The following is a 144,179-nucleotide window of genomic DNA, read 5'->3' on the forward strand; positions in this document are numbered from 1 at the left end:
TCGAAACACGGTTTCTAGCGTTCTAAGTCCACATTTCGTTTCTTCTTACTTTGTCGACTTTATTTATGCGCGAATTTAAAATACAAACTCGATCCACTGTCTAGAAAAGTAAATAGATAAGTACATCTGTTTGTGATTCGGTAAAATGTTCTGGTACGTTAAGTAACCTAAACTAAATATTCTGTTTTAAAATTAATAACCTTGTCGTTGAAACCCTAGCTGCAAAGAGTGATATCTGTTTCTACATGTAGTAGATGTCAGCTGGTGTCTAGTTTATATCTGTCTCTACATGTAGTGATGTTCAAGTAACATCTAGTTGATATATATCTATAGCTATACGCGTAGCGGTTACCAGCTAACGTCTAGCTGATATATATCTATAACTATATATGTAGTATTTGTCAGGTAACGTTTAGTTTATATACGTCCATAGCTATATGTGTAGTGGTTGTCAGCTGATGTGTGTTCCTAATTTTGAACTGATAAAAGAAGAGAAAAAAGACAGCTAGTTATCGATTACTCTTGAACTGAAGACAGCCAGTCAACAGCCTTACCAATTACTCTTGAGCTAAAGACTGCCAGTCAACAGCCTTACTGACTACTTTTGAACTAAAGACTGCCAGTCAACAGCCTTACTGACTACTTTTGAACTAAAAACAGCCAGTCAACTTCTTGTTTTTATAGTCAATGGTTTTATTTGTTTAGTATAACCAGTGTTTGTTTTATTTGCTGTTGTTTTTATAATCTGCGTCTTAATTTTTTTCAGATGTTCTTATAGTCAGTGTCTTTCATTTGTTGGTTATTTTTATAATGATACTTTATCTAGTTTTATAACGTTTTTATAATCAGTGCATTTGTTGTTGTTCGTATATTAGTTGCATTTAATATATATTTAATAAAGCTGTGGTAAAAAGACATGGTTTCCTTCTCTTTTGTGAAGGTAGATAAAATGTGAAGAGTTACGGCTGGGTGTTTTTCTGGTCGCTGTCAATTAGGGAGTGCCCCGAGAGAATGAGGGGTGATACTTCCTTGTTATAGAGATGTTTTTTTTTAAACCAACAAAAGCCAAATCGGTCTCCAAGCTCTGCCATAAATAGAACCGGCAGAGCTAACCTGGAAACGGCGCTTATCAGTCAGCTGTTTCTATTGCAATATAGCGGTTACTTTGATGAGTTAATTTAACAAAACGTGACAGATCATCAGGAGTCTAGATAACCAGTGAGAGAACATTAATTTATGCCTAATTCCACAACTATATCTGTAAGTCTACGTCTACTGACTTGCCAACAGATACAACAGCACGCCAAGTCGTTTTCTACCCGATAAATTATCGGTGACGAAGTTTTCTCTCTAGTCTCTCTCGTTTTTATCGGGATCCACGTAATAACACGCCTCAAGCATGCATGTTTAAACTGTGCACGTGTACAATATGCATGTGCGTTTGTGTGAAAGTGAGTGCGCCTGTATAAACATGAATGTTTTTAAAATTTTGTTAAATGTATTTCTTTTGTATGTTGTCATTTGGTGAAAAGTAGCCGCGTCGGCAGCGAATGTCGCTAACTGGATGCCTTACGTTGATCCACAGATCTAAATCACAGATGGTTATACCTGATTCTAAGGAATCTCGGACTTGACTGCCTAACTCGTGTCACGTAAAGGTCATTCAAATACAAATGTGTGACGTGTGATTAATGTATGTGTGTTTTCTTATAGCAAAGCCACATTGGGCTATCTGCTGAGCCCACCGAGGGGAATCGAACCCCTAATTTTAGCGTTGTAAATATGTAGACTTACCGCTGTACTAGCGGGGGGACGTGTGATTAATACGGCTACGTACGAAATTGTTTACACGGAACATTTATTTTCAGTATCCATAATGTAGCACTTCCGTTTGCTTTCCTTTCATTTATTCTTCCATTTGAGTTATCTTTGGAAGTGCCTTCACAGACTGACAATTGTTTTTTATCGTTGACAATTTATTTTTATTTTTCTGGGTTCTTAGGCCTTGCATGCCCTGGAGGTTAGGGCACTCGACATACAATCTGGGTCGAAGTTTCTCTTTTGACCTGATTTATTGTGACTGGTAAGATAGATAAAGTTTTAGTGTTTATGATACTTACACTTGTGTTCTCCCCTCCGCAAGTGGCTCAGCAGTAAGTCTGAAGGTTTATAATACTAAAAATGTGATTCCGATACTCGTGCTAGGCACAGCACAGATAGCCCATTGTGCAGCTTCGCGTTTAGCAACAAAGGAGCAGATACTCGTTGTTACACAATTATAATTTATTCTAACGTCAACTGACGATATTGTGAAATAATATATGAATGTGTATTAGGTTTAAAAGTTAGTTGTATCTTCTGAATACATAATACGTATAGTGCAAATATAAACGTTTTCTAAGTTATTAAGAAACCGGGTGTACCCCAGTGGTTAACATGCTCGGACAGTAAATCTGAACTCCCACGTCTCGTGGCCTGTTGCCACAAAAAAGAAAACGCACTCCTCTAGGGCAGTGAGTCGAATTTCTTTATTGAGTAGGGCGAGGGTAACTTAACAGTTGGCGGTGAGTATTTTGATTGGCTACACCTTCGATAGTCTATCAGGACAAAAGTGGAGACACACCGGATGTTTAGCTGTACTAGAAAAATTCTGAATATCAAGATGAAAGAGAAATCCCGACCCAAATGATGTAGTTCATAGTTTAGTTCGAGTAAGTAGTTTTACATATATAAATATACGTCGAAAATTGTATTTTCAAAATAATATTTCATTATATGGGTCTCTGTAGAAATTTGTGAGGGAAGGAGGAAGTGAAAGGATAAGTAGTACAAAGAGTTTAGGGGCATGTTTGATAGATATATGGGCTAATTGTACGGGATGCGAAAGCATCAGCCGCAACTCCCCACCCTCTTTTTATCTACCTGCTCATGCGCGTGCATAAAGAGAACGTGACTTCGCAAGTTGTAATTACGTAACAACTTGCACCAAAAGAGCTTTTAAAAATCTTCAGTAGAAATTCAGTTAACATCTATTAATCTTAATCACGGGTGACAGGCAAACCGCAAAAATCGTCTTTAAGCAATTCATTTTAGAGGTATTTTTGGCCTTTTTATACCAATATCACTGGCAATGTTAAGCCTACTTAGCGAATTACTCAGCACCTACAAAGAATTCTCAAACGTAAATCTATTATATTTCACCAATTTTTTTGCTTTTTAAATAATATGAAAGTTTATAACAAATCTGTTTGATACTATAGATCACTAAAATATATATTTAAATAATTAACTTTAATACTGTAAGTTTTATAAATACCTACTATATAAATGTAAGTGCTATTTAATATGTAGCAAGTTGTATCTGGATGTGTATAAAGCAACAGCATAGACTGTGTATATAAACACTGCTGGCCAAAATCTTAAGGCCAATGAACATAAAGAAAAAATATGCATTTTACGTTGTTAGACTCAACCATTTATTTGAGTAGAGCTTCAAAAGATGAAAATAAGAAAAGGGAAAATAAAAATAAAAAACGTTTTTAGCATTTAATAGGGAAAATGTGAACACTATGAAATTAGCCTAAATACTACCTGATAAAAAGTTTAAGACCATACCAAAAAGAAGTCCTAAACAGGTAAGAAAATGCCCAACAAGAGGTCTCAGTAGTGAGTTGCACGGCCGTCATTGCGAATAACTTCAAACATTCGCTTTGGCATGGTCGATATAACGTTTGAAGAAAGCTGCCTGGAATGTTATTCCAAGTGGTGAAGATGGCTTTATGAAGATCATGCACTGTTTGGAATTGACGTCCATTTTTATAGACTTCCCTTGCCATCCACCCCCAAACATTTTCAATGTGGTTAAGTCCGGGCGAACACGCTGGATGGTCCAAAATAATCACGTTATTCGCCATGAAAAAGGCCTTTGTCCTGTGAGCATTGTGGATTGCGGCGTTGTCCTGCAGAAAGATCCAGTCATTTCCATACAAGCGAGGGCCTTCAGTCAATAAGGATGCTCTCTCCAACATGCCAATGTAGTCAGCTGCTGTTTGACGCCCCTGTATAACCTGAAGCTCCATTGTTTCATGGAAGGTGAAAGCACCCCAGATCATGATGGAACCTCCTCCATTGTGCCGTGTAGAAAATGTCTCCGGTGGGATAACCTTATCGTACAAGTAATGTTGGAAGCTATCTGGACCATCCAGGTTAAATGTTTTCTCATCAGAGAACAAAACCTTCGTCCACTTTTCTACGTCCCATGTTTGGTGCTTCTCAGCAAAATTTAACTGAGCTATTTTATGGTGTGGAAGGAGGCGTGGCCTTTGAAGACGTTTACGGTTTTCAAAGCCTTTCTCTCGTAGATGCTGTCTTATTGTTCTTGAGCTGCATTTTATGTCCGTAAGGGCCATAATCTGGTTCGACGATCAGCTGGTATCTTGCCTGACAAACCATCGAATCCTCCTGCTCAACGCTGGTCCCTGTTAAATGCTACAAAATTTTTTTTTATTTTCTATTTTCTTATTGTCATCTTTCGAAGCTCTACTCAAAGAAGTGGTTGAGTCTAACAACACAAAATGCATATTTTTTCTTTATGTTCATTGGCCTTAAGAATTTGGCCAGCAGTGTATTACCTCACCGCAACTGTACTAGCTTTACATGCTTTTAAATTTATTTCAGAGCAAAGTAACATACGGTTGTCTGCTGTGTCCACCACGGGAAATTGAACCTCGGATTTTAGCGTTGTAAATCTATAAACTTCCCGCTATCCCGCCGGCGGACACGTTTTTATTAAAAACAAGGTTTAGTTAGATTATTTCTAATATTAAATCCTAGATGGCAGTAGAATCGAAAACGCTGCACATGCCATAAAACCCTTAACACTAAAAATTGTATCTTACGCGTTTAAGATATTTAGTCATTTAATATAGATACATTAAACACCTTAAAAAAATAATTTTATCTTAGAAAGGTGAAAAGATTTATCTGAACTAAATAAACTAGTGCTGTTAGTATTGTCATTGGAGAACACAACTGTATTAAAACATAAATAGTTTTTAATCATGTGTACACGTATCAGTTAAACAGAAGGCCAAATCGACGTATAAATAACTTATGTCCTATTCTGTGCCATATGTAATACAATAATAATAAATAGTACTGCTATTAATAGTGTTTTTATTGTACTTCTTAATTTAAACATTTCAAATTTCTTTTTAAGCGTTCCTAGAAGTTGTTTGTTTGTTGTTAAGTCCTAAGCTACACTATAAGTTATCCGTGCTGTGTCTACAAGGGGTATCAAAACCAAATTTGTAATGTTATGAGTCTTCACACTTTGTACTGAGTCACTAGGGAGTTTATTCAAATGGACAAATCCAATTAAAAATTAATAATAACATTATACTGTTTTGGTGATATCTACTGCTGAATATAAGATAGTAATGGCGAAACGTTGTAGTTTTAATTATAGGTTCTGGTCCTGGTCAAACATCTTTTTTTTTTCTTTCTCTTCTAAAGGGCCGACATGACCAGGTGGTTAAGGCGCTCGACCCATAATCTGAGGGTTGCGGGTTCGAATTCCTGTCTCACCAAATATGCTCGCCCTTTCAGTTGTGGGCGTTATAATGTAACGACTAATTCCACTATTCGTTGGTAAAAGAGTATCTCAAGAGTTGGCGGTGGCTGGTGATGACTAGCTGACTTCCCTCTAATCTTACACTGCTAAATTAGGGAGGGCTAGAGCATATAGCCCCCCCTGTAGCTTCGCGCGAAATTCTGAAAGAAACAAACAAACTTCTCAATCAACGTATTTATAAATTTATCAAACATTGTTAGAAACATTGTCGCCCTTTCAGTTGTGGGCGTTATAATGTAACGACTAATTCCACTATTCGTTGGTAAAAGAGTATCTCAAGAGTTGGGGGTGGCTGGTGATGACTAGCTGACTTCCCTCTAATCTTACACTGCTAAATTAGGGAGGGCTAGAGCATATAGCCCCCCCTGTAGCTTCGCGCGAAATTCTGAAAGAAACAAACAAACTTCTCAATCAACGTATTTATAAATTTATCAAACATTGTTAGAAATTAACCTCCGTGGCTTGTTTTCTCATCACCAAATGACACATATCGTATGATTTTACACTTCTGCTGTAATTTTTCGTATTGGTGGAAATAACTCGTCTTATATACAGTTATAATATTTTAACAAAGTTTCATCCTAATAAATTAATTTCTTTAAACGTTTATTTTGAGAAAAGCCACACAGTAGATTATCTATGTTCTGTCCGCCATGGGTAATTGAATTCTAGGATTTTAGTATCAAAAGACCGCAAACTTGCCACTGATTTTACACACTGGGCGCAATAATCCGAGCCCATATACAAAGTTAGGCCATTAACCTGAATGAAACTACAAAATACCACGAACCTGCATGAGTGAAATTTAACATTAAGATATTTAGTCGCTGAAAATTGGTGTGTGTGTGTGTGTTCTCTTATAGCAAAGACACATCGGGCTATCTGCGGAATCCACCGAGCGGAATCGAACTCCTAAGTTTATCGTTGTAGGTCCGTAGACTTACTGTTGAAATTTGGGTATATTAATTTGAAAAGTGTCTTTATTCGATAGTAATAGTTTTTAGCGTATCCACTAGATGACACTACCATCAACAGTTTCTCAAGCGAACTGCCAGAACGTGGAAAGTTTATATTTCTGTGGCGTGTGTGTATTTCCTGTATTAGAAAATTAAAATAAAGAAAGACGGTTCTGTTTATTTTGCATTTACTGTTTATAACAGTAAATCATTAACAACAAAGCACCTAAGTTAAAGAATGAAACAAACAGTTCATTCTGTAGTGGTATGTTATAGCATTCTTAAACCGAGTTAATTATACCGTAATATTACTGTGAAACACGATAGAAGTTCGTCTGGACTATTGGTTATACGCGGTGGAGTTATATAATAACAAACGTTATGTGGAAATCAATATAATAATGAGCATCAGTCATACACTTGGTAGAACATACTAAATCTTGCAATCGATCTGCAAAATATGTTAAAAATCACCTTTTCGAAATAGCTGACACTATTACTGCCAAATGGCGATGACCTGCAGATAAATAAGTGATGTAAAACTGAGTCGCAGGTTTATTAGACACTCTTTACTGAATAAACAACAACATGTAATTGTTACCGTACAGTTTCGTCTAATTTCTAATTTTGCTGGACACTCCTTAACTGTAAATATTTATTTTTGTTACACACAAAGCCACATAACGGACCATCTGTGTTCTGTCCACTGCAGGTATCGGGCTTGATTTATTGCATTATAAGCTATTAGACCGGTGATCCACCAGAGGACCACTGTTGTGTTATTCCATTAAAGGACCTCTTGTTATTACTAATAAACGGTTTCTTGTTCAGGCTTGATACTGGTGTTCCGTTTTCTCGTGATATTGGCGAAGTATCGTGAACGAAAGGTCATATCAGACACTGTTGTGTTACAGAAATAAAGGACTAGACCATTGTACACAGGATAACAATTATAAAGTTTGTGATTTGTAAATAGTTCATGACATCATATTGAAAGTTATAAATTAATACACACTCCTTGTTAAAAGTTATGAAATATTACACAGTCTACGTTAAAAGTTATGAAATATTACACAGTCTGTGTTAGAAGCTATGAAATATTACACAGTCTGTGTTAGAAGTTATAAAATATTACACAGTCTGTGTTAGAAGTTATAAAATATTACATAGTTTGTGTTAGAAGTTATGAAATGTTAAACAGTCTGTGTTAGAAGTTATGAAATATTACATAGTCTGTGTTAGAAGTTATGAAATATTACACAGTCTGTGTTACAAGTTATGAATTATTACACAGTCTGTGCTAGAAGGTATGAAATATTACACAGTATGTGTTAGAAGTTATGAAATATTACACAGTCTGTGTTACAAGTTATGAATTATTACACAGTCTGTGCTAGAAGGTATGAAATATTACACAGTATGTGTTAGAAGTTATGAAATATTACACAGTCTGTGTTAAAAGTTGTGAATTATTACACAGTCTATGTTAAAAGTTATGAAATATTAGACACTATGTTAAAAGTTATGAAATACTAGACACTGTTAAAAGTTATGAAATACTAGACACTGTGTTAAAAGTTATGAAATACTAAATATTCTGTGTTAAAAGTTATGAAATACCAGACTGTGTTAAAAGTTATGAAATATTACACAGTCTGTGTTAGAAGTTATGAAATATTACACAGTCTGTGTTAGAAGTTATGAAATATTACACAGTCTGTGTTAGAAGTTATAAAATATTACACAGTCTGTGTTAGAAGTTATAAAATATTACATAGTTTGTGTTAGAAGTTATGAAATGTTAAACAGTTTGTGTTAGAAGTTATGAAATATTACATAGTCTGTGTTAGAAGTTATGAAATATTACACAGTCTGTGTTACAAGTTATGAATTATTACACAGTCTGTGCTAGAAGGTATGAAATATTACACAGTATGTGTTAGAAGTTATGAAATATTACACAGTCTGTGTTACAAGTTAGTCTGTGCTAGAAGGTATGAAATATTACACAGTCTGTGTTAAAAGTTGTGAATTATTACACAGTCTATGTTAAAAGTTATGAAATATTAGACACTATGTTAAAAGTTATGAAATACTAGACTGTTAAAAGTTATGAAATACTAGACACTGTGTTAAAAGTTATGAAATACCAGACTGTGTTAAAAGTTATGAAATACTAGATCCTGTGTTAAAAGTTATGAAATACTAAACACTGTGTTAAAAGTTATGAAATACTAAATACTCTGTGTTAAAAGTTATGAAATACCAGACTGTGTTAAAAGTTATGAAATATTAGACACTATGTTAAAAGTTATCTGTAAGGTAAAATTGGTTGCAGTTGAAAAAGTGAAAAAGCTGTCGGCCTTTGGTCAGTCTACAATAAATTAGTAGATTATACTACTCCAACTCATAAGAAAATGATTGAAGTGAGCGACCGCCTTTCTAAGTTCAACCAGTATCGAGACTACAGCACCCCTTATGGTTATGAAACGCTACACTCCGATATAGGGAAAACAAATGCAAGGGCAGGAAGTGTTTTTATTAGTGGTAACCGTTAATATATAAATAAGCTTGTATTTCTTATTATTACGTTTTCTTTTGCTTCTGTCGGTTTATTAGTTACTTCTTACATCTCCTGATCTTTTGTTGTTGTAAAACTCCTGGCTTTTATATTTTTTTCTCAAAGCGACGTTGAATTAGTTTCTTTCTTTGTTGTGTTTGCATTTGTATGAGTCAATATAAATACAGTTAGTGGACTTATGAAGGGAAAGCGAGGTGCGAGTTGACACGGCCGTAGCAAATACAAACATGAAGGTGAAACTGAAATATAGTTTTTTCGAGTCATTAGCAGTGTTGACACTTATAATAATGACACTACAGGATACAATCTTAAAATAGCGTTACAGTTTTACAGGTACTAGTTTAAGGTAATAACAGTAATGTTAAAAGTTATTATGATTACATATAATAAACATTACATAAATAGAAAGTAATGAATTAATATATTAACTGAAATTTATTATCAGTTGTAAAGTTCAAATCATGAGTACTAGTCAGTTATATTTGTCACGAGACAATAGTGTATATGTTCATACCATAAGAATCGATGTTTTAACAAATGGCTCAGTTAAGTAACTTTCCGTCCATTGCGATCCATCCAAGTCAGAATGATGAGCTCTGGTATTGAAGAAAACGCGTCGTCGGCAGTGAATATAGCAGACACCTTTCTTCTCATAAAAATGTTAAAAGACCGAACAAAGCATGCATTGTTAAAATAAAGTACAGTTAGTCCAATGCTATTGTTTTACAAGAAATATGGTAGACTATAATCACGTGTGTTAACAGGACCAACTGTCGCCCTTGTTTACTCTGGTCCGATCGAGTAGTCATTTTTGTAGTCCAACTATATGACCCCACTGTGCAGTGTTTTTTTTTTTCGGTAATGGGTCAAACCATGAACCTTTGAACTTACAGTCGAGACATGCCAACAAGTGGTTCACGCCAGGCTCATGGATGAAAGAAAATTGGGGGAGGATGGTTTTGCTTAGGGAATATTTCTTCCAGTTTTACTTCTTTATCTTCCGCTTCCGGCAAAGTCCAAACGGTATGTACTTTGGTTAAATCTGTCGTGTATGATTGAAATCATGGTTGTTTTCTTTTAAATGGTCATCACTCAGTATCTGGTTTAGTTTTAGAAAGTCATTGTTTTATGATTTGTTAGTTAGTGGTTCTTGATTTTTGTTTTAGAGCAAAGCCACATTGGGCTATTTGCTGTGTCCATTGCGTGGAATCGAACCCGTATTTAGCGTAGTAAATTCATAAACTTACCGCTGTACCATCGGGGACGTGGTCACTGATAACTGACCAACAAACCAGAGCTCCGAACGTGGATACCTAAGGAGCTGCATATCACTTCATATTGTTTCGTTTACTTAGAGATATCTGTTTTAAACTGCTTTTATTGTATCGTAAAAACAGCTGTCAAATCAAGTTGGAAATTATTATATAACTAGAGCTTATTATGCATCATTCAGTCAGCTCTGACATACTCGCGAACGGCGAACGCTCGTGCCACGAAATCAAATGCCTCCCACAATGCGTTGCGCAAACAATGGAACATGATTCGAAGTGGTCTTCAGAGCGGCACAAGCGCGGGTACTGGCACCGATAGAAGGCGTTAAATTGATCTGTTTGGCTGTTTCTGGTGGGTGAGTACTTTTGTTAATTACTGTAGTCTATATATGTATATCTTTATCCACGATACGATCTTTGTCTTTCATATCTTAAGCTACGTTACACAATTATTATTTTTTTATCACAGCAGGTGAATAATCCGTGTTATAAGCTGTCGAGAGTAGCTGAAGTTAGTGAAAATAGGAAAATAATATAAATGTATCCATTAAAACATATACGTTTTAGTAAAACGGTTCATTAGAGTATATTTTCTAATTATGAAAATAACACTAATAAAATATTTTCATTGTTATGAGCAAGCTCAAACAGGATGAGCTTATAAGAAGCTAACATAAAACTAAATCCGCTCTGAGCACGCGTTTTTCAAGCTACCATCAGACACTTTACTTAGAAGTTGCCGCGTTCTGTGTGCACTGGGACGTTGTAGAATTCAAGCCCGCGAGCCAGCTAGTCTCCTGATAGGCTTGTTCACGCGTGAACGCAAGAGCACCTAACCTCGTACTCGTGTGATAAAAATGGCTGGCCGGATTACGACGTTAAAAACAACAACGGATAAAAACTATGAATTCCAAGTTTCCTTCTGACCACATCAGTAGATGGCAGTTGTTTCTTTGCGTAAGAGTTGTGGTAAATAAATTGAGTAGAGTTGTTGATTATTCACCAGTTTTATGCCAAAATAGATAAATATCGATTTTTTTTTAACACACATCTCATCAAGTTCTTTAGCTGGGTTGCGATGGAAACTTATAATTCGGTTAAATAGAATATTGTATTACTGAACAGGATTCTGATGTCCAAATTTCTCATCTTTAGAAATGTTTGTTGCTTTAGGAATATAGATATTTCTCAAAAATAAAACAGAAAAAAAAAGATAAAACGTTAAAATACATTAGCTGGAACTCTGTTTAAAACGATGAAATACACTAGCTGGAACACTGTTTAAAACGATAAAAGACACTGGCTGGAACACTGTTTAAAACGATAAAAGACACTAGCTGGAATATTGTTTAAAACGATGAAAGACACTAGCTGGAACATTGTTTAAAACGATGAAATACACTAGCTGGAACATTGTTTCAAACGATGAAAGACACTAGCTGGAACATTGTTTGAAACGAAAAAAGACACCAGCTGTAACATTGTTTAAAACGATGAAATACACTAGCTGGAATATTGTTTAAAACGATGAAAGACACTAGCTGTAATATTGTTTAAAACGATGAAATACACTAGCTGGAACATTGTTTGAAACGATGAAATACACTAGCTGGAACATTGTTTAAAACGATGAAATACACTAGCTGGAACATTGTTTAAAACGATAAAAGAAACAAGCTGGAACATTGTTTAAAATGATGAAAGACACTAGCTGGAACATTGTTTAAAACGATAAAAGACACTAGATCGAACATTGTTTAAAACGATGAAAGACACTAGCTGGAACATTGTTTGAAACGATGAAAGACACTAGCTGGAACATTGTTTAAAACGATGAAATACACTAGCTGGAACATTGTTTGAAACGATGAAATACACTAGCTGGAACATTGTTTAAAACGATGAAACACACTAGCTGGAACATTGTTTAAAACGATAAAAGTCACTAGCTGGAATATTGTTTAAAACGATGAAAGACACTAGCTCGAACATTGTTTAAAACGATGAAAGACACTAGCTGGAACATTGTTTGAAACGATGAAAGACACTAGCTAGAACATTGTTTGAAACGATGAAAGACACTAGCTGGAACATTGTTTAAAACGATGAAAGACACTAGCTGGAACATTGTTTGAAACGATGAAATACACTAGCTGGAACATTGTTTAAAACCATGAAAGACACTAGCTGGAATATTGTTTAAAACGATGCAAGACACTAGCTGGAACATTGTTTAAAACGATGAAATACACTAGCTGGAACATTGTTTGAAACGATGAAATACACTAGCTGGAACATTGTTTAAAACGATGAAACACACTAGCTGGAACATTGTTTAAAACGATAAAAGTCACCAGCTGCAACATTGTTTAAAACCATGAAAGACACTAGCTGGAATATTGTTTAAAACGATGCAAGACACTAGCTGGAACATTGTTTAAAACGATGAAATACACTAGCTGGAACATTGTTTAAAACGATAAAAGACACAAGCTGGAACATTGTTTAAAACGGTGAAAGACACTAGCTGGAACATTGTTTAAAACGATAAAAGACACAAGCTGGAACATTGTTTAAAACGGTGAAAGACACTAGCTGGAATATTGTTTAAAACGGTGAAAGACACTAGCTGGAACATTGTTTAAAACGATAAAAGACACTAGCTGGAACATTGTTTAAAACGATAAAAGACACAAGCTGGAACATTGTTTAAAACGGTGAAAGACACTAGCTGGAACATTGTTTAAAACGATAAAAGACACAAGCTGGAACATTGTTTAAAACGGTGAAAGACACTAGCTGGAACATTGTTTAAAACGATAAACGACACAAGCTGGAACATTGTTTAAAACGGTGAAAGACACTAGCTGGAATATTGTTTAAAACGATGCAAGACACTAGCTGGAACATTGTTTAAAACGATGAAATACACTAGCTGGAACATTGTTTAAAACGATAAAAGAAACAAGCTGGAACATTGTTTAAAACGATAAAAGACACTAGCTGGAACATTGTTTAAAACGATAAAAGACACAAGCTGGAACATTGTTTAAAACGGTGAAAGACACTAGCTGGAACATTGTTTAAAACGATGAAATACACTAGCTCGAACATTGTTTAAAACGATAAAAGACACTAGCTGGAATATTGTTTAAAACGATGAAAGACACTAGCTCGAACATTGTTTAAAACGATGAAAGACACTAGCTGGAACATTGTTTGAAACGATGAAAGACACTAGCTAGAACATTGTTTAACCCGAACAAGAAATTGCTTGCGTGACTAATAGTGAAATCAATATATTTTAAAATATAAAACCATATAAATTCGAATATTTGTAAAAAACACAGTAAAAACGTATTTGGAGTTGTCTACTGTTAAGCGCAAAACTAGCCGTGCGGTGTGCTCTCTGTGCTTTATCAAACGCAAAATTTTTAGCGTCGTAAGCTCTTAGTATTACCGTCGAACCATTAAAGGACTATTATTTGCTTGTCTACTTTTAGTTAAACACAAAGCTACATAATGGCCATCTGCGCTTTGCCTATCACTGGTATTGAAAACTGGATTTTAGCGTTATTAACCTTCTGATTTAGCGCTGAGCTACCAAAGAGCTATTTCTAGACTAAAGAAATGAACCACGAAATTTAACTACAGGGCCACTGAACTAATGTGTATAATATTTGTATATATGTCTTAGATCTATTTTAGGTTACTGTGTACTCAAAACTCGATAAGTTTCATAGTCTTTATAAAGTCGATAATGTCATAAGGACGTAACGAAATCTACTGACGAAGATAAAGAGGATTAAGAGGAAGAAAAAATGTTATGCATGCTAATTATCAGACGTTTCGGAATATATATTTCGTCATCAGAGTTTTTCAATTACGGTAGATGTATTCCTAAACGTTCTATTGGCATGGTGCTTCAGATGTTTTTTATTTTCTCAACCGTGTGTGACTTCATTAGTATTTAACTTTCATACACGAATTCTTTTTATGGCATCAAAATCACGTGACCAATTTTGAATTTATAATTATAACGATAGTTACATGTGATGTTGACCTGGAGACGATTAGTTCTGTTTGACGTCACATTTTGAGAATAGGTCATATTTCAAAACGGTTGAATGAGCATTGTTCTAAAAAGATGTATCATCTTAATACTTGTTTGTTCGTTTTTGAATTTCGCACAAAGCTACTTGAGGGCTATCTGTGCTAGCCGTCCCTAATTTAGTAGTGTAAGACTAGAGGGAAGGCAGCTAGTCATCACCACCCACCGCCAACTCTTGGGCTACTCTTTTACCAACGAATAATGGGATTGACTGTAATATTATAACGTACTCACGGCTGAAAGGGCGAGCATGTTTGGTGCGACGGTGATTCGAACCTGCGACTCTCAGATTACGAGTCGAACGCCTTAACCCACCTGGCCATGCCGACCCCTATTTTACAACATAATAACGTTTCACAATTGCAAATTGTAGGTCTATTTGTTTTGCCAATAAGGAATCCGACAACGTAGGAATTTCATTCTCCATGTAAAGTCGAGACAGTTTGTTCTGCTATGTGATCATTAGCAATCAAGTGATATGTCTACTTCCATCTATATTTTGTTTATTTCATTTTCTTTTAGTCTTCTAGTGGCACAGCGGGCTTATATCGCAAGAAATCAGGTTTCAATACTTGTATAGTTTTGTGCTTAACTTTAAAGAAACAATTCAACTGATTAACTGTAAATCTTAAAAACGTGACGGTCTTAAGAAAGTGCACTTCATTCTTTCTGTTACACAGTTGTTGGTATGATGTTTTAACAACTAAACTGCACCAGCAACCATAAGGAGCAGTTTCTCAACTATAACTGTTTTAAGTGAAAACTGTCTGTTTTATGTGAACAGGTCTGTATTGCACGACTGTTATTTATACATTGTTGTTGTCTTACTCAGTTGTTTAAGCTAATCATATATCAACATATTTATAACGCTAAAAACTGGGTTTCAATACCCTTGGTGGGCACACCTCAGAAAACCCATTGTGAAACATTGCGCTTGAGTAAAAAACAACAACACACAAACAGTTTATGACTGTGTGCCTTGACGAACAGGAATAGTAAAGTTCGAAGTTCGAAATGACATTTTGTTACCAGAACTTAAAATTTAATTCGATGGCAAGCATATATGTATATACAACGTTACTAATCCATGCTTTCTTAATAGTGAAGAAATATATTGTCTGGATTTTCATTTGTAGGTGGGTCCAGCTTGTCTTACAAATCTTCTATCACAAAATAAAGTGTTCTCTGTTGTTTTTGATTTGGATAAATTCTTACAACCACCAGGATTGGTGCATCACTTTTTGGGGCTTTGGAAACGGTGTGAAAAACACATATTTCACAGTTTTGCTCAACAAACCTACCTTCACATGCGCCATTCCTATCATGTCTGACACGCAGTGCATCATGGGAGAAGTTGTAGCAGAAATCAATGCCTTTGGGAAGTCGAAACGTGATGTTTTTAACGAAGTCTCTAGGCCTTACGTAAAGCGGTTATTGTGATTTTAGAAATCATTGATTTTATTTGGTTTTAAATTACAGAGAAACTGAAAGACAACAGAACTATTTAACTTCGCGTACGTCCTTATTTAAGAGAGAAAGCGAAGGATAAACAGAATTCGGTTAACTGAAACATTTTCTCTAATAATTATATTTTAAAGATGAAGGTTACAGGGCAAAATGATTTATATTTTTATAATTACTTTTTGTTAGTATGTTTCTAACATGTTTGAAGGAATAGTTTACAGGTGGTTGTATACTTGTGCCGGATTCTATGTTTTACAGAAAAAACCTTTGAGGATTTGTAAATGCTATTGTTTTCAAACAATTTACAATTCATTTCCTTTTCTTTCCGTTTGATGCATATGTTTAGACATGTCTAGTGGTTAATGTAATGAATTGAGGAGACCAAGGGTCTCTGATCCGCAGTACAAAAGAAGATCGTACTCAGCACTTCCAGGCCGTGGGTGCGTTATAAGAGTGACAGTCAAATTCCCGCATTCAAATAGTATTATCCAAGAACTGGCAGTTGGATCTGTTCCAGCGTAGATACCTTTATGTATCTTTTTGCGTACTTCCGGTACTGATAAACCTTTTTATACAGTAAAGAGTCTGCACAATGTAAGATTGGGTGTACTAATGATAGTTTGTATCTAAACAAGGACTTAGCTTTTCCCTTAAAAAAAATAGGATGTTTAGAAATCGTGGGATGAGGGAAGTGGGTGTATTAATTATTTTCTTTCTTTGCTAACTGCAGACAATCCCTACTCTTGAATATTTTGATAATTTGCAAACGTCTGTTGACATATTTCAGTATTCATACAAATTCCCAATATAAATCTATAATAATTCAACCTATTTTAACTGTCCTGTTGTCAACTGTGTTTTTTTTTTAATTTGTGACAAGAAAACTAAAAACTGTTTCATTTCTTTTGTTTTATTATTATTTAAGGCAGGTTCGAATCGGACGAACTTGTGAGTATACAACATGACGTGAAATAAAGATCGCGGGATTCGAACCTGTCTATCCACAGACAGTTGTTTTTTCCGCGTATATAGGGGTAGAGATGATGTGTCGCTTCGTATTACATAAGGTTCTGTTCTATTGTTTCACTTACTATTAATGTATTGTTTCATGTTTTTTGTTAAGAAGGTTCTTTTGTATTGTGTCATTTCCCATTGATGTGTTGGTTAATGTTATATATTAAGAAGGTTCTGTTGTATTGTTTCATTCCCCATTGATGTGTAGTTTCATGTTATATATTAAGAAGGTTCTGTTGTATTGTTTCACTTCCTACTAATGCGTCGTTTCATGTTATATATTAAGAAAGTTCCGTTGTATTGTTTCACTCACTGTTCGTGTGTAATTTCATGTTATATATTAAGAAGGTTCTGTTGTATTGTTTCACTTCCTACTAATGCGTCGTTTCATGTTGTATATTAAGAAAGTTCTGTTGTATTGTTTCACTCACTGTTCGTGTGTAATTTCATGTTATATATTAAGAAGGTTCTGTTGTATTGTTTCACTTGCTATTAAGAAGGTTCTGTTGTATTGTTTTACTTCCTACTGATGTGTTGTTTCATGTTATATATTAAGAAAGTTTTGTTGTATTATTTCACTTGTGCAAATTAATTGAAACAAGACGGAAAATTACTCATTTTTGGATCGCGGTACCACACCTCAATTATGGCCTCAATTATCTTATCTTTCGTAGTACAGTCTTTTCCCCGAAGTCTTTCTTTACAAATCGCCCAAAGATTTTCAATAGGATTTAAGTCCGGAGAGTTTCCAGACCAGTCCAGCACCTTTATTCGCGTTGTAGTCATAAAATTCTTCACAAGTTTCGATGTGTGGCACGGAGCCAGATCTTGCAGAAAAATGCCAGATCCACCTGGAAATCTATTTTTCAATTCTGGAACGACTCTTCTCTGCAAAACTTCGATGTGCTGTGGTCCTCGCATCATACCTTCTACGATATGTAAGCCTCGACGCCATAGTAGCTGAAAAAGCCCCAAAACATCTTCTTCAAGGGATGTTTTATGAACTGATTGATGTGATATTCTCGAAGTTTCTCACCTGGAGATCTGCGAACATGCAGACTTCTTTGACCCTGTACGAAGAAATGAGTCTCGTCACTGAATAACACCTTCCTCCATTGTTCTTGCATCCAGTTCTTGTATTTCAGACCCCATTGATACCGTTTTTTCTTCAGTGTGTTGGTAAGAAGTTTTTTTGACTTCTCTCCTTGCTCTTCTAACATAATTTTGAATGATGTCATATTCCTCAAACTTTCGCCATATATCCCAAAAATAGATCGACCGTACTGCAAAACACAGCTAATGATGCTGCCTGTGTGAAAAATGACTATTAAAGAAAATCAGCGGGTCCAGCCAGTCTACACCGGCCGCCATGCTGAAAATATTGTAATATGACCATTTGTTTCAATTAATTTGCACAAGGGTGTACATTAAGAAGGTTCTGTTGTATTGTTTCATTCGCTATTGATATGTTGTTTCAGGTTATACATCAAGAATGTTCTGTTGTATTGCTTCACTCGCTATTGATATGTCGTTTCATGTTATACATCAAGAATGTTCTGTTGTATTGTTTCACTCGCTATTGATGTGTTGTGTTACGTTTTGTTGTATTGTTTCACTCGCTATTGATGTATTGTGTTATGTTTTGTTGTATTGTTTCACTCTATACAAACAGTAATGGTATACAATTTCAGTTGTTTTTTGTGTTATAATTGTGGTAAATTAAACCTCTTACTTATGTATACATTCTGTTTTCTCAACCCACAAGAACTTGAAGCATTTCAAAATGTATTCATATAGCGATCCAAACTTGTATTAATACCAGCTTAATCTATCTAGTTCGTATCATAAGTGTTGATGTTGGTAAAATTAGGAAGTATTAGTACTCTATCGTTGTCGACACTGGATGTACCAGGTACAGTGTGGTTGACATATGTTATTTAGCTGCACCAGTAATTACTCAGAACTGACATACGTTGTTTAGCTGCACCAGTAAGTAAGTACTCAGAACTACTAATATAGTTTGTTTGTTTTTTCCAATGAAGCTGTAGTTGCTTGACCCGTTTCAGAAACAGTCAGTTTAGTTTGCTGGTTCTTCAGTTTTTCTGAACAGATTATTACAGTTACTTAAAGTAGAAATAAATAATAAATAGTTTCTATTAAAATTAATAAATAATATTATTTTCCTAATCCGTACCCTAATTTTGATTTGCAAATTGTTCATATAAAGTTGATCAAAATTACGCTTCACCGAATTAATCTAGTTCACACCATAGCAAGAGTTGTTCATACAGTTTGATAAACTGCTTGTTGCCCATTGAGCTCTGGCAACGGGTGAAGACCTTGTCGCTACTGGTTATGACAGGTATAGTATTCGACATATAATTACATATATTATTATGTAATTACACTCTTATTAAATATTTGTAAATGGATGGTTTGTTAATATTTATAATTTACTGCTTTATTTTACTGAAACCTAAAATATTTGGTCACTCTTTCTAGGGCCCTAGCACAGTTTGGTGACTAGCGCGCTTGATTCGCAAACTGCGGGTCGCGGTCTTGAATATTTTCACTGAACACGCTCGCCCTTTCAGCTCTAAGAGCGTAATAACGTTATGGTCAATTCCACTATTCGCCGCTCCTCGTTAGTACAGCGGTACGTCTATGGATTTACAACGCTAAAATAAGGGGTTCGATTCCCCTCGGAGGGCTCAGCAGAGAGCCCGATGTGGTTTTGCTAAAACACACGCACACCCACTATTCGTTGGTAAAAAATAGCCGAATACTTGGCGGTCAGTAGTGTTGACTGTCAACCTTCCTGCTAGGCTATCACTTTAAAATCGCCTGGCGCAGATAGCTCTCGAGTAGCATTACACGACATTCAACAAACAAACATTCATCCTAAAGCTTTGAAACCATTTCGTACTTTGACCATTTATCGAGATGTCGAAACACGCTGATCTTATAGATTTCAGTTTTCACAAAACCGAAACTATTAAGTTAATCTAGAGAACTTTAAGGATTGTACATATGTGTTAAGATTTTTTTCCTTCACAAGTGAAACTGATAGATAGCGATAATTTAGTCTTTTCTTTGTTTAACTAATTTCTTCATTCAAAGGTTTGTTGCATAAAAACCGTTTTATCTTGTATCATCCTATTTAATGATATTGTTTCAATCCAGTCTGTTTTACTTGTTCTGTACGATCTTTGAAAGATGAATCTTATCAGATTTAGAAAATTTAAAAAATTCATCTCTTACGTTTCTGTATCGTTTCCTGTGTTATTGACTTGTTTTCACTCAGCACACGTGGGTTGCTCTCACTAGTAGCGTGATGGAGAACTTGGATATTTGCCTCAGACTGGTTTGGCGGCTTCAGACAATGATAGTAATGCGTTAGAACCTTAAACAGCAGGTTTTACCAAGGTTACTGCAGTCGTGACCTGGAGACCTTCAAAGTAATGCTTCTGTATTCCGCTGCTACTTTATGGTAGATCGAGGCGGGACTGGATTGTTAATGGGTCTCGCGACGAGTTTTCTTGTTTAGTTCACGGTAAAATTGTTCATGGGATGTTCGAAGGTTCGTGCTGCGACTTTAAGCTGTTGAAAAGCGAGCTAGTCACAAGTCCCAATAATCAACAGTTTTTTCATTCCTACATATTACTGAAGTATTATTGTTGTACTCTTTTATATGATATCTTAAGAAGATACTTGTCCGTTATTTCATTTTACTTTTGAGGTATTGATGTATTGCTTGACTTCTGTTAAAGTTACTGTTCCATTGTTTCATTTTAATTCTGAGGTATTGATGTATTGCTTGACTTCTGTTATATATTACTATTCCATTGTTTCACCTTACTTACCGAGGTATTGATGTATAGCTTGACTTCTGTTTAAAACTTACTATTCCATTGTTTCATTTTATTTCTGAGGTATTGATGTATTGCTTGACTTCTGTTAAAGTTACTTTTCCAATTTTTCTCCTTACTTACCGAAGTATTGATGTATTGCTTGACTTCTGTTAAAAGTTACTATTACATTGTTTCACCTTACTTCTGAGTTATTGATGTATTGCATAACTTCTGTTTAAAAGTGTCTGTTCCATTGTTTCACCTTACTTACCGAGGTATTGATGTATAGCGTGACTTCGGTTACAAGTTACTGTTCCCTTGTTTCACCTTTTCTTCTGAGGTATTGATGTATAGCTTGACTTCTGTTTAAAAGTTACTATTCCATTCTTTTACCTTACTTCTGTGGTATTGATGTATTGCTTGACATCTGTTTTAAAGTTAGTGTTCCTTTGTTTCATCTTACTTCTCAGGTATTGATGTATTACTTGACTTCTGTTTAAAAGTTACTGTTCCGTTGTTTCATTTTAATTCTGAGGTATTGATGTATTGCTTGACTTCTGTTAAAAGTTACTGTTCCATTGTTTCACCTTACTTTTCAGGTACTGATGTATAGCTTAACTTCTGTTTAAAGTTACTATTCCTTTTTCACTTTACTTCTGAGGTACCGATGTTTTACTTGACTTTTGTTTAAACGTTACTGTTCTTTTGTTTCACCTTACATCTGAGGTATTGATGTATTGTTTGACTTCTGTTTAAAATTTACTATTCCATTGTTTCACCTTACTTTTGAGGTATTAATGTATAGCTTGATTTCTGTTGAAAGTTACAAAACCATTGTTTTACCTTACTTCTGAGGTATTGATGAATTGTTTGACTTCTGTTTAAAATTTACTATTCCATTGTTTCACCTTACTTTTGAGGTATTGATGTATAGCTTGACTTCTGTTAAAGTTACTGATCCATTGTTTTACCTTAGTTCTGAGGTATTCATGCATAACTTGACTTTTGTTTTAAAGTTACTATTCCATTGTTTCACTTTACGTATGAGGTACTGATGTATAGCTTGACTTCTGTTAAAAGTTACTGATCCATTGTTTTACCTTACTTCTGAGGTATTGATGAATTGTTTGACTTCTGTTTAAAATTTACTATTCCATTGTTTCACCTTACTTTTGAGGTATTGATGTATAGCTTGACTTCTGTTAAAAGTTACTGTTCCATTGTTTCAACAAACTTCCAAGGTATTGATGTGTTGCTTGATTTCTGTTTAAAGTTACTTTTCCATTGTTTCACCTTACTTCTGAGGTATTGATGTACTGCTTGACTTGTGTTATATGTTACTATTCCTTTGTTTCACCTTACTTATCGAGGTATTGATGTATAGCTTGACTTCTGTTAAAAGTTACTGTTCCATTGTTTCACCTTACTTTTGAGGAACTGATGTATAGCTTAACTTCTGTTTAATATTTACTATTCCATTGTTTCAACTTACTTCTGTGGTATTGATGTATTTCATGACTTCTAATAAAGTTAGTGTTCCATTGTTTCAACTTACTTCTGAGGTATTGATGTATTGCTTCACTTCTCTCAAAAGTTACTATTTTGTTGTTTCACCTTACCTTTGAGGTATTGATGTATTGCTTGACTTCTGTTAAAGTTACTGTTCCATTGTTTCAACAAACTTCCAAGGTATTGATGTGTTGCTTGATTTCTGTTTAAAAGTTACTTTTCCATTGTTTCACCTTACTTCTGAGGTATTGATGTACTGCTTGACTTGTGTTATATGTTACTATTCCTTTGTTTCACCTTACTTATCGAGGTATTGATGTATAGCTTGACTTCTGTTAAAAGTTACTGTTCCATTGTTTCACCTTACTTCTGAGGTATTGATGTACTGCTTGACTTCTGTTAAAAGATACTGTTCTATTGTTTCACTTTTTTTCTGAAATATTGATGTGTAGCTTGACTTCTGTTTAAAAGAAACTATTCCATTGTTTCACCTTACTTCTGAGGTATTCATGTATCGCTTTACTTTTGTTACATGTTACTGATCCATTGTTTCACCTTACTTTTGAGTTATTGATGTATTGCATAACTTCTGTTTAAAAGTTTCTGTTCCATTGTTTCACCTTACCTACCGAGGTATTGATGTATTGCTTGACATCTGTTATATGTTACTATTCCATTGTTTCACCTTACTTTTCAGGTATTGATGTATAGCTTGACTTCTGTTTAAAAGTTACTATTCCATTGTTTCATCTTACTTCTGAGGTATGGATGTATAGCTTGACTTCTGTTAAAAGTTACTGTTCCATTGTTTCACCTTACTTCTAATGTATTGTACTTCTTGACTTCTGTTATATGTTACTCTTCTATTGATTCACCTCACTTACCGAGGTATTGATGTATAGCTTGACTTCTGTTAAAAGTTACTGTTTCACTGTTCATTGTTTCTCCTTACTTCTGAGGTATTGATGTACTGCTTGAATTCTGTTATATGTTACTATTCCATTGTTTCACCTTACTTACCGAGGTATTGATGTATAGCTTGACTTCTGTTAAAAGATACTGTTCCAATGTTTCACTTTTCTTTTGAAATATTGATGTATAGCTTGACTTCTGTTTAAAAGTTACTAAGTTTGTTTCACCTTTTTTCTGAGGTATTGATGTATAGCTTGACTTTTGTTAAAAGTTACTTTTCCAATTTTCACCTCACTTACCGAGGTATTGATGTATTGCTTGACTTTTGTTTTTACGTTACTGTTCTTTTGTTTTACCTTACTTCTGAGATATTCATGTATCCTTTACTTCTGTTTAAAAGTTACTATTACCTTGTTCCACCTTACATCTGAGGTATTGATGTATTGCTTGACTTTTGTTAAAGTTACTTTTCTAATTTTCACCTCACTTACCGAGGTATTGATGTACAGCTTGACTTCTGTTAAAAATTACTGTTCCATTGTTTCACTTTCCTTCTCAATTATTGATGTATTGCTTGACTTCTGTTAAAAGTTACTGTTCCATTGTTTCACCTTAGTTTTGAGGTACTGATGTATAGCTTGACTTCTGTTTAAAAGATACTATTCCATTGTTTCACCTTATTTCTGAATTATTGATGTATCTTGACTTCTGTTTAAAATTTACTATTCCATTGTTTCAACTTACTTCTGTGGTATTGATGTATTTCTTGACTTCTAATAAAAGTTACTGTTCCATTGTTTCAACTTACTTCTCAGGTATTGATGTATTGCTTGATTTCTCTCACAAGTTACTATTTCGTTGTTTCACCTTACTTTTGAGGTATTGATGTATAGCTTGACTTCTGTTTAAAAGATACTATTCCATTGTTTCACCTTATTTCTGAATTATTGATGTATAGCTTGACTTCTGTCAAAAGTTTCTTTTCGAATATTTCACTTTACTTACCGAGGTATTGATGTATAGCTTGATTTCTGTTGAAAGTTACAGAACCATTGTTTTACCTTACTTCTGAGGTATTGATGCATTGCTTGACTTCTGTTTAAAATTTACTATTCCATTGTTTCACCTTACTTTTGAGGTATCGATGTTTTGTTTGACTTTTGTTAAAAGTTACTGATCCCTTGTTTTACCTTACTTCTGAGGTATTGATGTATAGCTTGACTTCTGTTTGAAATTTAGTGTTTCTTTGTTTCACCTTACTTCTGAGGTGTTGATGTGTTGCTTGGCTTTTGTTTAAAAGTTACTGTTCCATTGTTTCACCTTACTTCTAATGTATTGTACTTCTTGACTTCTGTTATATGTTACTATTCCATTGATTCACATCACTTACCGTGGTATTGATGTATAGCTTGACTTCTGTTAAAAATTAATGTTCCATTGTTTCACCTTCCTTCTCAATTATTGATGTATTGCTTGAGTTCTGTTAAAAGTTACTGTTCCATTGTTTCACCTTACTTTTGAGGTACTGATGTATAGCTTAACTTCTGTTTAAAATTTATTATTCCATTGTTTCAACTTACTTCTGTGGTATTGATGTATTTCTTGACTTCTAATAAAGTTACTGTTCCGTTGTTTCACCTTACTTTCGAGGTATTGATGTATTGCTTGAGTTCTGTTAAAAGTTACTGTTCCATTGTTTCACCTTACTTTTGAGGTACTGATGTATAGCTTGACTTCTGTTTAAAAGATACTATTCCATTGTTTCACCTTATTTTTGAATTATTGACGTATCTTGTCTTCTGTGTAAAAGTTACTATTCCTTTTTTCACTTTACTTCTGAGGTACTGATGTATTGCTTGACTTTTGTTTAAACGTTACTGTTCTTCTGTTTCACCTTACTTCTGAGGTATTCATGTATCGCTTTACTTCTGTTTAAAAGTTTCTGTTACATTGTTCCACCTTTCATCTGAGATATTGATGTATAGCTTGACTTCTGTCAAAAGTTTCTTTTCGAATATTTCACTTTTCTTACCGAGGTATTGATGTATAGCTTGATTTCTGTTGAAAGTTACAGAACCATTGTTTTACCTTACTTCTGAGGTATTGATGCATTGCTTGACTTCTGTTTAAAAGATACTATTCCATTGTTTCACCTTATTTCTGAATTATTGACGTATCTTGTCTTCTGTGTAAAAGTTACTATTCCTTTTTTCACTTTACTTCTGAGGTATTGATGTATTGCTTGACTTCTGTTATATATTACTATTCCATTGTTTCACCTTACTTACCGAGGTATTGATGTATAGCTTGACTTCTGTTTAAAACTTACTATTCCATTGTTTCATTTTATTTCTGAGGTATTGATGTATTGCTTGACTTCTGTTAAAAGTTACTTTTTCAATTTTTCTCCTTACTTACCGAAGTATTGATGTATTGCATAACTTCTGTTTAAAAGTGTCTGTTCCATTGTTTCACCTTACTTACCGAGGTATTGATGTATAGCGTGACTTCGGTTACAAGTTACTGTTCCCTTGTTTCACCTTTTCTTCTGAGGTATTGATGTATAGCTTGACTTCTGTTTAAAAGTTACTATTCCATTCTTTTACCTTACTTCTGTGGTATTGATGTATTGCTTGACATCTGTTTTAAAGTTAGTGTTCCTTTGTTTCATCTTACTTCTCAGGTATTGATGTATTACTTGACTTCTGTTTAAAAGTTACTGTTCCGTTGTTTCATTTTAATTCTGAGGTATTGATGTATTGCTTGACTTCTGTTAAAAGTTACTGTTCCATTGTTTCACCTTACTTTTCAGGTACTGATGTATAGCTTAACTTCTGTTTAAAAGTTACTATTCCTTTTTTCACTTTACTTCTGAGGTACCGATGTTTTACTTGACTTTTGTTTAAACGTTACTGTTCTTTTGTTTCACCTTACATCTGAGGTATTGATGTATTGCTTGACTTCTGTTTAAAATTTACTATTCCATTGTTTCACCTTACTTTTGAGGTATTAATGTATAGCTTGATTTCTGTTGAAAGTTACAAAACCATTGTTTTACCTTACTTCTGAGGTATTGATGAATTGTTTGACTTCTGTTTAAAATTTACTATTCCATTGTTTCACCTTACTTTTGAGGTATTGATGTATAGCTTGACTTCTGTTAAAAGTTACTGATCCATTGTTTTACCTTAGTTCTGAGGTATTCATGCATAACTTGACTTTTGTTTTAAAGTTACTATTCCATTGTTTCACTTTACGTATGAGGTACTGATGTATAGCTTGACTTCTGTTAAAAGTTACTGATCCATTGTTTTACCTTACTTCTGAGGTATTCATGCATAGCTTGACTTCTGTTAAAAGGTACTGTTCCATTGTTTCACCTTACTTTTGAGGAACTGATGTATAGCTTAACTTCTGTTTAATATTTACTATTCCATTGTTTCAACTTACTTCTGTGGTATTGATGTATTTCATGACTTCTAATAAAAGTTAGTGTTCCATTGTTTCAACTTACTTCTGAGGTATTGATGTATTGCTTCACTTCTCTCAAAAGTTACTATTTTGTTGTTTCACCTTACCTTTGAGGTATTGATGTATTGCTTGACTTCTGTTAAAAGTTACTGTTCCATTGTTTCAACAAACTTCCAAGGTATTGATGTGTTGCTTGATTTCTGTTTAAAAGTTACTTTTCCATTGTTTCACCTTACTTCTGAGGTATTGATGTACTGCTTGACTTGTGTTATATGTTACTATTCCTTTGTTTCACCTTACTTATCGAGGTATTGATGTATAGCTTGACTTCTGTTAAAAGTTACTGTTCCATTGTTTCACCTTACTTTTGAGGAACTGATGTATAGCTTAACTTCTGTTTAATATTTACTATTCCATTGTTTCAACTTACTTCTGTGGTATTGATGTATTTCATGACTTCTAATAAAAGTTAGTGTTCCATTGTTTCAACTTACTTCTGAGGTATTGATGTATTGCTTCACTTCTCTCAAAAGTTACTATTTTGTTGTTTCACCTTACCTTTGAGGTATTGATGTATTGCTTGACTTCTGTTAAAAGTTACTGTTCCATTGTTTCAACAAACTTCCAAGGTATTGATGTGTTGCTTGATTTCTGTTTAAAAGTTACTTTTCCATTGTTTCACCTTACTTCTGAGGTATTGATGTACTGCTTGACTTGTGTTATATGTTACTATTCCTTTGTTTCACCTTACTTATCGAGGTATTGATGTATAGCTTGACTTCTGTTAAAGTTACTGTTCCATTGTTTCACCTTACTTCTGAGGTATTGATGTACTGCTTGACTTCTGTTAAAAGATACTGTTCTATTGTTTCACTTTTTTCTGAAATATTGATGTGTAGCTTGACTTCTGTTTAAAGAAACTATTCCATTGTTTCACCTTACTTCTGAGGTATTCATGTATCGCTTTACTTTTGTTACATGTTACTGATCCATTGTTTCACCTTACTTTTGAGTTATTGATGTATTGCATAACTTCTGTTTAAAAGTTTCTGTTCCATTGTTTCACCTTACCTACCGAGGTATTGATGTATTGCTTGACATCTGTTATATGTTACTATTCCATTGTTTCACCTTACTTTTCAGGTATTGATGTATAGCTTGACTTCTGTTTAAAAGTTACTATTCCATTGTTTCATCTTACTTCTGAGGTATGGATGTATAGCTTGACTTCTGTTAAAGTTACTGTTCCATTGTTTCACCTTACTTCTAATGTATTGTACTTCTTGACTTCTGTTATATGTTACTCTTCTATTGATTCACCTCACTTACCGAGGTATTGATGTATAGCTTGACTTCTGTTAAAAGTTACTGTTTCACTGTTCATTGTTTCTCCTTACTTCTGAGGTATTGATGTACTGCTTGAATTCTGTTATATGTTACTATTCCATTGTTTCACCTTACTTACCGAGGTATTGATGTATAGCTTGACTTCTGTTAAAAGATACTGTTCCAATGTTTCACTTTTCTTTTGAAATATTGATGTATAGCTTGACTTCTGTTTAAAAGTTACTAAGTTTGTTTCACCTTTTTTCTGAGGTATTGATGTATAGCTTGACTTTTGTTAAAAGTTACTTTTCCAATTTTCACCTCACTTACCGAGGTATTGATGTATTGCTTGACTTTTGTTTACACGTTACTGTTCTTTTGTTTTACCTTACTTCTGAGATATTCATGTATCGCTTTACTTCTGTTTAAAAGTTACTGTTACCTTGTTCCACCTTACATCTGAGGTATTGATGTATTGCTTGACTTTTGTTAAAAGTTACTTTTCTAATTTTCACCTCACTTACCGAGGTATTGATGTACAGCTTGACTTCTGTTAAAAATTACTGTTCCATTGTTTCACTTTCCTTCTCAATTATTGATGTATTGCTTGACTTCTGTTAAAAGTTACTGTTCCATTGTTTCACCTTAGTTTTGAGGTACTGATGTATAGCTTGACTTCTGTTTAAAAGATACTATTCCATTGTTTCACCTTATTTCTGAATTATTGATGTATCTTGACTTCTGTTTAAAATTTACTATTCCATTGTTTCAACTTACTTCTGTGGTATTGATGTATTTCTTGACTTCTAATAAAAGTTACTGTTCCATTGTTTCAACTTACTTCTCAGGTATTGATGTATTGCTTGATTTCTCTCACAAGTTACTATTTCGTTGTTTCACCTTACTTTTGAGGTATTGATGTATAGCTTGACTTCTGTTTAAAAGATACTATTCCATTGTTTCACCTTATTTCTGAATTATTGATGTATAGCTTGACTTCTGTCAAAAGTTTCTTTTCGAATATTTCACTTTACTTACCGAGGTATTGATGTATAGCTTGATTTCTGTTGAAAGTTACAGAACCATTGTTTTACCTTACTTCTGAGGTATTGATGCATTGCTTGACTTCTGTTTAAAATTTACTATTCCATTGTTTCACCTTACTTTTGAGGTATCGATGTTTTGTTTGACTTTTGTTAAAAGTTACTGATCCCTTGTTTTACCTTACTTCTGAGGTATTGATGTATAGCTTGACTTCTGTTTGAAATTTAGTGTTTCTTTGTTTCACCTTACTTCTGAGGTGTTGATGTGTTGCTTGGCTTTTGTTTAAAAGTTACTGTTCCATTGTTTCACCTTACTTCTAATGTATTGTACTTCTTGACTTCTGTTATATGTTACTATTCCATTGATTCACATCACTTACCGTGGTATTGATGTATAGCTTGACTTCTGTTAAAAATTAATGTTCCATTGTTTCACCTTCCTTCTCAATTATTGATGTATTGCTTGAGTTCTGTTAAAAGTTACTGTTCCATTGTTTCACCTTACTTTTGAGGTACTGATGTATAGCTTAACTTCTGTTTAAAATTTATTATTCCATTGTTTCAACTTACTTCTGTGGTATTGATGTATTTCTTGACTTCTAATAAAAGTTACTGTTCCGTTGTTTCACCTTACTTTCGAGGTATTGATGTATTGCTTGAGTTCTGTTAAAAGTTACTGTTCCATTGTTTCACCTTACTTTTGAGGTACTGATGTATAGCTTGACTTCTGTTTAAAAGATACTATTCCATTGTTTCACCTTATTTTTGAATTATTGACGTATCTTGTCTTCTGTGTAAAAGTTACTATTCCTTTTTTCACTTTACTTCTGAGGTACTGATGTATTGCTTGACTTTTGTTTAAACGTTACTGTTCTTCTGTTTCACCTTACTTCTGAGGTATTCATGTATCGCTTTACTTCTGTTTAAAAGTTTCTGTTACATTGTTCCACCTTTCATCTGAGATATTGATGTATAGCTTGACTTCTGTCAAAAGTTTCTTTTCGAATATTTCACTTTTCTTACCGAGGTATTGATGTATAGCTTGATTTCTGTTGAAAGTTACAGAACCATTGTTTTACCTTACTTCTGAGGTATTGATGCATTGCTTGACTTCTGTTTAAAAGATACTATTCCATTGTTTCACCTTATTTCTGAATTATTGACGTATCTTGTCTTCTGTGTAAAAGTTACTATTCCTTTTTTCACTTTACTTCTGAGGTACTGATGTATTGCTTGACTTTTGTTTAAACGTTACTGTTCTTTTGTTTCACCTTACTTCTGAGGTATTCATGTATCGCTTTACTTCTGTTTAAAAGTTTCTCTTACATTGTTCCACCTTTCATCTGAGATATTGATGTATAGCTTGACTTCTGTCAAAAGTTTCTTTTCAAATATTTCACTTTTCTTACCGAGGTATTGATGTATAGCTTGATTTCTGTTGAAAGTTACAGAACCATTGTTTTACCTTACTTCTGAGGTATTGATGCATTGCTTGACTTCTGTTTAAAATTTACTATTCCATTGTTTCACCTTACTTTTGAGGTATCGATGTTTTGCTTGACTTCTAGTTAAAAGTTACTGTTCCATTGTTTCATATTATTTATGAGGTATTGATTTATTGCTTGACTTCTGTTAAAAGATGCTGTTTCATTGTCTCACCTTATTTCTGAACAGTTTTATTTTTTCCACTTTATTCAGTTTTTTTTTTTTTGAGTGAACGCTTTTACTCGTTGTCAGATAATTTTTTTTGTTTCTCTTAACGTCTCTGAGCCATCGGATACGGATACGTGTTGTAATGTTGTCATTTAATTATTTCTGCGCTTTTGACTCTGTTAAACATTTCAGTTATAAATTATTATTTATCTTTGTATCTTCGTGAACTTTCGTTGTTTTGCCTCGCGTGATCCATCTTTTCCTCACGATATTTTTGTCAAATCCACTTGTACAGCATCATAGTGATAGCCTGTTTATATAACTACATAGGGAAATGTCCGTTTTATGTAAGACTGTTCTAAAGAACTAGATTGAGAATATTAATTTAATTGCAAGAATATGAACATAAAAATAAAATGTATAAATTTTTATTGCAACGTTACCCTCACGTTTGCTGAGATCCTGAATGCAAAAATTAGGAACTGTATTATAACCGAAACGTTCGTTATGTTATTGTTTTAAAATGATAAAGGCAGAAAGATTGGAGAGATAAGCATTAGGATATCATTGTAAATTATACTATATTTTATTATTTTCTTTGTGTTATAAATCTGAGTGTTCGTTATACACATATATATGTTTATTTTTCTCCTGTTTTTTTTCTTTACATTTGTGTGATTAATTTGCGCTGTTGGTGTAGTATACGGATTTAGGGCTAATGGAGTTTTCTAAGCCTAACCGTGTGATATATTACTGGGATTCTATCGAAAATACCGATAACATCCAGGTATCCAAATGATGAATCAGTGCATTCTAATCGTTATATATATATGTATATATTATTTGATGAACTTCTAATTAGACTAGTGTAAACAATTAACCACATTATTTACCTAATTATGTTTTTGGTTCTTTTCTGTGTAATTAACTTGCTTTGATTACAAATTAATAATAACCCCAGTTTTACTGTTGTTTTAATTATTAAGTGATCCACGTAATTATGAAGAATTTTAATTATATTTACATCACCATGACAAAGGGATATCCGATGAATCATTTCGAAATGCAAGAGTTGGCGGTAAGTGATAATGACTCGCTGCCTTCCTTTTTTTAAATTCGAGATATCTCTCGTGTAGTTTTGTGCGAAATTCAAAACAAACCTTACCGTTTCGTAATGAATGAGCTTGATTACTAGTCAATATTAACTGTCTTGAAATTTATCATAGAAAACGACTTACGTGTGTTTGTTTTTGAATTTCGCGCAAAACTACACGAGAGCTATCTGCGCTAGCCGTCCCTAATGTAGTTGTGTAAGATTAGAGGGGAGGCAGCTAGTCATCACCACCCACCGCCAACTCTTGTGTTACCTTTTTACCAACGAATAGTGGGATTGACCTCATATTATAATGCCCCCGTAACTGAAATGGCAAGCGTGATTGGTGTGATTAGGATTCGAACCCCCGACCCTCAGATTACGAGTCAAGCGCCGTAACCACCTGGCCATTGCTGGGGCCTAACATGAGATTAGTTCGTGTGTCTATGTAGAAGAAGTTTGTGTAGCCCTGACTATTCCAGTTACTGTTGTTTCAGCATTATCTATAGAAAATGGTGTATCAAACTCTCTTAAGTTTTTCTTATCTGGTCGAGGACTTCGGTGCAGAGAAGAGGATCGTTATAAAATAAAGTCTCTATACGTGTCATATGTTATATTTTTCATTTCTTTCGAGTGACAGTGTATGAGTTGCATAATATATATTAGAAGTTATATTGGTTATCAGTTTACTTCAAATGCCAGTGACATATAACTACATTCAGTATTGCAAAATATAGTACCAACTTCCATGGCCATAATCGCCTATTTAAGGATCAAAAATGGCCTGCACGCTAAATTCGCCTAAAGCCCCAAAAACTCTAGATTCGGTCTTGTTGACTAGATAATCGTGGTTAGCTATGTTTAGTACTTTTATTTCTTAAACTGACAAAAGAGGGAGCCAGCAGGAACTTTTCGGAGTATATTAACCGTTCATTTCTTCATTCAGTCTCTCTTAATTTTACAGGATTCTTACTGCAGTCAAACTCCAGTTTGGATTAACGTAACTCCTGTCCAGAAAAAGCCACCACAATGAGATAGTCATCCTCAGATAATTCTGCAACGTCACACTTTTATTACAGGTACATCTAGCGTCGAGTGTAATATTCGAAAGTGCTTTGTATCTTCCAATGATCTCTGGCTCTACGTGGCCTGGCGGTAGGGTGTTTCTTACCCAATCTGTGGGTTACGGGTTCAAACCCTCATTGTCCAATATGCTTGCCCCTTTAGACATGGGGGATGTTATAATGTGATGATCAATCCCACTATTCGTTGGTGAAAGAGTATCTCAAGAGCTGGCAGTAGATGGTGCCTTCCCTCTAATCTGTCATTGCTAAATTGTGGATACCTATCGCATCTCTGAAGTGGCTTTAAACAAACTTCAATTAAAACAAACCAAACCAATTAATTGATTTTTGTATTACTTTGTTCGTTGGACTTCATAATTAAATTTGATTCATTAGGTCCAAGTAATTTTTAATTGAAACACTAATATCCTACATTAGTAGTGAAATGGTATTAAGCAATACTTGTGTATTTTGCATTGCTATTTTAATATTTCTTTTGGGGAACTACATTTATTTTTTATATTTTGAAATTATTGCGTATATAAAAATGAGTAAAATGTAATTGGCTATTACTTGTTTTGTTTTTCTTTCTTTCTTGTTATTACTTATAGCTTATTTGATGTAGATATTATTAAACGTCATGGACTACTATGTTTTGTACTACAATATCAATGAACCTGTTTGGAGGATCTTTATGTTGATTTGTTGTACCTGCCAGTCTGTTTAGATTACTCTAAACGTCATAATTTTCGACTTTCACATTTAATCATTCAACTAAGTTTGATGATCACATGGTTCCATCATCTACTTATCCAACTAAGCCTTAGGACTACCTGATCCCACCATATAGTCATTCAACTACGTCATACAACCAATTAATTCCACAGTCTACACTTTCAAGTTAACATTATTCTATTACCGTTATAACAAGTAACTGTCTACGTACTGTTGTGTCACTAGTGAGTTATCCATGAACACACAGATAACTATTTACCTGGTGTTGTATCATTAGTAAATTATTAATGAATACACATGTAACTAACTATCTACATATTGTTGTATCACTTGTAAGTTATTCATAAACACACAGCTAACTATCTTCGTAGTGTTGTATAACTAAATAGTAATTCAAGAACACACCGGTAACTGTCTACGTACTGCTGTATCACTAATAAGTTGTTCATGAAGACATTGGTAACATTCTACGTACTGTTGTATCACTAGTTAGCTATTCATGAACACACAGGTAACGCAGAGTTGTATCATTAGTAACTTATTCGTGAACACACAGGTAACGTTCCGTTGTATCACAAGTAAGTTATCCATGAACACACGTAGGTAACTATCAATGTAGTATTCTATGACTAGGAAGTTATTCATGAACACAGATAGGTAAGTATCTACGTAGTGTTGTATCACTAGTAAGTTTTTCATGAACACGTAAGAAACTAAGTACTGTTGTTTTCTTAGTAGGTTTTTAGGAATATTTTGCACTTGGTTTTGAACAATTATTTAATGTATTCTAGATTTCAAGTACATCTTTCCAGTCAGTACTGAATCCTTAGTTGTCCCCTATGTCGGGGGCTATGTATGAAAACGTCCAGTGTTTATACATAAGTATTTCAAAAAATCCCTCACACGTCGATATCAACCACTGCTCATCCTAATCTGTATTTTCACACCGGAGGTGTTCAAAATTTCATATTGAAGCTTGTATTAAAATTACTTTAAATCTGAATATAATTTGTCGTTTTGAATGCCTCCTTACATCAAAATTGTTTGAAGAACTTGTAATTCAAATTAACAGAGGGCATGCACACGAATAAGAATTAGTATATAAAGTGTTAACATTATTTATTATTTCTCATCAGGGTTAAATAAAACATACAGTAATATGTATACCACACGATATTTACCACATCCGCTGTCGATGGAATATTTAACACAATACTGTTGTTTTCAAATCGACTAATTTATTACAGGCGCTATACAAGTGGAAACGCTGTGTATATTAACTAATCCTTTGGCAACGGTTGTTACAGTATGATTAGCATTAAATAGGTTTAATTTAACTCTTTCTTCTTATGTCACGTGAAAATTATGGTAAATATTTTTTTCAATAATAGTATTAACACTACAATATTAATTATTACTTTGTTGAGTTAACTTAATTACTATCATGTTTAATGCTATTACAGAACGTGCATGAATGTTTGTTTGTGGTGTTTGAATGGCTCGCGCCAATTTACACAGCTCAGCTGAGAGTCTGTAGTGTTTATTCCAACAGCTCGGTCGAGTACGTCCTATCAGTTAACGGTTGTGCGACCACTTGAGCGCCGTCGAACAGCACGAGTTTAGCAAGCGAAATTTATCACAAACAGCGTTTCTCAACTGGGCGGGTTTATATAATCGAAAATCAATAGTAAACCTACCATAAGCGTATGTTGATGTCAGTGTCGCTCATTAGATTGTCCGGCATTTCCTTAACGAACGTTCGTGTAGATCTGTTAAAACGTATTGGGCTCTGGAAAAGCAGATAAAAGTGTCACCATTTTCTTCTGGCTACTCTGTTGACTAATCACTTAAAGAACCATAGTTTCCTTCATTTGATATCCTTGTGGCTAAGTAAAGGGGCGAAGACCGCCGGAGAACAAGTTTACTCTGTAAGTTACAAACACTGTGAGATTTTTTTAATAGTATGACCAGATTGGCAATGCTGATTAACACTCCGTGTAACAGCGCCTTTCATAAATAAAGAGCGAGTGGAAACTGACAAGACTGTACTCGTTTAGTTGTAAGTAATTAATTGGTACTAGCACTTTCTGGTAAAAACCTAGATCCGAATATCATTCTGGTGTTTGTGTTTTGCCAGAAAAAATGTCTGTCAGAGCTCTAAAAATACGCGCTGTGTGATCGTATACGATATATATTTCTATAGTTCATACGAAATGGTATATTTTTGTTTGAATACAAGTTATTTTAGTGAATATCTCTAAAACCTACTGCTCATTCGTATAGTTTGGAAGTATTACGAGTTTGTTAAATTGAAAAATGCCGTCAAATGAATATATAAATATTTTTATCTGTAAAGATAAGTTCCTATTTATTTTAGCTTTGCGCGAAATTCAAAACAAACCAAACCTAATAAATATCTTCATACATAAATATTTTATATTTAAAAAAACAAACTGTTTCTTTATCGTAAAATCGATTTTATCTGCATAACTGACGTATAACGACTCGTGCTAGTTGTGGGTTGGCTCTGTTGTATCTCGTGCTGACGAGCCGATTTCGTATCCATGCCACATCCCCGCACTTTAAGCTGTGAATGTATTACAAGAGTGACAGTCAGTCAGTTAGCAGAGTCGATGCTGTTGACTGGCTGTCTTTGCTCTAGCATAAGTTCAAAACTGAAGACTGCAGTAGGTGGCATCGGTAACTGTGCCCTAAATACAAAAAATAATTACCAGTCCTGCTTCAGGGGAATAGATATGAAATTATTATTATTGAGTTGTAGAAAGAAGACTGTAAACATTTCTTGGTAGAAACCTTTCACATGTTTCTATCTTATTTCCTAAAGCTCGTCTCCCTGTGATCTAGCAGTAGTGCTAAAATCTGGAGTTACCCCTGGTGGACACAGCGAAGATAGCCCAAGATAGCGAAAATTGTACTAACAAGTAAACAGTAACGCCTGATATAATAAGACTAATAAGAAGAAACACGTGCTTGGTGTCCTAACCTAGTGTTTCAGAGATATTTGTCACTCTGTGTATGTGTTTTTTCTCATAACAAAGCTACATTGGGCTATCTGCTGAGTCCACCGAGAGGAATCGAACCTCTGATTTTAGCGTTGTAAATCCGTAGACTTACTGTTGTACCAGCGGGGGACTATTTGTCAGTAAACCTTAAGAAGTTTCAGTATTAAGGATTAAATTAGTGGCAGTACTTGAAGCCAACAGCTAATGAGCTCCTTTTATAAGGTATGCTCTTACATTATTTTATTATTAATTTTTTTCACTGTATTAGTTAGAATGTTAATAATAGATCTAATTGCATTACTTTTCAATTTTATTTATTATTATTGTGGTTTTATTATAGAGATTGTTTTGCATTGTTAGCTTAATATGTATTGAAGACTAACCTGTATCTCCTAAGCTGGCCGAATGTCTTGGGATATTATTGGGAATGCGGCCGAAAATATTGTTAACAGCGAGGGTAGCCAATTGCATTCTGCTCTTCACAAACAAAAATGTAGGAACAGTATATTTAATTACCTATATTCATTACCTGGTAGATTTTTAGTCTTACTCTAAGTATGTAGCTTTCTTTAGTATTAATTTAGAACCCATGATTAACTCGTTTAAAATCGCTAGTGTGAAATTTCTATTCCGAAGCAATACGTTAATGTAATAAAGGGCAGTATATAAGAGCACTCGACTCTGTATCGTGATAGGTGCTCGATTTGTCACGTTGGGTTTTATTTAAAATCCCTTCAAGATTCGAAAAAAAGTTCGTTATTATTTTCGAATATTAAGACCCTTTGAGGTTTCAATTTTCATCGGAAATTATCAGACAGGTCTACAAGCAAATGGATGTCGAGGTTCATCGGCACTGGTCAAGATACGGTAACGTACAGATTAGTTGATATGGTCACGTGATTTTTTTGAAGTTGGATAGAAAGAGAATAGCGCAGTTAGTTATGACTGACGCAGTTGGACAGTGGCGTGTATAGAAAATATAGCTGGGTTACCAGGAAAACATTAACAAAGAGAATTATAGATGATTTGAAATACTGAAACATCAGCCAGTGAAGTGTGAGGATTCTTTACATTAAATTTTATGATAATATTGCGTCAGTCAGAATCATGTGAACACGTCAACCAACCAGCGCGTTACTTTGCCTTTACAGTTGAATGACGAATAACAAGTAAACGGTCCTCTAGGTTTGTCGCCCTAGGTATCGTTTATTTCTTTGTAGGCAAGAGGTTACTTTGAAGTTTCTTCGGCAAATGATCAAACTGTTTTCATCCATAATTAACTGGGAGTTACTCGTAGTTGTCAAGTTTTCAATGTTCCTGTCACTAAACACGTGTGAACATAGTGTTTCAGAGTTTTATTCAATACATAATTATTTTCGTATTGACATACTTATCGAAACTCCACGACTTTCTATTTAATTGAAAACTCAGAAATGCTTGTTCTGTATCAACTAAGTAATGAACAAAAACTGAATTACTATTAATCGTTTCCTGATTTCAGTAACGTGCCATTTGTTTTTACTTACTACAGTCTTCATTAATTTATTTCAGATGTGTGGCCTAAAGATGAAAATGGCTGTAAATCTAAGAATCTGATTCGCGTCCTCCTTCCACAAGGACATGCTATCAGTTTGGTGTGCAAAAAGGGTGATGGTGAAATACCACTATTCAGTTAGGCAAAAGTTGGCGGTGGGTACTGTTGACTAGCTGTACTCACTCATTTCTATAGACAATCATGCGCGTATGATCCTCGACGGTAGCTTTAAACGAATATCTCAAACAAAATTCAACACATGAGCTCTGACTATCTTATGTTAGCATATTCAACACCGGTTAAAAACCAGTATGACTAATAACTGTACATGTAATTATTTAGAAAGTATATGCTGTACCATATGTAAATAGATATGTCTATGTGTTATTATTGTTATACTAATCATTAATTGTTTATAAAGTTTGTGCTGTACCATATGTAAATAGATATGTCTATGTGTTATTATTGTTATACTAATCATTAATTGTTTATAAAGTTTGTGCTGTACCATATGTAAATAGATATGTTTATGTGTTATTATTGTTATACTAATCATTAATTGTTTATAAAGTTTGTGCTGCATTGCCTGTAAATAAACTTGTCTATGTGTTATTATTTTTATACAAATCTTTGTTTACAAAGATTGTGCCGTTCTGTTTGTATATATCCAGGTCTATGTGTTATATTATTATACTGATCATTGTTTACAATGTTTATGCTGTAATGTCTGTAAATAGCGTTGTCTATGTGTTATTATTGTTATATTAATCATTAATTGTTTAGTATTATTATAATAGTAATTAATTGTTTACAAAGTTTGCGCTGTACCGTCTGTAAATAGTCTTGTTTATGTGTTATTATTATTGTGCTAATCATTAATTCTTTACAAAGTTTGCGCTGTACCGTCTGTAAATAGTCTTGTTTATGTGTTATTATTATTGTGCTAATCATTAATTCTTTACAAAGTTTGTGCTATACCGTCTGTGAATAGCTTTGTCTATGTGTTATTATTGTTATACTAATCATTGTTTACAAAGTTTATGCTGTACCTTCTGTAAATAGCCGTGTCTAAGTGATATTATTTTTATACCAATCATTGTTGACAAAGATTGTGCTGTTCCGTCAGTATATAGCCTTGTCTAGGTGTTATTATTATTATATTCATCATTGTTTACAAAGTTTATGCTGTACCGTCTGTGAATAGCCTTGTTGATGTGTTATTATTGTTATACTGATCATTGTTTACAAAGTTTATGCTGTACCTTCTGTAAATAGCCGTGTCTAAGTGATATTATTTTTATACCAATCATTGTTGACAAAGATTGTGCTGTTCCGTCAGTATATAGCCTTGTCTAGGTGTTATTATTATTATATTCATCATTGTTTACAAAGTTTATGCTGTACCGTCTGTGAATAGCCTTGTTGATGTGTTATTATTGTTATACTGATCATTGTTTACAAAGTTTATGCTGTACCTTCTGTAAATAGCCGTGTCTAAGTGATATTATTTTTATACCAATCATTGTTGACAAAGATTGTGCTGTTCCGTCAGTATATAGCCTTGTCTAGGTGTTATTATTATTATATTCATCATTGTTTACAAAGTTTATGCTGTACCTTCTGTAAATAGCCTTGTTGATGTGTTATTATTGTTATACTGATCATTGTTTACAAAGTTTATGCTGTACCTTCTGTAAATAGCCGTGTCTAAGTGATATTATTTTTATACCAATCATTGTTGACAAAGATTGTGCTGTTCCGTCAGTATATAGCCTTGTCTAGGTGTTATTATTATTATATTCATCATTGTTTACAAAGTTTATGCTGTACCGTCTGTGAATAGCCTTGTTGATGTGTTATTATTGTTATACTGATCATTGTTTACAAAGTTTATGCTGTACCTTCTGTAAATAGCCGTGTCTAAGTGATATTATTTTTATACCAATCATTGTTGACAAAGATTGTGCTGTTCCGTCAGTATATAGCCTTGTCTAGGTGTTATTATTATTATATTCATCATTGTTTACAAAGTTTATGCTGTACCGTCTGTGAATAGCCTTGTTGATGTGTTATTATTGTTATACTGATCATTGTTTACAAAGTTTATGCTGTACCTTCTGTAAATAGCCGTGTCTAAGTGATATTATTTTTATACCAATCATTGTTGACAAAGATTGTGCTGTTCCGTCAGTATATAGCCTTGTCTAGGTGTTATTATTATTATATTCATCATTGTTTACAAAGTTTATGCTGTACCGTCTGTGAATAGCCTTGTTGATGTGTTATTATTGTTATACTGATCATTAATTGTTTACAATGTTTGTGCTGTGTTTTCTGTAATTAACCCTGTCTAAGTAGTATTGTTGTCATACTATAAAACGGTTGTTGTCTGTCTGAGGCGAAACCTTTCCAACTTCCGGCCTCTATTCAACAGGCCATTTTCGGTAAGCCCTAGGGGGATAGAACTGGCTGTCAAACTCGTAAAAAATGGGAAGATAAATAATGTCCATGGACTATGGTAACAGGGGCGTTAGGTCCACCAAAAATATTAAAATAATCTTATAGTACTCTCTTTTTACGTGTTAATTGTGTGTGTGCTGTAAAGCTATGTAATATATACATGGTCAGATCTCATATTACTGCATTTTTGTTTTAAAAAAATCCTAAGTGACGTAAGAAAAGTTTCCAAAACTTAATCTCAGTTAGCTTGTACTCTTGAACTCTGGTCGCCACGACATTTTTAGTTTATCACCCAGGTGGAGCTTAAATATTCCTTGCAGTATACATTAAATAATAAGTTTTCAATCGTTACATTGTTTGAAGAAACGTGTCATTAATGGGCCAGTTTGTGGAATATTTTATTATAGTATTCAGTAGACCTGAGTAATGTATAACGTCTCCCCATACCTGCAACGCCAACGGAAGTAAACATCGTGCGTGGCGCGGGTACCTCTGCTAGTACTGTTATCACTAGTTCAGGTAATATGGCGGAGTTTTAGTTATGTGTGATTTTATTTAGTCAGAACTGAATTGGGAAAAAACAACAACAACGAATAGAAAATTTGTTTGGGAAAAGGAAACGAAGTTTTTTATAATTTGTGGTGGAAAGTTATAGATTAATATAAATTAAATACTACTTAACAAGGACGATGTTTTCTTAAAGAGAAGCTGGGACGTTGCCTAGTGATTGTCGTGCCAAGTTGTTGATTAGAAGATCCATGGTTCGGGCTGACATGTTGCTAAGCGTGCCTCCCAGTTTTAGCTGTAGGCACTTAGCACTATTTGGTTAAGAGAAACCTCGCGGATGGCGTGTACTGCTGGCTGATTTTCTTTCCTCTGAACATCTGAGACAACTGCATGTCTCAAACTCGGATTCTATAGTGTAGATATTCAGGTAGAAATCTAACTTTACAATATGTATAACAACTGTGGATAATAGACGGAACACGGAAGTTCCACATACCAATACAGGAATCGAGTGAACCTACATAATTTTTTGCAAGTTATTATTTATACGAACTGTTCCAAGACGCTCGCTCGTTTGTTGTTCAGCACAAAACTACACAATGTATTATTTGTATTGTGCCCACGACAGGTGTCGAAACCCTGTTTTTAATGTTATATTCCCAAAGATTACCGCTGAACCACTGGGGATGGAGTTCGTTACGTTATCTACAGCATCGTATTAATTCTTCAAAATAACAATAAAGACAGCTTAATTCTGTCTTCCTAGTAGACCAAAAGAAAAGGAAAAGTTAAAGACGGGAAGTGGAAATGTATTCTTATAGCAAAGCCACATGGGGCTGTCTGTTGATTCCACAGAGGGGAATCGAACCCCTGATTTTAGCGTTGTAAATCCGTAGACAGGCAGGAAGTGGAAGACATAATCACCTTATCAGACTTATCAACCAGTTATTCCCAAGGATGGGAGACTAGTTGGAACGTGTCTAGGGGACCGATACTCAATAAACACATGTTCTATCAAAATGTTTATTTATAGTTCTGTAAAGTCATTCCATTTCTTCACAGCTAGGTTAAATAAATGTTTCAATGATTCGTAATATTTATTTCATTGAACTATTTGGTGTTTTTAATAATTCTTCGTTGCTACGTTTTATTTATCTACAGTTTATTTAAATTCATTTTTTTAGAAAACTCTTACAACAGATGTTTTAATTAAAACGTCTTTATTTAAGTTTGTTTGTTTTGAATTTCGCGCAAAGCTACACGGGGGCTATCTGTGCTAACCGTCCCTAATTTAGCGGTGTAAGACTAGAGGGAAGGCAACTAGCCATCGCCACCCACCGCCAACTCTTGGGCTACTGTTTTACCAACGAATAGTGGGATTGACTGTCACATTATAATGCTCCCACGGCTGAAAGGGCGAGCATGTTTGGTGACACGGGGATTCGAACCCGGGACCCTCCGATTACTAGCCGAGTGTCTTAACCACCTGGCCATGCTGGGGCGCTTTTAATTTAAAAATATAAACATTTCTAGCGGATTATAGTAGGCGTTTGTTTCTAGGTGACAGTGGTTCTAGTACCCATATCTGGAAGGTTGAAAGTATTTGTGTATTTGAAATAGACGTTTCTATTTACAAATCTGTTTCACTTTAATAACAGTACAACTGACTTAGCAAAAAGTCTGAGGATTTATAATGCAAAACATCGGGTTTCGATACCCATGGTGTACAGAATACAGGCAGCCCGTTGAAGTTGGAAAGGTTTCGCCTCAGACAGACAACAACCGTTTTATAGTATGACAACAATACTACTTAGACAGGGTTAATTACAGAAGACACAGCACAAATATTGTAAACAATTAATGATCAGTGTAATAATATAACACATAGACCTGGATATATACAAACAGAACGGCACAATCTTTGTAAACAAAGATTTGTATAAAAATAATAACACATAGACAAGTTTATTTACAAGTGTTGTTGATTTAACTTGTGAATTTAAACACACCATGCTCAGTTATTAATTTAAACACACCCTGCTCAGTTATTATTTCAAAGGAAATAAACCATATCAAACGTTAAGCTGTCGCCAATACATGTTTCACAACATACAGTAACTACGTCATTGGTAAAGATGGCGGTGATAAGAGCTCCTGTTGATGAATGTGGGATTAAATGTTTTAGATAATAAAATGCTGATATTTTTCGCTTACCTAAAACTTGTTTGTATGAAATGTTTGTCTGACGAGCTCAGTTGTGGGTAAACGTTCTGTAAACCATTTGAATAACATGTTTTATGTTTTAGCTGTTTAGACCTTTACAAAATACATGTTAGTTACTAATATTATCAAACTCTTTAGGTTACGTTATGTATGTTTGCTATCGCCATGTTCAAACCTATTAAGCTGTGTTTTATACCTTAGTTACCTATATGATAAGATTTTAAGGTATGCTTGACATGTGCTCAAACCTATGCACAATATCTTACACCATAACTACGCCCAAATTTTGTGGATACTGTTTTACACTTCAACTTTCGCTATACGCAAACTATGTGTATAATATAGTTAGCTTATAAATATCACAGTTCCCACACTTTGGGTTTTAGCTACAATGTGATTATGAACAACGATGCGTCAGTGTGAGAAACATTAAGTATTGCATTCACCAAAATAATAATAAAGCAGCATATCGTACCTAGATATTGAAACAAGCATGCAGATTTAATCGATCTAATAATGTTAATTCGTTCTGTTTCTGGTTGCAAAGCTTCTAGTAGAAAAAAGAACGCAAAAACGTATAATTAAACCGAGGGAAACAGGGGGGGGGGGGGGGGAGGTTGGACTGATTTTCTAAAGGTCACAATTGAAAACGTTTTTAGTTGTCTGCAGACGGCGTGCTGTTAAAACTTCACAGCTTGAAACGCTGCATAATTGCTCCCGTAGTCTTGGTTGACGGCCCCAGAATTTTCCATTTTTTTGTAAAGACGGTCGATAAAGCACTTTATTCAACGCTTATTGCTTTTCCCCACTAAAAGAATTCCGTTGGTAGCCGGGATACCTATTGAGCAGAAGAATAATTAGGCCTCGGAACTGTCTAGCAGCGAACAAAGGTTTGCACTCAGTGGTCTGTAACGTCAGCAGGTTTTCCAGCCAAGAACATTAAAGAGTAGCAATAATATGAAGCTATGGAAACATAGGATATGCATACAGACCTTGAATATTGATCTCTCTGTGAAGTAAAACTCCACTGCAGAACAAGAATCAGGTATCGTAAATCGAGCTGGTCAAACTGTGGTGCTTTTAATATAATAATTAAGTTGTAGTGTAGGTGTTATCTCATATTACAGAGTGTAAAGAGAGTAAACAATGTTAATACTTATAAGTGAATCTATGTGGAATCAATACTTGTCTCTTTTCATTTTATATATTTTATCACCTATTGTTTAACGGGTAATCATAAAATGAAATGTGTCTTCTACCTTGAAGGTAATGATTTCTTTTTACTTATCATTATAAGTATGTATGTGGTATCACATTCGTACGATATTATAATATCATTATAAATGCACCCTCTTGAATGGTTATGACATTCAAATCGTTATGTACAGGTTGCGGGATCGAAACCCTACATCGATCAAACTCACTTTTTTTTAGCCGTGGCGGCTTTGTAATGTGACGGTTGATGCCACTATTCATTGTTCATTGGTAAAGAGTAGTCCAAGTGTTGACGGTGAGTGGTATTGACTAGTTACCTTTCCCCGCGGCTTTTTGTGTGGTAATTCGATTTCAGAATAAAACAAAATTATATGTTTATCTTATTTTTTTGCTAAACGTAAACTGTGTAATTAGTTACTGATTTTAAAATATGTTTATATTTGTGAGAAACATTACAATAAAAGCTGTAAATTAGTTTCAATTTTTACCGATCCGAGACCGTAATCCAGGTGGTTAGGGCGCTCGACTCCCTATATGAGGTTCTAATCCTACCAAAGATACTCGCCATTTCAGCCACGAGAGCGCTGTAATGTGACGTTTAATCCCACTATTAGTTGGTAAAAGAGTAGCCCAAAAATTGGTAGTGGGTGGTGACGGCTAGCATAGATAGGCCTGCTGTAGCTCCGCGCGAAATTCAAAACAAACAAGCAAATAAATAAAGAAACCTTAACTCTTTTATCTTATACTATAAATCGTTTTGTGTGAAACATACTGTGAGTTACATGGGTGTTCTACAAGTAGAATTTGTAAATGTCCGTAAAACAAGCAAAAAACAGTAATAAATTGAAAATAACAGAAATATTAATAATATTATTACCAATGAGTGATTCGAATGATGAAAATGTATCAGCAGAGCTTTACAAGAAAAAGTCTAAGATTAAATTAGTACTTTTATTGTAACAATACTTATTTAAATACAGGGTTTATAGAATAATGCAAAAAATTCTAATCGCAAATGCCGAAATCTATAAGTCCATTTGTTTTAAGCCTAACATTAGTAAAGTCTTTCATTAAGTACGGCCTGTATTTTATGAACTCTTGTGTTCGTTTTTTGCTTTAGTGTGTTTAAGGTTAAACCCTATATGTATTTAATGACATCAGTAAATAAATTTATAACGCTATTATCAAAACCTGATTCTTTACGTTATAATTTCTCAGACTTAACACTGAGTTATCTAGAGTCAAGCGTTTTGTGAATATAATTTTCAAACAGTTTCAGAATTTTTCCCTCTGGCTTGTTAATAGTCATGTCGTAAAAGGTTTGATTTAGCTTAAGTTTGATAACAGATAAGTTTGACTTATCTGCGTTGTATTCAACGTGTGCATCTAACCCCAAGTCCCAGCATTATAAAATCTAATTTCCCCGAAAAGGAACCAAATGCCACCTACGTTACTCTTTGACCATTTCAAAGCTATGAGATAAATAATGAGTTTGTCGGTCGTGAGAATGTACGTGTCAAACCCATACGTTTCAAGACGACACACATTACTTACCCCGTATTATAAATACTTCTTGGGTTAGAACTGCAAACACCAAACCTATCAACTTACATTCGGCACAAACTTCATTTATCACTTTCACAAAAAAAGTACACAATTAATAATTTCAATTCGTGGGTCAAAACACAAGATGACGTAACCAACTAGTTTTATCATTGACGACGCACGTGTTATTAACACATTATGATTTCAATCTTTGGTCAGTTTTCCTGCCGAACGAAAAAAAATATATATATATTTCTCGGGTGAACGGAGCTTTCATTGATTTAGACGCGTGTTAAGTTGTATACTTCTTCACACGACTAGAGTTTTGATGATTTTATCTCGTTTTAGGCTAGAAATTACTGCAGACAAGACCAAGTTTCTGGTGATTTGGAAACGTGCTTAACAGTACATACTGAAAGTTGCAAAAATTGGTGCTATATGCTAACTTATTTCGTCGAACTAGCGTAGGTGAGGATATTGTTCCCTTCTGATCATTACGTATCATTCTGTATTTATAGAAAAAGACAACGGAAATCGTAAGCTCTGTTCTTAAGATAAGAAACACTACATGACATTACTTACTTGACGTCTTAATCAAGGGAGCATTGACTCTGTAGTTCCGGAAAGCCAAGAGACCAGAACAGTAGTCAGAATAGGTTTACTTATCAGGCTGTTAGTTTGAAAGCTACACAAAGACTCTCTTGAAAAGCCGTCCATAATTTTGAACTAATATACTAAAACGAGAACAACTGATCAACAGCACCCACCGTCATGCCTTGGGGCACTCTAATTAAATAGTGGGATATGACTATCATTCTTATTTCGCACCCATGGCCTGAAATTGCGGAAAATGATTTTACGCCAATGAGACATTAACCATGGGCCTTAAGATTCATTGCATGGCACTCTATCCCCAGTTATAGCCTATCTCAGGTTGTAACCGAACGAAACAATCCAAAGATCGCACTGGACAAGATTCTTTATTGAAATTTAGTGAAAAGTGGGGTGGGGATAAAAACAAGTGCTACAGGATACTTAAAGAAAGTTTTCTTGGGGTCTTATACAAGGTAAGCAGTAACGGATGACACCCACGATAAGGAAAGTGTTTGGTTTGAATTTCGCGCAAAACTACACGAGGGCTATCTGCGCTCGCCGTCCTTAATTTAGTAGCGTAAGAATAAAGGGAAGGCAACTAGTCATCACCACCCATCCACCGACAACTCTTGGGTTAATTTTTTACCAACAATTAGTTGGAATGACTGTCATATTATAACGCTCCCCGACTGAAATGGTGAATATGAGTAGTGTGATTGGGATTTGAAGGAGGGGCTTCACTTTTACGTCCTCTCAAAAGTGAAACTGAATAGTGTATGTTTTCTGTAAGTTTTCTTTAGGGCTATTTCAGTAATGCTTTATTAACAGAACTACTTGTTGAGATGTCGCACACTTAATCGGTATACTTATAATAAGAAATGCTTACTAGATAATTATAAGAAATTATTTTTCTATCTATCCAGTGCTTACGAGATCACTCGCCTAATACCAAGGTTCATAAGGCCGGGTGGGATACTACCAAACTCCTTGTACAGCTGTTTATTAAGTTAATTAACTTCGAAGTGTCGAAGGGTTGTTGACTTGCATGTTTTTTTATATATATTAATCACCTTGCACGACTCTTCTCTAAAAGTTGTCACCCATTTTATACAAACGTTCAAGTTAAAAACTGAGACGAAGTATTGTATTATAATATCCACTATTTTCTAGGGCCTAATAACATTTGGTAATAACAGGGCAAGGGTCGAAGCCCGTAAGTCTTAACCTTATGAATCGTCCGAAACGCGTACCGTTCATACAGACACGCAAGTGGCACGACTTGTTCATTTCCAGACGTTCTTGTCACTCTAATAAATTAATACGAGATAAATAAAAAACTGAGAATTTGAAAACCTGTAAGTAGGAGTCGTAAAAAATAAGGAAACAAAGCTGGAGACTCTAGAGATAGTAGTTACTCAAACTACAAACCCCTATTTTGGCTACTTGCTTTACCTATAATTTCTTTTGGTGGAATGAAAATAGGAACTTGTAGTTTGAGTAAATAATGCCCACAATATCTCCAACCTATTTTCCTTACTTTTTAACTATACCTGTTTACAGGTTTTTAAATGCTTAGGTTTATTGTTTGCTGGCTTTTTATGCTCAACTATGGGTAAAGAATTACTTGACATAGTAGCTAAATTTTTACTCTGTAATGGTATTAAACATAGGTAGTAATTAGCTGATACTGTCCATGAATGTTTACTGTAGCTAATGACTACTTGATCACATTAGTTCAAGATGTAGAATGTTAAACTGCAACTGGAGACTGTTGTGGGGGTTTGTTTAAGATTATAGTGAAAATCCACATTTTCTATATATAATGTATAGCACAACATGCAACCCGAACTAAGTGCATATAAATTTTTACCAATATAAAAGTAGCCCTTTCAAATAAAACATATAATCTAAAACATCGCTTCAAATAAATCTTCTTGTCTTTTAAAGTAATTTTTCTACGAATGTGTGTAAACAATTTAATTTTATGTGCACTGATTTTTTGTACTGTTTCATAGATAATATAAGGGTTGGCTTCTTAAAGACATTGATTGTGTAGTGTACAAAGCATTGAGTCTATACATGTTACGTTCATCTAACATTAATTTATTATTGGCTGGTAATTCCTGTTGTACTCTGTACTTAAGTTTCTTAAAGGAACACCCAAGTTTGTAAGAAAGCTAACTTTCAGAGACAGTGATAACTTCGTTTATACTATAATTATGAGTTTTAAAAGCTACTTAAACCAAAAAGGAAACAAAACTATTTTTATACCTCTACGACCTTTGCAATACCTTATTTAGTATTTAACAAAACGTTTGGATGAAATGTACCAAGTTGTTTTTGTTGTAGGTTAGTAGAAGAATAATAATAATTATTACAAATAGGCCATTTTGGGCGGATTTTCTTTTCCTTGTAAGTCAAACATGCTTGTTTTTTGTGTGTGTGTGCATTTTTGTATATGTACAGTCTTAGCAGTTAATGGTAAATATTTTAAAATGTTGTTTGAACTGAATCTTTACTGTTAAGTTGTTTCTCGCCCGAAAGTAGAGTTTTGTGGATTTTTTTTCCGATCCTTATTATGAATCACTATCGTGTTTCATGATAAGAAAAGAAAAAAGCAGATAGCCTTAGTGGCTTTGCAATAAATGTAACATACAGAGATACAGTTACTATGTGCGAACCTACACTGTAATTACAATAGATTAAGCACCAGATGTTAAGTACTGTTTTGATCATCTTTTTGTTTGGTTGTTTTTTAACTTCGCGCAAAACTACACGAGGGCTAATACAGCAGTGTAAGACTAGAGGGATGGTAGTTACTCATCACCACCCACCGCCAACTCTTGGGCTACTCTTTATTATCGAATAGTGGGCTTGACCGTCTCTTATAACGTTCCTACAGCTGAAAGGACGAGCGTGTTCGTTGAGACGGGGATTCAAACGCGCGACCATAAGATTACGAGTCGAACGCCTTAACCCACCTGGCCATGCCGGCCCCCTATTTTACAATATAATAACGTTTTACAATTGAAAATTCTAAGCCCATTTGTTTTGCCAGTAAGGAATCCAACAACGTAGGAATTTCATTCTCCATGTAAAGTCGAGACGGTTTGTTCTGTTATGTGATCATTAGCCAATTGAGTGATATGTCTACTTCCATCTATATTTTGTTTATTTCATTTTCTTTTAGTCTTCTAGTGGCACAGCCGTATGTCTGCAGGCTTACACACTAAAAACCAGGTCTCGATACCTGATGGGCAAAGCATAGATGACCCATTGTGTAGCTTTATGTTGAACTTCAAATAATTTTTTTTTCAACTTCAGTAGTCAGCCCTACATAGTTTTTTTTATTATTTAGTGATATTTTATTTGTTTAAATGTCTTTTAAACGACGGCGTACGTAAGTTACTAAGTTGTAGATCGTATTCTAAAGTTTTATAAATTTTACATGGGATAATAATAAAATAGGTAGTCAAGTATCGTGAAGACTGTTTTTTCTATATCCAATGATAAAATTATAGATACTGATAGGACTGAGTAGGCTTAGTAAAGAGAGATGATGATGGAGAAAAATAAGAAATCTTGGTTTTGACTGTTTTCAACTTTTGGACGCTCTGGATGGCTGAAAAGCGGTATACACACCGGAGATTGAATTACTGTGCCAAGTAGCTTTTCTTATCTAGCTTCTGATGACCTGTAGAGAAAAAAAAATTCAAATGTCTTTTTTGTTGCTTTAATACGGACATCCGTGCCATCCCTATAATTTGTAGTATCAGTGTCATTTGTATATAAATACTCTATTCTATTTTCTAAGTAATTTCTAAACTACTGCGTGGAATCGAACCCCGGATTTTAACGTTGTAAGTCATTAAACTTACTGTTGCCCCACCTGCGTGGGGACTATAATGGATGCAAACTGAACATTACGTTTTTCTTTTATGTAATTTCTTGAGTTTTCAGTTTATGTTCCTTTCTCAATTATTTTTTCGGAATAATATTAATTTCAAAGATTACCACTTTTTGAAATCATTTTAAGTAAATGTAACACATTTTATACAGTTAGTTGTTTTTTTATTTAACCACAGGTTTTTCGCCACTTCCTTGGTAGCAGTGTTCATGACTTGGGCGCGGCCTTAGACCTGCCATCAGCGCCACACTGCGGACTGACTAGTAGTGACGGCCACCATAACGCTGGACGAGGGAGGTTGGAAAGGCCCCCCTCACCCCCATCCACATCAACACACGGGATCCGGGGGGCCAGCGGTACCGTCGGGGGTTCCAGGACCCCCACATAGCGTTCCAGCTCATTCTGTACATCCAGGTGGTCCAGTATATGGACACATACCGTATCAAACAACTGTAACTGGACCAAATAATCCAGTTCCACATCCTGGCTCTCTGTGCCCCACGGTATCCATGCCCGGACCAATGCCTCCACATCATCCTGGATCTGGAGTTGTTCCTCACCCCCCTGGCATGCCTACTCACAACATTCCTCATCCTATGCCCGATGGACGACCTATAGATCATGGGTAAGTAAATCATAAATTCTTATTTATCTGTTAACAAATCATAAGTAGGCCTCCGAAACACGTGTATATATATATATACATAAGGCTTAGGAATTAACAATAAATATTACATTAAGTATTTGTTTGTTTTGAATTTTGCGCAAAGCTACACGAGGGCTATCTGCGCTAGCCGACCCTAATTTAGGAAAGACTAGAAGGAAAGCAGCTAGTCATCACCACCCATCGCCAATTCTTGGGCTATTCTTTTACCAACAAATAATGGGATTGACTATTGCATTATAACATCCCCACGGATGAAAGGGCGAGCATGTTTGGTGTGACGGGGATTCGAACCTTCGACCTTCACATTACGAGCCGTGTGCCTTAACTACCTGGCCATGCCGGACCTACATTAAGTAACTATACACTTTACACGGATTATTTATTTATGTTCTGTTTCTTCATTTTACTTTCGTTCATTCAGAACGAAAAACGTAAATTTCTGCAAGACTGTTTTACGTAGACGAGAAGAAAGAAATTATAAATAATTCATGAACAATAACAAGTTATTTTTTTATTTTTCTATTGGCTGCATGCTCGTGCAAGAGTTGGCCGTGGGTGGTTTTAAACTTTAGTTTAATTACGTATTAATTTGTAAGTAATCAAAGATGTTCGATTCAGGAATGGTGCGCGATTTTGACACAACCATCCACACGTGATTTTATAGGAACGTGACATTACGTTTCACACACTGTATTAAATTACTGAGATCTGCTTGATTATTGGAAACCTTATTCGGATGTGTAACTTCTTTAAAACAGAAAATAGAAATATCCATAAATTTCCTATTTATTTGTGCATTTAATATCAGATTCGAAGCTTGCTTTCTTCTAGCACGTGTTAGTGGGCAACAAATATCTTTTGAATTCCATGGGTTAACAACATTGTAAAGTACAGGGCAGGCAGCAGCTTAACTGGCAGCGCCTTCTATTTGCAATGTATCCTCCAAATATTTGGGTCTTAGGCAGCCACCAATGACGCCTATCCTTAACGCTAGGCATAGTAAAAATACTTTTAAATTAACAGGATACATCCCAATGAATAGAGGTAGAAGATCGTCACACACGAGGGATTTTAAACGGACGTGACTCCTAGAAAATTGAAAATGACTGAGAAAACAAATAAAATAAAAAATACAAAGAAACCAAGTTGCGACGTAGTTACATGGTTCAACGAACTCCGGTCCAATTAAATTTCACCTAAAGAGGTAGATGCTAGAAATATCATGCTTTTACTGTTACAATCACACAGACGCTGAATAGTTTGTAACTTAGGAAAGTTTAGTTTCATGGGGGGTTTCCATAGTAACCACACACCACCAGGAGCTAAGAAAAATAATTCACAATTAAAAAACGCTTTAGTGAGGTGCTTCAATGAAAAAAAAGAAAGAAACATAAACGTTAAATTTGAGGAACCACGTCTTAAAAATAGTCTTCCTTTAGGAGGATAGCGGTCAAACAATAAATATATTTTTTCATTGATTCAGTGGAAGAAGCAGTCGATACAGAGTGATCGTTACGAATGCGTTTTCAGGTGCATACACCTCCTGTAGCGTCGTTTTTCTTTCTTTTGTTTTTATTTTTATTTTAGTTTTCTAAGTCATATTCAATAGACAACATTAAAGTTCGTATCAAATAGTGAAGTGTTAAAAATAATTCTTGCGTAGTTTCTATTGTTAGAGCCTTTTTCACTCATTACGAAGGCTTAAATTATTTCGTTATTTTTATCTAATCGCAAACATGCATAATGGGCTAACTTCATTGTGCCCACAGGAGAGATTGAACCCCAGATGTTAGGTATTGTAAGCCCTTAATATTTGCATTGAGTCACCTTGGCGGGGAGGAACCGCAAAAGCTTAACTTTAATACACTACTTTGGTTCATTAAATTTGTCTTAACAACGATGAAAGTTGTTGCATCTTCTGTTATAGGCTCCCCTAGCAAATATATAGTGAAACTATTACAAACTGTAGCTTAGGGACGAGGATAAAACAACAGAAATTTATTGGGCAGGTTAAAGTTTTATAACACCCTAAATTTGATAATATGTAATCTTTATTTTATAGTGACACAAATGTGTGTAACCGATTCATATTGAAATATGAAGTCACTTCGTTCCGTACATCTCAACTTTACAATAAATTTGGTAAAATTAATTATTTTTTTCTGTTTTTTTACGTGTATAAAATAGTAAAATTTGTAAATTTTCCATATGTGTAGCCTTTGGTATCAAAACGATAAAAACATACACCTAAATCTTTCTTTACCTAAATTTGTAAGGCTCAATAGAACGCTGTCACATACGATACCGTTTCTGTCTGATAGCTGCAACGTTTAGTTTAACGCGAAGAATATGTATCAGTATTAGTGTATGCAAATTTTTAAAATTGTACTTGCTCATCCTACCTGTACCAATCGATCGTGTCGTATATATCATACAAGTTTCACTTAAATTGTTGTTAATTAAATAACTTTTAACGATAGAGGAAAGTAGGTCAATCGACCATTCTATGATAAATTTGTGTTATTCTAAGTTAGAACTGTAAATCATTTTACTGAAAATTATGACGATAATTTATTTACTCAAATACACACCATAAAATTTCACTTTTTTATACGAAATGCTAATAGGTAAATGTAAACGTGGCTCCATCTATAACATAGTAGGGAAATTATTCATCATGTATGGCTTTAAAATCGAAAACAGTTTCAAATTCATCCAGCTTCATAATTTGTATGTAAAACGTTTTAAAGGCAAATCAGATACATCCAGCCAATTGACACTGTCGGAGTTCGCATTTCAGTTAAATTATCATTTGCAACAGACAGACTATGTTGCTGATTCTCCACTTCTTGTGCATAAAAATAAATTCAAATAAAATAATGGTAAATAAATAATCGGTGTCATCTGACCTGAAGATATGTGAACACCGTAAATAATTGTTCATGTTCACTTAATACGATTCGAACCATAACAGTAACTGCCTTTTCTATATTTATCGTATCCCAGCCAGCCTGTGAGTCCTAGCATTGACGATACACTTATTCGGCGATGGATGATATTACCTGTGTGTAGCTGATATATTTCAACCTATCATTCTTTACGTTCATTAATAATTACTTATAGCAGCTATTAAAACATATAGTATGAGTAATGTATTTTGCGAAAATAAACAAATCAGTTGGTATCACGTTGTTAAAAAAGGGTAGCCATAATTAAAACATGAAATATAATGTTATAAGGTTTGCTACTTTCAAGTATTGTGTTCAAGCTTCACGGAAAGTACGACATAATATGCTTTAAAAAAACACCAGACAACCTTTTTCTTTTTATTTTTTTGGCGTCCATATTGAGCATTTCTGATTATACGTAGGAAATACTTATGTAAAACAGTGAAACTAGATGGCAGCACAAACAAAATTCTACGTGTATTCCTCACTTCATTTCAAATCACTTATTTCCTTTGATGTATTTATTAAGTATTAAGGACTTTGAGGAGATCCATTCTGGTGGCTTAGCATTATGTCTCGAGACGTATAGCACTAAAAATCTGGTTTCAATACTCATGGTGAGCCCAGTACAAATCGCCGATTGTGTAGATTCGTGCTTAATAACAAACAAATACGATTTCCGATTAACCAGTACACACACAAACATCATATGAAAGGAAGTTATAAACAAATGATTATTCCATTACGTTATTACCAGGAGAGTAAATGTTAATTTGTAACGTAAATATTTATTTATTTAATGTGTGTACAAAGAGATGGATATATATAGTTTTGGAGCAACAACTCTTTAGGCGCGGCAAAGCCAGGTGATGAGAGACGTTACAATGTGATAGTTAATTCCACTATTCCATTTACGGCAGTGTTGATGAATAGTTTTCACTGAAAAATTAGGTACGACTATCTACGGCTCTCATGTAGCTTTGCGCGATATTCAAACCAAAGTTTTAACTCTCGATTTTGAAGGTTATGTGGTAAAGTATAACTTAGTATATAAAGTTTTTAATTCTCGATTTTAAAGGTTATGTGGTAAAGTATTCCTTGGTATATAAAGTTTTTAACTGTCGATTTTAAAGGTTATGTGGTAAAGTATTCCTTGGTATATAAAGTATTTAACTGTCGATTTTAAAGGTTATGTGGAAAAGGATTTCTTGGTATATAAAGTTTTAGCTGTTGATTTTAAAGGTTATGTGGTAAAGTATTCCTTGGTATATAAAGATTTTAGCTATCGCTTTTAAAGGTTATGTGGAAAAGTATTCCTTCGTATATAAAGTGTTTAACTGTCGATTTTAAAAGTTATGTGTCAAAGTATTCCTTGGTATATAAAGCGTTTAACTGTCGATTTTAAAAGTTATGTGGAAAAGTATTCCTTGGTATATAAAGCGTTTAACTGTCGATTTTAAAGGTTATGTGTCAAAGTATTCCTTGGTATACAGAGCTTTTAGCTATCGATTTTAAAGGTTATGTAGTAAAGTATTCCTTGGTATATAAAATTTTTAATTCTCGATTTTAAAGGTTATGTGGATAAGTATTCCTTGGTATATAAAGTTTTTAATTCTCGATTTAAAGGTTATGAGGCAAAGTATTCCTCGGTATATAAAGTGTTTAGCTGTCGATATTACAGTTTATGTAGTAAAGTATTCCTTGGTATATAAAGTGTTCAACTGTCGATTTTAAAGGTTATGTGGTAAAGTATTACTTGGTATAAAGCGTTTAACTGTCGATTTTAAAGATTAAGTGGTGAAGTATTCATTGGTATATAACGTTTTAGCTGTTGATTTTAAAGGTTATGTGGTAATTATTCCTTGATATATAAAGTATTTATTTCTCGATTTTAAAGGTTATGTGGATAAGTATTCCTTGGTATATAAAGTTTTTAATTCTCGATTTAAAGGTTATGAGGCAAAGTATTCCTCGGTATATAAAATTTTTAATTTTCGATTTAAAGGTTATGAGGCAAAGTATTCCTCGGTATATAAAGTGTTTAGCTGTCGATATTACAGTTTATGTAGTAAAGTATTTCTCGGTATAAATCCCGCTGACTAAAATAACACAAGTTGTAGATTTTGGGGGAAGGGGGTAACCTGTCGCTCGATACAATTTGCCCAGCATGGCCAGGTGGTTAGGGCACTCGACTCGTAATTTGAAGGTCGCAGGTTCGAATCCCAATCACACTGCTCATACTCACCTTTTCAGTCCGGGGAGGCGTTATAATAATACAGCCTATCCCACCATTTGTTGGTAAAAAAATAACCCAAGAGTTGGCGGTGGATGGGTGGTGATGACTAGCTGCCTTCCTTCTAGTCTTATACTGCTAAATTAGGGACGGCTAGCACAGATTGCCCTCGAGTAGCTTTGTGCGAAATTCAAAAACAAAAAACAAACAATTAAATACTAAATTATTTTTTTTAAATTTTTATGTTCCCTTTTCTTATTTTCATCTTTCGAAGCCCTACTCAAATAAGAGGTTTGAGTCTAACAACGCAAAATGCATATTTTTCTTTATGTTCATTGGCCTTAAGATTTTGGCCAGCAGTGTATTCACAAGGAAGGAAAAAAATATTCTAGTATACCTTTACAATTTCTCGAATTAAACAATAAGACAATTGTTTTTGTCAGCTACACAATGGTTCATCTTCGCCACAAACCGCGGATCATAGCGTTGTGAACTTACCACCGACCCATAAAGAATACACCAAAACAAAAATATGTACTACACGCTTTTGCTGAACGGTTTAACACAAATATTTGGGAAGGGCGCGTGCGTGAGTTTTGAACCTTTAAAATCGACATTTAAACACTTTATATACAAAGGAATACTTTACCACATCACCTTTAAAATCGATAGTTAAACACTTTATATACCAAGGAATACTTTACCACATAACCTTTGAAATCCACAGTTGAAAACTTTATATACCAAGGAATACTTTACTACCTAACCTTTAAAATCAACAGCTAAAACTTTATATACCAAGGAATACTTTACCACATAACTTTTAAAATCGACAGTTAAAAACTTTGTATACCAAGGAATACTTTGCTACATAACCTTTAAAATCGAGAATTAAAAACTTTGAACCATTGTGTAGCTGATAGAAACAATTGTCTTATTGTTTAATTCGAGAAATTGTAAAGGTATACTAGAATATTTTTTCCTTTCTTGTAAATACACTGCTGGTCAAAATCTTAAGGCCAATGAACACAAAGAAAAATATGCATTTTGAGTTGTTAGACTCTCAGACCCTCAGATGACGAGTCGCACGCCTTAACAGGCTTGGCCATGCTGGACCTTAGCATTTAATAGGAAAATGTGAACACTATGAAATTACCCTAAATACTAGCTGGTCAAAAGTTTAAGACCGTACTGAAACAAAGCATTAATCGGTAAACACGTAACGAAATTTATTCATTTGTGTTCAAGCATCAGCGTTGTCAGTGTCTCCCACTGACATCTCCTGTGTTGCAATGGGTAAATATGCAATGGGCAAAGGCTAAAAAGTTGACAGAGTTTGAACGTGGCAGAATTGTCGAGCTGCAAAAGCAAGGTCTCACTCAATGTGCCATCGCTGATGAGATTGGGCGTAGTAAAATTGCTGTTGCAAATTTCTTAAAACACCGTGAGGGATACGAAATGAGAATTTCAAGTGATCGTTCCAAGAAAATGTCGCCGGCGTTGAGCAGGAGGATTTGACTGGTTGTCCGGCAAGACACCAGCCGATCGTCGAACCAGATTAAGGCCCTTACGGGCACAGAATGGAGCTCAAGAACAATAAGACGACATCTACGAGAGAAAGGCTTTAAAAACCGTAAACGTCTTCAAAGGCCACGCCTCCTTCCACACCACGAAACAGCTCGGTTAAACTTTGCTGAAAAGCACCAAATATGAGACGTAAAAAGAGTGGACGAAGGTTTTACTCTCTGATGATAAAAAAATTAACCTGGATGGTCCAGGTGGCTTCCAACTTTATTGGTACGATAAGGATATCCCATCGGAGACATTTTCTGCACGACACAGTGGAGGTGGTTCCATCGTGATCTGGGTTGCTTTCTCCTTCCATGGAACAATGGAGCTTCAGGTTATACAGGGGCGTCAAACAGCAGCTGGCTACATTGGCATGTTGGAGAGAGCATCCTTATTGACTGAAGGCCCTCGCTTGTGTGGAAATGACTGGATCTTTCAGCAGGACAACGCTGCAATTCACAATGCTCACAGGACAAAGGCCTTTTTCATGGCGAATAACGTGATTATTTTGGACCATCCAGCGTGTTCGCCTGAACTGAACCACATTGAATATGTTTGGGGGTGGATGGCAAGAGAAGTCTATAGAAATGGACGTCAATTCCAAACAGTGCACGATCTTCGTGAAGCCATCTTCACCGCTTGGAATAACATTCCAGCCAGCCTTCTGCAAACGTTTATATGGACCATGCCAAAGCGAATGTTTGAAGTTATTCGCAATGACGGGCCGTGCATCTCAATACTGAAACCTCTTGTTGGACATTTCCTACCCTGTTTAGGACTTTTTTTTTTTTTTGGTATGGTCTTAAACTTTTGGCCATCTAGTATTTAGGCTAATTTTGTAGTGTTCACAATTTCCCTATTAAATGCCAAAAAAAGTTTTTATTTTATTTTCTTATTTTCATCTTTCGAAGCTCTACTCAAATAAGTGGTTGAGTCTAACAACGCAAACTGCATATTTTATTCATTATGTTCATTAGCCTTAAGATTTTGGTCAGCAGTGTATGTCATGGCTAATATGTATACTGTTAATAGCATCTACGTGTTAAATTGTTTGTTTTGGAATTTCGCACAAAGCTACTCGAGAGCTATCTGTGCTAGCCGTCCCTAATTTAGCAGTGTAAGACTAGAGGGAAGGCAGCTAGTCATCACCACCCACCGCCAACTCTTGGGCTACTCTTTTACCAACGAATAGTGGGATTGACCGTCACATTATAACGCCCCCACGGTTGGGATGGCGAGCATGTTTAGCGCGACGCGAGCGCGAACCCGCGACCCTCGGATTACGAGTCGCACGCCTTACGCGCTAGGCCATGCCGGGCCCTACGTGTTAGAGCACTACTTTTTATTATTGGACGATAAAAGATGATCGAATCTCTTAGATAATAACGACCTCTTCTTCTCATTGAAATAGTCACGACTGATACAATAGTTTTTTTTAAAAAAAACTTCGCGGGCCGTTCGCATAACACCTTCCGATTGTGTCACCCTTTTTCCTTGCGTATGAAATACACGTCCTGTGTCTGGCTGGGGTTGTTTAACAACACACTGGCTGAACAAGAGGAAGTAAGCCTTCTGAACCACCTGGTTCTCCATAATAGTTGTAACACTCGTACTTATTTATCGACATTTTAAATTGAAAGCTAGTTTTGAAAGAAGTTTACTACTTGAGTATTGCTGACTGGTTTTAACGTAATATTTGTTTTGTGCGAAGAATAAAACAAGTTAAGAGATTTCATGGCTACAATATGTCATTTCCATATGAAATGAGATGCGTGCTCCCCGCTAGTACAGCGATTAGTTTACGGATTAACAACCCTAAAATCAGGGGTTCGATTCCCCTAAGTGAGCTCAGCAGATAGCCTGATGTGGCTTTACTATAAGGAAAACATATATATGAGAAAAACATACATGCAGCTAAACATTTATCTGACTGAGTGGTATATATGGGCCTATTAAAATCCTGGATAAAGAATATTTTTACAATAATCCGATACTATTAATGTTACATAATGATACATTACTTTCTTCTTACCTCAGTATGCCAGTAGTACATTAACGGACTATTTCCCATCATCCTTTCTCGTAAAATTATTGTGTATGTCTTGGGGGATAAAAAACTTTAGTCCTTGACTCGTGAGAGGGTCTCAAAGACTGCACAGCCGACTTTTTTCACATGTGGATCTTGCAGCTATGTATCAAGTGTTCTCTTGGGTTCCAGAAATGTTAATTTTGTGTATACAGTGAGTTGAGACTGGTTATTTTGTGTATACAGTGAGTTGAGACTGGTTATTTTGTGTATACAGTGAGTTGAGACTGGTTATTTTGTGGACACAGTGAGTTGAGACTGGTTATTTTGAAACAGATCTCTGGGCACGACAAAAAACTGTCATATATTTCATATCTTTTTTTTTTATGTCTTGGATCAGGTGAAAACCTTTGTATGTTCATCATTGATCTGAACTTATGTTTATTTCAAAACAACTCCAAATTTGTCATCAAATTTAACCCATGATGGGTACAGCACAAATAGCCCATTGTGTAGATTCGTGCTTGACAACAAACAAATACAATTTCAGATTAACCAGTACACACACAATCATAGTATGAAAGGAAGTTATAAACAAATGATTATTCACTTATGTTATTACCTCGAGAGTAAATGTTAATTTGTAACGTAAATATTTATTTATTTAATGTGTGTACAGAGAGATGGATATATATAGTTTTGGAGCAACAACTCCTTAGGCCCGGCATGGCCAGGTGATTAGGGCGCTCGACTCATTACGGGTCACGGGTTCAAATCCCTGTTCTATCAAAGATGCTCGCCCTTTCATCCACGAAAGTGCAACTCGTTAGTAAAAGAGTAGTTCAAGAGTTGACGGTGGGTGGTGATGACTAGCTGCCTTCCATTTAGTCTTACACTGCTAAATTAGGGACAGGTAGCTCTCGTGTATCTTTACGAGAAATTCAAACAATATCCTCCGATCTGTGTTCTTATTCCCCGGTGTATCAATGATAAATTTACAGATTTTAAATCCAAGAATCTATTCCTGCAGTGTAACCTTGCGTTAAAAGCCATCAACTACAGTCCATGTGTCTTACATGTACATTAAGGTTGAATTACTAATTGCGTAAATCAAATATCAAAGTTAATAACCATGTGTGTCAAATGTCATTATTAAATAACTAGCTGTACTTATACAACTGACTAAAGATGTAAGATTTCAGTATGGAATAACTGGCTTCCTTTGTCGGATACAGTAAATTACAGCACATACAGACCAGATGTCACGATCAAATTATTGATTGTTGTCCCTTAGTGGCACAACAGTACGTTTGAAGGCTTATAATGCCAAAAACCAGACTATGATAGCCATAGTGGGCACAACACAGATAGCCCATTGTGTAGCTTTACCCTAACTACAAACAAACAAATTAGTGATTCCGTAAGTCATATAATAATACAGGTTTTGTTTCAAGATAAAGTGCAAATTGCTTTAGATGTTAAGATGAAGTCACTCAGTTACAGGACAGCTGCTTAAGTGCTTAATTTTAATAATAAAGGGGAGGTTAGTTTTGTGTAGAAAATACACATCAAATAATCCTACAGTAATCTGTTCTGTACTTAAATTTTGTCATATATTGATTATTGGACCTGGTCTGCAGCTTTCCTAAATGTAAATAATCAATGGAAACTCAACTGAATAAATAGTAATTTACAGAACCTAACTTAAAGGTCAAATTAAAGATTAATATACAAGTGTTTCACTGATTCACTGATTTGTGTCATTTATAAAATCAATGTTTGAGACGGAAATACTATATCGATACGTTTTATCCTATCAGTGTCAGTATTGGCGTGGTATTTTCACTACGTAGATTTTCGTACAAGTATAAAGATGTAATTGTGTCTAGAATTTTTCGGGCAACGTTTATCAGCAAAGAACAACTTGTGTTACTTATACTCCCCCTTCTCACTGACAAAATGGTTCATCCCATCAGCCCATGTATAGTGGTACTGTTACTACGCCAGGTCGAGCGCTGTTGTAGAAACACGCATTACAACTAGAATTCTTCAGGTGTAGCGAGGTTGGAAAGTGTGTTAATAGACTGTCTCGAAATGTGCAGTCTCGACTGAGGCCTATTGTAGAATAAATTTTGTATCAGCAATACGTTTTCCGTCTTCTCTCATGAGATTAATAAAACTATATTTCTGAGCCAATCAGCGAAGACGTGAAAGTGATAAGGTATTTGTGTATCATATTATTATGTTGAAGTATCGGAAATGGTACGAAATTCTAGCTTTCTCTTTTAGAGTTTAAACTGTAACTCATTTCAAGTGCTTATAGTTTTGTTAGGTTTTCAAGAAGCGTATAATCGTGTGGTGCGTACGACAAGCTCATGGTTGTGGCGTAGCAAAGGGCGATGGAATCATGGTTGCTGTGAACGATTCCGCATGTAATGCTGTGGTTTTACCAGTACCACTTGTACCGTGGTACGGTTAAAAAGTATGCTTTAAGTAGATTGTGACAGAAAACTTGCCATTCCTTCTCGTCATAGAACTAGATGAATATAACTGTTAACAAATCTGTGGACAATTTATTCGTTTTCAATATGTGATATTTTATGTTTATACGTATAAAAAATGAAAACTAAAGTTAACAGGAAATCTTAATCATTTGATTTGTGCATCCACACAGATTTTATAAAGTCTGTTGTTTCGAATAATTTTCTTACTGTTGAAACCAAACCTGTGATCCCTGGATAATCAAAAACCAATGAAACCTATGTTCAATCAGCCACTATCGGAGGGTCCACCTGGTGACCCTTTTTATTCTTCACCATTTTCTTCTTATTTCAGAAGACACACTCCATATTTTGGACAGCCAGATTATAGAATATATGAAATGAATAAGAGACTACAGTTACGAACAGAAGTAAGTATTTTTAATTTATTACAGCCTCACAAAATTATTGCTTATTCAGGGTAGTTAATAACTAAAGTACTATTAACTATTTAACTGAGCAACTGCATATGTACTGACAAGTGTTTAAGATGATCCAATAATTCCCTTTATTTTTCACTGTTATGTGTTTGTTTGTTTTAAAAGAGTTCTCAGAGTTCTTGTGTGTAATAAAGATCGAAGTACAAAATGCATTTATAAGCAAACGAGTAACTACTGTTTGAACAAGTTACTTAACCACTATTATTATAAATAAATATATGATGCAGTGGTATCCATTTAATCTAATGACACCAAGACAGTAGGAGATCATTCTGCTAATGTTTATGCTAATTATTCATTTTTAATTCAAGAAACTGATAGAATCCAGTAAACATTACCATTTCAAACAGTTACACTATTAGGTAATACTTGTGTGTTGATTTGTTTTTGGTACTAAGGCGATTTGTTAACTGATTGCTTTTAACAGAACAAATTGTAGACAGTGTTAACAGTTTGTGTATATAATGTACCTGTATTTGTTTTTCTGTTATATTTATTTATAAACTTGCTATCAGAATCACCCAGTATTTATATAAAATGTTTCCTAAACAATTGGTAATCCTGTTTTGTGTACAAAACATGCTATGAAATATAAACGTTGCTTGTTTATAATTTGTTTAAGTTTTAACAGATAAATTGTACTGTTTACATGTATGACTAACAGTGAATCACAATAGGTATTTTAAAACTTGAAATCTGTACAGTAAGATGCACATCAACAAAAAATTGTATTAATGTCAATGGTAGTGAATCATGGCTGAAATTTGGTGCAAGTTTGGGTCATCCACCAGTGTTGATAATTACATAAAATCTGTTCCCTTGTGACTTCTTACAAGTTCAGGTAGATTCTGATCCAATATGACATGCTTCCAGGAATGCAGTTGATCCGATGAGGATTTCTTTTCCACAAGCTTGGTGATCACAAGCATACAATAAATGTGATGAAACAAAATCTTGATGATAAAAAGGCAAATTAAAGACAACTGTGAATAAGGTCCTAACACAGATAGTCTGAGTAGTATGGGTTTATGTAAAAACCAGGAAAGACTGAAAGTGACCAAACATCTCACCTGAATTCTGTAATGTAATCCAGGACATTGGGAGTAATATTCTATGATTGTACACTAAAGGCAACATAAAATTTGCAATGCTCTATGTAAAGCAGAAGGTTTACATACCAAACAGTAGTGGATTGGACAACTTATTGACTTCTGTTTTAGTGGTACAAAACATTACTTAGTTACCATCACTCATCATTTTTTACTTGAATGTGTCCTGTTGTAACATGATTACCAGTTTCTAAAAACCCAGGAAAACTGGAAGTCATTCCAAATAGGGTTATCTCTAACTCTGGTAACCTGTTGCTAAAATCTTGGAGAATTTGGAGGTTGTTGCCAGGTTTAAAAACTGTTGGGAAAGAAACAGTCCAATATTGAAACTATACTTGTATAATCTTGTTTAAGATTACTTAAGAACACTTTCATTGCAACATCGATAGTTCTTTCAAGTGTATCTAGGAAAGAATGGAAGAATTTTTTTGTTGATATTTTTAAGGACTGAAGGTTTGATAGAAGTCAAATAAAAACCCTATAACCTGAGTATTATTGAAAGGTGGACATTTTTTTCTTTAGGGGGAAAATGAAGAAGAAAGGTCCATCTTTTGAAAGCACTTGGGTTATGGCTTTTTTATCAAGATTTATTAGAATATTCAAAACTGGCATTTCTTTGTCTCTGGTATTTATACCTGTATTGAGGATGTTTAGATGGTGCAGAATCACTTCAATAAGGTGGCTATTTTTAAATGGATATCTGACAAATGGTCTTTAGTTATAGTGAGTGCAAAGATAGGTGGAATCTCGCTTAGTAACATATTTGAGGACAAGGACTTTGACGTGGTATGTGAATTGCTCTGGATATTAAGGCATCACTCTGTTTCTAGTAGTAAAATTAATAGAATTTTATGAAGTATTTATAGATGTGATTATAAACCAAAACTGATTATTATTTCCCTTATAAAACTGGTTAGTTTGAACTCCTCATCAAAGAAAGGATGTTGACTTAGTGGAAAGGGTTCAGAGGAAGACTCTTCGGATGATTCCTGGGAGTTGAAAGGGTTCAGAGGAGGGCTATTAGGATGATTCCAGGGATTGAAGGATAACCTTATTTTTTATTTTTTGAAAAGAAGATTTAAGAGGTTAACTAATTATATTTTTCAAAATTAATTGAGGGATCAACCAATAAAAATCCAATGATTCCTTTGTATTTCAGATGCAGTAGGATACAGATGTGCAAGCTTCAGTTGGTACAGTTTTTTGTTGTTTTTTCTAATGGTATGAGTGACTTAATGGAATAAATTGCCATCAGAAGTAGTGGAAGTTAGCACTTGAAACAAGTTTAAGAAGGAAGTATGATTTCCTGAAAAATTAGGGGTGGGTCTAAATTATTCTTAGGGATGGGTAAGCAAGAACAACTTTAAAAAGACCAAATTGTCCCTTGTTTTCTTTATATTGTACTGATTTATTAACTATTGTTTTAGGGAAGTAATTAACATTTTCATATTTACTGTAACTGCCATGTTTATCATTGTTACTTTAAGATTTATTACGGTAATCTTTCTCGCATCTTGCTACTGGTTACAGAACTGGTTGATTAGTGAAATTCACCTATCACATTTTCCTAGCATAACTTGTGTAGTTACAGTAATCAAACAGTTACAGTTGGAAATGTAAAATATGTTTTATAGTCAGTACAAGTTTTTATGACACTACATTTTTCTAGTTAGTATGTTATATATTAATTATATTTACTTGGTGAGTTGTTTTTTTTTTTTTCTGATATGTGTACATTGCTTGCTTTGTTTACAAATTAATGGCACTTAAGAAAAATGGACTACCAACAGTAATTTCACTCCCCCCCCCAAATAGACATTATAGTTTTAATAGTTAATTGATAACTTCTAGGTCAGTAATAATGTTTAAATTAATGCCAGTAAAATGCATATTGTATGCTACTGCATAAAACACATACCAAACAAACATTGGGTAGCTTGGGACAACCCTATAAGAAGAAACATTTAAATGTATGTTAACGTGAGCCTATAAAAGTTTTAATTGTTCCAGTATTTTATTTTGATGTAGTTCAAAGGTGATCAGTCCTTTATTTGTAATTGTTTTATAAATAAGTTGACCTTTGCATCATTTTATTCAAGTTTCAGTGTATTTTAACAGGACAGTGACAATCTGTGGTGGGATACATTTGCTACAGAATTCTTTGAGGATGATGCAACAGTAACACTGACTTTCTGCTTGGAAGATGGACCAAAGAGATATAGTAAGATGAATCTACTTCATGTAATTTGTCATGCTGTGTAAAGTTTCAAAGCTCTTTGAAAAGCAAAACTTTGAATTGTGGTTTCTGTATTAACATGTGAAGTCTTCCTGTGTGTAGATGTTGAATGAAGTATTTACTCTAACTAAGGTTAATTACACAAGTATTCTGTGCGTTGTAGAAGATTGTATAAAGTGATGGTACTCCCAGTATAATCATTTAACACAAAATTATTTAAATAAATTAATATGCTGCTTTTTGTTGTGTTTAGAAAGAGCAAACAAGTGTGAGAAAGTAAAATGAAAGAATAAATAGAATTGTATAAATCTAACACTGTCTTATTAACAAAATCACCATGTTTTATGTGGTATGTGTGAAACTTCTATATGGTGTTATGCAAAATATGTACTCCTCTTCAGCCAGCTGTGGAATGTTCTTTATAAATATTCATTTTGTGAAATAAAATTTTCTCTTTATCCAGCAATAGGCCGTACTCTCATTCCTCGCTACTTTAGGAGTATATTTGAAGGTGGAGTAACAGACTTGTACTTTCAGTTGAAGCACCCCAAGGAATCTTTCCACAACACGACCATCTCTCTGGACTGTGATCAGTGCTTTATGATCACCCATCATGGGAAGCCAGTGTATAATAAAGTAAGTGTTTGGTCAACCATCTCATGAACCTCAAATGTGAAAGGTAAGTGGTGGTGTGCTATCACAGAAAGTTCCTTTACAGTATTGCAAGCTTGGGTGGGCTTTCAAATACTTTCTCTACAACATGGCAGACTCGATAAATTATGAACTGTATGGTTTGATAGTTTTTAACGTTTACAACTGTTTGTGAGCTAGTGGCATTAGTCATACAATCTTAAAGACCATAATGATTTAATTTGGACTAATTTTAATAGTTTTTTTCACCAGGGCAATAATTCTTTTAAAATATTAGACTAAACTGTAATTCTTTGACTTTATATTAGTAGGAAACCCCATCCTCTAGTTTATCAGTTACAATGGTAAAAGTTTTGTCAAAAACATTTTTGCCATGTGTTCTCATTCTATTTTTGTAAACGTGTCACCATTCTTCAATTAAAATATTAATTGTAGGTTTACTCAGTAAAGTGTCTACTTTAATTCATAACTTATAATTCTTGTACATAGTGGCTATGAGTTTTTAATAAGACTTCAGAAGTTACATTTTAAACGTGAGGTCACAGACTTGGTAAATTAAGATATTTTTGTAAAGTGAGTTGCTAAATGTAAATAACAATTATTTACATAACCTACAATCAGTTCCCACACTTGTGTTGCTGGTATGTAATAAAAAATATATATATATAATAAAACCTGTCTCAACCAGAAACTGCATAGGACAAAAACCTGTACAAGCTGGAAATATCAGAATTTTGCAGTATTCTTAAGATTTCTCCTATAAAAGGCCCTCCATATGGCATAACCTGCATAACACAGACAGAAAACTATCACTTATTTTTTTATATCTTTAAAAACAGCTGGAATGGGTAGAGAAGGCATTAATAGAGGAGCGAACAATGTTTCAACTTTCTTCGGTCATTATCAAGTGGGTTTTCTCAGTGTCACTGATTATTATCTTTCACTTACTTCATCTATCAACAAGTTGGATTAGAACCTGAATAAGGTGGAAAAAATGTTATTGATTAAATATTAATTTAAATTAATTTATTTAGTTTCAAAAATTGATGTAATTTATAAATTAGGTACAATAAATAAAACCAAACCAGTTGCTTATCTTTGTTCACATGTGCTTGTGTGACAAAATATTAATATTTATTTGACTTTAAATAATATTCCTTTAAACAAAAATGAATAGTACATCACGTGTGCAAAAATGACAGCAGAAGGTGATTATTTTAAGAAGTGGCTTTATAAATAAAGTTAGAAAAAAGAGAGAAACAACTTGTATGTAAAGCTTTAATGTATATAGTTTGATCTTGGCTAGTTTTATTTAATAAATGTAATTTTTCACTTTAGCTTTAGGTGGGTGAGTTTGGAGTTTTATGGCACAAAAAGCAACCAGGCTGTCTGTTACCTTTAGCTTCAGTTTTTTTTTTATATGTTTGATGTAAAACCTTGAGCTAAAAATTTTCATACTGAATAATTTAAGGTACTCTAGAAATGCATAAAGATTTTAATTATATTTTGCAGGGTCTAGTTAGTGGCCAGTACCCTAATGATCCCATGAAGGAACAATATGCTAAAGATAATGCTATTGTTGTAAGTAGAGTCATTGAATAACTTTCTTTTTATCCATTTACACATAAGAAAATTCCAGAGACTGGTATAAGTAATTTCATTTTGATTGGTACCAAGTGTTTTTTTTATTATGTATTGTTCTATTAATATCAAATTTTAATTGTTTTATTACTCAGAATCCATTAGTTTAATTTTCTTATATTCAGTAAAGAGTATTTAAAGATTTAAATAGATTTGTGATAATTCTAACTTATTTACTTGCTTGTTTTTTAAGTTTCAACCATTATTTGCTAAGCCTAATGACAGTTTCTTGTGTAGAATGATTTCCATTGCAAGAATGTTAGTGCAATGTGATAATATATTTTTTAAAATGTCTAATATTTTTATTGATTCCTTTATTAAGTTTCTCAAGCTTTGATTTTTTGATTTTTTTTCTGCTGCCCACTAATTAGAAATCGTGTTTCCCTGGATAAAACAATTTTTCTTTGTTGCTTATGTAAAATGAGAAATCTAGATGTCATCGTGTAGAATTATTAAAGATGACTTTTGCAAAAAGCACAAATTGGGGTAGCAGAGACAGTTTCAATAGGCTATTATCTATTTGTTTGGTTCTTTTTACTTGTAGGAAAATAAAATTACAAATCTTTTTGGAGATATTACTGGTTGGCAAATACCAGTATCTTAGATTTACTGTTAAACTGAAAATTATACAAGTGTAATTTTATCAATGAACATCAAACAAGCACTTACTGTATTGAATTTCTGCTGAAGTTACATCTCTTGTTTCTCAGTAGAACATTACTGTTAAACTACAAAGAGCAAATACTTAGTAAACACAGTGAAACTGTGTCACAGTATCTGGTGTTGGATGACAAGTCACTAAAACTTAAATATGAAGTTTACAGCATCGATATTTATTTTGAGAAGAAAGATAGTCATTGTGTCAGATGTTTATCTGGAGCACTGTATGTATGTAAATTGCAATTTGGAGCTTTGTGTTACAACACATGTCAATAAAGTCACCAATTTTATAGCCATATGTGCAGTTTCCTGTATAAACTTTGTTCATTGTCCATCATTATATAATTTTACCCTACCATGATAGGTTTGTACAGAAGGAAGATTGATTCTGGAATTTACTTTTGATGACTTGATGAGGATAAAATCGTGGCATTTTGCAACCCGAGCACACAGAGAACTGGTCCCACGCAGCGTTGTTGCCTTGCAGGTAAGAAAAAAATAATTTCTGTGTAGTATTGTTGTTATGCCAGTGAGAAAAACCAGGTCAGTTCAGTATTGTTGCTATGTCAGTGAGAAAATATGAGCTATATTTTCCAGCTTGTTTATATCTAATCAAAAACAATTTAGGTGTGAAAAGAAAGATGTGGCCTAAAAAAGACTTTGCATGCAACTTAAGGAATGAAATCGAAATTTGTAGCCAAACTGGTGGCTACACTTTTAGAATTTATAAGAATTTTACAGAAAATATCCATTCATTTAGTTAGCTAGGCCTTATTTTTAGGGTATGATAGTGGATAACTTCTTATGACTGTGTGAGTGTGCACAGAAACTTTGGTAAAAATTGAGTAGTACATATGGAATAATCTTGCATGCATGACTTGTATTTAGACCAAATTTGAAACCTAATTGTAAGTTGTAAAGATCTACTAGTGTGCTGAATTTGAAAGAAAAGAATCCATAAAAGTTAAGTTTCTGTGCTTTTGTTTTGAAGAGAAGGGGGGGATCAAAGAAACTCAGTGTTTGATGTTTTTCATAATGGATTGCCTTGGAATTTGGTATGTGAAGTAAGGGTTCAGTTGAGCACATCTTCTGAAGACGTGATAGTTCAGATTACCACTATCTCAGCTACAGAAAATGGAAAACCATGAAACTATTGCTTCTATTACCCTGTGTTCTGCAGGTTGCTTAGGCTGCATGGCATGCTACCTGGTTACTTGTTATGCATGCAGTGGCTATATTCTCAGCAGTTTCTCTAAAATCTGCTAATATTAACAGATATTTGGATACTACAGTTAAGTTTTAGAACGTTTATTCACTGTTCTAAAATTACATCTATAAATGTTTGATTTTTTTTTAATTTGTAAAAGATGTTAGGAAAGTTTTATGAACATAAAGAAAATTCTTAAAACTATATACAATGTGAATGGTGACATTTAAATGACTTAAGATATCCAGATATATAGTTACTGAGTACATACATATCCTGAGTAGTATGTATTGTTACTTATTTTGGATGAGTCATCGATTTGTTATATTACGTACTAATATTTCAAATAATTGAAAATCTGGATTTGAATTTAGTAGATAATTAAATTTGTTATTTGCTAACAAGGTTACACATAATTTAGTTTTTTAACACAAATATATTTTAATGTACAAATATAAAAAGAAACCTTTTGTATATAAACCATCATTTTTAATAACTATTAGTAATTGTTATTATAGATGTTATTGTTTTTATGTTTGGACATTAAAATATATTTGTCTTGAAAAAAAAAGAAATTGTGTATATTAATTTTGTTGGCAAATCACATAAATTTGATACATTTTAATTAACTAATAATTTCAAATTTGTGGTTATTTAAGTAGTAATGTGTAATGTACATAACTACTTAATATTAATAGTTGATTTCAATTATATATTTCTCCTCCCCTTGGCTAAAAGTAGAGGGGGTGAATGTTGACTGCCCTATATGGGAATCTTCAATTGCATGCAGATAAAATGTAGGTATGGAGATATTTTTGAATGTGGTATTAATGAATTCATGGAGATGGGAATAAATTAAGACATACTCTCACTAGGAGGAGCCACTTTTTGGATTATGGTTATAAGCCATACCATGCACAATCTACCATAAATTTGAGTTGTTCATTCTTCCCTTTTTTAAAACTTCTGATTTTTGTACCACCCATTCGCCTGAATTCTCTGAATGTATTGAAATGTTGTAGATGTTAATGCTATGTGAAGCATCCATGTTTTATCAACGTCCTGAATCTTTCTCATTGTGACTACTACTTGTGACTTACTTCCTATCACTGTGTTCAAAATATTTTGAAGCTTCACACACTTGTGTTTACTGTAAAATGAATATGGTATGAAGGAAATTATATCATGCTTTTGGATGAATGTATAGTAACTTTAGTTTGCATAATTTGTTACTAAATTCAAGATTGATCATGACAATGTAAGTTTTTTATCTTTTGACACACTTTACATTAGTGTTTAAGTATTCTAAACAAATTACACGATTATTCACATTTTAAAATCTGATGTAACTTGAGGAATAACAATGTAGATTAACATGTTTTTCTTGAGTATCTTAGTGTGTCTGAAATGTTCAACGATTACTTTTCGCAGTGGGAAGTTGAAGTGGCTCAAAGCTTTGGTTCTGAGTAAACCAAGAGTGCAACACAATTAACCTTTTTAAAGTCCGTAAAATAATTTAAATAGATAGATTAACTTTTCTGTCACTGGAGACAGGTAGTTTTTATTTTTATTGATAAAGTGTAAGTAATTGAAGATTTCTGTCACTGAAAACATGAGTTTGGACTCAGTTTTTCAATTCTACTGATCTCGGTGTTCAGTCTAACATTGGTTGTCATCTCTTCTTCATTGTTACATGATATAGTATTTCATTCTCTCCTTTTCAAGTCTTTGTATTGAAATATTGTGTGTTACTGAGTACTTACTAGTGTAATATCTATTATAATCTGGGAATAAACACTCCAGTATCTTTATAGAACAGATGTGGTGTTTTTATTTGTTACCAGATTCTGATCTGATCAGAGTACCTGAACACAAGACTTCATTAAGTTTTTTTTGCTCAGTAATAATAATACATACAGTAATGATTTATGTAAACAGGATATGTTCGTGTTAATATTGGCAACAGTGAAAGAAAGTGTGTTACAGAAATTGTAGGCTGTAATTATATAAACAGCTGTAATAGTAATGATTTATTTCAGTTTAATAAACAATTACAGTTAGATGTTTGTTTTCAGAGTCAGCAACAAGATCCATCTTTAATAGAACAGTTGTCAAAAAACATCACTAGACAAGGGTTAACAAATTCTACCCTAAACTACTTGAGAGTGAGTTGAATATTTTTGTTTATTTCTCTAAAATGCTTCTTTTTTTTCTCCAACTTTAACAGCAAGTGTTGTGTGAATTTCATACAAAATTTCAGTAGGTAGTTATATAAAAGTTACCAAATTTCTCTGTGTAATTGTAAATAAGGAACTTTAATTTCGTGCAGCATGACATATTTTAAATCAGTATAAGAAAATACGTCTAACGTACAGTAAAGTTAACTTGCATTGTCCATTGTGTGTGTTGAAGATTTTTTCATGCTCTAAATATTATACAACACAGAACATACCCTATATGACAAATTAGCAGTTGGTGGGTTAACAATGTCATTTTTGTTATTTCAAAAACCACTTAAAATGATATTTGTTATAGGATTTGCGTCTTTTTGATGCTATGTATGTTTATATCCAAGTCCGACACGTCAATTTACAAGTAGTTAAAAAGAAGCCACGATAACATAACTTGGTCCTTCCAAGTATAGTATCGCATTCCTTGCAGTACCTGTAGGTCGTGTTTGGTTGTAGGAATTGTACACCAAACATCATGAAAAACATTTGTCAGTAAGCATAATTTCAGTCCTCAAGAATGTATCTATACGCTGAATATTAAATATTAGTTTGTTTTAGAAATCATATGATGAACAGAATGAAAATAAAGCGAGTTTCTGTGTCAACCCACCAAAGAAGTGAGAACTGAGATATGCAGAATTTAATGTACAAACTAGTTTCATAACCTGAAACATTAATCCAGTTGGCAAAAATCATTCTTACATTTCATTTAATTTTCACTTCATCAGAAACCCCTAACATTTGAGAATGGTTTATATAAAAGTAAAGAACTCCTGTTGTGTATCTGGCTTACATCTAAAAGAAATATTGAAAATAACATTTGTTTCCTGCAATGTTTTTCTTTTATTCTCAGAATTTAAGCATTTTCATTGTATTGTACAAATATTTGTCCTAATAGACATTTTATCACAATGTGCAAGTAAAGATACATGATGATGTTCAGACTCTCAAGGAGTATACAGACTTAAAAACTGGCATGTATGACAATTTTATAGTATCCCCCCCCCAAAAAAAAAGAAAGAAAAAATTGCCATATTCTCAAGCTAACAAAACATTAACCTCACAATTCTGATTGTGTATGATTGACTTTATTTTTCTTATTTACTAAAGTTTTTGCCATTTCATCCTACAATAAATTTTTTTCTGAAATAAAGAATGTACTGTATTGAGTTTTTTTTTTTTTTTTGTGTTCAGCTGTGCGTTATCCTAGAACCCATGCAAGAGCTCATGTCTCGCCATAGAGCTTTTGGCCTTAGTCCTAGAGATTGTCTAAAAACTACACTGTTCCAGAAATGGCAGAGGATGGTGGCACCTCCTGGTAAGATGATTTGTTCCCCTTTTTTTTTCCTCTGTCTCCAGTTTATTATACAAGTTTGTAAATGTTAATATCTTTCAAAAGTTTTATCTTTGTTCAAACCAGTAATATGTGCTTATTCTTGAAGCAGTATTCATTTATAAGTTACGAATAAGGTTATGATGAAACTATGAACCTTTATTATTGTTGTAAAAAAGAAATTTCTGAGATATTAATGTTCAGATATTTTATGTGTCCAATATCATGGGTATTTAGTGTCCTTATTGTATTAGTTTTTATCCTTTCATTATATGAAGATAATTTTGTTAAGTCTTTTATTAAGTAAATAAACAAATCGCAGCATGTGTAAATTTGTTCAATTTTTACAGAAGTTACACGTGCTTCGTAATTTAACAAAGTCTTAAAATTTAGTTGATTCATTGAATAATAAATTTTAAATATCTTGTTTTATTTTTATGTAATGAAAAACATAAACCCAAAAGAAAATTGAAAAAAATGGGGCAGCTTATTGGTTTTGTTTATTGTAATGAAGAAATTTTCATAGAATTCTGAGTAAGTAATAATTACAGAAAACAGTAAAACATGTCTGCCTGCCCATAGTTTGGTGCTTGGTAATTCTTTCATATTTGCTTTGGGTCAAGCACGCTGGACAGATTGGCTGGGTTTGGTTACATGTGCTTATTTGACTGGTTAATCCCACTAGGTTCCAACTACCGCGGCCATCCAAATGACCTAAAATCACCTCCGGACATAGGTATGTCATCGTAAAAAAAGGTCGCTGCTTTCAGTAAAATTAACAACTGTTGTTTTCTTTCTTCTCAGTATTTTCTATGGTGGTGGTGATAAAATCAAAGTTATAACATTTTTTTTTTTCTTTTGGCAGTGGAAACATTTATAGTTGCATATTCTTTCATAAATATTTACATACAGTGTCTGCATGAAAATTTGTCTGGTGTCTATTTTCTTTGCAACAACTTTTAGTAGAGAGTAGCTTTTAGTCTTGGGGACTAAAACACTAATAAATACTAATACTAACATGTAAAACTTGTTTTTAAATCTTTATCACTTGTAGAAGAATCAGACTGTACGTATCATTGATTGATTAATGTTTCTGTTGCTGTTGTTTAATTTTTATTTTTGTTTATCAGTTTGTCCACATACTGTGTTTTTTGTAAAATAAGATTTTAACTTTATTTGCTTATAAACTAACAGTGGAATGACAAGTAACATATATTGGTGAATACTGATTTTTAGAACTATAAAGTTTGCAATTAGGCTGGGGATAAAACATAATGGTTTTCAGTGTGTAATCTTGATGAGAAGGATGTTAATGTTCGAAAATGATTCCTGTAATAGACCTCCTAGTGAACCTATTAAACTTGTATTTAGAATGTGATTTTTTAATGGAATGGCTTTTATTATTATATAAAGATTTATTTTAAAGCTGTAATAGAGGGTAGAATTTGACGTTTTGGAGATTTATAAAATGAAAAAAGTTAATGTTTGATATTCGTGAATTACTGATAATACATGCCATCATAACTACTGACTTATATTTTATTGGAAACTTATTTTATAGGTATTCTAAATAAATGAAATTAAAACAGTCATTATTTGGTTTACAGATACATTATATAGAACAATAAAAATATTTTTACATATACAATCTAATGCTGCATGTGATGATACTATATAGCTCTATAAAAGTAAGTTAAACTGCAAGAACACCATTCTCTAACTGATTAAACTTACAATAGCTGACATAAGCAGAACAAGTCTTTTGTTTAATAGTCACCATCCTAAGCAGGTTAACAGTCAGCATTTCTTACAGAAAACTACTGATTAATTGAAAATGTCTCTAACATAATAAATCCAATAGTTAAAGTAGCTCGTGTGTTACGTCTTGCATGCTGAGCATCCAGTACATTTTAATGAAGCAATACTGCTGTTAAATGTACTTTTCACTGTGTTACACAGTAATGGTATGATGTGCTCTAATACAAGGATGGAATTGCTAAATAACTTTTTTTTTTTTTTTAAGTAATGGGTATTATACAGATCAAGACTTCCATGCAAGTGATGTAAGGTATAATTATTATTTAGATGTCATCAGTTTCTGTTAGGAATATTTTCAAAATCTGAGTTTGCTTGAATGCTACCTGCTAAGCCTTCAAATATTTAAAGCTGTCTACAAATTCTTGGATAACAAACAAACGTATTGCACAAGTGTACAACTTTATATTTTATATAAAAAAGTGTTGAAAACAGGACTTTTGAGAAAAGAATTAAGTTCTTCACTATAATGGAAAGCAAAACCTATAATATAAACTTGATAATTTTAAAACTATCTCTTGTTATGAGTGGTTTAGATTTGAAAATTATATGTAGGGCATGACCCTATCAAAATCTGTAGTTTCGTGTTATAACCTCTTGAGAACAAAAGGGACTTTTTATATTTTAATTGGATTGAAAAGTAGGTTTTTATTTACAGAGTGTATATAGAACAGTGACAGAGGAAGTGATAGATGTAATGGCTGTTGAACAAACCTGATAAGAAACTTGTTTTCAGATTTTTGTATTGAAAAATTAATTTCTGTATTGGGGCTTCTATTTATAACTTAATATGTATATTTTCTAGACCACATTTCACAGTGTCAATAACTGTTATATTTAACATGCTTTATTGATTTCATGATTGCAATAAACCATTTTCTAAATAAAAAGATGTACATTCAGAATGCACTAATGCTTTATGTAGGAATAACATGAATGCTCGTATTGAAGCAATACAAAACTCATCTGCATTTGTTTCTCTACAGATCATCAGGAGCTATATGTATATATATATATTTTAAAATGTTCACAGTATTTTATTTCATGTTAATGTATTTTGTTTATGGCTTAAATTTATGGTTATAATTAATCAGAGTTTGGGATTTACTGTTTTTAATGCAGTCCTTCCTGATGATTTTGTTTATTCATTTGGATGTAATTATTAATTATTTAATTTCATTATACACATGCACACAGTCTGTATTAGAAGTACAAGTTACTACAAATGTTCCACTTAAACTGTCATTGTTAGCAAAATCTTCAATAGGAGATGTCTGTGCAAACTTGATGTAAATATTATCATTCAAGTTTAATATCTTGTACATTTATGTAACATCACTGCCGACATTGAGATATTTAGTGTTAGGGTGTGGTGTAAGATAAGGAACTGTTTAATACTTCTGGTATGTGTTAATGTAACTTAACACACAGAGTTGAATCACTGGATTACAAATATTTAGTTTACCTAAACTTATTATGCAGTTTTACTGTGAACAGTACTTGTTCAACTGTGTTTATCCAAGACAGTAGATAAGTTGTGTTTTCTGCTTATCATGTCTTTTTGTTGTTCTTTCTTTCTTTTCTCTTTCTCTCTCATATTTGTAAAGAGTGATGATAGAAAATTAGAAGCACGTGATCAGTTTAGATGAGATACATTATTTTACTGTGTTAGTTTTTGAACATTACTGGTAGTATGTTTAAAATGTATTGCCAAATTGATTCAGTTTCTCTTAGCTGACAATACTAAAAAAAATGTAAATAGTCTCGGTTCAGAAAAAATTGCCGGACACTTGTGTTAGAGTAACAGGAAACTCTTGTCATAGAAGCACAGTATTACTAAGTAACCGGACACTTGTGTTAGAGTAACAGGAAACTCTTGTCATAGAAGCACAGTATTACTAAGTAACAACAGTACTGTTCAACCAGAAATCTTTGTTATTTATCAAGGTGCCCTTAATTATCATATTTTAGGAACAGGAACTGCACTTAGTGTCACTGTAAATACAACAGTGTTGTAACCAGTAATGGGAGTTTACTTGTTTGTTACTGTACATCTCTCGGTAATTCTTTCAGCCATGTTTTAGTAATGGGAGGAAGTGTGATGATATTTTGTTCTTAGGTCATCACAAGACACCAAAAGTCCATAACCAGAATCAGAAGTGGTGCTCTGATTTAGCAGAATGAAGGATGTTCAGGCCCTTGTACAGATTGTTTGAGAGATCAAAAGTTAATTCATGTTGTGAGAAGTGCAGTCAGCATGCTAATGATGCCAGGGATCTGGGGCATACAACTGTTTCAAACCAAAAACTGCTAATGTTTCATCAGAAATATGTAGTAAATTTGAAATACCATAAGAAGCTGCACTGTAACTATATAAGCATAAATTTATTTTACATCATAAAAAGAGGTGGCTTGGCCATATCACTTCATACATGTGTGGTGTTAATGTCCCTTTGTAAACTCTTAAAAATAATGATAATAATATTGGATACGTTTTATAACTACTTTCAGGAGTAGTTTGAAACACTGACTATATATTAGTGATAAATGTGAACTACTTTGGAGTTGGTTTGTAAACTGTTTCTTTCTTACAGAATTATAAAGATTTTCTTTTGTCTTTTCAGAAACTCAGCGACCTCCCAGTAAACGACGCAAAAGGAAGTCTTCAATAGCAGGAGGTGGAACCATAAAGAAAAAAAATACAACCTCTCCAGGACCTGCTAATTTTTCTCTTGCTTCTCAGGTCTGTCTTTGTAATTACCAGTTGTTATTTTTATGTAAATAGTTGTTTCTTTCTATAATCTAGTACTTAGTGAGACTATTTTATTTATTCCTATCACATAGTTACACTTTAGATGTGTTTTTCTTTTATCTTTTGTTATTAAAGAAATTTGTGTGCTATGGTACGTAAAGCCCATACAGTGTGTGTGTGTGTGTGATTTGGCTTGTGGCAAATACTTCACAAGGGTCTGTTGTGGCCTGCTGAATTGCAGATTTGAATCCCATTGCTGAATACTTTTATCTGTGGAAGATGTTATAATGGGACAGTTAATCTCATTTCTTTTGTTGGTAAAAGGGTATTCCAAGTGTTTGTAGAGGGTGGTGTTGACTACATGACTTCTCTCTAGTGTATTGCTTCTATGTACAGATAGCCCTTGAGTAACTTTATACAAAATTCCAGAACAAACAAACAGATACCTGACCTTTTGTTATTGTACTCCACTCGCTCGTAGATAACTTATGGCTGGTAGAACATGCTAAAGTTTTTCATGTGAGAGCACAATCAATATAGGACAAAGAGAATTCAGTGTTTAAAAAATAAATACATTAAGTGTTCTATATGAAAGCAAGAAATTTGTACAGTAGAACATTTTATATAATGGACTCAGAAACTACACCCCTGTAATGACTTCATCTTCATTTTAGAACATGCACCTAAATGACTGCACTCTACCATATAACTGGTGCTTTGGTGTGAGATATTGATAATTATGCACTGATTTATTTATCTACTATATGAGAAAGCTGTTTGCTACTTTAGAAACTAGCATAGAGCAAAACAAGATACTGAAACGCATTTGTTGACATGGTTATATGATGGTGGATAGACAGGATCAGCTGTTGCTGTCTTTAAAGAAACTTATCAGGGATTGACCTCTTAAAACACAGATTCTAGTGGACTTACAATGCTAGAATCTAGGTTTTTGACATTTGTGTTGGGAATAGCACAGATAGTCCATTGTGTAGCTTTTGTACTTAACTACAAAACAACAATCTTAAAATGTTGTGTTTTTAATTAGCCATTTACAAGATGTGTATATTCAGCATACCCTTGATTTTTATAAACATTGTAATCCTAGTTGATAATGTAAATAATACATTCAGTTGTAATTTTCTTTACTTACTCAACTTTTATCCTGTCTTTAGTATGTCTAAAGTTTTGTGTATTTAAAGGATGTTATGGTTGTTGGAGAACCATCCCTGATGGGGGGAGAATTTGGAGATGAAGATGAGCGTCTGATTACTCGTCTAGAGAACACACAATACGATGCTTCAACAGCTGCAGCCAATGGGCTAGAGGATGGTGAGGACTACTCCAGTAACCCAATGACTTCTGTTTCAAGCTCAAATACTTCTGCCATGTCTACCTGGTCAGGACCGCACACAGGTGCTGGAGGGCAGGATCGAACTTCCACATCATCAGGTGGTGGAGGGCCAACCACTAATGGACCCCAATCATCTAAACCAAATGACAAGAAGTCATCACCATCCATAAATCATTAACTTCTCCAGAAGTTGTGAGAGCTGGTCAGACATTATCCTGAGGTTATATATATGGAGTTATACGTATAACAGGTTTAGAGGTTTTTTTCTTCCTTGGAATGACTAACCAGCACCATGATACTTGAGATAATCTGTAGACAAAAGCAGTATACAGGAGTTTGTTGCCATTGTTTGGAGAACAAGAGTCAGTGATACAACTAAAGAATTGTAGTTGTTAGTATGTTGCAAAGTTTGTGAGGTGTAAGCCAACAAGATCTAAAAATATCTTTATCCATTTTTGAAAGAAAAGCCTTTAAATTGAAGCCACTTATTTTTATTTTGTAGACACAAATGTTGTTAAAGTACAGGTCTTGAAACTAACTAGTTAATTAGCAAATTACTGGTTAGTGTTAAATTTCTAATAGTAAAACTTGGAAGGAACTTAAAAAATTGCTAATACACATTTCACAGGGAAAATATGTTTAATGCTGCTTTTAGAATAAAAGAACACTGATAGGAGATAATTTCCCACCATTTAAAACTTGTGGTACTATCTTTCCCATTTCTCATTTTTTGTTCTTTGTTATGATAAAGAAATGTATACGTGCAGAGTATGCTAGAAGTTGGCCAAGATAGGAAAAGTAAAATATTAACAACTAATTAAAATAAATAAATACTGAAAATAACCTCTTTTTTTTTTTTTTTTCTCTAAATACAAAACGTCCTGTCCAAAGATGCATCATTATTAGAAAACATATTTGCCTGTTCACAATCTGAACAACAAACTGGAACTGTGGACCCCTGGCCATTATTGTACTTGATGTTTTGAATAATAAACAGAAAGTTGGTCATCTTGACCAGTACTGCCTTTTGAAAGTTATGATAGGATCCAAGTCTACTTGTCATGTAATTCATCTATATCATAAATGCTTAGATTTGTGGAGTTTTGTGTAAGTAAATCTTACCTGAGCCTCTTTGAACAGTGTTAGTTGCATTTGTTTTCTAATAGTTAATTTCCAGAATGTTTGGCTTTTTGTCAAATTTTATAATGTATTTTGTAAAGTCCAGTAGCTTTTAGTATCACACTAAGTGTTAGTGTTCATGTGAAAAACATTAACCCATGGACTGTGGCTGCTCTAAACACACACAGTTTTTGCGAGCCATAAATAAAAGGCACACTCACATTGAACTACATGGTGAATTAGCAGTCAGTGGGTTAAACAGCATTAAATATGTAGCAAAAACTTCCTAATATATACTTCTACTAACGTAAACAATTAAAAGTTGCTCAATCCTCAAATTAAGCCCAATGAGAGAATTATTTCTACATGATTTGGATTCAGGCCGGTGTTTCGATACTAGGCTGTAAGAAATGTGTATATTCCACATAATGTACTTTTAGTGTTTTTCATCATGTTTATTTATTCTCCCAGGATGTTTTGCTTCTCTGTTCCAATCACTAATACATTCTGTAGTGTTATCCTAATAAAAATATTAAATGATAAGAATTTTATTACTTGTGAATTTACATTTTACATTGTGACTCTGCATTTATCTCGGTAAGACGTACTCATTTTGTTTTTTCTATTTCCTTCTGAATAAACATAAATAAACTTAGTCTGTAATTAAAAGTCTTTGAAAAAGAGCATAAATTTATCACATTTTAACATGAGCTCCTTTGAATTGTGACTTACTGTTACTAAAAAACCAAACAAAAAAGTGAGGTTGGACAGCACTTTTCTTTTGGACAGCACAACAAAGTTTTGTTGATTTTAAGATTTTTGATTTCAATAAATATTTTCAAGGATGTTTAAATTTAAAATGATGTATTTTGGAAGGAAAAGTAAAACTGGAAGAATATAATAAGGTTTAACATGCACTTCGTTTGTATTTTAGAGAAAAGTACAGTAGAACCTCTGTTAATGGGTATCTTGTAATGGTTGGCACTGTGCTATTGAGAGCAAAGCTTTTCAGTTTTTCTTCTTTTTTCTACTACTTGTAACCAAGTTGAATCTTCCAGTAATGGGCACTGTGATATTAGATTAAGAGCAGTGTCTGTAGTCTCGTTCCTTGTAGTTATCTTTGTATGCCTGTTCTGTATACTGATAAATTCCAATCAGTGATGTCGAGAAACCCACTTGTTGAGAAATTTATGTGCAAAAACGGCTCATTTGGGTTGAGAAAATATTTTACATAGAAGAGCAAACAACGTTTCGCTATTCTATGTAAAATATTTTCTCAACCCAAACGAGCCGTTTTTGCATGATAAATTCCAAATATTCCAAGAAGGATAACCAATTTTCAGACAAATGCAGTGTTTACTGGATTGACTCCAAATCATGTACTGTAATAAATGTTTTCAAAGATTCAGAGTGCAGCCTTATTACCCTGGAAAATTCTTGTTGTAAACACTGAGGATGATACATAAGCTGATAAACTCCACAATTTGTTATTGAGATAGGAAAAAAGTTGGCTTATTTATGTGTGTGTGTGTGTGTGTGTGTGTGATTTGTTGTTGGTGAGAGTATTATATTATGGTGTCATGTAAACAGTAGTGACACAAGTGATGATTTGTTTAAGTACATTTCTACTTCAGTCATTGACAGTAAAATAAACACTGAAAATGAATGTGAAATGTTTAATGTCCAAACTGAAGAGAGGTACCTTGAAACTTTGACACCAGTAATAAGGGAAAAAAAAAAAAAAAGAGTACAGCTAATCCACCCCTGATGAGATCTTCTGTTGAAAATGCTCTGTTGTGGCAACCTGAAACTTGCAAACCCCAAACAAGACTGGGAGGCTTAAAATTTAGAAATCCAGTATGGTCAATATGGAAAACCAGCTTTGCATGTTTCATATTTAGAGAGAGTTTGGAAAGGTACCTTTTAAGTTGAGGTTCTACTGTAATTTACTTCAGTTTCTAAGATGGCTCTGTATGAAGTACTTAAGTTTTGTTATATTTAGTGGTTGTTAGCTTATTTCACTTTCACAATTGCAGTGAATAATATTCTAATTCAGACATTGGTCATTAGTTTTCAAGTGTTGAAAGGAAATTAATTCAGTCTCTGAAATGTTACCAATTTTTATAGTATCTTATTGATTTGACTTTGGTTAAATGAGAAGGGAGGTTAAACCTAATTTTTTCATGTTTGAATATTTTTTAAATTGTAAAAATGTGCCCATTTCTTAAAGATGTTGGAAATGTGTCTGATAGGAGCACTTCAAGGCATATATTGATTATTAATTGACTTTTCATCATGTTTTCTTCCTTTTGTGTGTAAAACTACCTGTCATACTGTTTTCTTTTCATTGTAGAATTGGTCAAATAAACATAATTGCTAGTTTCCTAAATGTTAGAATTTTTTCCTTTCTTTCTTTGTTTCAGTTACATTTAACTTGTGTTTTTAGAATCTTGTTAATATTCACATTTAAAATTCCATTGGGCATTTCTGAACTTTTTAATTTTTTGGGTCATCCATATATGTTGTCATATATATAAATAATTTGACAGTTAAAAATAACAGCTTATAACTTTCTGTAATTAGCATTACTAGTATATCTTGAATGTTTTGATTGGCTTGGGAATTTAAAAAAACAAAGCTTGTTTTATAAGTTTTGTGAATTTGTTAGTATATTTTCACAGGAAAAGATAAAAACAGTTAAAAACATTTCTGCCTGATAGCTGAAATTCAGAAAAGTTTACTGCATTTCATCATGACACCTTTTTCTGACACTAATTCTTAACATATCCCAGTTTTAAAAGTTGTTTTAGTAAAGCACCAAACAAAGCATGTTTAGATGAATCCTATAAACATGGTCATATTTTTCAGAGTATCAACCATTAGGGTTAAACTTCTGAAATCGGTGTTTGTATAGGTTGAATGTTAATACTGTTTACTTATCAGGAAGAAGACAATTGTTTATAGAAATTATAGTCCAACCATGAAAAATTAAAGATCTTTATAGAGCACACTTGCATGTAATTTAGCTGTATTGTCTAGTGATGCTTGTCAACATGAATAATTCTTGCCTTTCATGAGGACAGCATTGTTTGTCATTCTGATTGCATCATATATTCGTGATCACTAGGGTGATGAAATCTCCTTTTCTTAACTTATATTCTAGAAGAAGAATGATACAGTTAAGTTAAATGCAGGAGGAGGGACAGTTTAGAAAGTATTTTTTAGTGTTAAGTACTAATGTATTTACCAACTCTAATAAATCAGGAAAAAGAACTACAACTCTTGTTATATAAGCCTGTCATGGCCAAGTTGTTAAGGCACAAGATTCGTAATCTGAGGGTCGCATGTTTGAATCCTTGTTGCATCAAACATGCTTGCCCTTTCAGCTGTGAGGGCACTATAATTTTATGGTCAATCCCACTATTTGTTGGTAAAAGAGTAGCTCAAAAATTGGTGGTGAGTAGTGATGACTAGCTGCCTTCTCTCTAGTCTTACATTGCTAAATTAAGTATAGCTACTGCAGATAGCCCTTGTGTAGCTTTGTGTGAAATTCAAAACCATACCAAACCTCTTCTTATACCTTCTAAAGAAAAGGCTAATAACATTTTCAAAGAACACTAAAAATACTGACAAAATTCTCCCTGCAGAAGAATCCGAAGGTTGGTAAGTATCATGTTCAGTGGTTTCACCATTTTACATCATTGTTTATTGTATTTGACATTAATCACACTTTTCTGAAAAGCCTTAAACGTGTTTCTCTTTTGGAAACCAAGTACATCAGACCTTTTGACAACAGTTTCATGTCCCAGGACAGAACAATCAATAGCCCTCTAGAAAAGGACTGTTTTCTGTTTTCACTTACAAATAACTGCAGGGAACAGGAAATTATTTTTTGTTGAAAATTTTGCATTTTTGTTCTGTTTATCTAAAATTGTGTCTCCCAACCATTAAAGCCCCTTTAAATTGCCAGGTCTTTGAGCAGTTTTGCTCCCTCCTCCCTAAAAATAAATAAATACACACACACACACACACACACACACACACACACACACACACACACACACTCACTCACTCACTCACTCACAAAAGAATCAGATCTGTGTTTTTGAAGTCAGTTGGTGAAGAGGATCCAATGTCTCCCTGAATTTCTTGTCCACAGTAACCACAAATATTTTTCAACATTTTAAAATATGCAGTAAGTGAGTAAAGTACTACATCATTATTTCGATCCTGAATAAATTCTGGACCAAGAATCAACACTGTGCCCTGTAGTGGATACTACTGTAAAAGATTTGACAAGTGCTTGCTGGTTGTGCATAATGTCTCTGGAGCCACTTACTTGGCATTTTTTCTATATTTACACTTGTGTCATCAAAAAGCTGGATGGAAATCCAAGATACAAAATCAATTGCCAAAGCAGAACAAGCCAACTTCATTGCTGTCTTCTAAACTCAGAACTGTAGATGTAATTCAATTGGATAAATCACCTCAGAGTTTCCATTAGCTCCTCCCTGACATGTTTTACTTGGAGTGCAATTTAGTAAGTCCATTAAGCTTGTCAGACAAACCAAATTACATTCAGCCTGATATATTTAATGTTGTGTGTTATTTCCAAAAGGACACACCTATATCTGTTGTTATACTTGACATAGGATTTCATCTTTGCATGTATTACAAGTTTCAAGTTGGATGCAAACTAAACTGCTTTTTGTTAAGGTGCCTTTTACAACACTGAGCTCAATTTGGAATGAGAGTGCCATGCATCACATAACTGAATTTGTGCTTCAAGCAGTCAGTTAAGTAGTATTTAGCCACCACATGACACATTTGGTACAGCTATAGCCCATTAAATGATGTATAGTGTAAAGTATTGAGTCTTACACAATCTGGTTTATCCCAAAAGTGCACCATGAATGAATAGTATAGGCCTAATGTACTAACTTGCCTTGGCTTTACTATCTTCACTCCTCGTCTGGATATGACCTCTAATCATTCATCAGTCTCTCACTACTGTTCACATCAATCACAACCTCATAAAATAAACTACCATACTAATGTGTCTAAATCAAATTTCCAGGTGTGAGGCAAAGAAGGATCTAATAGTCTTTGAACACCCTGAATGGCAAATGGTTTGAATCATGTATTTGTGATCTAAACAGTTTTTCATTTCAATATCTACTAGGTTTGGTAGTTAATTTAGTGTAGGAGGAGAATCAATGAGGTCAGTACTGTCAGTAATCAGAAGTGAGATCATTGGCTACACAGTATTTGAAATAATAGTACTCTTGGTGCACTTGGTTTAAATGTTGCCATCTGCATCAGAGGTTTCCTTGAGGTTTAACATGCATGTTTTTGTTACTGTAGCTCCACTCTTCGGTCCCATAAATAGAAAAGTGCCCTGGTCTCTTGATAATGTAACTTTGGACTTTTTAATCATATGATAGGTTATTCTAAAAACGAACAAAGAAAACTGATACCATTGGTTAATATTAGGGTGCAGAATAACATGGATTTATTTAGTTATCTTTCACATATTGTACAGTTGCACCATATTAAAAGGTTTAAACCCATCAAGTTTAACGAAATGTAGATTTTGACACTAGCATGTAAATAAGTTTTTATGACAAAATAAACTATTGTATTTAAACAATATTTTTTAACATTCATCACATGCCATAGTGATACACAACACAAGTGTTTGCAGATGGTGTTTACAGTTGAGCCTACGTGCGAGACCGTACACGTAGAAGTAACGATGTGACGATTTCTGAAACGGCTTGTTGATGTAGTTCTACCCCTGTAATAAATACAATTTGGTCCATGATTTGTGGGTAAATTTATATTGTACGCCGTTAATTTTTTAAGTTTTCGTTGTTGTTGTAGAACACAAACCCAGCTAATAAGTATTTAATGATAAATCCAACTATAATAAAAAATTAAAGAAAAATCTATAATGCCCCTGATATCGGTTTACAGTATGTATTTTATGTGCTGTTGGAAATTGGTAACCATAATATTAAGAAATGAGGTACAGTAAAATTACCTCTATGCCACACACATATTTGAAGAAGATTGTGTTTAAAAAAGAAACCAATTATTTATTGTAATTTGCAACTTAGCACGCTAACCACTAAGCTACGTCCGTCCTTTCTGTTGAGAGAAATGATACAGTATGGTGGGGTTACTTTTCTGTTTGAATATTTACTTTTCACTATTAATTTAAAAGTATATTATACAATAACAAACTTCCTAGTGAAAATCAAAATTTTTATTCCAAATCTTCACAAACCAAAAGAATGGTGCAGAAAAGCAGACAATTTTTGAGAACCCCCACACTTCTCTATAATTATGAGCTCTTCTCTCCCCCAAGCTGGTTATGACAACGGAAAGAGTCTAGTTTTCTTCATATACAACAAATTACAGTTGTATTTACTATAATTCTAAATATTATTACCAGAAACATACAGTCCGAAGTCACTGACCTGATATCTATGTTGGAATTTGGAATTCGCAACTACCTCGTTTTAAGTTTCTTTCTTTTATCTTAATCGTTTGTCTACTGTTTGAAGTCCAGCCTGTGTAATAATGACAAAAACGATTTATTTTTTTAACCACGACCTCTAACATCTTGAATACGTTTCACGTGTTGAAAGATAGTCCTAACTTGATAAACGAGTAACATCTCGATAGAAATTCCATTTGCTAAATTTCTCATGCGTTTCATGTCTCCTGTACACCTTTTAAAACAACAACCAAAATTAACAGTACTGCTCCTTTTAAGTACTATTATTTGTATGTAATATTATATTTTCCCAGTCTCAAACAAGTTTGAACAGCTCCAAAAACGTTATCACACCAAACATGCTCTCCCTTTCATCCGTTTGGGCGTTATAAGTTTCGATCAATCCCACTATTCGTTGGTAAAAGAGTAGCCCAAGAATTGACTGTGGATGGTGATAACTAGCTGCCTTCCCTCTAGTATTACACTACTAAATTAGGGACGGCTAGCGCAGATAGCCCTCATGTAGCTTTGAACGAAACTCAAACCAAACCAATAACGTTAATCAAGTTGTTTAACTCCCAAAAATTAACTATAACTTTAAAAAGCTTTTGTGTAGTTCAAGTTAACATTACATCTCTCTCCAGTGAAGGTGTCGTAGTGGGGTCACTATATACATAGCAGATTCGGGGTTCAGATCCATTTCCAGTGTTTCATTATGACATCGATCATGGCTTTCTATTTTGATTTCTCAAGACACCAACTGGGGATTCAGAGCACTGTCAACTGGAATCGGGCCTCGTGTGCCAGCGCCAAGCGATCCATCTGGGTGTCACACTTAAATCCGTCTCTAACATTAGTTAACGTTTGAGTCAATAAAGATTATAATTCTTACGTCAAAGTCAGAGAATGTCAAATTTTTGCAATACAAATCCTGGTGAGCTTCCAACATTACCTTATGATTCCTTTCCAATTACTCTAAAGGAAATCGATAACATTCTAAATACAACACGTGGGTTCTACTACTGGTTACCTTCCATCGGTGAGGGGTCCGGCATGGTTCGAATCCTGGTCGTACCAAACATGCTTGCCCTCCCAGCCGTGGGGGCGTGATAATGTGACGGTCAATCCCACTATTCGTTGGTAAAAGAGTAGCCCAAGAGTTGGCGGTGAGTGGTGATGACGAGCTGCCTTCCCTCTAGGCTTACACTACTAAATTAGGGACGGCTAGCAGAGATAGCTCTCCAGCAGCTTTGTGCGAAATTCAAAACAAAACAAACAAATCCTCGGTGAGACGGCGGTAAGTTTACAGACTTAAAGTGCAAAAATCTTTAATTATATTCTCACAAATAACGGCATTTCAAAGCTTCCCTTAGATAAGTAATTTAAAATATAAATATGAATATTTTGAAAAAAAAAAAAAAACACGCGCGCACAAAATGAGTTAAATAAACGAGTACTTTCACACATGCTACAAAAATACATATTACGTATGAGTGATACAATACGAATCATTAGACATGTTGAATAAAATTAAACTGTGAACTTTACAAATGGACATTGAATTCAATGATATTTGGAATAGGGCACTTTATATGACATGTGAAGTATACAGCCAGATCAGCGAATTCATGGTTTAGGCATATCTAGCCTACATTTATAATGCCGATTAGCAACCTGTTATTAAAGTGTTCGCTGTCACATGGTTACACTTCATCCAATAGCTAAGGATTAAAAATTATAGTTAAAACTACGAATCGTGTTCAATGATACATCTCCTCGTCACACCAAATATGCTCGCCCCTTTTACCCATGGGGACATTATAACGTTTGGTCAATCGCACTATTCGTTGGTAAAAGAGTTGGCGGTAGGGGGTGATGACTAGTTGCCTTCCCTCTAGTCTCACACTGCTAAATTAGGAACAGCTAGCGCAGACAGTCTTCGTGGAGCTTTGCGCGAAATTCAAGAAACAATCAATGATATATCGTGCCCCAAACCTCTGACAGAAAAACAACAACTTGCCTTTAAATATATATGTTACCGGTATAGTCTATAATCCCTCAATTTATATTCAGGTAAGATGTATTGGCCAAATTAAAAGGTAGCCCTATATCCACAATGTACATAAATTATTATAAGTTTACTGTAACGTGATAATTATTTTAAAGAAGTGTTCTGTGTAGAATAGAAAAGACTAGTCACTCGGGAGGACAGCGGTGTCTTCTGATTTACAACGCTACACTCGAGCGTTCGATTCTCCTCAGTAGACGCAGCAGGGTGGTTTTTATATAAGAAAACACACGCTCAGTGAATAGACTAACAAACATTATACCGAAAATTAGGAGGCATGATTATAATACGATCATTGTGCCAACACTCTTCAGCTAGCGAAATCTAATTCTTGGAAATCCATAACAGAGTAGATCAGCAAAGTAGTGTTAAAAATATAAAAGGCCCAAGGGGAAGTGTTAAAAATATAATAGACTTAACATAATGTCCCATGACAAATATGATTGATTATAATCATATCTACATAAAAGTACGTTGTTGAATTCCATCTACCCACTGTTTTCAGGAAAGCACTGAAAGATATCGAGTAACAAATTAAACACTACCTTCTAATGTGAGATGGCGAGTCAGAAGTTAAACAATACCTTCTCTGTGAGATATCGAGTAACAAGTTAAACACTACATTATCATGTGAAATGGCGAGTAACAAATTAAACACTACCTTCTCATGTGAGATGACGAGTAACAAGTTAAACACTACTTTCTCATGTGAGATGACGAGTAACAAGTTAAACACTACTTTCTCATGTGAGATGGCGAGTAACAAGTTAAACACTACTTTCTCATGTGAGATGGCGAGTAACAAGTTAAACACTACCTTCTCATGTGAGATGACGAAAAACAAGTTAAACACTACTTTCTCATGTGAGATGGCGAGTAACAAGTTAAACACTACTTTCTCATGTGAGATGGCGAGTAACAAGTTAAACACTACTTTCTCATGTGAGATGGCGAGTAACAAGTTAAACACTACTTTCTCATGTGAGATGGCGAGTAACAAGTTAAACACTACTTTCTCATGTGAGATGGCGAGTAACAAGTTAAACACTACCTTCTCATGTGAGATGGCGAAAACAAGTTAAACACTACTTTCTCATGTGAGATGACGAGTAACAAGTTAAACACTACTTTCTCATGTGAGATGGCGAGTAACAAGTTAAACACTATCTTTTCATGTGAGATGGCGAGTAACAAGTTAAACACTACTTTCTCATGTGAGATGGCGAGTAACAAGTTAAACACTACCTTCTCATGTGAGATGGCGAGTAACAAGTTAAACACTACTTTCTCATGTGAGATGGCGAGTAACAAGTTAAACACTACCTTCTCATGTGAGATGACGAGTAACAAGTTAAACACTACCTTCTCATGTGAGATGGCGAGTAACAAGTTAAACACTACCTTCTCATGTGAGATGGCGAGTAACAAGTTAAACACTACCTTCTCATGTGAGACGACGAGAAACAAGTTAAACACTACCTTCTCATTTTAGACGACGTGTTTGAAGTTAAACACTACCTTCTCATGCGAGATGGCGAGTAACAAGTTCAACACTACTCTCTCATGTGAGATGACGCGTAACAAATTAAACACTACCTTTCAATTCAGATGGCAAGTAACAAGTTAAACACTACATACTCAATTGAGATGAGGAGTAACAATTTAAACACTACTATCTCATGTGAGATGGCGAGTAACAAGTTAAACACTACCTTCTCGTGTGAGATGGCGAGTAACAAGTCAAACACTACTGTTTCATGTGAGATTGCGTGTATCAAGTTAAACACTACCTTCTCATGTGAGATGACGAATTAGAAGTTAAACACTACCTTCTCATGTGAGATGGCGAGTAAGAAGTTAAACACTACTTTCTCATGTGAGATGGCGAGTAACAAGTTAAACACTACTTTCTCATGTGAGATGGCGAGTAACAAGTTAAACACTACGTTCTCATGTGAGACGACGAGTAACAAGTTAAACACTACCTTCTCATGTGAGATGGCGAGTAAAAAGTTAAAAACAACCTTGTCATGTGAGATGGCGAGTAACAAGTTAAACACTACCTTCTCATATGAGATGGCGAGTAACAAGTTAAACACAACCTTCTTATGTGAGATGACGAGTAACAAGTTAAACACTACCTTCTTATGTGAGACGACGAATTAGAAGTTAAACACTACCTTCTCATGTGAGATGACGAGTAACAAGTTAAACACCACTTTCTTATGTGAGATGGCGAGTTGGAAGTTAAACACTACCTTCTGAAAACAGAAAGCGAGTAACAAATTAAACATTACCTTCTCATGTGAGATGGCGAGTAAGAAGTTAAACACTACCTTCTCATGTGAGATGGCGAGTAACAAGTTAAACACTCTTTTCTCATGTGAGATCATGAGTTAGAAGTTAAACACTACCTTTACATGTGAGATGGCGAGGAACAAGTTAAACACTTCCTTCTGATGTGAGATGACGAGTAACAAGTTAAACAATACCGTCTTATGTGAGATAACGAGTAACAAGTTAAACACTACCTTTTCATGTGAGATGGCGAGTAACAAGCTAAACATTACCTTCTCTGTGATATGGCGAGGAACAAAATAAACACTACTTTCTCAAGTGAGATGGCGAGTAACAAGTTAAAAATTACTTTCTCATGTAAGATGACAAATAACAAGTTAAACACTACCTTCTCTTGTGAGGTGGCGAGTGACAAGTTAAACACTACCTTCTCATGTGAGATGGCGAGTAACAAGTTAAACACTACCTTCTCATGTGAGATGGCGAGTAACAAGTTAAACACTACCTTCTCATGTGAGATGGCGAGTAACAAGTTAAACACTACTTCTCATGTGAGATCTCATGTAAACAGATCATGTGAGATGGCGAGTAACAAGTTAAACACTACCTTCTCATGTGAGATGACGAGTAACAAGTTAAACACTACCTTCTCATGTGAGATGGCGAGTAACAAGTTAAACACTATGGCGAGTAACTACCTTCTCATGTGAGATGGAGAGTATCAAGTTAAACACTACCTTCTCATGTGAGATGGCGAGTAACAAGTTAAACACTACCTTCTCATGTGAGATGGCGAGTAACAAGTTAAACACTACCTTCTCATGTGAGATGGCGAGTAACAAGTTAAACACTACTTTCTCATGTGAGATGGCGAGTAACAAGTTAAACACTACCTTCTCATGTGAGATGGCGAGTAACAAGTTAAACACTACTTTCTCATGTGAGATGGCGAGTAACAAGTTAAACACTACTTTCTCATGTGAGATGGCGAGTAACAAGTTAAACACTACCTTCTCATGTGAGATGGCGAGTAACAAGTTAAACACTACCTTCTCATGTGAGATGGCGAGTAACAAGTTAAACACTACCTTCTCATGTGAGATGGCGAGTAACAAGTTAAACACTACCTTCTCATGTGAGATGGCGAGTAACAAGTTAAACACTACCTTCTCATGTGAGATGGCGAGTAACAAGTTAAACACTACCTTCTCATGAGATGAGATAACAAGTTAAACACTACCTTCTCATGTGAGGTGGCGAGTAACAAGTTAAACACTACCTTCTCATGTGAGATGGCGAGTAACAAGTTAAACACTACGAGTAACAAGTTAAACACTACCTTCTCATGTGAGATGACGAGTAACAAGTTAAACACTACCTTCTCATGTGAGATGACGAGTAACAAGTTAAACACTACCTTCTCATGTGAGATGACGAGTAACAAGTTAAACACTACCTTCTCATGTGAGATGACGAGTAACAAGTTAAACACTACCTTCTCATGTGAGATGGCGAGTAACAAGTTAAACACTACCTTCTCATGTGAGATGTGAGACTACCTTCTCATGTGAGACGAGTAACAAGTTAAACACTACCTTCTCATGTGAGATGGCGAGTAACAAGTTAAACACTACCTTCTCATGTGAGATGGCGAGTAACAAGTTAAACACTACTTTCTCATGTGAGATGACGAGTAACAAGTTAAACACTACCTTCTCATGTGAGATGGCGAGTAACAAGTTAAACACTACCTTCTCATGTGAGATGACGAGTAACAAGTTAAACACTACCTTCTCATGTGAGATGGCGAGTAACAAGTTAAACACTACCTTCTCATGTGAGATGGCGAGTAACAAGTTAAACACTACCTTCTCATGTGAGATGGCGAGTAACAAGTTAAACACTACCTTCTCATGTGAGATGGCGAGTAACAAGTTAAACACTACCTTCTCATGTGAGATGGCGAGTAACAAGTTAAACACTACCTTCTCATGTGAGATGGCGAGTAACAAGTTAAACACTACCTTCTCATGTGAGATGGCGAGTAACAAGTTAAACACTACCTTCTCATGTGAGATGGCGAGTAACAAGTTAAACACTACCTTCTCATGTGAGATGGCGAGTAACAAGTTAAACACTACCTTCTCATGTGAGATGGCGAGTAACAAGTTAAACACTACCTTCTCATGTGAGATGGCGAGTAACAAGTTAAACACTACCTTCTCATGTGAGATGGCGAGTAACAAGTTAAACACTACCTTCTCATGTGAGATGGCGAGTAACAAGTTAAACACTACTTTCTCATGTGAGATGGCGAGTAACAAGTTAAACACTACCTTCTCATGTGAGATGGCGAGTAACAAGTTAAACACTACCTTCTCATGTGAGATGGCGAGTAACAAGTTAAACACTACCTTCTCATGTGAGATGGCGAGTAACAAGTTAAACACTACCTTCTCATGTGAGATGGCGAGTAACAAGTTAAACACTACCTTCTCATGTGAGATGGCGAGTAACAAGTTAAACACTACTTTCTCATGTGAGATGGCGAGTAACAAGTTAAACACTACCTTCTCATGTGAGATGGCGAGTAACAAGTTAAACACTACCTTCTCATGTGAGATGGCGAGTAACAAGTTAAACACTACCTTCTCATGTGAGATGACGAGTAACAAGTTAAACACTACCTTCTCATGTGAGATGACGAGTAACAAGTTAAACACTACCTTTCATGTGAGATGGCGAGTAACAAGTTAAACACTACTTTCTCATGTGAGATGACGAGTAACAAGTTAAACACTACCTTCTCATGTGAGATGGCGAGTAACAAGTTAAACACTACCTTCTCATGTGAGATGGCGAGTAACAAGTTAAACACTACCTTCTCATGTGAGATGGCGAGTAACAAGTTAAACACTACCTTCTCATGTGAGATGGCGAGTAACAAGTTAAACACTACCTTCTCATGTGAGATGACGAGTAACAAGTTAAACACTACCTTCTCATGTGAGATGGCGAGTAACAAGTTAAACACTACCTTCTCATGTGAGATGACGAGTAACAAGTTAAACACTACCTTCTCATGTGAGATGGCGAGTAACAAGTTAAACACTACCTTCTCATGTGAGATGGCGAGTAACAAGTTAAACACTACCTTCTCATGTGAGATGACGAGTAACAAGTTAAACACTACCTTCTCATGTGAGATGACGAGTAACAAGTTAAACACTACCTTCTCATGTGAGATGGCGAGTAACAAGTTAAACACTACTTTCTCATGTGAGATGGCGAGTAACAAGTTAAACACTACTTTCTCATGTGAGATGGCGAGTAACAAGTTAAACACTACTTTCTCATGTGAGATGACGAGTAACAAGTTAAACACTATTTTCTCATGTGAGATGGCGAGTAACAAGTTATGTGACTACGAGTAACAAGTTTCTCATGTGAGATGGCGAGTAACAAGTTAAACACTACCTTCTCATGTGAGATGGCGAGTAACAAGTTAAACACTACTTTCTCATGTGAGATGGCGAGTAACAAGTTAAACACTACTTTCTCATGTGAGATGGCGAGTAACAAGTTAAACACTACTTTTTCATGTGAGATGGCGAGTAACAAGTTAAACACTACCTTCTCATGTGAGATGGCGAGTAACAAGTTAAACACTACCTTCTCATGTGAGATGACGAGTAACAAGTTAAACACTACCTTCTCATGTGAGATGGCGAGTAACAAGTTAAACACTACCTTCTCATGTGAGATGGCGAGTAACAAGTTAAACACTACCTTCTCATGTGAGATGGCGAGTAACAAGTTAAACACTACCTTCTCATGTGAGATGACGAGTAACAAGTTAAACACTACCTTCTCATGTGAGATGGCGAGTAACAAGTAAAACTAAGTTAAACACTACCTTCTCATGTGAGATGGCGAGTAACAAGTTAAACACTACCTTCTCATGTGAGATGACGAGTAACAAGTTAAACACTACCTTCTCATGTGAGATGGCGAGTCAAGTTAAACACTAGATGGAGAGTAACAAGTTAAACACTACCTTCTCATGTGAGATGGCGAGTAACAAGTTAAACACTACTTCTCATGTGAGATGGCGAGTAACAAGTTAAACACTACCTTCTCATGTGAGATGGCGAGTAACAAGTTAAACACTACCTTCTCATGTGAGATGGCGAGTAACAAGTTAAACACTACATGTGAGACGAGTAACAAGTTAAACACTACCTTCTCATGTGAGATGACGAGTAACAAGTTAAACACTACTTTCTCATGTGAGATGGCGAGTAACAAGTTAAACACTACTTTCTCATGTGAGATGGCGAGTAACAAGTTAAACACTACTTTCTCATGTGAGATGGCGAGTAACAAGTTAAACACTACCTTCTCATGTGAGATGGCGAGTAACAAGTTAAACACTACTTTCTCATGTGAGATGGCGAGTAACAAGTTAAACACTACCTTCTCATGTGAGATGGCGAGTAACAAGTTAAACACTACCTTCTCATGTGAGATGGCGAGTAACAAGTTAAACACTACCTTCTCATGTGAGATGGCGAGTAACAAGTTAAACACTACTTTCTCATGTGAGATGGCGAGTAACAAGTTAAACACTACCTTCTCATGTGAGATGACGAGTAACAAGTTAAACACTACCTTCTCATGTGAGATGGCGAGTAACAAGTTAAACACTACCTTCTCATGTGAGATGGCGAGTAACAAGTTAAACACTACTTTCTCATGTGAGATGGCGAGTAACAAGTTAAACACTACCTTCTCATGTGAGATGGCGAGTAACAAGTTAAACACTACCTTCTCATGTGAGATGGCGAGTTAAAACAAGTTAAACACTACCTTCTCATGTGAGATGGCGAGTAACAAGTTAAACACTACCTTCTCATGTGAGATGACGAGTAACAAGTTAAACACTACCTTCTCATGTGAGATGACGAGTAACAAGTTAAACACTACCTTCTCATGTGAGATGGCGAGTAACAAGTTAAACACTACTTTCTCATGTGAGATGGCGAGTAACAAGTTAAACACTACTTTCTCATGTGAGATGGCGAGTAACAAGTTAAACACTACCTTCTCATGTGAGATGACGAGTAACAAGTTAAACACTATTTTCTCATGTGAGATGGCGAGTAACAAGTTAAACACTACCTTCTCATGTGAGATGGCGAGTAACAAGTTAAACACTACTTTCTCATGTGAGATGGCGAGTAACAAGTTAAACACTACTTTCTCATGTGAGATGGCGAGTAACAAGTTAAACACTACCTTCTCATGTGAGATGGCGAGTAACAAGTTAAACACTACCTTCTCATGTGAGATGGCGAGTAACAAGTTAAACACTACTTTCTCATGTGAGATGGCGAGTAACAAGTTAAACACTACTTTCTCATGTGAGATGACGAGTAACAAGAGATGTGAGATGACGAGTAACAAGTTAAACACTACCTTCTCATGTGAGATGGCGAGTAACAAGTTAAACACTACCTTCTCATGTGAGATGGCGAGTAACAAGTTAAACACTACCTTCTCATGTGAGATGACGAGTAACAAGTTAAACACTACCTTCTCATGTGAGATGGCGAGTAACAAGTTAAACACTACCTTCTCATGTGAGATGGCGAGTAACAAGTTAAACACTACCTTCTCATGTGAGATGGCGAGTAACAAGTTAAACACTACCTTCTCATGTGAGAACGAGTAACAAGTTAAACACTTCTCATGTGAGATGGCGAGTAACAAGTTAAACACTACCTTCTCATGTGAGATGGCGAGTAACAAGTTAAACACTACCTTCTCATGTGAGATGGCGACCTTCTCATGTAACAAGTTAAACACTACCTTCTCATGTGAGATGGCGAGTAACAAGTTAAACACTACCTTCTCATCTGAGATGGCGAGTAACAAGTTAAACACTACCTTCTCATGTGAGATGGCGAGTAACAAGTTAAACACTACCTTCTCATGTGAGATGGCGAGTAACAAGTTAAACACTACCTTCTCATGTGAGATGGCGAGTAACAAGTTAAACACTACCTTCTCATGTGAGATGGCGAGTAACAAGTTAAACACTACCTTCTCATGTGAGATGGCGAGTAACAAGTTAAACACTACCTTCTCATGTGAGATGGCGAGTAACAAGTTAAACACTACCTTCTCATGTGAGATGGCGAGTAACAAGTTAAACACTACCTTCTCATGTGAGATGGCGAGTAACAAGTTAAACACTACCTTCTCATGTGAGATGGCGAGTAACAAGTTAAACACTACCTTCTCATGTGAGATGGCGAGTAACAAGTTAAACACTACCTTCTCATGTGAGATGGCGAGTAACAAGTTAAACACTACCTTCTCATGTGAGATGGCGAGTAACAAGTTAAACACTACCTTCTCATGTGAGATGGCGAGTAACAAGTTAAACACTACCTTCTCATGTGAGATGGCGAGTAACAAGTTAAACACTACCTTCTCATGTGAGATGGCGAGTAACAAGTTAAACACTACTTTCTCATGTGAGATGGCGAGTAACAAGTTAAACACTACCTTCTCATGTGAGATGGCGAGTAACAAGTTAAACACTACCTTCTCATGTGAGATGACGAGTAACAAGTTAAACACTACCTTCTCATGTGAGATGACGAGTAACAAGTTAAACACTACCTTCTCATGTGAGATGACGAGTAACAAGTTAAACACTACCTTCTCATGTGAGATGGCGAGTAACAAGTTAAACACTACCTTCTCATGTGAGATGGCGAGTAACAAGTTAAACACTACCTTCTCATGTGAGATGGCGAGTAACAAGTTAAACACTACCTTCTCATGTGAGATGGCGAGTAACAAGTTAAACACTACCTTCTCATGTGAGATGGCGAGTAACAAGTTAAACACTACCTTCTCATGTGAGATGGCGAGTAACAAGTTAAACACTACCTTCTCATGTGAGATGGCGAGTAACAAGTTAAACACTACTTTCTCATGTGAGATGGCGAGTAACAAGTTAAACACTACCTTCTCATGTGAGATGGCGAGTAACAAGTTAAACACTACCTTCTCATGTGAGATGGCGAGTAACAAGTTAAACACTACCTTCTCATGTGAGATGGCGAGTAACAATTAAACACTACTTTCTCATGTGAGATGGCGAGTAACAAGTTAAACACTACTTTCTCATGTGAGATGGCGAGTAACAAGTTAAACACTACCTTCTCATGTGAGATGGCGAGTAACAAGTTAAACACTACCTTCTCATGTGAGATGGCGAGTAACAAGTTAAACACTACCTTCTCATGTGAGATGGCGAGTAAGAAGTTAAACACTACCTTCTCATGTGAGACTTTCTCATGTGAGATGCGAGTAACAAGTTAAACACTACCTTCTCATGTGAGATGGCGAGTAACAAGTTAAACACTACCTTCTCATGTGAGATGGCGAGTAACAAGTTAAACACTACTTTCTCATGTGAGATGGCGAGTAACAAGTTAAACACTACCTTCTCATGTGAGATGGCGAGTAACAAGTTAAACACTACCTTCTCATGTGAGATGGCGAGTTAAACAACAAGTTAAACACTACCTTCTCATGTGAGATGGCGAGTAACAAGTTAAACACTACTTTCTCATGTGAGATGGCGAGTAACAAGTTAAACACTACTTTCTCATGTGAGATGGCGAGTAACAAGTTAAACACTACCTTCTCATGTGAGATGGCGAGTAACAAGTTAAACACTACCTTCTCATGTGAGATGGCGAGTAACAAGTTAAACACTACCTTCTCATGTGAGATGGCGAGTAACAAGTTAAACACTACCTTCTCATGTGAGATGGCGAGTAACAAGTTAAACACTACCTTCTCATGTGAGATGGCGAGTAACAAGTTAAACACTACCTTCTCATGTGAGATGGCGAGTAACAAGTTAAACACTACTTTCTCATGTGAGATGGCGAGTAACAAGTTAAACACTACTTTCTCATGTGAGATGGCGAGTAACAAGTTAAACACTACCTTCTCATGTGAGATGGCGAGTAACAAGTTAAACACTACCTTCTCATGTGAGATGGCGAGTAACAAGTTAAACACTACCTTCTCATGTGAGATGGCGAGTAACAAGTTAAACACTACCTTCTCATGTGAGATGGCGAGTAACAAGTTAAACACTACCTTCTCATGTGAGATGGCGAGTAACAAGTTAAACACTACCTTCTCATGTGAGATGGCGAGTAACAAGTTAAACACTACCTTCTCATGTGAGATGGCGAGTAACAAGTTAAACACTACCTTCTCATGTGAGATGGCGAGTAACAAGTTAAACACTACCTTCTCATGTGAGATGGCGAGTAACAAGTTAAACACTACTTTCTCATGTGAGATGGCGAGTAACAAGTTAAACACTACTTCTCATGTGAGATGGCGAGTAACAAGTTAAACACACGAGTAACAAGTTAAACACTACTTTCTCATGTGAGATGGCGAGTAACAAGTTAAACACTACCTTTCTCATGTGAGATGGCGAGTAACAAGTTAAACACTACCTTCTCATGTGAGATGGCGAGTAACAAGTTAAACACTACCTTCTCATGTGAGATGGCGAGTAACAAGTTAAACACTACTTTCTCATGTGAGATGGCGAGTAACAAGTTAAACACTACTTTCTCATGTGAGATGGCGAGTAACAAGTTAAACACTACTTTCTCATGTGAGATGGAGAGTAACAAGTTAAACACTACCTTCTCATGTGAGATGGCGAGTAACAAGTTAAACACTACCTTCTCATGTGAGATGGCGAGTAACAAGTTAAACACTACTTTCTCATGTGAGATGGCGAGTAACAAGTTAAATACTACCTTCTCATGTGAGGTGGCGGATAACAAGTTAAACACTACCGTCTCATGTGAGATGGCAAGTAACAAGTTAAACACTACTTTCTCTTCTCATGTGAGAGACGAGTAACAAGTTAAACACTACTTTCTCATGTGAGATGGCGAGTAACAAGTTAAACACTACTTTCTCATGTGAGATGGCGAGTAACAAGTTAAACACTACCTTCTCATGTGAGATGGCGAGTAACAAGTTAAACACTACCTTCTCATGTGAGATGGCGAGTAACAAGTTAAACACTACCTTCTCATGTGAGATGGCGAGTAATAAGTTAAACACTATTTTCTCATGTGAGATGGCGAGTAACAAGTTAAACACTACCTTCTCATGTGAGATGGCGTAACAAGTTAAACACTACCTTCTCATGTGAGATTAAACAAGTTACACTTCTCATGTGAGATGACGAGTAACAAGTTAAACACTACCTTCTCATGTGAGATGGCGAGTAACAAGTTAAACACTACCTTCTCATGTGAGATGACGAGTAACAAGTTAAACACTACCTTCTCATGTGAGATGGCGAGTAACAAGTTAAACACTACCTTCTCATGTGAGATGGCGAGTAACAAGTTAAACACTACCTTCTCATGTGAGATGGCGAGTAACAAGTTAAACACTACCTTCTCATGTGAGATGGCGAGTAACAAGTTAAACACTACCTTCTCATGTGAGATGGCGAGTAACAAGTTAAACACTACCTTCTCATGTGAGATGGCGAGTAACAAGTTAAACACTACTTTCTCATGTGAGACGAGTAACAAGTTAAACACTACCTTCTCATGTGAGATGGCGAGTAACAAGTTAAACACTACCTTCTCATGTGAGATGGCGAGTAACAAGTTAAACACTACTTTCTCATGTGAGATGGCGAGTAACAAGTTAAACACTACCTTCTCATGTGAGATGGCGAGTAACAAGTTAAACACTACCTTCTCATGTGAGATGGCGAGTAACAAGTTAAACACTACCTTCTCATGTGAGATGGCGAGAAACAAGTTAAACACTACCTTCTCATGTGAGATGGCGAGTAACAAGTTAAACACTACCTTCTCATGTGATGATGTAACGTTAAGTACTACAAGTTAAACACTACCTTCTCATGTGAGATGGCGAGTAACAAGTTAAACACTACTTTCTCATGTGAGATGGCGAGTAACAAGTTAAACACTACTTTCTCATGTGAGATGGCGAGTAACAAGTTAAACACTACCTTCTCATGTGAGATGGCGAGTAACAAGTTAAACACTACCTTCTCATGTGATATGGCGAGTAACAAGTTAAACACTACTTTCTCATGTGAGATGTAACGAGTAACAAGTTAAACACTACCTTCTCATGTGAGATGGCGAGTAACAAGTTAAACACTACCTTCTCATGTGAGATGGCGAGTAACAAGTTAAACACTACCTTCTCATGTGAGATGGCGAGTAACAAGTTAAACACTACCTTCTCATGTGAGATGGCGAGTAACAAGTTAAACACTACCTTCTCATGTGAGATGGCGAGTAACAAGTTAAACACTACCTTCTCATGTGAGATGGCGAGTAACAAGTTAAACACTACCTTCTCATGTGAGTGAGATGAGATGGCGAGTAACAAGTTAAACACTACCTTCTCATGTGAGATGGCGAGTAACAAGTTAAACACTACCTTCTCATGTGAGATGACGAGTAACAAGTTAAACACTACCTTCTCATGTGAGATGACGAGTAACAAGTTAAACACTACCTTCTCATGTGAGATGGCGAGTAACAAGTTAAACACTACCTTCTCATGTGAGATGGCGAGTAACAAGTTAAACACTACCTTCTCATGTGAGATGGCGAGTAACAAGTTAAACACTACCTTCTCATGTGAGATGGCGAGTAACAAGTTAAACACTACCTTCTCATGTGAGATGGCGAGTAACAAGTTAAACACTACCTTCTCATGTGAGATGGCGAGTAACAAGTTAAACACTACCTTCTCATGTGAGATGGCGAGTAACAAGTTAAACACTACCTTCTCATGTGAGATGGCGAGTAACAAGTTAAACACTACCTTCTCATGTGAGATGGCGAGTAACAAGTTAAACACTACCTTCTCGTGTGAGACGACGAGAAACAAGTTAAACACTACCTTCTCATTGAACACGAGTAACAAGTTAAACACTTCTCATGTGAGATGGCGAGTAACAAGTTAAACACTACCTTCTCATGTGAGATGGCGAGTAACAAGTTAAACACTACTTTCTCATGTGAGATGGCGAGTAACAAGTTAAACACTACTTTCTCATGTGAGATGGCGAGTAACAAGTTAAACACTACTTTCTCATGTGAGATGGCGAGTAACAAGTTAAACACTACCTTCTCATGTGAGAACACTACTTTCGAGTAACAAGTTAAACACTACCTTCTCATGTGAGATGGCGAGTAACAAGTTAAACACTACTTTCTCATGTGAGATGGCGAGTAACAAGTTAAACACTACCTTCTCATGTGAGATGGCGAGTAACAAGTTAAACACTACCTTCTCATGTGAGATGGCGAGTAACAAGTTAAACACTACCTTCTCATGTGAGATGGCGAGTAACAAGTTAAACACTACCTTCTCATGTGAGATGGCGAGTAACAAGTTAAACACTACCTTCTCATGTGAGATGGCGAGTAACAAGTTAAACACTACTTTCTCATGTGAGATGGCGAGTAACAAGTTAAACACTACCTTCTCATGTGAGATGGCGAGTAACAAGTTAAACACTACCTTCTCATGTGAGATGGCGAGTAACAAGTTAAACACTACCTTCTCATGTGAGATGGCGAGTAACAAGTTAAACACTACTTTCTCATGTGAGATGGCGAGTAACAAGTTAAACACTACCTTCTCATGTGAGATGGCGAGTAACAAGTTAAACACTACCTTCTCATGTGAGATGGCGAGTAACAAGTTAAACACTACCTTCTCATGTGAGATGGCGAGTAACAAGTTAAACACTACTTTCTCATGTGAGATGGCGAGTAACAAGTTAAACACTACTTTCTCATGTGAGATGGCGAGTAACAAGTTAAACACTACCTTTCTCATGTGAGATGGCGAGTAACAAGTTAAACACTACCTTTCTCATGTGAGATAACAAGCGAGTAACAAGTTAAACACTACCTTCTCATGTGAGATGGCGAGTAACAAGTTAAACACTACCTTCTCATGTGAGATGGCGAGTAACAAGTTAAACACTACCTTCTCATGTGAGATGGCGAGTAACAAGTTAAACACTACCTTCTCATGTGAGATGGCGAGTAACAAGTTAAACACTACCTTCTCATGTGAGATGGCGAGTAACAAGTTAAACACTACTTCTCATGTGAGATGGCGAGTAACAAGTTAAACACTACCTTCTCATGTGAGATGGCGAGTAACAAGTTAAACACTACCTTCTCATGTGAGATGGCGAGTAACAAGTTAAACACTACCTTCTCATGTGAGATGGCGAGTAACAAGTTAAACACTACTTTCTCATGTGAGATGGCGAGTAACAAGTTAAACACTACCTTCTCATGTGAGATGGCGAGTAACAAGTTAAACACTACCTTCTCATGTGAGATGGCGAGTAACAAGTTAAACACTACCTTCTCATGTGAGATGACGAGTAACAAGTTAAACACTACCTTCTCATGTGAGATGGCGAGTAACAAGTTAAACACTACTTTCTCATGTGAGATGGCGAGTAACAAGTTAAACACTACACTTCTCATGTGAGATGGCGAGTAAGAAGTTAAACACTACTTTCTCATGTGAGATGGCGAGTAACAAGTTAAACACTACCTTCTCATGTGAGATGGCGAGTAACAAGTTAAACACTACCTTCTCATGTGAGATGGCGAGTAACAAGTTAAACACTACCTTCTCATGTGAGATGGCGAGTAACAAGTTAAACACTACCTTCTCATGTGAGATGGCGAGTAACAAGTTAAACACTACTCATGTGAGATGGCGAGTAACAAGTTAAACACTACCTTCTCATGTGAGATGGCGAGTAACAAGTTAAACACTACCTTCTCATGTGAGATGGCGAGTAACAAGTTAAACACTACCTTCTCATGTGAGATGGCGAGTAACAAGTTAAACACTACCTTCTCATGTGAGATGGCGAGTAACAAGTTAAACACTACCTTCTCATGTGAGATGGCGAGTAACAAGTTAAACACTACCTTCTCATGTGAGATGGCGAGTAACAAGTTAAACACTACCTTCTCATGTGAGATGACGAGTAACAAGTTAAACACTACCTTCTCATGTGAGATGGCGAGTAACAAGTTAAACACTACCTTCTCATGTGAGATGGCGAGTAACAAGTTAAACACTACCTTCTCATGTGAGATGGCGAGTAACAAGTTAAACACTACCTTCTCATGTGAGATGGCGAGTAACAAGTTAAACACTACCTTCTCATGTGAGATGGCGAGTAACAAGTTAAACACTAACGAGTAACAAGTTAAACACCTTCTCATGTGAGATGGCGAGTAACAAGTTAAACACTACCTTCTCATGTGAGATGGCGAGTAACAAGTTAAACACTACCTTCTCATGTGAGATGGCGAGTAACAAGTTAAACACTACCTTCTCATGTGAGATGGCGAGTAACAAGTTAAACACTACCTTTCTCATGTGAGATGGCGAGTAACAAGTTAAACACTACTTTCTCATGTGAGATGGCGAGTAACAAGTTAAACACTACCTTCTCATGTGAGATGGCGAGTAACAAGTTAAACACTACTTTCTCATGTGAGATGGCGAGTAACAAGTTAAACACTACTTTCTCATGTGAGATGGCGAGTAACAAGTTAAACACTACCTTCTCATGTGAGATGGCGAGTAACAAGTTAAACACTACCTTCTCATGTGAGATGGCGAGTAACAAGGCGAGTAACAAGTTAAACACTACCTTCTCATGTGAGATGGCGAGTAACAAGTTAAACACTACCTTCTCATGTGAGATGGCGAGTAACAAGTTAAACACTACCTTCTCATGTGAGATGGCGAGTAACAAGTTAAACACTACTTTCTCATGTGAGATGGCGAGTAACAAGTTAAACACTACCTTCTCATGTGAGATGGCGAGTAACAAGTTAAACACTACCTTCTCATGTGAGATGGCGAGTAACAAGTTAAACACTACCTTCTCATGTGAGATGGCGAGTAACAAGTTAAACACTACCTTCTCATGTGAGATGGCGAGTAACAAGTTAAACACTACCTTCTCATGTGAGATGGCGAGTAACAAGTTAAACACTACCTTCTCATGTGAGATGGCGAGTAACAAGTTAAACACTACCTTCTCATGTGAGATGGCGAGTAACAAGTTAAACACTACCTTCTCATGTGAGATGGCGAGTAACAAGTTAAACACTACTTTCTCATGTGAGATGGCGAGTAACAAGTTAAACACTACCTTCTCATGTGAGATGGCGAGTAACAAGTTAAACACTACCTTCTCATGTGAGATGGCGAGTAACAAGTTAAACACTACCTTCTCATGTGAGATGGCGAGTAACAAGTTAAACACTACCTTCTCATGTGAGATGGCGAGTAACAAGTTAAACACTACCTTCTCATGTGAGATGGCGAGTAACAAGTTAAACACTACTTTCTCATGTGAGATGGCGAGTAACAAGTTAAACACTACCTTCTCATGTGAGATGGCGAGTAACAAGTTAAACACTACCTTCTCATGTGAGATGGCGAGTAACAAGTTAAACACTACCTTCTCATGTGAGATGGCGAGTAACAAGTTAAACACTACCTTCTCATGTGAGATGGCGAGTAACAAGTTAAACACTACTTTCTCATGTGAGATGGCGAGTAACAAGTTAAACACTACCTTCTCATGTGAGATGGCGAGTAACAAGTTAAACACTACCTTCTCATGTGAGATGGCGAGTAACAAGTTAAACACTACCTTCTCATGTGAGATGGCGAGTAACAAGTTAAACACTACCTTCTCATGTGAGATGGCGAGTAACAAGTTAAACACTACCTTCTCATGTGAGATGGCGAGTAACAAGTTAAACACTACCTTCTCATGTGAGATGGCGAGTAACAAGTTAAACACTACCTTCTCATGTGAGATGGCGAGTAACAAGTTAAACACTACTTTCTCATGTGAGATGGCGAGTAACAAGTTAAACACTACCTTCTCATGTGAGATGGCGAGTAACAAGTTAAACACTACCTTCTCATGTGAGATGGCGAGTAACAAGTTAAACACTACCTTCTCATGTGAGATGGCGAGTAACAAGTTAAACACTACCTTCTCATGTGAGATGGCGAGTAACAAGTTAAACACTACCTTCTCATGTGAGATGGCGAGTAACAAGTTAAACACTACCTTCTCATGTGAGATGGCGAGTAACAAGTTAAACACTACCTTCTCATGTGAGATGGCGAGTAACAAGTTAAACACTACCTTCTCATGTGAGATGGCGAGTAACAAGTTAAACACTACCTTCTCATGTGAGATGGCGAGTAACAAGTTAAACACTACCTTCTCATGTGAGATGGCGAGTAACAAGTTAAACACTACTTTCTCATGTGAGATGGCGAGTAACAAGTTAAACACTACCTTCTCATGTGAGATGGCGAGTAACAAGTTAAACACTACCTTCTCATGTGAGATGGCGAGTAACAAGTTAAACACTACTTTCTCATGTGAGATGGCGAGTAACAAGTTAAACACTACCTTCTCATGTGAGATGGCGAGTAACAAGTTAAACACTACCTTCTCATGTGAGATGGCGAGTAACAAGTTAAACACTACCTTCTCATGTGAGATGGCGAGTAACAAGTTAAACACTACCTTCTCATGTGAGATGGCGAGTAACAAGTTAAACACTACTTCTCATGTGAGATGGCGAGTAACAAGTTAAACACTACCTTCTCATGTGAGATGGCGAGTAACAAGTTAAACACTACCTTCTCATGTGAGATGGCGAGTAACAAGTTAAACACTACCTTCTCATGTGAGATGACGAGTAACAAGTTAAACACTACCTTCTCATGTGAGATGGCGAGTTAAACACTACCTTCTCATGTGAGATGGCGAGTAACAAGTTAAACACTACCTTCTCATGTGAGATGGCGAGTAACAAGTTAAACACTACCTTCTCATGTGAGATGGCGAGTAACAAGTTAAACACTACTTCTCATGTGAGATGGCGAGTAACAAGTTAAACACTACCTTCTCATGTGAGATGGCGAGTAACAAGTTAAACACTACCTTCTCATGTGAGATGGCGAGTAACAAGTTAAACACTACCTTCTCATGTGAGATGGCGAGTAACAAGTTAAACACTACTTTCTCATGTGAGATGGCGAGTAACAAGTTAAACACTACTTTCTCATGTGAGATGGCGAGTAACAAGTTAAACACTACCTTCTCATGTGAGATGGCGAGTAACAAGTTAAACACTACCTTCTCATGTGAGATGGCGAGTAACAAGTTAAACACTACCTTCTCATGTGAGATGGCGAGTAACAAGTTAAACACTACCTTCTCATGTGAGATGGCGAGTAACAAGTTAAACACTACCTTCTCATGTGAGATGGCGAGTAACAAGTTAAACACTACCTTCTCATGTGAGATGGCGAGTAACAAGTTAAACACTACTTTCTCATGTGAGATGGCGAGTAACAAGTTAAACACTACCTTCTCATGTGAGATGGCGAGTAACAAGTTAAACACTACCTTCTCATGTGAGATGGCGAGTAACAAGTTAAACACTACCTTTCTCATGTGAGATGGCGAGTAACAAGTTAAACACTACTTTCTCATGTGAGATGGCGAGTAACAAGTTAAACACTAGTTCTCATGTGAGACTAGTAACAAGTTAAACACTACCTTCTCATGTGAGATGGCGAGTAACAAGTTAAACACTACCTTCTCATGTGAGACGACGAGTAACAAGTTAAACACTACCTTCTCATGTGAGATGGCGAGTAACAAGTTAAACACTACCTTCTCATGTGAGATGGCGAGTAACAAGTTAAAACTACACGAGTAACAAGTTAAACACTCTTCTCATGTGAGATGGCGAGTAATAAGTTAAACACTACCTTCTTATGTGAGATGGCGAGTAACAAGTTAAAAACTACCTTCTCATGTGAGATGGCGAGTAAGAAGTTAAACTTTACCTTCTCATATGAGATGGCGAGTAACAAGTTAAACACTACCTTCTCATGTGAGATGGCGAGTAACAAGTTAAACACTACCTTCTCATGTGAGATGGCGAGTAACAAGTTAAACACTACTTTCTCATGTGAGATGGCGAGTAACAAGTTAAACACTACCTTCTCATGTGAGATGGCGAGTAACAAGTTAAACACTACCTTTCTCATGTGAGATGAGTAACGAGTAACAAGTTAAACACTACCTTCTCATGTGAGATGGCGAGTAACAAGTTAAACACTACTTTCTCATGTGAGATGGCGAGTAAGAAGTTAAACACTAACTTCTCATGTGAGATGGCGAGAAACAAGTTAAACACTACCTTCTCATGTGAGATGGCGAGTAACAAGTTAAACACTACCTTCTCATGTGAGATGGCGAGTAACAAGTTAAACACTACCTTCTCATGTGAGATGGCGAGTAACAAGTTAAACACTACCTTCTCATGTGAGATGGCGAGTAACAAGTTAAACACTACCTTCTCATGTGAGATGGCGAGTAACAAGTTAAACACTACCTTCTCATGTGAGATGGCGAGTAACAAGTTAAACACTACCTTCTCATGTGAGATGGCGAGTAACAAGTTAAACACTACCTTCTCATGTGAGATGGCGAGTAACAAGTTAAACACTACCTTCTCATGTGAGATGGCGAGTAACAAGTTAAACACTACCTTCTCTCATGTGAGATGGCGAGTAACAAGTTAAACACTACCTTCTCATGTGAGATGGCGAGTAACAAGTTAAACACTACCTTCTCATGTGAGATGGCGAGTAACAAGTTAAACACTACCTTCTCATGTGAGATGGCGAGTAACAAGTTAAACACTACTTTCTCATGTGAGATGGCGAGTAACAAGTTAAACACTACCTTCTCATGTGAGATGGCGAGTAACAAGTTAAACACTACCTTCTCATGTGAGATGGCGAGTAACAAGTTAAACACTACCTTCTCATGTGAGATGGCGAGTAACAAGTTAAACACTACTTTCTCATGTGAGATGGCGAGTAACAAGTTAAACACTACCTTCTCATGTGAGATGACGAGTAACAAGTTAAACACTACCTTCTCATGTGAGATGGCGAGTAACAAGTTAAACACTACCTTCTCATGTGAGATGGCGAGTAACAAGTTAAACACTACCTTCTCATGTGAGATGGCGAGTAACAAGTTAAACACTACTTTCTCATGTGAGATGGCGAGTAACAAGTTAAACACTACTTTCTCATGTGAGATGGCGAGTAACAAGTTAAACACTACCTTCTCATGTGAGATGGCGAGTAACAAGTTAAACACTACCTTCTCATGTGAGATGGCGAGTAACAAGTTAAACACTACCTTCTCATGTGAGATGGCGAGTAACAAGTTAAACACTACCTTCTCATGTGAGATGGCGAGTAACAAGTTAAACACTACCTTCTCATGTGAGATGGCGAGTAACAAGTTAAACACTACCTTCTCATGTGAGATGGCGAGTAACAAGTTAAACACTACCTTCTCATGTGAGATGACGAGTAACAAGTTAAACACTACCTTCTCATGTGAGATGGCGAGTAACAAGTTAAACACTACCTTCTCATGTGAGATGGCGAGTAACAAGTTAAACACTACCTTCTCATGTGAGATGACGAGTAACAAGTTAAACACTACCTTCTCATGTGAGATGGCGAGTAACAAGTTAAACACTACCTTCTCATGTGAGATGGCGAGTAACAAGTTAAACACTACCTTCTCATGTGAGATGGCGAGTAACAAGTTAAACACTACCTTCTCATGTGAGATGGCGAGTAACAAGTTAAACACTACCTTCTCATGTGAGATGGCGAGTAACAAGTTAAACACTACCTTCTCATGTGAGATGGCGAGTAACAAGTTAAACACTACCTTCTCATGTGAGATGGCGAGTAACAAGTTAAACACTACCTTCTCATGTGAGATGGCGAGTAACAAGTTAAACACTACCTTCTCATGTGAGATGGCGAGTAACAAGTTAAACACTACCTTCTCATGTGAGATGGCGAGTAACAAGTTAAACACTACCTTCTCATGTGAGATGGCGAGTAACAAGTTAAACACTACCTTCTCATGTGAGATGGCGAGTAACAAGTTAAACACTACCTTCTCATGTGAGATGGCGAGTAACAAGTTAAACACTACTTTCTCATGTGAGATGGCGAGTAACAAGTTAAACACTACCTTCTCATGTGAGATGGCGAGTAACAAGTTAAACACTACCTTCTCATGTGAGATGGCGAGTAACAAGTTAAACACTACCTTCTCATGTGAGATGGCGAGTAACAAGTTAAACACTACCTTCTCATGTGAGATGGCGAGTAACAAGTTAAACACTACCTTCTCATGTGAGATGGCGAGTAACAAGTTAAACACTACCTTCTCATGTGAGATGGCGAGTAACAAGTTAAACACTACCTTCTCATGTGAGATGGCGAGTAACAAGTTAAACACTACTTTCTCATGTGAGATGGCGAGTAACAAGTTAAACACTACTTTCTCATGTGAGATGGCGAGTAACAAGTTAAACACTACCTTCTCATGTGAGATGACGAGTAACAAGTTAAACACTACCTTCTCATGTGAGATGGCGAGTAACAAGTTAAACACTACCGTCTCATGTGAGATGGCAATTAACAAGTTAAACACTACCTTCTCATGTGAGATGGCGAGTAACAAGTTAAACACTACCTTCTCATGTGAGATGGCGAGTAACAAGTTAAACACTACCTTCTCATGTGAGATGGCGAGTAACAAGTTAAACACTACCTTCTCATGTGAGATGGCGAGTAACAAGTTAAACACTACTTTCTCATGTGAGATGGCGAGTAACAAGTTAAACACTACCTTCTCATGTGAGATGGCGAGTAACAAGTTAAACACTACCTTCTCATGTGAGATGGCGAGTAACAAGTTAAACACTACCTTCTCATGTGAGATGGCGAGTAACAAGTTAAACACTACCTTCTCATGTGAGGCGAGTAACAAGTTAAACACTACCTTCTCATGTGAGATGACGAGTAACAAGTTAAACACTACCTTCTCATGTGAGATGGCGAGTAACAAGTTAAACACTACCTTCTCATGTGAGATGGCGAGTAACAAGTTAAACACTACCTTCTCATGTGAGATGGCGAGTAACAAGTTAAACACTACCTTCTCATGTGAGATGGCGAGTAACAAGTTAAACACTACCTTCTCATGTGAGATGGCGAGTAACAAGTTAAACACTACCTTCTCATGTGAGATGGCGAGTAACAAGTTAAACACTACCTTCTCATGTGAGATGGCGAGTAACAAGTTAAACACTACCTTCTCATGTGAGATGGCGAGTAACAAGTTAAACACTACTTTCTCATGTGAGATGGCGAGTAACAAGTTAAACACTACCTTCTCATGTGAGATGGCGAGTAACAAGTTAAACACTACTTTCTCATGTGAGATGGCGAGTAACAAGTTAAACACTACCTTCTCATGTGAGATGGCGAGTAACAAGTTAAACACTACCTTCTCATGTGAGATGGCGAGTAACAAGTTAAACACTACTTTCTCATGTGAGATGGCGAGTAACAAGTTAAACACTACCTTCTCATGTGAGATGGCGAGTAACAAGTTAAACACTACCTTCTCATGTGAGATGGCGAGTAACAAGTTAAACACTACCTTCTCATGTGAGATGGCGAGTAACAAGTTAAACACTACTTTCTCATGTGAGATGGCGAGTAACAAGTTAAACACTACTTTCTCATGTGAGATGGCGAGTAACAAGTTAAACACTACTTTCTCATGTGAGATGGCGAGTAACAAGTTAAACACTACCTTCTCATGTGAGATGGCGAGTAACAAGTTAAACACTACCTTCTCATGTGAGATGGCGAGTAAGAAGTTAAACACTACCTTCTCATGTGAGATGGCGAGTAACAAGTTAAACACTACTTTTTCATGTGAGATGGCGAGTAACAAGTTAAACACTACCTTCTCATGTGAGATGGCGAGTAACAAGTTAAACAGTTACTACTTCTCATGTGAGATGGCGAGTAACAAGTTAAACACTACTTTCTCATGTGAGATGGCGAGTAACAAGTTAAACACTACCTTCTCATGTGAGATGGCGAGTAACAAGTTAAACACTACCTTCTCATGTGAGATGGCGAGTAACAAGTTAAACACTACCTTCTCATGTGAGATGGCGAGTAACAAGTTAAACACTACCTTCTCATGTGAGATGGCGAGTAACAAGTTAAACACTACCTTCTCATGTGAGATGAAGTTAAACACTACCTTCTCATGAGTAACAAGTTAAACACTACCTTCTCATGTGAGATGGCGAGTAACAAGTTAAACACTACCTTCTCATGTGAGATGGCGAGTAACAAGTTAAACACTACCTTCTCATGTGAGATGGCGAGTAACAAGTTAAACACTACTTTCTCATGTGAGATGGCGAGTAACAAGTTAAACACTACCTTCTCATGTGAGATGGCGAGTAACAAGTTAAACACTACCTTCTCATGTGAGATGGCGAGTAACAAGTTAAACACTACCTTCTCATGTGAGATGGCGAGTAACAAGTTAAACACTACCTTCTCATGTGAGATGGCGAGTAACAAGTTAAACACTACCTTCTCATGTGAGATGGCGAGTAACAAGTTAAACACTACCTTCTCATGTGAGATGGCGAGTAACAAGTTAAACACTACTTTCTCATGTGAGATGGCGAGTAACAAGTTAAACACTACCTTCTCATGTGAGATGACGAGTAACAAGTTAAACACTACCTTCTCATGTGAGATGGCGAGTAACAAGTTAAACACTACCTTCTCATGTGAGATGGCGAGTAACAAGTTAAACACTACCTTCTCATGTGAGATGGCGAGTAACAAGTTAAACACTACCTTCTCATGTGAGATGGCGAGTAACAAGTTAAACACTACCTTCTCATGTGAGATGGCGAGTAACAAGTTAAACACTACCTTCTCATGTGAGATGGCGAGTAACAAGTTAAACACTACCTTCTCATGTGAGATGGCGAGTAACAAGTTAAACACTACCTTCTCATGTGAGATGGCGAGTAACAAGTTAAACACTACTTTCTCATGTGAGATGGCGAGTAACAAGTTAAACACTACCTTCTCATGTGAGATGGCGAGTAACAAGTTAAACACTACCTTCTCATGTGAGATGGCGAGTAACAAGTTAAACACTACCTTCTCATGTGAGATGGCGAGTAACAAGTTAAACACTACCTTCTCATGTGAGATGGCGAGTAACAAGTTAAACACTACCTTCTCATGTGAGATGACGAGTAACAAGTTAAACACTACCTTCTCATGTGAGATGGCGAGTAACAAGTTAAACACTACCTTCTCATGTGAGATGGCGAGTAACAAGTTAAACACTACCTTCTCATGTGAGATGGCGAGTAACAAGTTAAACACTACCTTCTCATGTGAGATGGCGAGTAACAAGTTAAACACTACCTTCTCATGTGAGATGGCGAGTAACAAGTTAAACACTACCTTCTCATGTGAGATGGCGAGTAACAAGTTAAACACTACCTTCTCATGTGAGATGGCGAGTAACAAGTTAAACACTACCTTCTCATGTGAGATGGCGAGTAACAAGTTAAACACTACCTTCTCATGTGAGATGGCGAGTAACAAGTTAAACACTACCTTCTCATGTGAGATGGCGAGTAACAAGTTAAAACCTTCTCATGTGAGATGGCGAGTAACAAGTTAAACACTACCTTCTCATGTGAGATGGCGAGTAACAAGTTAAACACTACCTTCTCATGTGAGATGGCGAGTAACAAGTTAAACACTACTTTCTCATGTGAGATGGCGAGTAACAAGTTAAACACTACCTTCTCATGTGAGATGGCGAGTAACAAGTTAAACACTACTTTCTCATGTGAGATGGCGAGTAACAAGTTAAACACTACTTTCTCATGTGAGATGGCGAGTAACAAGTTAAACACTACTTTCTCATGTGAGATGGCGAGTAACAAGTTAAACACTACTTTCTCATGTGAGATGGCGAGTAACAAGTTAAACACTACCTTCTCATGTGAGATGGCGAGTAACAAGTTAAACACTACCTTCTCATGTGAGATGGCGAGTAACAAGTTAAACACTACCTTCTCATGTGAGATGACGAGTAACAAGTTAAACACTACCTTCTCATGTGAGATGGCGAGTAACAAGTTAAACACTACCTTCTCATGTGAGATGGCGAGTAACAAGTTAAACACTACCTTCTCATGTGAGATGGCGAGTAACAAGTTAAACACTACCTTCTCATGTGAGATGACGAGTAACAAGTTAAACACTACCTTCTCATGTGAGATGGCGAGTAACAAGTTAAACACTACCTTCTCATGTGAGATGGCGAGTAACAAGTTAAACACTACCTTCTCATGTGAGATGGCGAGTAACAAGTTAAACACTACCTTCTCATGTGAGATGGCGAGTAACAAGTTAAACACTACCTTCTCATGTGAGATGGCGAGTAACAAGTTAAACACTACCTTCTCATGTGAGATGACGAGTAACAAGTTAAACACTACCTTCTCATGTGAGATGGCGAGTAACAAGTTAAACACTACCTTCTCATGTGAGATGGCGAGTAACAAGTTAAACACTACCTTCTCATGTGAGATGGCGAGTAACAAGTTAAACACTACCTTCTCATGTGAGATGGCGAGTAACAAGTTAAACACTACCTTCTCATGTGAGATGGCGAGTAACAAGTTAAACACTACCTTCTCATGTGAGATGGCGAGTAACAAGTTAAACACTACTTTCTCATGTGAGATGGCGAGTAACAAGTTAAACACTACCTTCTCATGTGAGATGGCGAGTAACAAGTTAAACACTACCTTCTCATGTGAGATGGCGAGTAACAAGTTAAACACTACCTTCTCATGTGAGATGGCGAGTAACAAGTTAAACACTACTTTCTCATGTGAGATGGCGAGTAACAAGTTAAACACTACCTTCTCATGTGAGATGGCGAGTAACAAGTTAAACACTACCTTCTCATGTGAGATGGCGAGTAACAAGTTAAACACTACTTTCTCATGTGAGATGGCGAGTAACAAGTTAAACACTACCTTCTCATGTGAGATGGCGAGTAACAAGTTAAACACTACCTTCTCATGTGAGATGGCGAGTAACAAGTTAAACACTACCTTCTCATGTGAGATGTCGAGAAACAAGTTAAACACTACCTTCTCATGTGAGGTGGCGAGTAACAAGTTAAACACTACCTTCTCATGTGAGATGGCGTAACAAGTAACAAGTTAAACACTACCTTCTCATGTGAGATGGCAATTAACAAGTTAAACACTACTTTCTCTTGTGAGAGACGAGTAATAAGTTAAACACTACCTTCTCATGTGAGATGGCGAGTAACAAGTTAAACACTACCTTCTCATGTGAGATGACGAGTAACAAGTTAAACACTACCTTCTCATGTGAGATGGCGAGTAACAAGTTAAACACTACCTTCTCATGTGAGATGGCGAGTAACAAGTTAAACACTACTTTCTCATGTGAGATGGCGAGTAACAAGTTAAACACTACCTTCTCATGTGAGATGACGAGTAACAAGTTAAACACTACCTTCTCATGTGAGATGGCGAGTAACAAGTTAAACACTACCTTCTCATGTGAGATGGCGAGTAACAAGTTAAACACTACCTTCTCATGTGAGATGGCGAGTAACAAGTTAAACACTACCTTCTCATGTGAGATGGCGAGTAACAAGTTAAACACTACCTTCTCATGTGAGATGGCGAGTAACAAGTTAAACACTACCTTCTCATGTGAGATGGCGAGTAACAAGTTAAACACTACCTTCTCATGTGAGATGGCGAGTAACAAGTTAAACACTACCTTCTCATGTGAGATGGCGAGTAACAAGTTAAACACTACTTTCTCATGTGAGATGGCGAGTAACAAGTTAAACACTACCTTCTCATGTGAGATGGCGAGTAACAAGTTAAACACTACCTTCTCATGTGAGATGACGAGTAACAAGTTAAACACTACCTTCTCATGTGAGATGGCGAGTAACAAGTTAAACACTACCTTCTCATGTGAGATGGCGAGTAACAAGTTAAACACTACCTTCTCATGTGAGATGGCGAGTAACAAGTTAAACACTACCTTCTCATGTGAGATGGCGAGTAACAAGTTAAACACTACTTTCTCATGTGAGATGGCGAGTAACAAGTTAAACACTACCTTCTCATGTGAGATGGCGAGTAACAAGTTAAACACTACCTTCTCATGTGAGATGGCGAGTAACAAGTTAAACACTACCTTCTCATGTGAGATGGCGAGTAACAAGTTAAACACTACCTTCTCATGTGAGATGGCGAGTAACAAGTTAAACACTACCTTCTCATGTGAGATGGCGAGTAACAAGTTAAACACTACTTTCTCATGTGAGATGGCGAGTAACAAGTTAAACACTACCTTCTCATGTGAGATGGCGAGTAACAAGTTAAACACTACTTTCTCATGTGAGATGGCGAGTAACAAGTTAAACACTACCTTCTCATGTGAGATGGCGAGTAACAAGTTAAACACTACCTTCTCATGTGAGATGGCGAGTAACAAGTTAAACACTACCTTCTCATGTGAGATGGCGAGTAACAAGTTAAACACTACCTTCTCATGTGAGATGGCGAGTAACAAGTTAAACACTACCTTCTCATGTGAGATGGCGAGTAACAAGTTAAACACTACCTTCTCATGTGAGATGGCGAGTAACAAGTTAAACACTACTTTCTCATGTGAGATGGCGAGTAACAAGTTAAACACTACCTTCTCATGTGAGATGGCGAGTAACAAGTTAAACACTACCTTCTCATGTGAGATGGCGAGTAACAAGTTAAACACTACCTTCTCATGTGAGATGGCGAGTAACAAGTTAAACACTACCTTCTCATGTGAGATGGCGAGTAACAAGTTAAACACTACCTTCTCATGTGAGATGACGAGTAACAAGTTAAACACTACCTTCTCATGTGAGATGGCGAGTAACAAGTTAAACACTACCTTCTCATGTGAGATGGCGAGTAACAAGTTAAACACTACCTTCTCATGTGAGATGGCGAGTAACAAGTTAAACACTACCTTCTCATGTGAGATGGCGAGTAACAAGTTAAACACTACCTTCTCATGTGAGATGGCGAGTAACAAGTTAAACACTACCTTCTCATGTGAGATGACGAGTAACAAGTTAAACACTACCTTCTCATGTGAGATGGCGAGTAACAAGTTAAACACTACCTTCTCATGTGAGATGGCGAGTAACAAGTTAAACACTACTTTCTCATGTGAGATGACGCGTAACAAATTAAACACTACCTTCTCAATTCAGATGGCAAGTAACAAGTTAAACACTACATGTGAGATGGCTCTACCTTCTCATGTGAGATGGCGAGTAACAAGTTAAACACTACCTTCTCATGTGAGATGGCGAGTAACAAGTTAAACACTACCTTCTCATGTGAGATGGCGAGTAACAAGTTAAACACTACCTTCTCATGTGAGATGGCGAGTAACAAGTTAAACACTACCTTCTCATGTGAGATGGCGAGTAACAAGTTAAACACTACCTTCTCATGTGAGATGGCGAGTAACAAGTTAAACACTACCTTCTCATGTGAGATGGCGAGTAACAAGTTAAACACTACTTTCTCATGTGAGATGGCGAGTAACAAGTTAAACACTACCTTCTCATGTGAGATGGCGAGTAACAAGTTAAACACTACTTTCTCATGTGAGATGGCGAGTAACAAGTTAAACACTACCTTCTCATGTGAGATGGCGAGTAACAAGTTAAACACTACCTTCTCATGTGAGATGGCGAGTAACAAGTTAAACACTACCTTCTCATGTGAGATGGCGAGTAACAAGTTAAACACTACCTTCTCATGTGAGATGGCGAGTAACAAGTTAAACACTACCTTCTCATGTGAGATGGCGAGTAACAAGTTAAACACTACCTTCTCATGTGAGATGACGAGTAACAAGTTAAACACTACTTTCTCATGTGAGATGGCGAGTAACAAGTTAAACACTACCTTCTCATGTGAGATGGCGAGTAACAAGTTAAACACTACCTTCTCATGTGAGATGGCGAGTAACAAGTTAAACACTACCTTCTCATGTGAGATGGCGAGTAACAAGTTAAACACTACCTTCTCATGTGAGATGGCGAGTAACAAGTTAAACACTACCTTCTCATGTGAGATGGCGAGTAACAAGTTAAACACTACCTTCTCATGTGAGATGGCGAGTAACAAGTTAAACACTACCTTCTCATGTGAGATGGCGAGTAACAAGTTAAACACTACTTTCTCATGTGAGATGGCGAGTAACAAGTTAAACACTACTTTCTCATGTGAGATGGCGAGTAACAAGTTAAACACTACTTTCTCATGTGAGATGGCGAGTAACAAGTTAAACACTACCTTCTCATGTGAGATGGCGAGTAACAAGTTAAACACTACCTTCTCATGTGAGATGGCGAGTAACAAGTTAAACACTACCTTCTCATGTGAGATGGCGAGTAACAAGTTAAACACTACCTTCTCATGTGAGATGACGAGTAACAAGTTAAACACTACCTTCTCATGTGAGATGGCGAGTAACAAGTTAAACACTACCTTCTCATGTGAGATGGCGAGTAACAAGTTAAACACTACCTTCTCATGTGAGATGGCGAGTAACAAGTTAAACACTACCTTCTCATGTGAGATGGCGAGTAACAAGTTAAACACTACCTTCTCATGTGAGATGGCGAGTAACAAGTTAAACACTACCTTCTCATGTGAGATGGCGAGTAACAAGTTAAACACTACTTCTCATGTGAGATGGCGAGTAACAAGTTCACTACCTTCTCATGTGATGACGAGTAACAAGTTAAACACTACCTTCTCATGTGAGATGGCGAAAAACAAGTTAGACACTACCTTCTCAAGTGAGATGGTGAGTAACAAGTTAAACACTACCTTCTCGTGTGAGACGACGAGAAAGAAGTTAAACACTACCTTCTCATGTGAGATGACGAGTAACAAGTTAAACACTACCTTCTCATGTGAGATGGCGAGTAACAAGTTAAACACTACCTTCTCATGTGAGATGGCGAGTAACAAGTTAAACACTACCTTCTCATGTGAGATGGCGAGTAACAAGTTAAACACTACCTTCTCATGTGAGATGGCGAGTAACAAGTTAAACACTACCTTCTCATGTGAGATGGCGAGTAACAAGTTAAACACTACCTTCTCATGTGAGATGACGAGTAACAAGTTAAACACTACCTTCTCATGTGAGATGGCGAGTAACAAGTTAAACACTACCTTCTCATGTGAGATGGCGAGTAACAAGTTAAACACTACCTTCTCATGTGAGATGGCGAGTAACAAGTTAAACACTACTTTCTCATGTGAGATGGCGAGTAACAAGTTAAACACTACCTTCTCATGTGAGATGGCGAGTAACAAGTTAAACACTACCTTCTCATGTGAGATGGCGAGTAACAAGTTAAACACTACCTTCTCATGTGAGATGGCGAGTAACAAGTTAAACACTACCTTCTCATGTGAGATGGCGAGTAACAAGTTAAACACTACCTTCTCATGTGAGATGGCGAGTAACAAGTTAAACACTACCTTCTCATGTGAGATGGCGAGTAACAAGTTAAACACTACCTTCTCATGTGAGATGGCGAGTAACAAGTTAAACACTACCTTCTCATGTGAGATGGCGAGTAACAAGTTAAACACTACCTTCTCATGTGAGATGGCGAGTAACAAGTTAAACACTACCTTCTCATGTGAGATGACGAGTAACAAGTTAAACACTACCTTCTCATGTGAGATGACGAGTAACAAGTTAAACACTACCTTCTCATGTGAGATGGCGAGTAACAAGTTAAACACTACCTTCTCATGTGAGATGGCGAGTAACAAGTTAAACACTACCTTCTCATGTGAGATGGCGAGTAACAAGTTAAACACTACCTTCTCATGTGAGATGGCGAGTAACAAGTTAAACACTACCTTCTCATGTGAGATGGCGAGTAACAAGTTAAACACTACCTTCTCATGTGAGATGGCGAGTAACAAGTTAAACACTACCTTCTCATGTGAGATGGCGAGTAACAAGTTAAACACTACCTTCTCATGTGAGATGGCGAGTAACAAGTTAAACACTACTTTCTCATGTGAGATGGCGAGTAACAAGTTAAACACTACTTTCTCATGTGAGATGGCGAGTAACAAGTTAAACACTACCTTCTCATGTGAGATGGCGAGTAACAAGTTAAACACTACCTTCTCATGTGAGATGGCGAGTAACAAGTTAAACACTACCTTCTCATGTGAGATGGCGAGTAACAAGTTAAACACTACCTTCTCATGTGAGATGGCGAGTAACAAGTTAAACACTACCTTCTCATGTGAGATGGCGAGTAACAAGTTAAACACTACCTTCTCATGTGAGATGGCGAGTAACAAGTTAAACACTACCTTCTCATGTGAGATGGCGAGTAACAAGTTAAACACTACCTTCTCATGTGAGATGGCGAGTAACAAGTTAAACACTACCTTCTCATGTGAGATGGCGAGTAACAAGTTAAACACTACCTTCTCATGTGAGATGACGAGTAACAAGTTAAACACTACCTTCTCATGTGAGATGGCGAGTAACAAGTTAAACACTACCTTCTCATGTGAGATGGCGAGTAACAAGTTAAACACTACTTTCTCATGTGAGATGGCGAGTAACAAGTTAAACACTACCTTCTCATGTGAGATGGCGAGTAACAAGTTAAACACTACCTTCTCATGTGAGATGGCGAGTAACAAGTTAAACACTACCTTCTCATGTGAGATGGCGAGTAACAAGTTAAACACTACCTTCTCATGTGAGATGGCGAGTAACAAGTTAAACACTACCTTCTCATGTGAGATGGCGAGTAACAAGTTAAACACTACCTTCTCATGTGAGATGGCGAGTAACAAGTTAAACACTACCTTCTCATGTGAGATGGCGAGTAACAAGTTAAACACTACTTTCTCATGTGAGATGGCGAGTAACAAGTTAAACACTACCTTCTCATGTGAGATGGCGAGTAACAAGTTAAACACTACCTTCTCATGTGAGATGACGAGTAACAAGTTAAACACTACCTTCTCATGTGAGATGGCGAGTAACAAGTTAAACACTACCTTCTCATGTGAGATGGCGAGTAACAAGTTAAACACTACCTTCTCATGTGAGATGGCGAGTAACAAGTTAAACACTACCTTCTCATGTGAGATGGCGAGTAACAAGTTAAACACTACCTTCTCATGTGAGATGGCGAGTAACAAGTTAAACACTACCTTCTCATGTGAGATGACGAGTAACAAGTTAAACACTACCTTCTCATGTGAGATGGCGAGTAACAAGTTAAACACTACCTTCTCATGTGAGATGGCGAGTAACAAGTTAAACACTACTTTCTCATGTGAGATGGCGAGTAACAAGTTAAACACTACCTTCTCATGTGAGATGGCGAGTAACAAGTTAAACACTACCTTCTCATGTGAGATGGCGAGTAACAAGTTAAACACTACCTTCTCATGTGAGATGGCGAGTAACAAGTTAAACACTACCTTCTCATGTGAGATGGCGAGTAACAAGTTAAACACTACCTTCTCATGTGAGATGGCGAGTAACAAGTTAAACACTACCTTCTCATGTGAGATGGCGAGTAACAAGTTAAACACTACCTTCTCATGTGAGATGGCGAGTAACAAGTTAAACACTACCTTCTCATGTGAGATGGCGAGTAACAAGTTAAACACTACCTTCTCATGTGAGATGGCGAGTAACAAGTTAAACACTACCTTCTCATGTGAGATGGCGAGTAACAAGTTAAACACTACCTTCTCATGTGAGATGGCGAGTAACAAGTTAAACACTACCTTCTCATGTGAGATGGCGAGTAACAAGTTAAACACTACTTTCTCATGTGAGATGGCGAGTAACAAGTTAAACACTACCTTCTCATGTGAGATGGCGAGTAACAAGTTAAACACTACCTTCTCATGTGAGATGGCGAGTAACAAGTTAAACACTACTTTCTCATGTGAGATGGCGAGTAACAAGTTAAACACTACCTTCTCATGTGAGATGGCGAGTAACAAGTTAAACACTACCTTCTCATGTGAGATGGCGAGTAACAAGTTAAACACTACTTTCTCATGTGAGATGGCGAGTAACAAGTTAAACACTACTTTCTCATGTGAGATGGCGAGTAACAAGTTAAACACTACCTTCTCATGTGAGATGGCGAGTAACAAGTTAAACACTACCTTCTCATGTGAGATGGCGAGTAACAAGTTAAACACTACCTTCTCATGTGAGATGGCGAGTAACAAGTTAAACACTACTTTCTCATGTGAGATGGCGAGTAACAAGTTAAACACTACCTTCTCATGTGAGATGGCGAGTAACAAGTTAAACACTACCTTCTCATGTGAGATGGCGAGTAACAAGTTAAACACTACCTTCTCATGTGAGATGGCGAGTAACAAGTTAAACACTACTTTCTCATGTGAGATGGCGAGTAACAAGTTAAACACTACCTTCTCATGTGAGATGGCGAGTAACAAGTTAAACACTACCTTCTCATGTGAGATGGCGAGTAACAAGTTAAACACTACCTTTCTCATGTGAGATGGCGAGTAACAAGTTAAACACTACCTTCTCATGTGAGATGGCGAGTAACAAGTTAAACACTACCTTCTCATGTGAGATGGCGAGTAACAAGTTAAACACTACCTTCTCATGTGAGATGGCGAGTAACAAGTTAAACACTACCTTCTCATGTGAGATGTTAAACACTACCTTCGAGATAACAAGTTAAACACTACCTTCTCATGTGAGATGGCGAGTAACAAGTTAAACACTACCTTCTCATGTGAGATGGCGAGTAACAAGTTAAACACTACCTTCTCATGTGAGATGGCGAGTAACAAGTTAAACACTACTTTCTCATGTGAGATGGCGAGTAACAAGTTAAACACTACCTTCTCATGTGAGATGGCGAGTAACAAGTTAAACACTACCTTCTCATGTGAGATGGCGAGTAACAAGTTAAACACTACCTTCTCATGTGAGATGGCGAGTAACAAGTTAAACACTACCTTCTCATGTGAGATGGCGAGTAACAAGTTAAACACTACCTTCTCATGTGAGATGGCGAGTAACAAGTTAAACACTACCTTCTCATGTGAGATGGCGAGTAACAAGTTAAACACTACTTTCTCATGTGAGATGGCGAGTAACAAGTTAAACACTACTTTCTCATGTGAGATGGCGAGTAACAAGTTAAACACTACCTTCTCATGTGAGATGGCGAGTAACAAGTTAAACACTACCTTCTCATGTGAGATGGCGAGTAACAAGTTAAACACTACCTTCTCATGTGAGATGGCGAGTAACAAGTTAAACACTACCTTCTCATGTGAGATGGCGAGTAACAAGTTAAACACTACCTTCTCATGTGAGATGACGAGTAACAAGTTAAACACTACCTTCTCATGTGAGATGGCGAGTAACAAGTTAAACACTACCTTCTCATGTGAGATGACGAGTAACAAGTTAAACACTACCTTCTCATGTGAGATGGCGAGTAACAAGTTAAACACTACCTTCTCATGTGAGATGGCGAGTAACAAGTTAAACACTACCTTCTCATGTGAGATGGCGAGTAACAAGTTAAACACTACCTTCTCATGTGAGATGGCGAGTAACAAGTTAAACACTACCTTCTCATGTGAGATGGCGAGTAACAAGTTAAACACTACCTTCTCATGTGAGATGGCGAGTAACAAGTTAAACACTACCTTCTCATGTGAGATGGCGAGTAACAAGTTAAACACTACCTTCTCATGTGAGATGGCGAGTAACAAGTTAAACACTACTTTCTCATGTGAGATGGCGAGTAACAAGTTAAACACTACTTTCTCATGTGAGATGGCGAGTAACAAGTTAAACACTACCTTCTCATGTGAGATGGCGAGTAACAAGTTAAACACTACCTTCTCATGTGAGATGGCGAGTAACAAGTTAAACACTACCTTCTCATGTGAGATGGCGAGTAACAAGTTAAACACTACTTTCTCATGTGAGATGGCGAGTAACAAGTTAAACACTACCTTCTCATGTGAGATGGCGAGTAACAAGTTAAACACTACCTTCTCATGTGAGATGGCGAGTAACAAGTTAAACACTACCTTCTCATGTGAGATGGCGAGTAACAAGTTAAACACTACCTTCTCATGTGAGATGGCGAGTAACAAGTTAAACACTACCTTCTCATGTGAGATGGCGAGTAACAAGTTAAACACTACCTTCTCATGTGAGATGACGAGTAACAAGTTAAACACTACCTTCTCATGTGAGATGACGAGTAACAAGTTAAACACTACCTTCTCATGTGAGATGGCGAGTAACAAGTTAAACACTACCTTCTCATGTGAGATGGCGAGTAACAAGTTAAACACTACCTTCTCATGTGAGATGGCGAGTAACAAGTTAAACACTACCTTCTCATGTGAGATGGCGAGTAACAAGTTAAACACTACCTTCTCATGTGAGATGGCGAGTAACAAGTTAAACACTACTTTCTCATGTGAGATGGCGAGTAACAAGTTAAACACTACCTTCTCATGTGAGATGGCGAGTAACAAGTTAAACACTACCTTCTCATGTGAGATGGCGAGTAACAAGTTAAACACTACCTTCTCATGTGAGATGGCGAGTAACAAGTTAAACACTACCTTCTCATGTGAGATGGCGAGTAACAAGTTAAACACTACCTTCTCATGTGAGATGGCGAGTAACAAGTTAAACACTACCTTCTCATGTGAGATGGCGAGTAACAAGTTAAACACTACCTTCTCATGTGAGATGGCGAGTAACAAGTTAAACACTACCTTCTCATGTGAGATGGAGAGTTAGAAGTAAAACACTACCTTCTCATGTGAGATCGCGAGTAACAAGTTAAACACTACATTCTCATATGAGACGGCGAGTAACAAGTTAAACACTACCTTCTCATGTGAGATGGCGAGTAACAAGTTAAACACTACCTTCTCATGTGAGATGGCGAGTAACAAGTTAAACACTACCTTCTCATGTGAGATGGCGAGTAACAAGTTAAACACTACCTTCTCATGTGAGATGGCGAGTAACAAGTTAAACACTACCTTCTCATGAGAGATGGCGAGTAACAAGTTAAACACTACCTTCTCATGTGAGATGGCGAGTAACAAGTTAAACACTACCTTCTCATGTGAGATGACGAGTAACAAGTTAAACACTACCTTCTCATGTGAGATGGCGAGTAACAAGTTAAACACTACCTTCTCATGTGAGATGGCGAGTAACAAGTTAAACACTACCTTCTCATGTGAGATGGCGAGTAACAAGTTAAACACTACCTTCTCATGTGAGATGGCGAGTAACAAGTTAAACACTACCTTCTCATGTGAGATGGCGAGTAACAAGTTAAACACTACCTTCTCATGTGAGATGGCGAGTAACAAGTTAAACACTACCTTCTCATGTGAGATGGCGAGTAACAAGTTAAACACTACCTTCTCATGTGAGATGGCGATGACGAGTAACAAGTTAAACACTACCTTCTCATGTGAGATGGCGAGTAACAAGTTAAACACTACTACCAAGTTAAACACTCTTCATGTGAGATGGCGAGTAACAAGTTAAACACTACTTTCTCATGTGAGATGGCGAGTAACAAGTTAAACACTACTTTCTCATGTGAGATGGCGAGTAACAAGTTAAACACTACCTTCTCATGTGAGATGACGAGTAACAAGTTAAACACTACCTTCTCATGTGAGATGGCGAGTAACAAGTTAAACACTACCTTCTCATGTGAGATGGCGAGTATGAAGTTAAACACTACTTCTCATGTGAGATGGCGAGTAACAAGTTAAACACTACTTTCTCATGTGAGATGGCGAGTAACAAGTTAAACACTCTTCTCATGTGAGATGGCGAGTAACAAGTTAAACACTACCTTCTCATGTGAGATGGCGAGTAACAAGTTAAACACTACCTTCTCATGTGAGATGGCGAGTAACAAGTTAAACACTACCTTCTCATGTGAGATGACGAGTAACAAGTTAAACACTACCTTCTCATGTGAGATGGCGAGTAACAAGTTAAACACTACCTTCTCATGTGAGATGGCGAGTAACAAGTTAAACACTACCTTCTCATGTGAGATGGCGAGTAACAAGTTAAACACTACCTTCTCATGTGAGATGGCGAGTAACAAGTTAAACACTACCTTCTCATGTGAGATGGCGAGTAACAAGTTAAACACTACCTTCTCATGTGAGATGGCGAGTAACAAGTTAAACACTACCTTCTCATGTGAGATGGCGAGTAACAAGTTAAACACTACCTTCTCATGTGAGATGGCGAGTAACAAGTTAAACACTACCTTCTCATGTGAGATGGCGAGTAACAAGTTAAACACTACCTTCTCATGTGAGTAACAAGTTAAACACTACCTTCTCATGTGAGATGGCGAGTAACAAGTTAAACACTACTTTCTCATGTGAGATGGCGAGTAACAAGTTAAACACTACCTTCTCATGTGAGATGGCGAGTAACAAGTTAAACACTACTTTCTCATGTGAGATGGCGAGTAACAAGTTAAACACTACTTTCTCATGTGAGATGGCGAGTAACAAGTTAAACACTACCTTCTCATGTGAGATGGCGAGTAACAAGTTAAACACTACCTTCTCATGTGAGATGGCGAGTAACAAGTTAAACACTACCTTCTCATGTGAGATGGCGAGTAACAAGTTAAACACTACCTTCTCATGTGAGATGGCGAGTAACAAGTTAAACACTACCTTCTCATGTGAGATGGCGAGTAACAAGTTAAACACTACCTTCTCATGTGAGATGGCGAGTAACAAGTTAAACACTACTTTCTCATGTGAGATGGCGAGTAACAAGTTAAACACTACCTTCTCATGTGAGATGGCGAGTAACAAGTTAAACACTACCTTCTCATGTGAGATGGCGAGTAACAAGTTAAACACTACTTTCTCATGTGAGATGGCGAGTAACAAGTTAAACACTACCTTCTCATGTGAGATGGCGAGTAACAAGTTACTACAAGTTAAACAAGTTAAACACTTCTCATGTGAGATGGCGAGTAACAAGTTAAACACTACCTTCTCATGTGAGATGACGAGTAACAAGTTAAACACTACCTTCTCATGTGAGATGGCGAGTAACAAGTTAAACACTACTTTCTCATGTGAGATGGCGAGTAACAAGTTAAACACTACCTTCTCATGTGAGATGGCGAGTAACAAGTTAAACACTACCTTCTCATGTGAGATGGCGAGTAACAAGTTAAACACTACCTTCTCATGTGAGATGGCGAGTAACAAGTTAAACACTACCTTCTCATGTGAGATGGCGAGTAACAAGTTAAACACTACCTTCTCATGTGAGATGGCGAGTAACAAGTTAAACACTACCTTCTCATGTGAGATGGCGAGTAACAAGTTAAACACTACCTTCTCATGTGAGATGGCGAGTAACAAGTTAAACACTACCTTCTCATGTGAGATGGCGAGTAACAAGTTAAACACTACCTTCTCATGTGAGATGACGAGTAACAAGTTAAACACTACCTTCTCATGTGAGATGGCGAGTAACAAGTTAAACACTACCTTCTCATGTGAGATGGCGAGTAACAAGTTAAACACTACCTTCTCATGTGAGATGGCGAGTAACAAGTTAAACACTACCTTCTCATGTGAGATGGCGAGTAACAAGTTAAACACTACCTTCTCATGTGAGATGGCGAGTAACAAGTTAAACACTACCTTCTCATGTGAGATGGCGAGTAACAAGTTAAACACTACCTTCTCATGTGAGATGGCGAGTAACAAGTTAAACACTACCTTCTCATGTGAGATGGCGAGTAACAAGTTAAACACTACCTTCTCATGTGAGATGGCGAGTAACAAGTTAAACACTACTTTCTCATGTGAGATGGCGAGTAACAAGTTAAACACTACCTTCTCATGTGAGATGACGAGTAACAAGTTAAACACTACCTTCTCATGTGAGATGGCGAGTAACAAGTTAAACACTACCTTCTCATGTGAGATGGCGAGTAACAAGTTAAACACTACCTTCTCATGTGAGATGGCGAGTAACAAGTTAAACACTACCTTCTCATGTGAGATGGCGAGTAACAAGTTAAACACTACTTTCTCATGTGAGATGGCGAGTAACAAGTTAAACACTACCTTCTCATGTGAGATGGCGAGTAACAAGTTAAACACTACCTTCTCATGTGAGATGGCGAGTAACAAGTTAAACACTACCTTCTCATGTGAGATGGCGAGTAACAAGTTAAACACTACCTTCTCATGTGAGATGGCGAGTAACAAGTTAAACACTACTTTCTCATGTGAGATGGCGAGTAACAAGTTAAACACTACTTTCTCATGTGAGATGGCGAGTAACAAGTTAAACACTACCTTCTCATGTGAGATGGCGAGTAACAAGTTAAACACTACCTTTCTCATGTGAGATGGCGAGTAACAAGTTAAACACTACTTTCTCATGTGAGATGGCGAGTAACAAGTTAAACACTACCTTCTCATGTGAGATGGCGAGTAACAAGTTAAACACTACCTTCTCATGTGAGATGGCGAGTAACAAGTTAAACACTACCTTCTCATGTGAGATGGCGAGTAACAAGTTAAACACTACTTTCTCATGTGAGATGGCGAGTAACAAGTTAAACACTACCTTCTCATGTGAGATGACGAGTAACAAGTTAAACACTACCTTCTCATGTGAGATGGCGAGTAACAAGTTAAACACTACCTTCTCATGTGAGATGGCGAGTAACAAGTTAAACACTACCTTCTGTGAGATGGCGAGTAACAAGTTAAACACTACCTTCTCATGTGAGATGGCGAGTAACAAGTTAAACACTACCTTCTCATGTGAGATGGCGAGTAACAAGTTAAACACTACCTTCTCATGTGAGATGGCGAGTAACAAGTTAAACACTACCTTCTCATGTGAGATGGCGAGTAACAAGTTAAACACTACCTTCTCATGTGAGATGGCGAGTAACAAGTTAAACACTACCTTCTCATGTGAGATGGCGAGTAACAAGTTAAACACTACCTTCTCATGTGAGATGGCGAGTAACAAGTTAAACACTACTTTCTCATGTTCTCATGTGAGATGACGAGTTAGAAGTTAAATACTACCTTCTCATTTGAGATTGCGAGTAACAAGTTAAACAGTACCTTCCCATGTGAGATGACGAAAAAAAAGTCAAACATTACCTTTTCATGTGAGATGGCGAGTAACAAGTTAAACACTACCTTCTCATGTGAGATGGCGAGTAACAAGTTAAACACTACCTTCTCATGTGAGATGGCGAGTAACAAGTTAAACACTACCTTCTCATGTGAGATGGCGAGTAACAAGTTAAACACTACCTTCTCATGTGAGATGGCGAGTAACAAGTTAAACACTACCTTCTCATGTGAGATGGCGAGTAACAAGTTAAACACTACCTTCTCATGTGAGATGGCGAGTAACAAGTTAAACACTTCCTTCTCATGTGAGATGGCGAGTAACAAGTTAAACACTACCTTCTCATGTGAGACGACGAGAAACAAGTTAAACACTACCTTCTCATGTGAGATGGCGAGTAACAAGTTAAACACTACCTTCTCATGTGAGATGGCGAGTAACAAGTTAAACACTACCTTCTCATGTGAGATGGCGAGTAACAAGTTAAACACTACCTTCTCATGTGAGATGGCGAGTAACAAGTTAAACACTACCTTCTCATGTGAGATGGCGAGTAACAAGTTAAACACTACCTTCTCATGTGAGATGGCGAGTAACAAGTTAAACACTACCTTCTCATGTGAGATGGCGAGTAACAAGTTAAACACTACCTTCTCATGTGAGATGGCGAGTAACAAGTTAAACACTACCTTCTCATGTGAGATGGCGAGTAACAAGTTAAACACTACCTTCTCATGTGAGATGGCGAGTAACAAGTTAAACACTACCTTTCTCATGTGAGATGGCGAGTAACAAGTTAAACACTACCTTTCTCATGTGAGATGGCGAGTAACAAGTTAAACACTACCTTCTCATGTGAGATGGCGAGTAACAAGTTAAACACTACCTTCTCATGTGAGATGGCGAGTAACAAGTTAAACACTACCTTCTCATGTGAGATGGCGAGTAACAAGTTAAACACTACTTTCTCATGTGAGATCTCTCATGTGAGCGAGTAACAAGTTAAACACTACCTTCTCATGTGAGATGGCGAGTAACAAGTTAAACACTACTTTCTCATGTGAGATGGCGAGTAACAAGTTAAACACTACCTTCTCATGTGAGATGGCGAGTAACAAGTTAAACACTACTTTCTCATGTGAGATGGCGAGTAACAAGTTAAACACTACCTTCTCATGTGAGATGGCGAGTAACAAGTTAAACACTACCTTCTCATGTGAGATGGCGAGTAACAAGTTAAACACTACCTTCTCATGTGAGATGGCGAGTAACAAGTTAAACACTACCTTCTCATGTGAGATGGCGAGTAACAAGTTAAACACTACCTTCTCATGTGAGATGGCGAGTAACAAGTTAAACACTACCTTCTCATGTGAGATGGCGAGTAACAAGTTAAACACTACTTTCTCATGTGAGATGGCGAGTAACAAGTTAAACACTACCTTCTCATGTGAGATGGCGAGTAACAAGTTAAACACTACCTTCTCATGTGAGATGGCGAGTAACAAGTTAAACACTACCTTCTCATGTGAGATGGCGAGTAACAAGTTAAACACTACCTTCTCATGTGAGATGGCGAGTAACAAGTTAAACACTACCTTCTCATGTGAGATGGCGAGTAACAAGTTAAACACTACCTTCTCATGTGAGATGACGAGTAACAAGTTAAACACTACCTTCTCATGTGAGATGGCGAGTAACAAGTTAAACACTACCTTCTCATGTGAGATGGCGAGTAACAAGTTAAACACTACCTTCTCATGTGAGATGACGAGTAACAAGTTAAACACTACCTTCTCATGTGAGATGGCGAGTAACAAGTTAAACACTACCTTCTCATGTGAGATGGCGAGTAACAAGTTAAACACTACCTTCTCATGTGAGATGGCGAGTAACAAGTTAAACACTACCTTCTCATGTGAGATGACGAGTAACAAGTTAAACACTACCTTCTCATGTGAGATGGCGAGTAACAAGTTAAACACTACCTTCTCATGTGAGATGGCGAGTAACAAGTTAAACACTACCTTCTCATGTGAGATGACGAGTAACAAGTTAAACACTACCTTCTCATGTGAGATGGCGAGTAACAAGTTAAACACTACCTTCTCATGTGAGATGGCGAGTAACAAGTTAAACACTACCTTCTCATGTGAGATGGCGAGTAACAAGTTAAACACTACCTTCTCATGTGAGATGACGAGTAACAAGTTAAACACTACCTTCTCATGTGAGATGGCGAGTAACAAGTTAAACACTACCTTCTCATGTGAGATGGCGAGTAACAAGTTAAACACTACCTTCTCATGTGAGATGGCGAGTAACAAGTTAAACACTACCTTCTCATGTGAGATGGCGAGTAACAAGTTAAACACTACCTTCTCATGTGAGATGGCGAGTAACAAGTTAAACACTACTTTCTCATGTGAGATGGCGAGTAACAAGTTAAACACTACCTTCTCATGTGAGATGGCGAGTAACAAGTTAAACACTACCTTCTCATGTGAGATGACGAGTAACAAGTTAAACACTACCTTCTCATGTGAGATGGCGAGTAACAAGTTAAACACTACTTTCTCATGTGAGATGGCGAGTAACAAGTTAAACACTACCTTCTCATGTGAGATGGCGAGTAACAAGTTAAACACTACCTTCTCATGTGAGATGGCGAGTAACAAGTTAAACACTACCTTCTCATGTGAGATGGCGAGTAACAAGTTAAACACTACCTTCTCATGTGATTCGACGAGTAACAAGTTAAACACTACCTTCTCATGTGAGATGGCGAGTAACAAGTTAAACACTACCTTCTCATGTGAGATGGCGAGTAACAAGTTAAACACTACCTTCTCATGTGAGATGGCGAGTAACAAGTTAAACACTACTTTCTCATGTGAGATGGCGAGTAACAAGTTAAACACTACCTTCTCATGTGAGATGGCGAGTAACAAGTTAAACACTACCTTCTCATGTGAGATGGCGAGTAACAAGTTAAACACTACCTTCTCATGTGAGATGGCGAGTAACAAGTTAAACACTACTTTCTCATGTGAGATGGCGAGTAACAAGTTAAACACTACCTTCTCATGTGAGATGGCGAGTAACAAGTTAAACACTACCTTCTCATGTGAGATGGCGAGTAACAAGTTAAACACTACCTTCTCATGTGAGATGGCGAGTAACAAGTTAAACACTACCTTCTCATGTGAGATGGCGAGTAACAAGTTAAACACTACCTTCTCATGTGAGATGACGAGTAACAAGTTAAACACTACCTTCTCATGTGAGATGGCGAGTAACAAGTTAAACACTACCTTCTCATGTGAGATGGCGAGTAACAAGTTAAACACTACCTTCTCATGTGAGATGACGAGTAACAAGTTAAACACTACCTTCTCATGTGAGATGACGAGTAACAAGTTAAACACTACCTTCTCATGTGAGATGGCGAGTAACAAGTTAAACACTACCTTCTCATGTGAGATGTAACAAGTTAAACACTACCTTCTCATGTGTGAGAGTAACAAGTTAAACACTACCTTCTCATGTGAGATGGCGAGTAACAAGTTAAACACTACCTTCTCATGTGAGATGGCGAGTAACAAGTTAAACACTACCTTCTCATGTGAGATGACGAGTAACAAGTTAAACACTACCTTCTCATGTGAGATGGCGAGTAACAAGTTAAACACTACCTTCTCATGTGAGATGGCGAGTAACAAGCTAAACATTACCTTCTCATATGAAATGGCGAGTAACAATTAAACACTACTTTCTTATGTGAGATGGCGAGTAACAAGTTAAACACTACCTTCTCATGTGAGATGGCGAGTAACAAGTTAAACACTACTTTCTCATGTGAGATGGCGAGTAACAAGTTAAACTCTACCTTCTCATGTGAGATGGCGAGTAACAAGTTAAACACTACTTTCTCATGTGAGATGGCGAGTAACAAGTTAAACACTACCTTCTCATGTGAGACGGCGAGTAACAAGTTAAACACTACCTTCTCATGTGAGATGGCGAGTAACAAGCTAAACATTACCTTCTCATATGAAATGGCGAGTAACAATTAAACACTACTTTCTCATGTGACAAGTTAAACACTACCTTCTCATGTGAGATGGCGAGGAACAAGTTAAACACTACCTTCTCATGTGAGATGGCGAGTAACAAGTTAAACACTACCTTCTCATGTGAGATGGCGAGTAACAAGTTAAACACTACTTTCTCATGTGAGATGGCGAGTAACAAGTTAAACACTACCTTCTCATGTGAGATGGCGAGTAACAAGTTAAACACTACCTTCTCATGTGAGATGGCGAGTAACAAGTTAAACACTACCTTCTCATGTGAGATGGCGAGTAACAAGTTAAACACTACCTTCTCATGTGAGATGACGAGTAACAAGTTAAACACTACCTTTCTCATGTGAGATGGCGAGTAACAAGTTAAACACTACCTTCTCATGTGAGATGGCGAGTAACAAGTTAAACACTACCTTCTCATGTGAGATGGCGAGTAACAAGTTAAACACTACCTTCTCATGTGAGATGGCGAGTAACAAGTTAAACACTACCTTCTCATGTGAGATGGCGAGTAACAAGTTAAACACTACCTTCTCATGTGAGATGGCGAGTAACAAGTTAAACACTACCTTCTCATGTGAGATGGCGAGTAACAAGTTAAACACTACCTTCTCATGTGAGATGGCGAGTAACAAGTTAAACACTACCTTCTCATGTGAGATGGCGAGTAACAAGTTAAACACTCTTCTCATGTGAGATGGCGAGTAACAAGTTAAACACTACCTTCTCATGTGAGATGGCGAGTAACAAGTTAAACACTACCTTCTCATGTGAGATGACGCGTAACGAATTAAACACTACCTTCTCAAGTGAGATGGCGAGTAAAAAGTTAAAATCTACCTTCTCATGTGAGGTGGGGAGTAACAAGTTAAACACTACCTTCTCATGTGAGATGGCGAGTAACAAGTTAAACACTACCTTCTCATGTGAGATGGCGAGTAACAAGTTAAACACTACCTTCTCATGTGAGATGGCGAGTAACAAGTTAAACACTACCTTCTCATGTGAGATGGCGAGTAACAAGTTAAACACTACCTTCTCATGTGAGATGGCGAGTAACAAGTTAAACACTACCTTCTCATGTGAGATGGCGAGTAACAAGTTAAACACTACCTTCTCATGTGAGATGGCGAGTAACAAGTTAAACACTACCTTCTCATGTGAGATGGCGAGTAACAAGTTAAACACAATCTTCTTATGTGAGACGACGAGTTAGAAGTTAAACACTACCTTCTCATGTGAGATGGCGAGTAACAAGTTAAACACTACCTTCTCATGTGAGATGACGAGTAACAAGTTAAACACTACCTTCTCATGTGAGATGGCGAGTAACAAGTTAAACACTACTTTCTCATGTGAGATGGCGAGTAACAAGTTAAACACTACCTTCTCATGTGAGATGGCGAGTAACAAGTTAAACACTACCTTCTCATGTGAGATGGCGAGTAACAAGTTAAACACTACTTTCTCATGTGAGATGGCGAGTAACAAGTTAAACACTACTTTCTCATGTGAGATGGCGAGTAACAAGTTAAACACTACAAGTTTCTCATGTGAGATGGCGAGTAACAAGTTAAACACTACCTTCTCATGTGAGATGGCGAGTAACAAGTTAAACACTACCTTCTCATGTGAGATGGCGAGTAACAAGTTAAACACTACCTTCTCATGTGAGATGGCGAGTAACAAGTTAAACACTACCTTCTCATGTGAGATGGCGAGTAACAAGTTAAACACTACTTTCTCATGTGAGATGGCGAGTAACAAGTTAAACACTACCTTCTCATGTGAGATGGCGAGTAACAAGTTAAACACTACCTTCTCATGTGAGATGGCGAGTAACAAGTTAAACACTACCTTCTCATGTGAGATGGCGAGTAACAAGTTAAACACTACCTTCTCATGTGAGATGGCGAGTAACAAGTTAAACACTACCTTCTCATGTGAGATGGCGAGTAACAAGTTAAACACTACCTTCTCATTTGAGATGGCGAGTAACAAGTTAAACACTACCTTCTCATGTGAGATGACGAGTAAAAAGTTAAACACTACCTTCTCATGTGAGATGGCGAGTAACAAGTTAAACACTACCTTCTCATGTGAGATGGCGAGTAACAAGTTAAACACTACCTTCTCATGTGAGATGGCGAGTAACAAGTTAAACACTACCTTCTCATGTGAGATGGCGAGTAACAAGTTAAACACTACCTTCTCATGTGAGATGGCGAGTAACAAGTTAAACACTACCTTCTCATGTGAGATGGCGAGTAACAAGTTAAACACTACCTTCTCATGTGAGATGGCGAGTAACAAGTTAAACACTACCTTCTCATGTGAGATGGCGAGTAACAAGTTAAACACTACCTTCTCATGTGAGATGGCGAGTAACAAGTTAAACACTACCTTCTCATGTGAGATGGCGAGTAACAAGTTAAACACTCTTCTCATGTGAGATGGCGAGTAACAAGTTAAACACTACCTTCTCATGTGAGATGGCGAGTAACAAGTTAAACACTACCTTCTCATGTGAGATGGCGAGTAACAAGTTAAACACTACCTTCTCATGTGAGATGGCGAGTAACAAGATGTGAGATGGCGAGTAACAAGTTAAACACTACCTTCTCATGTGATATGGCGAGTAACAAGTTAAACACTACCTTCTCATGTGAGATGGCGAGTAACAAGTTAAACACTACCTTCTCATGTGAGATGGCGAGTAACAAGTTAAACACTACTTTCTCATGTGAGATGGCGAGTAACAAGTTAAACACTACCTTCTCATGTGAGATGGCGAGTAACAAGTTAAACACTACCTTCTCATGTGAGATGGCGAGTAACAAGTTAAACACTACCTTCTCATGTGAGATGACGAGTAACAAGTTAAACACTACCTTCTCATGTGAGATGGCGAGTAACAAGTTAAACACTACCTTCTCATGTGAGATGGCGAGTAACAAGTTAAACACTACCTTCTCATGTGAGATGGCGAGTAACAAGTTAAACACTACCTTCTCATGTGAGATGGCGAGTAACAAGTTAAACACTACTTTCTCATGTGAGATGGCGAGTAACAAGTTAAACACTACACTTCTCATGTGAGATGGCGAGTAACAAGTTAAACACTACTTTCTCATGTGAGATGGCGAGTAACAAGTTAAACACTACCTTCTCATGTGAGATGGCGAGTAACAAGTTAAACACTACCTTCTCATGTGAGATGACGAGTAACAAGTTAAACACTACCTTCTCATGTGAGATGGCGAGTAACAAGTTAAACACTACCTTCTCATGTGAGATGGCGAGTAACAAGTTAAACACTACCTTCTCATGTGAGATGGCGAGTAACAAGTTAAACACTACTTTCTCATGTGAGATGGCGAGTAACAAGTTAAACACTACTTTCTCATGTGAGATGGCGAGTAACAAGTTAAACACTACCTTCTCATGTGAGATGGCGAGTAACAAGTTAAACACTACCTTCTCATGTGAGATGGCGAGTAACAAGTTAAACACTACCTTCTCATGTGAGATGGCGAGTAACAAGTTAAACACTACTTTCTACGAGTAACAAGTTCTCTTCTCATGTGAGATGACGAGTAACAAGTTAAATACTACCTTCTCATGTGAGATGGCGAGTAACAAGTTAAACACTACCTTCTCATGTGAGATGGCGAGTAACAAGTTAAACACTACCTTCTCATGTGAGATGGCGAGTAACAAGTTAAACACTACTTTCTCATGTGAGATGGCGAGTAACAAGTTAAACACTACCTTCTCATGTGAGATGACGAGTAACAAGTTAAACACTACCTTCTCATGTGAGATGGCGAGTAACAAGTTAAACACTACCATTTCATGTGAGATGGCGAGTAACAAGTTAAACACTACCTTCTCATGTGAGATGGCGAGTAACAAGTTAAACACTACCTTCTCATGTGAGATGGCGAGTAACAAGTTAAACACTACCTTCTCATGTGAGATGGCGAGTAACAAGTTAAACACTACCTTCTCATGTGAGATGGCGAGTAACAAGTTAAACACTACTTTCTCATGTGAGATGGCGAGTAACAAGTTAAACACTACTTCTTCTCATGTGAGATGACGAGTAACAAGTTAAACACTACCTTCTCATGTGAGATGGCGAGTAACAAGTTAAACACTACCTTCTCATGTGAGATGGCGAGTAACAAGTTAAACACTACCTTCTCATGTGAGATGGCGAGTAACAAGTTAAACACTACCTTCTCATGTGAGATGGCGAGTAACAAGTTAAACACTACCTTCTCATGTGAGATGGCGAGTAACAAGTTAAACACTACCTTCTCATGTGAGATGGCGAGTAACAAGTTAAACACTACCTTCTCATGTGAGATGGCGAGTAACAAGTTAAACACTACCTTCTCATGTGAGATGGCGAGTAACAAGTTAAACACTACCTTCTCATGTGAGATGGCGAGTAACAAGTTAAACACTACCTTCTCATGTGAGATGGCGAGTAACAAGTTAAACACTACCTTCTCATGTGAGATGGCGAGTAACAAGTTAAACACTACCTTCTCATGTGAGATGGCGAGTAACAAGTTAAACACTACCTTCTCATGTGAGATGACGAGTAACAAGTTAAACACTACCTTCTCATGTGAGATGACGAGTAACAAGTTAAACACTACCTTCTCATGTGAGATGGCGAGTAACAAGTTAAACACTACCTTCTCATGTGAGATGGCGAGTAACAAGTTAAACACTACTTTCTCATGTGAGATGGCGAGTAACAAGTTAAACACTACCTTCTGATGTGAGATGGCGAGTAACAATTTAAACACTACCTTCTCATGTGAGATGGCGAGTAACAAGTTAAACACTACCTTCTCATGTGAGATGGCGAGTAACAAGTTAAACACTACCTTCTCATGTGAGATGGCGAGTAACAAGTTAAACACTACCTTCTCATGTGAGATGGCGAGTAACAAGTTAAACACTACTTTCTCATGTGAGATGGCGAGTAACAAGTTAAACACTACCTTCTCATGTGAGATGGCGAGTAACAAGTTAAACACTACCTTCTCATTAGATGGCGAGTAACAAGTTAAACACTACTTTCTCATGTGAGATGGCGAGTAACAAGTTAAACACTACCTTCTCATGTGAGATGGCGAGTAACAAGTTAAACACTACCTTCTCATGTGAGATGACGAGTAACAAGTTAAACACTACCTTCTCATGTGAGATGGCGAGTAACAAGTTAAACACTACCTTCTCATGTGAGATGACGAGTAACAAGTTAAACACTACCTTCTCATGTGAGATGGCGAGTAACAAGTTAAACACTACCTTCTCATGTGAGATGGCGAGTAACAAGTTAAACACTACCTTCTCATGTGAGATGGCGAGTAACAAGTTAAACACTACCTTCTCATGTGAGATGGCGAGTAACAAGTTAAACACTACCTTCTCATGTGAGATGGCGAGTAACAAGTTAAACACTACCTTCTCATGTGAGATGGCGAGTAACAAGTTAAACACTACTTTCTCATGTGAGATGGCGAGTAACAAGTTAAACACTACCTTCTCATGTGAGATGGCGAGTAACAAGTTAAACACTACCTTCTCATGTGAGATGGCGAGTAACAAGTTAAACACTACCTTCTCATGTGAGATGGCGAGTAACAAGTTAAACACTACCTTCTCATGTGAGATGGCGAGTAACAAGTTAAACACTACCTTCTCATGTGAGATGGCGAGTAACAAGTTAAACACTACCTTCTCATGTGAGATGGCGAGTAACAAGTTAAACACTACTTTCTCATGTGAGATGGCGAGTAACAAGTTAAACACTACTTTCTCATGTGAGATGGCGAGTAACAAGTTAAACACTACCTTCTCATGTGAGATGGCGAGTAACAAGTTAAACACTACCTTCTCATGTGAGATGGCGAGTAACAAGTTAAACACTACCTTCTCATGTGAGATGGCGAGTAACAAGTTAAACACTACCTTCTCATGTGAGATGGCGAGTAACAAGTTAAACACTACCTTCTCATGTGAGATGGCGAGTAACAAGTTAAACACTACCTTCTCATGTGAGATGACGAGTAACAAGTTAAACACTACCTTCTCATGTGAGATGGCGAGTAACAAGTTAAACACTACCTTCTCATGTGAGATGACGAGTAACAAGTTAAACACTACCTTCTCATGTGAGATGGCGAGTAACAAGTTAAACACTACCTTCTCATGTGAGATGGCGAGTAACAAGTTAAACACTACCTTCTCATGTGAGATGACGAGTAACAAGTTAAACACTACCTTTTCATGTGAGATGGCGAGTAACAAGTTAAACACTACCTTCTCGTGTGAGACGACGAGAAACAAGTTAAACACTACCTTCTCATGTTAAACTCATGTGAGATGGCGAGTAACAAGTTAAACACTACCTTCTCATGTGAGATGGCGAGTAACAAGTTAAACACTACCTTCTCATGTGAGATGGCGAGTAACAAGTTAAACACTACCTTCTCATGTGAGATGGCGAGTAACAAGTTAAACACTACCTTCTCATGTGAGATGGCGAGTAACAAGTTAAACACTACTTTCTCATGTGAGATGGCGAGTAACAAGTTAAACACTACCTTCTCATGTGAGATGGCGAGTAACAAGTTAAACACTACCTTCTCATGTGAGATGGCGAGTAACAAGTTAAACACTACTTTCTCATGTGAGATGGCGAGTAACAAGTTAAACACTACCTTCTCATGTGAGATGGCGAGTAACAAGTTAAACACTACCTTCTCATGTGAGATGGCGAGTAACAAGTTAAACACTACCTTCTCATGTGAGATGGCGAGTAACAAGTTAAACACTACCTTCTCATGTGAGATGGCGAGTAACAAGTTAAACACTACCTTCTCATGTGAGATGGCGAGTAACAAGTTAAACACTACCTTCTCATGTGAGATGGCGAGTAACAAGTTAAACACTACCTTCTCATGTGAGATGGCGAGTAACAAGTTAAACACTACCTTCTCATGTGAGATGGCGAGTAACAAGTTAAACACTACCTTCTCATGTGAGATGGCGAGTAACAAGTTAAACAAGTTAAACACTACAAGTTAAACTTCTCATGTGAGATGGCGAGTAACAAGTTAAACACTACTTTCTCATGTGAGATGGCGAGTAACAAGTTAAACACTACCTTCTCATGTGAGATGGAGATTTGGAAGTAAAACACTACCTTCTCATGTGAGATCGCGAGTAACAAGTTAAACACTACATTCTCATATGAGACGGCGAGAAACAAGTTAAACACTACTTTCTCTTGTGAGATGGCGAGTAACAAGTTAAACACTACCTTCTCATGTGAGATGGCGAGTAACAAGTTAAACACTACCTTCTCATGTGAGATGGCGAGTAACAAGTTAAACACTACCTTCTCATGTGAGATGGCGAGTAACAAGTTAAACACTACTTTCTCATGTGAGTTGGCGAGTTAAAAGTTAAACACTACCTTCCCAAAAGAGATGGGGAGTAACAAGTTAAACTTTACCTTCTCATGCGAGATGGCCAGAAACAAGTTAAACACTACCATGTGAGATTAACAAGTTCTATGTGAGATGGCGAGTAACAAGTTAAACACTACCTTCTCATGTGAGATGGCGAGTAACAAGTTAAACACTACTTTCTCATGTGAGATGGCGAGTAACAAGTTAAACACTACCTTCTCATGTGAGATGGCGAGTAACAAGTTAAACACTACCTTCTCATGTGAGACGAGTAACAAGTTAAACACTACCTTCTCATGTGAGATGGCGAGTAACAAGTTAAACACTACCTTCTCATGTGAGATGGCGAGTAACAAGTTAAACACTACCTTCTCATGTGAGATGGCGAGTAACAAGTTAAACACTACCTTCTCATGTGAGATGGCGAGTAACAAGTTAAACACTACCTTCTCATGTGAGATGACGAGTAACAAGTTAAACACTACCTTCTCATGTGAGATGGCGAGTAACAAGTTAAACACTACCTTCTCATGTGAGATGGCGAGTAACAAGTTAAACACTACCTTCTCATGTGAGATGGCGAGTAACAAGTTAAACACTACCTTCTGAGATGTGAGATGACTTCTCATGTGAGACAGTAACAAGTTAAACACTACCTTCTCATGTGAGATGGCGAGTAACAAGTTAAACACTACCTTCTCATGTGAGATGGCGAGTAACAAGTTAAACACTACCTTCTCATGTGAGATGGCGAGTAACAAGTTAAACACTACCTTCTCATGTGAGATGGCGAGTAACAAGTTAAACACTACCTTCTCATGTGAGATGGCGAGTAACAAGTTAAACACTACCTTCTCATGTGAGATGGCGAGTAACAAGTTAAACACTACCTTCTCATGTGAGATGGCGAGTAACAAGTTAAACACTACCTTCTCATGTGAGATGGCGAGTAACAAGTTAAACACTACCTTCTCATGTGAGATGGCGAGTAACAAGTTAAACACTACCTTCTCATGTGAGATGGCGAGTAACAAGTTAAACACTACCTTCTCATGTGAGATGGCGAGTAACAAGTATGTGAGACAAGTTAAACACTACCTTCTCATGTGAGATGGCGAGTAACAAGTTAAACACTACCTTCTCATGTGAGATGACGAGTAACAAGTTAAACACTACCTTCTCATGTGAGATGGCGAGTAACAAGTTAAACACTACCTTCTCATGTGAGATGGCGAGTAACAAGTTAAACACTACTTTCTCATGTGAGATGGCGAGTAACAAGTTAAACACTCTCATGTGAGATGGCGAGTAACAAGTTAAACACTACCTTCTCATGTGAGATGGCGAGTAACAAGTTAAACACTACCTTCTCATGTGAGATGGCGAGTAACAAGTTAAACACTACCTTCTCATGTGAGATGGCGAGTAACAAGTTAAACACTACCTTCTCATGTGAGATGGCGAGTAACAAGTTAAACACTACTTTCTCATGTGAGATGACGAGTAACAAGTTAAACACTACCTTCTCATGTGAGATGGCGAGTAACAAGTTAAACACTACCTTCTCATGTGAGATGGCGAGTAACAAGTTAAACACTACTTTCTCATGTGAGATGGCGAGTAACAAGTTAAACACTACCTTCTCATGTGAGATGGCGAGTAACAAGTTAAACACTACTTTCTCATGTGAGATGGCGAGTAACAAGTTAAACACTACCTTCTCATGTGAGATGGCGAGTAACAAGTTAAACACTACCTTCTCATGTGAGATGGCGAGTAACAAGTTAAACACTACTTCTCATGTGAGATGGCGAGTAACAAGTTAAACACTACTTTCTCATGTGAGATGGCGAGTAACAAGTTAAACACTACCTTCTCATGTGAGATGGCGAGTAACAAGTTAAACACTACCTTCTCATGTGAGATGGCGAGTAACAAGTTAAACACTACCTTCTCAT

At 36.3% G+C, this 144,179-nt stretch overlaps 1 protein-coding gene across 7 annotated transcripts; it reads left to right on the forward strand.

Moving 5' to 3' along the window:
• The first annotated feature begins 10,672 nt into the window (after nt 1–10,672).
• On the forward strand, nt 10,673–83,614 carry LOC143257424 (LIM domain-binding protein 2-like). 7 transcript variants are annotated; one of them, XM_076516078.1, is made up of 12 exons: nt 10,673–10,796; nt 50,873–51,319; nt 62,973–63,048; nt 66,345–66,447; nt 66,926–67,098; nt 68,626–68,694; nt 69,779–69,901; nt 72,697–72,786; nt 74,047–74,170; nt 74,871–74,921; nt 78,625–78,743; nt 79,955–83,614. In XM_076516078.1, exons 2-12 carry the CDS (start codon nt 51,204–51,206, stop codon nt 80,282–80,284), a joined length of 1,374 nt encoding a protein of 457 aa, XP_076372193.1. In that variant the 5' UTR covers nt 10,673–10,796; nt 50,873–51,203; the 3' UTR covers nt 80,285–83,614. The 7 variants fall into 7 exon arrangements, with proteins under 7 accessions (XP_076372193.1, XP_076372196.1, XP_076372194.1 ...); XM_076516079.1 differs by having other exon boundaries at nt 10,705–10,792; XM_076516080.1 differs by lacking the exon at nt 10,673–10,796 and adding an exon at nt 35,471–35,614.
• The last annotated feature ends 60,565 nt before the right edge of the window (nt 83,615–144,179 follow it).

This window comes from Tachypleus tridentatus, chromosome 7 (assembly GCF_004210375.1).
Source record: "Tachypleus tridentatus isolate NWPU-2018 chromosome 7, ASM421037v1, whole genome shotgun sequence".
NCBI lineage: Eukaryota > Metazoa > Arthropoda > Merostomata > Xiphosura > Limulidae > Tachypleus > Tachypleus tridentatus.

What these genes read in the sequence shown, in the direction of transcription:
- LOC143257424 (XM_076516078.1), top strand. Translation starts at nt 51,204, where the DNA reads ATGCCCGGACCAATGCCTCCACATCATCCTGGATCTGGAGTTGTTCCT. An exon ending in GGAAGCCAGTGTATAATAAA is followed by an intron (nt 67,099 to 68,625) that starts GTAAGTGTTTGG and finishes TATATTTTGCAG; the next exon opens with GGTCTAGTTAGTGGCCAGTA. An exon ending in GAGGATGGTGGCACCTCCTG is followed by an intron (nt 74,171 to 74,870) that starts GTAAGATGATTT and finishes TAATCCCACTAG; the next exon opens with GTTCCAACTACCGCGGCCAT.